This window comes from Alosa sapidissima, chromosome 9, assembly GCF_018492685.1.
Source record: "Alosa sapidissima isolate fAloSap1 chromosome 9, fAloSap1.pri, whole genome shotgun sequence".
Lineage (NCBI taxonomy): Eukaryota > Metazoa > Chordata > Actinopteri > Clupeiformes > Clupeidae > Alosa > Alosa sapidissima.
The window spans coordinates 19,355,189-19,457,688 of record NC_055965.1 but is presented as its reverse complement, the minus strand read 5'-3'; the positions used below and the strand labels follow the sequence as shown (position 1 = coordinate 19,457,688).

The 102,500-nt window shown below is 44.1% G+C and overlaps 7 protein-coding genes and 1 pseudogene across 12 annotated transcripts; 4 read left to right on the top strand and 4 right to left on the bottom strand.

Moving 5' to 3' along the window:
• Positions 1–10,011: 10,011 nt before the first annotated feature.
• On the bottom strand, positions 10,012–19,886 carry snrpb2 (small nuclear ribonucleoprotein polypeptide B2). Its single transcript, XM_042102634.1, has 7 exons — positions 19,747–19,886; positions 19,463–19,556; positions 18,840–19,012; positions 18,023–18,157; positions 11,514–11,549; positions 11,107–11,195; positions 10,012–10,445 (listed from the first exon to the last, which is right to left on the bottom strand). Exons 2-7 carry the CDS (start codon positions 19,524–19,526, stop codon positions 10,286–10,288), a joined length of 657 nt encoding a protein of 218 aa, XP_041958568.1. The 5' UTR covers positions 19,527–19,556; positions 19,747–19,886; the 3' UTR covers positions 10,012–10,285.
• Positions 19,887–19,974: 88 nt separating this feature from the next.
• Positions 19,975–45,131, top strand: kif16ba (kinesin family member 16Ba). 2 transcript variants are annotated; one of them, XM_042102592.1, is made up of 24 exons: positions 19,975–20,611; positions 23,385–23,454; positions 23,863–23,976; positions 24,861–24,977; positions 28,018–28,115; positions 28,979–29,088; positions 29,297–29,439; positions 29,822–29,990; positions 30,527–30,658; positions 31,202–31,377; positions 32,593–32,658; positions 33,024–33,083; positions 33,980–34,099; positions 34,675–34,726; positions 35,129–35,266; positions 35,983–36,065; positions 36,624–36,712; positions 39,320–39,352; positions 39,883–39,936; positions 40,766–40,992; positions 41,533–42,122; positions 42,462–43,102; positions 43,673–44,019; positions 44,976–45,131. In XM_042102592.1, the coding sequence occupies exons 1-24, from the start codon at positions 20,565–20,567 to the stop codon at positions 44,999–45,001; spliced, it is 3,702 nt and encodes a 1,233-aa protein (XP_041958526.1). In that variant the 5' UTR covers positions 19,975–20,564; the 3' UTR covers positions 45,002–45,131. The 2 variants fall into 2 exon arrangements, with proteins under 2 accessions (XP_041958526.1, XP_041958527.1); XM_042102593.1 differs by lacking the exon at positions 39,320–39,352.
• LOC121718454 (kinesin-like protein KIF16B) lies at positions 45,026–58,537 on the top strand. Its single transcript, XM_042103467.1, has 8 exons — positions 45,026–45,137; positions 46,215–46,269; positions 46,663–46,768; positions 48,710–48,760; positions 53,877–53,999; positions 54,730–54,819; positions 55,411–55,494; positions 56,484–58,537. Exons 1-8 carry the CDS (start codon positions 45,026–45,028, stop codon positions 56,643–56,645), a joined length of 783 nt encoding a protein of 260 aa, XP_041959401.1. The 3' UTR covers positions 56,646–58,537.
• On the top strand, positions 50,428–52,427 carry LOC121717908 (annotated as a pseudogene).
• Positions 58,538–64,961, bottom strand: ndufaf5 (NADH:ubiquinone oxidoreductase complex assembly factor 5). 2 transcript variants are annotated; one of them, XM_042102621.1, is made up of 11 exons: positions 64,351–64,961; positions 64,212–64,252; positions 63,902–63,965; positions 63,763–63,810; positions 62,914–63,017; positions 62,502–62,541; positions 61,432–61,629; positions 60,364–60,424; positions 60,052–60,135; positions 59,545–59,627; positions 58,538–58,786 (listed from the first exon to the last, which is right to left on the bottom strand). In XM_042102621.1, exons 1-11 carry the CDS (start codon positions 64,654–64,656, stop codon positions 58,700–58,702), a joined length of 1,116 nt encoding a protein of 371 aa, XP_041958555.1. In that variant the 5' UTR covers positions 64,657–64,961; the 3' UTR covers positions 58,538–58,699. The 2 variants fall into 2 exon arrangements, with proteins under 2 accessions (XP_041958555.1, XP_041958556.1); XM_042102622.1 differs by lacking the exons at positions 62,502–62,541; positions 62,914–63,017; positions 63,763–63,810; ... (1 more) ...; positions 64,212–64,252; positions 64,351–64,961 and adding an exon at positions 61,962–62,094.
• A 70-nt stretch (positions 64,962–65,031) lies between these two features.
• On the top strand, positions 65,032–73,489 carry esf1 (ESF1, nucleolar pre-rRNA processing protein, homolog (S. cerevisiae)). Of its 2 annotated transcripts, XM_042102597.1 has the most exons (15): positions 65,032–65,191; positions 65,504–65,979; positions 66,096–66,139; positions 66,227–66,448; positions 66,817–66,930; positions 67,060–67,172; positions 67,692–67,844; positions 68,258–68,372; positions 68,646–68,820; positions 69,249–69,425; positions 69,882–70,009; positions 70,777–70,864; positions 71,078–71,166; positions 71,379–71,528; positions 72,575–73,489. In XM_042102597.1, exons 2-15 carry the CDS (start codon positions 65,538–65,540, stop codon positions 72,881–72,883), a joined length of 2,319 nt encoding a protein of 772 aa, XP_041958531.1. In that variant the 5' UTR covers positions 65,032–65,191; positions 65,504–65,537; the 3' UTR covers positions 72,884–73,489. The 2 variants fall into 2 exon arrangements, with proteins under 2 accessions (XP_041958531.1, XP_041958530.1); XM_042102596.1 differs by having other exon boundaries at positions 65,053–65,191; positions 66,096–66,448.
• Positions 73,490–75,682: 2,193 nt separating this feature from the next.
• LOC121717897 (BTB/POZ domain-containing protein 3-like) lies at positions 75,683–95,803 on the bottom strand. 2 transcript variants are annotated; one of them, XM_042102610.1, is made up of 6 exons: positions 95,793–95,803; positions 82,371–82,722; positions 81,476–81,707; positions 80,407–80,497; positions 79,850–79,968; positions 75,683–77,087 (listed from the first exon to the last, which is right to left on the bottom strand). In XM_042102610.1, the coding sequence occupies exons 3-6, from the start codon at positions 81,631–81,633 to the stop codon at positions 76,055–76,057; spliced, it is 1,401 nt and encodes a 466-aa protein (XP_041958544.1). In that variant the 5' UTR covers positions 81,634–81,707; positions 82,371–82,722; positions 95,793–95,803; the 3' UTR covers positions 75,683–76,054. The 2 variants fall into 2 exon arrangements, with proteins under 2 accessions (XP_041958544.1, XP_041958545.1); XM_042102611.1 differs by lacking the exon at positions 95,793–95,803 and having other exon boundaries at positions 82,602–82,722.
• On the bottom strand, positions 94,619–97,635 carry LOC121717894 (trichohyalin-like). Of its 2 annotated transcripts, none has more exons than XM_042102604.1 (5): positions 97,554–97,635; positions 97,383–97,456; positions 97,249–97,296; positions 96,595–96,816; positions 94,619–96,285 (listed from the first exon to the last, which is right to left on the bottom strand). In XM_042102604.1, the coding sequence occupies exons 2-5, from the start codon at positions 97,422–97,424 to the stop codon at positions 94,864–94,866; spliced, it is 1,734 nt and encodes a 577-aa protein (XP_041958538.1). In that variant the 5' UTR covers positions 97,425–97,456; positions 97,554–97,635; the 3' UTR covers positions 94,619–94,863. The 2 variants fall into 2 exon arrangements, with proteins under 2 accessions (XP_041958538.1, XP_041958539.1); XM_042102605.1 differs by having other exon boundaries at positions 94,619–96,282.
• Positions 97,636–102,500: the final 4,865 nt, after the last annotated feature.

The window sequence follows — 102,500 nt, the reverse complement described above, 5'->3', positions numbered from 1 at the left end:
TTAACAATGATTCATTTTCATAAAATCAACAATATGACAAAAGTCAGCCATTTGGCATGCTGAATAAATGACCTAAGTGGGTCTACTACACATAATTGTATCAATTATTGACTCATTAAAAAGTTACAAACCCTTACTAGGTAGCCTACAATGAAACGAATTAGTTTTGTCGCCTTGCTTTTTTGTAAGATTGTTGCCAGTGCAGTCAAAGTGCACGAGTCTCGGGTTCCGTTTTTAAATGCCACATCCTCCTGTCTTGATACATCTTAAATACATGACTATATATTCGTCTAGTGACGATCACAGTTACAAATGTCAAATTCCACGACAAACACATCAATTTAAGAGGCCAGCAAAACATTTAAAATTCACAATTAACACACAATTAAAATTTTGCTCTAGTCTAAATTTAATGTAAGGTGATTCCACGCAATAGAAGATGTACTGCTGGCCACTTTGAATATCCAGTGAACATGAATACCACAACCTAAAGCATGCAACAACAACAAAAAAAAATCAAACTTACCCTCAATGTATCATGGATCATTTATTTTACCGTAAGGGTATTTGACGCTTGCCATGCCCACCTTCACAAGTTTATTTTCTTCACTGGTAATAGCAAACGACGCAGCAAGAAGCAGCTATGCCGTACCTCTGTCTTCTCCGCCAGCTGTGCGAACGGAAAAGTGCTGCTCTCTTCTCCTCCCTCTGCTGGCAATGAGCGCGCGCTCAAACCTGCAGAGACCGTTGCGCACGCATTGCGCCGCACCGTTAGCACCACTGGTCTAAACTGTACTGGGTGCTGAATCCTTCTCATATAGATAGATTCTGAATCCTTCATGAATAGAACGTTTATGACTGACGCCAGTACTTTATAAACTTGTTTCTAATCGCACCACGGTCGTTTCGGACCAGAAGCCCCCTTCAGCGATTTCACCTGCTTTCGCAGACATGCGTGCTTACTATTGCCTGGTTCCCTTTGGCCCCACGGACTGTTACCGTGTTCATTAGCAGGAGGATTCAGCACCCCGTCCAGTTTAGATTGTCTTAATGTTATTCCTGTCATTTAGCCTACGTATAGCTGACGATAGCCATTACGAGTTCTGCCATTGTAGTTAACGTCTGGCCATTTGGATATTGCCATGGCCAAAGCACAACGGACACACCACTGCACAAAGTGGTGCTAACGGTGTATAACACGTTATACTCAGCCTCAGCAAGCAACCATACCACATAGGGTTTCATGAAATCAGTCAAAAAGCAGGATGTTACAGTTTTAGGCAAAATATTCTGCACCCCCCCCCCCCCCCCCCCCCCCCCCCGCCCTTCCTCCCCCAATTTAATTTTAAGTCAGTTCACTTCAGTTCCAATCTTTTGGGGCATGCCAGGTGATTGGATTTGCATTGGCAAAGCATACAACAAATAGGATTAAATTGTTTACTATAATTCAGAAAACAAAGATGTATAGATGTCTCTCTCTCTCACAGAGAGAGACATCTATACATCTTTGTTTTCTGAATTATCACAGAGAGAGAGAGAGAGAGAGCACCACACCGCCCCTCTTACACCCACACATAATCACACAGCACACATAAACCCATTTAGTCTCCCTTTCCCGTTCCCAACAGTCAAAGCATCACTTTCTCTCTTCTGTTCTGCTTTTCTGATGACTTCTCTTGTTCAGATACAACCAGGCCTGTCTGATAGGCTCAGACAGCTCTGACATCAGCTTCTATAATTGGCTTCTAACTTAGGTATCCATGTGTTAACAATGTAAACTTAGGTATCCATGTGTTAACTCCTTACTAGAGTTAGCCTACAATGAAACAAATTAGTTTTGTTGCCTTGCTTTTTTGCAAGATTGTTGCCAGTGCAGTCAAAGTGCACGAGTCTCGGGTTCCGTTTTTAAATGCCACATCCTCCTGTCTTGATACATCTTAAATACATGACTATATATTCGTCTAGTGACGATCACAGTTATAAATGTCAAATTCCACGACAAACACATCAATTTAAGAGGCCAGCAAAACATTTAAAATTCACAATTAACACACAATTAAAATTCGATTTTGCTCTAGTCTAAATTTAATGTGAGGTGATTTCACGCAATAGAAGATGTACTGCTGGCCACTTTTAATATCCAGTGCATCATAACGCTGAGTCCTCTCTTGTTCAGACACAACCAGGCCCACACAACATAAAGCTGAGTCCTCTCTCTGAGAGCTAAAGATCTCCTTTTTTGGGGAGTATAATGCTCACCTTCCTCTTCACTCTATTTTGTTCAGAGATTGTGGACCTCCCCCCCCCCCCCCCCCCCCCATTCCCGCGTCCACTGGCCTTTTGAGTTCTATCGTCTAAGGGGACGGACAATCCTCCATGTGACAATCGTGACAAGCAGTCATTCTGATGTCCTCCTGTGATGTCCCAATTGTCTAATGAATGCACCCTATGGGCTTACTTCCCCTATAGCTCTTAATCCGCACAGTGTCATAGAACGGAAGCAAGGAACAAACGCCCCACAGAAGTATAGACAGGGGTTCTCAAACTTTTGTGGGCCGGGGGCCCCTCATGGAGTGGAAAATTCTCCAAGGACCCCTCATAATCGCAACACATAAAACTTAAGTTAATCATGTAGCTGTATAGCTTTTTTTCTGTTAGATGCTTATGTTATATGTATTTTAAAAACATACTGTAGAGTGCTAATACCACAATACCACAATAGTCATGTTAGCAAACTTTGACAGTATGTAGGATTTTTTTAAAGGTTTGTTGTTTCTTTGTCAAATGTAGGCCTATTGTGTTGAACACATAGTGTTTGCTTCACAAAACTTTCATTTAGTTAATTAATAGTAAAGTGTTTTGATGTATTGATGTAACGTATTCTGTAGCATTTTTCGCCATATAAGACAATTTCATATTTTGTAGCAAACCTTGTCAGGGACCCCCTGAGAATGTGTTGAGGACCCGTGGGGGTCCCCGGACCCCACTTAGAACCAATAGACTAGAACACATAAGACCCTTTCAACAAGAAAAACAAAAACAATGCTTGAACGCTTTTTGTTCCCAATCTACTTCCGCTTCATTGAGATAACATATGGAATGTTAAAACGGAAGCCTTGTGGGAACAACTATGATGCTGATAATGGAACTCTCTTGAAACGGTCAACAGCGAGTGAGTGGGTCCACACCATCCTCTCTGCAGTTTCTTCTAATATTAACCAGCAGCCTGCATGCTTGGCTCATGCTTGAATGTATGGTTCATGTCAGCAGCTGGAGAGAATGAGCTCACACTCACAGTTAAACTGCTTCCCATTGATCAAACAGCATTAAGAAATCGTTCATTCATCTCTATTGTTCTGGGTGCTCTAAATGCCGTGGGTCAATTAAAAGCTATTTATTGCCTTTCCGTCACATCATTCCACTGAATAAAGAAATAAACACTGATCGCTTATCATTGATATCATTGATCATTTATATTCAAAACAGATGAATACAGCCCAGGTCCCATTCGGCCACATAAACCCAACTCATAAGAATTTTAAATAAGAAAAGGGGAAATGTCAAAATACTATGGGGAGCCCTCATGATAAACATAAAATCATAAAACACCTGCTCAGACATCAGGGATGCTGTACGCATTAGCAAGTCTATGTGGTTCAGAGGCCAATCCTATCCCCTTGCATATACCCTATAGCCCTCGCTGGCATGCATTATAGATGGCGTGGCCTTCCATATTCTCTGTGTTCAGTGTTGGTGATCTGAACATGACTTTGTAAATCGATTTGGATGGAGTTTGTCTGTTGAATAAATAATTGTGGAAACGTGGAGCCTTCATGTACAAATCTGTTGGATGCCTGATGACAGGAAGTTGCCGTGGTGTGTTTCCTCTCTCTCTTTGGTAACTCTCGCTCTTTTCTATCTGAACATGTTTGGCAGCCAGGATTCCAATGCCGCCGCGGATCGTTGGTGATTTTCATTGGCTCTTGTGGCGCCTCCATTGCTGGGTTGATTTTAACCACACTTGACCTTTAACCCTCAGTCTATGACATCAGTCTGTTAGTTGACAATCAAATTATTAACCGCTCCCTCCAAATACCCAGTCATCCCAAATCTATAAAGTCTCGCTGCAGCTACTTGGACACCTGAACCCTCCCATTGCTGACGGAGGTATAAATTTATTGGTTTGGGTGGGTGGCACAATATCTGGCTACATACTGTTGTGGTGATACATAGCTCAGATCGGACCAGGGCATGATCAGTCCCTGGGTCTGCCAAGGACTGTGATGGATTTGAAAGAGTGACAGTGAACGCCTTCTGTTCAGCTCAGTGGTATGTTAGATAGTGACAGTGATGTGTAATGTGGGGCGGCTGGAGCGGTGGTATGGGGTAAGGCTGGAGCGGTGGTAAGGGGTAAGGCTGGAGCGGTGGTAAGGCTGGAGCGGTGGTAAGGGGTAAGGCTGGAGCGGTGGTAAGGGGTAAGGCTGGAGCGGTGGTATGGGGTAAGGCTGGAGCGGTGGTATGGGGTAAGGCTGGAGCGGTGGTATGGGGTAAGGCTGGAGCGGTGGTATGGGGTAAGGCTGGAGCGGTGGTATGGGGTAAGGCTGGAGCGGTGGTATGGGGTAAGGCTGGAGCGGTGGTAAGGCTGGAGCGGTGGTAAGGCTGGAGCGGTGGTATGGGGTAAGGCTGGAGCGGTGGTATGGGGTAAGGCTGGAGCGGTGGTAAGGCTGGAGCGGTGGTATGGGGTAAGGCTGGAGCGGTGGTAAGGCTGGAGCGGTGGTATGGGGTAAGGCTGGAGCGGTGGTATGGGGTAAGGCTGGTGGTATGGGGTAAGGCTGGAGCGGTGGTATGGGGTAAGGCTGGTGGTATGGGGTAAGGCTGGAGCGGAGGTATGGGGTAAGGCTGGAGCGGTGGTATGGGGTAAGGCTGGAGCGGTGGTATGGGGTAAGGCTGGAGCGGTGGTAAGGCTGGAGCGGAGGTATGGGGTAAAGGAGTTCTCTCTTCTGACTGATGGAGGAGCAATAAAACAATAAAAAGTCTTCTCATCTGGGAAGATATGTCTGTTCTTGACTGTGGCTGCTTTTGTTTTCATTTGAATAGCTATGGAAAGGGTATTTGAAGGCTCTGGTAACACAGACTTTGTGACACACACACACACACACACACACACACACACACACACACACACACACACACACACACACACACACACACACACACTATTTATGTTCAATTTCACCCCTGAGAAAATTGGGGAGCTGTTTGTGCGGAGATAGCTGGCAGCGCTAGCGGAGAACATAAAAGGGAATGTGGAGCAGCATATGAGGAGCATGAGGAAGAGCAGCCACTCGCCACCGGCACGGCAACAGCAGCAACTCACCTCCCCGCCGCCACGGCAACAGCAGCAATTCACCTCCCCGCCGCCACAACGCTACTGACCCCCAGGTGTAAATACTTGTTTTTTAAAAGCAACACTTCCCCCCTCGGGCTTCTCTCTCTCTCTCTCTGGGCGCCTTTTCTTAATTGCCAGCTATTCTGAGGGATCAGGAAAACCCACTGCCGAAACTTCACTATAACAGAATGGGAAAATCTGAGTGCAACGGCTGTGTTTGTGAACAGTTCCTTCCTCCGAATGAAAATGGATGTCTTCTGAGAGAGACATAGGGTTATGATAACAGCACTGCTGTAGTTGAAAGGTCAAGTCATTGAATTCAGCATAGAATTTTAGAACCTTGAATTGTTGCGGAATGGAATTTTATGTTAGAATGTTATGTTAGAATGTTCAAAAACCCACACCTTTTAGAAGCTGGTAAGGAAAGCTGGCTCTGTAGTGGGAGCTGAACTGGAGTGCATCACTTCAATATCTGACAAAAGGACCCTGAACAAACTGATCAACATCTTGGACAATGAGTGTCATTCACTCCACAGCACTATTGTTAAGCAGAAGAGCCTGATCAGCTGGAGACTTCGCTCGCTGCCTTGCACAACAGACAGACTGAGGAAGTCATTTGTCCCCAGGGCCATTGAACTGTTCAATGCTTCACTTAAAGGAAGAGGAGAGATAGACTTCTCTGCATAGTCTGTCTGCCTCTTCACCCCCTCCATGTTTGGATACTGTCTGTCCACTAGCCACTTTGTACCACTGTCTTTCTGCCTCACTGTTTGCATGCTATATTAGCACATATGCATAACCTCTCCCTCCATGCCACAGCCGAATTGTGGCCACACTTATACCTTTTCTTAATATATATATATATATATATACTGTATAGATAGATACAGTTTTTTTTTTTATAGTTTTTTTAAATTACCTTGCCTACTCTCTGATATGTCCATATTTATTTTATGCTGGTCTCTACACTTTATTCTTGCACTGTTGCACTGTTGGACTTACTCATTTGTACCATCACCATGTCACTCACTCACCTTACCTTACTATGCACAGAGAATCACAGGCTCAGTCCTTGCCTCAGTTATTGCAAGCGCCTCATGATTAATCACTCACTATGTGGATACTGTTTTTAGAATTGATTTAGATTAAGTGTTATTTAGTATAATTTGTATTTTGGTATATTCTTTATCTTCTACTGTCCTTATTGCTTAGTTGTGTTTTTTATATTATATACTTTTAATTAGCTGTTAGTGAATGTGATGTCTGTATGCTACTGAGACATTTGAATTTCCCCTGGGGGATCAATAAAGTATGTATATATGTATGTATGTATGTATGTATGTATATATCTATCTATCTATCTATCTATCTATCTATAAGTCTCCCGTTACACAGAAATATTGAGACAACGATTTGCCAGGAGTATTTCTCATCACTAAGGTATGAACTAATTTAAATTTAATATAAAACAAATCTCTTTGCATGGATCTATGAATATAATGTATTGCTTTTTGGGAAATAAACAGGGAGGGTCTTTTTGGCAGACGGTCCGGTGTAATCGACTTCTTACTCCTGTCGGCTGTGGTCACATTCTTTTAAGTGCACAGCCACAGGTTGATAACTGTGTAATGGAAAGCCGCAGCTTAAGGGGAGGAAGACTGTTTTCTCCTCGATGCTCCTCCACTGCTCTCACACAAGCTCCATGGAATAATATTGTTTGGCTACAACCGAAAAACAAACACACACACACACACACACAGACACAGACAAAGACACAGACACACACACAAACACACTTCTTCTGACTTTAACGCCTTTCACAAGAACATTGTGAAAAAGGCTAGGTGTGACAACTTGCCACTTGCAGTGTGTGTGTGTGTGTTTGTGTGCAAGTGTGCATGTGTGTGCGTGTGTTTGGGGATCTGCCAAGCACTCTCTATCTGTATGTTCCCAACCACACTGAACAAGTGTCTATCTCTCAGTGAGTCATGCTAGCACAAATCAGTGCACAGTTATGATTATTCAGTTACTAACACCTCTCACCCTTAATTCCACAATGGCCAGTGATGACACATTGAAGAGATGTGAATTAAACAGGAGACTGACTCTGAAGACCTCTGGCTGTCGGGTCATTTTGGCTCAATGGCCTGTGATCACTTTGCTCAGCTCATTAGCAGTGCTAAGCATGTTGCTCTGTGCCTGGCCTACTGTGCAAGCTTAGCTTCGCTGTGGGGACTGTACTGGATAGTCTAGAACCGCTGTAATGAGAACCAGGTAATGTTTCAGTTGTTCCAAGGTGATGCTCCATTTTTAGCAGCATTAACAATAAGATTGTCTAGAGGTGCTTTACCACGACCAAAGCCAGAACCCCTTAGAGCGGACAGGACACTCAGCCTGAGGTTGCTTTAAATGAAGCAATGTAACAATAGAGAGAACAGAGCTAGACGCATAGATAGATAGATGGATGGATGGATAGATGGATGGATGGATGGATAGATAGATGGATGGATGGATAGATAGATGGATGGATGGATAGATAGATGACAGACATAGACAGACATATAGACACGGAGAGAGAGAGAAACAGACACATGGATAGATAGATAGATGGATAATTTCATCTGGCACTGGCACTTTTTTAAAAACAGAGATAGACAAATAACATAGTTAGATAGATAAACATACAGACAGATAGATGACATATATAGACAGATATATATATATATATATATATATATAGAGAGAGAGAGAGAGAGAGAGAGAGAGAGACATGGATAGATAGATAGATGGATCCTTTCATCTGGCACTGGCACATTTTTTAAAAACAGATTCAGTCAAATTATATTGAATTCAGATTCAGACATATCCAATACCAAGTAAAGTGCTGTAGATCGATCACAGTGGAACAATAGGCCACTCGACCATAATGTAGCAGCTAAATGCATTAGGGCTGACTGTGCTAAGCTACAACATTACCAACAGATTTGATTTTCATCGGAGCAAAGACAGTAATTCCCGCTCTTTTCCCAGCCTTCACCTGTGACCCGCTTCTGAAGCGCTCCGAAGAAGAAAATCAGGTTCGCTGAACGGACTTATCAGTCTCAAATTATTCGCTTGGCTTGGAGGTTGACGTAAGCCCATTCCAAGCACAACAAACACGGTCATGGACACAGGGCCAAATTATCTTCCATCATTCTGTCAGCTTTAATTAAGCCTCTTAGTTCATTATAATGACTTATGGACAACTGGCACCATTAAAGGCCTTGACCATTGGAAGCACTTCGGCCGTGGCACATTCCACTAATAGGCATCTGCACTGGGCAGGAGAGATAAGCTCAATCATGGCAGTAGGCTAAATTACAGAAATGATGCAGACGTTATGGTGAGGGTATCCTGGCCACTGGCCATCCCCTTGGTACGCTTCGCTTCTACAAGGAGTCGTGGAGGGAGATGAAAATCGAGCGGAAGTACATAGGAAGGCAGGGCCAGGCTATGGTGAGGGGCAATGGAGAGGATTTCTACGTTTCCATCTGGAAAGGCCAAACGGAGAACCAATCAGCATCGTGGATTCTGATGTGCTTTCAAGCTCCTGGTTTGGTAAGAAGACATTTCTTTTAGAAGAGGCCCAACAGAGAACCAAGCTGTTTTATTCTACAACGCAGATGTGCTTTTTGGTGGGCGACATATTTTCTCTGATATCCATTAAACTTGGTTTGGTAAGCGGACTTCAATCCTTTTACTTTAAGAGAGGCACAACAGAGAAGCAAGCTGTGTACTCTGCCGTGCTGGGGAGGGAGAGACAGACAGACTTCCCCCAACTCTACCATGCCAGCCTGTGAGGTCAAGTCTTGGCTGCACCTCGCCCTGGAACTCTCCTCCTCCTCCCCTCCCACTCCGTGTCACATCTGTTGTAACGATGTGGGACATGACGAGCGCTGAACAATGTCCACGCCGCCGGCAACGTGCGATGGAGCTCTCCGCAGTAGGCTACTCGGCAGCCGATGACGGTGCTGGACACCGCGCCGAGTGCTGCGACCTGCTCTTGGCTCTGAGCGGTCACTGCGGACTCTTGACTTCAATAAAACCATCCATCATCGGAGCTGCGCGTCATGCACACTCAGGACTTCAGATGGTGGGCGCTCATACCCCCCCCCCCCCACCCCCACTTTTACCCAAGGTTGCCAAATACCACCCACCCTCACTGAGGGGACCTTTACTGTCCATGCTGATGTGGAGGACAGCGTTTGGGCAGCGTTTACAATGAAGTGGACCGGACAGGAAATTTCACGCCGAGGCGATGAAGAGCCTCCACTCAGACAGCCCTTCACAAAACTTTACGAAAAGATCACCAACGATCCCCTCTGATTTAGGAACAGATGTTGCTGATTTCCCATTAAAGACAGATCTACACAGAAGATAGACATTTCATCTCAGTTCTACGCCCATTATGAAAAAGTAACAAGCTTGCAGGTGGAAAATGGTGTCCTACTTTGTGGGAGCCAGCTCTCTTACAGGTGTGAAAAGTGGAAACATCCAGAAAAAAAGCCATGTCATGAAAACTGTGTTTGCTAATCTCTGGCTCTGGCCAATGGTTACCATTCAGGAAATTAGCAACTGCCATGTCACCATCCTAGAAAAGTCCTTTATTGTATTGTACAAAATAAACAAGATGGCTGCCACTTCCATCATTATTTTCCCATACAGCCTCAACACCTGTTGGAAACAAACTGAGAATACTCTACAGCCGTCATTTCACTAATAAAAAAACAAACAAGAAAAAGATTTCAAAAAAGAGCACAGACGACAAAAATAAAGCCAAGCCGACAAACGTAGTCAGCCGTCATGTTTCTCGTAAAGTGTGTCCATATTGCTGCCTTCGCGTCGCGGGATGAAAGGTCATTTCTTGGCATAGGTGATCTTCATGGCACACGTGGCGGTGATGCGGAATCCCTGAAGCGCGTCCTTAGCGACACCGGCCTGTCCCTCGTTCTCGAACTCCACGAAGGAGATGTCGTGCTTCCCTGGGACGAGGCGAACCTCTTTGAAACCGGGAAACCTGATTGTAGTAGGGGCAGAATGCTCAGGTTAGAAACAGGAAGGAACCCCAACAACAGGCACCAATAAAACAACAAGAACAGGATCTTTCCTACTAGACTACTGCTATAGTTCTATCACACCAGGACTAACTTCAAATACACTATAATAGTCCTATTGAGTTCATCATTTCTTCAGTAATGCCAATTCAATGTCCAGTCATATGTATTTATATATTTTATGTCAATATTGCAGCAGTATTCAAGAAGCATTATTACTTCAAAAACATTTAACAGAACTATTGAGTTCATAACTCCTTCAACCATGTCAAATCATTAGTGTGTGTCATTATCTTTACAGTTTTCTAGAGGCAAATTTACTTCAAATATGTTTAACAGACATAGGCTACAACCTCTTCAGTAATGTTGAGTAATTATTATACACTATACAAATACAAAAGTATTGTGAAACTTAATGACTTAGTCAGTGAATTCATGCATTTCATTCACGCCCATTGCCACAGGTGTATAAAATCAAACACCTGGTCATGCCGTCTGCATTTACAAACGTTAGTAAAAGAACTGGGAAAACAAGTATACAACCACTGGGCTACAACTTGGCAAAGTTTCAATGGTGCAATTGACATCATATCTGGGAGGTGAACTGCATGAAGATACACTTACTGATTAAACAGCATGGATAACATCATCTCATTGGTTTCCTCCGGCAGGTTCGTCAGGAACAGGATGTAATTCGGTGGGTTATCAGGAACCTGAAAGACAGTTAACTTCCTTAATTCATGGAGGAACACAAAGACCAAATAACGGTGCAAATAAGGGCACAGCACTCTAGGAAATATTTATAGTTATGGCCGAGGCCATTACAATGAAAGTCAATGCGGTGCTTTACGGCCAATTATAAACGCAATGTAATCCAAGACCACGCTTAATTTTCATCTTCGTGTTTGCAGACCAGCACTTTTCAACGCGGAAAAGTCTGACTATGTAGAAAACGAGGCACTAGGCCGGTCAATACGAGGCATTATCAGCAGTATTCCCAAAGTCTCAAACAGCAGTAGAAGAGCACGTACCTGTGTTGCCGGGGGCGGAGGCTGTGATGGGGCACCCTGTGTACAGGAAGAGATGGGAGATATGGATGAGTTCGGACAAACACCAGATGGATCTGTGGTTAGCTCTGATTAAGAGAGGTGGTCTGGGTCAAAGTGCCCGACTGACATGCTAATCAAAGTACAGTGAAAGCAAACAAACAAACAAACACACACAACCCTGTGATTGTTGTTGTTGTTAATCTTATCATGGCTTCTACTTTTGTCTTTGTTTATCATCATCATTATTATTATCATTATTATTATTATTAGTCCCTGCTCTTTTACCCAGTCTCAGTTGTATCTAGGCCTAACATATGACTGATCATGAAAGCACAGCGAAAACTAAACAAAGCAGACAAATAAAAAACAAAGGACACGGTACCCAACAACACACTACACACATAGTAGTCACCCATAATATACTTATTTATATTTATATATATATATATATATATATATATATATATATATATATATATATATATATATATATATATATATATATATATATATCAGTGTTTCCCCTACAATGTATTTAACAGCGGCGCAGCGCCACTGCAACATAATATCACGAGATTCACTTAACACACTGTAAAAGCACAATGGCCAACGTCATCTCGAAATTGTTTTCTGAAAGTCTTGAGTAAGTTAAGTGCATCAAATCCGCACTTAGCCTCTCATTATTCAGGACATATATGCGGCATGATGTGTCAGGTGATTACAAGCCCAAAGACAAGTCTGCAGCCCATATGACTAGCCTACATTCTGAACACGGTTACATTGTTTAGCTATCCGACTGATGGGGTCTTGCTCCGCCACAGTGTAGCCTATGGTGTCATCGTTCACTTGTAGGTTACACAATAAATAGCCTACTTATAGGCCTGGTGACAATAAAAAATGATATTAGTTATATTTCATCACAAAGCTGTTTGTATGCCGTGAATTCGCTTGTAGCCTATGCCATATGTTAAGCTTGAGCAATTCCTCTGATCCAAAGCCTGCTTTGACACATTGACACTAATGTGAAACATGCATCCTCCTCTCCTAGCCTACATCAAATAAAAGAAACCAATTCATGATTACCGAAATGAATTTAACATGGGGGGAAAAAAGTTTGTTGCGATTTAGCCTACTGTTGTGATGCGGTTCTTTCTGCTGATTGGATTTACCCCCCGTGTCGTCAACTCTGAGAACTCTTGCTCCGGCTGACAGTTTTATCCAGAGAGCTGATTTCCCAAAGATGAGCCTCCATCAACATTCAACGACAAATTATTAAAACGTAAGTAATGCAATAGAGTAAACCAATGTGCTACAAGGTGTATGGTCTTAACGTTAATTGTAGCCTAGACTTGTAACGTTAGCGTAGGGCTATATGTAATGTTTGCATGGGAAAGCTAGGCGAACACAGTCTAGGCCTGTTTAAACGGTCTGATAGTTAAAGGAAATATGAGCATATGTTGGCATATACGTATAGCCTAAATTCTGTCCACTTAGCTATAATAGGCTATCACAAACAGACCTTTTCTACGTTTACGGCATTAGACATATAGGAGCCTATATTCTCTTATCAGAAAGACATGTTCTCATAACTTCAGCGTTCTCTTGACGGTGAGACGAACGGTCGCACTTCAATCAAGTAGGCTAGGTCTTTTTCGAGTTAATTGTGAGTGAGTTGTATGGTAACTGTGGGAGTGATGTAGAAGAAAAGTGAGTATTTACTTTTTTATACGTGGGTTTGTTGTTTTGGGACTGAGAATTAGACTACAAGGAGAGCATCTGGCTACGTGCATGCGTGTCAGCATTAATGGCCCCCCACAATTCAATTCAATTCAAAGCCCAGAAAAATTAAGTGCTCGCAGATTGGGTGTGGCCTTTGCCATTAAGACAAATTTAAATAAATTGTAAATAATCTTTTAATTATTAATGGTCATTAAATGGTTGTGCCATTTAATTTTTCTTCTATCATTTTTAACCAATAATGTAAAAGAAAGCTGAAAATGTCCACAAAAGAAACACGAAGGTATGATATATATATATAAAAAAAAAAGCGCAACAACCCCCCCCCCCCCGCCAAGTAATAGCACCGCTGCTGGAAAAATTTCTAGGGGAAACACTGTATATATATATATATATATATATATATATATATATATATATATATATATATACACACACATATACACACACTTATGCCATCATGACTGCTTACATTTTTTTGATTAGATTAGATTAGCCTTTATTGTCTCAAACTGAGACATGTGTCTATTTGAAATGTTTGCTATTGTTGTTTCCTATTGTTGTTTTCATTATGGTTTCTGTTGTATTACATATGATTCTGTGAGTAGAGTAGGCTTTACATTTATAAAAAAAAAAAAAAACGCTTCCAGTTGGCTGTTTACCTTGTGACCACTAAACAAACTGACAGAACTTCCTTCTGAAGGGTCTGGATAAAAATGCCCCTTCAATCTTCTCCATTGTGAAAAAACAACAACTAGCTGTTGTACAAGCCAAGACTCACTCATACATTGTACATTATTGATTTTGCAGCACTACAGAACGACTTTGAGAAAAATGAACTATTTTGTCACTCTTACAACTGTTATATATAATAAAATAAAGAAGGCACCTCTGAGCTTTGGGGATGAAGACGCCAGAGTCTATAGACCTTTTTACCCAAACACTGACCTACATCTGACGAGCACAGATGTAAACAAACTGGAGGTCATATGCTCGACTCCTAACTGGCTCGTGTGGCTGCTAAGCTTGTCACTGTAAGTAAAACCATCAGAGCGTCTCCCTTTAGGCCACTGGGTAAAAGCTACCTGGCCTCAAGTATTCCCAGTCATGAAGAAGCAACTTTGATAGTATGAAAGTCAGTCAGTCAGTCTTGGTCCTAGCTAACTGACTCAAGAGGCTGCTAAGCTTGTCACTGTAAGTAAAACCATCAGAGCGTCTCCCTTTAGGCCTCAGGCATTCTCAGTCGTGAAGAAGCAACTCCGCTAGTATGATGTGTATGATGTGCATGACAGGTAGTCAATGCCTGTTATAGTTTTTGCTGCGCTACAGAATGTATCTGACTAAAAAAATTGCAAGTCCTCTTAAGATAAAACAAGACAGCACCACTGAATATTGGTGATTTAGACGTTTAACATACGATGCAGGGATGGTCATGGTTAATTCAAAAACAACCAGCTAACAATAGCCACTGGTGCCCAATGGAACATATAGCACTGGCTAACAGACTAACTAAAAAAGACTTTACTCAAACACTGGCCAGACTTGGGCTCTCATTCAGATCACAGTCAGAGGGTACCTGGGCACTGTTATCTATGTTCCAGACTTGACAAGACAGCAGAGAAGTTAACACCGTCAGACTCCTCTCGTCTCGTCTCATCTGTGCTCACACAGGTGACGGAGATGATTGCCCATACCTTATCTCTTCCTGGTCTTCCAGACCATAGGCCTTGCCTAGACATGTCGTCTTCCATCTGATGTGCTTCAGACAGGCTTCTAGCTCTTTTTAGCAGCTTTTTTTCCCTCAAACTCAATCAAGATAAGACAGAAGCTATTCACTCATTTCCACTCCTAACATTCTGAAAAAAAAGTGGAACATCTGCAGCAATCTATCGCCGGCTATTTCACTACCACCTCTGCTTAAGTAAGAAATCTGGGCGTAATCCTGGATCCTACGCTCTCATTTGATTCACACATCAAAAACGTCACCAGAACGTCTTTCTTCCATCTCAAAAGCATCTCCAAACTCGGCCCCTCCTTCAACTCATCTACAACAGAAACGCATGCATTCATTACATCGAAGTAAGAAATAAGTAAGAAATCTGGGCGTAATCCTGGATCCTACTCTCTCATTTGATTCACATACCAAAAACGTCACCAGAACGTCTTTCTTCCATCTCAAAAGCATCTCCAAACTCTGCCCCTCCTTTAACTCATCTACAACAGAAACGCATGCATTCATTACATCTAGTCTAGACTATTGCAATGCTCTACTTTACGGCATCCCAGCTAAAACCCTGAATAGACTGCAGTATGTCCAAAAGTCTGCTGCAAGGCTACTCACCCGCACCAGGCCCTGGGATCACATTACTCCCATCCTCCAGCCAGTTACATTGGCTTCCTGTCCACTACCCGTTCAACACAAAATTATTCTCCTTGTTTATAAATCCCTACATAGTCTGGCCCCAAATCCCTACCTATCAGACCTCCTCCCCCCATACCGGCAATCCCGCACCTTTCGCGCTACAGATACATGTCTTTTTGCAGTCCCCGCATCTCGACTTCGCTCCATGGGTGACAGGGCCTTCAGTGTGGCAGGTCCTAAGCTGTGGAATGCCCTGCCGCTTGTGACGCACCAGCTCTCCTCTCAGCCCCCTGATTTCTTCTTGCACTGCCTCTTATTTTCCCTGTTTTTAATCTGTCTTCTTCTCTACACTTGGTCTTCACTTTGTGCTCAGTGTACTAACTGTATCCCCGCTGAGTGTGTTTGTTTCCTCTGCATCTTGGCATTTTATGTACCTTGCATCCACGTCCAGCCTGTGTCTTTCCTATATGCTTGTTCTCTCATTGTCCCTGCCTGAATGTACTGTCCACACTGTCAGTGTACTCTAACCATGTATGTGATTGCTTGTTATATGTACTTCTTATGCCTATACCTTATTGTACAGTGCCCTTGGGTACCTCTAAAGACACTTTTTAAATGAAACGTATTATTATTCTTATTAGATACTGCCAGTTTTCTTCAGTGTCAGAAATGACTTGGCTAGGGTTAATTAGGGACCCCTAAATTAATTAGTGGACATGTTGTCGTGTGAAGGACAGGTAAGCACACCTGTTGTTCACACTAGCCTGACCCAGGCTGTGTATTATTATGACCGCCGCGCAGCGAAGCTAGTTAAACACAAAAAAGTAGGTGTTGCAATCGCAGGTATCTGTGACCTAACATAGTCAAAACTGCACGAAATTGGAAGTGTAGGATCATTATGAATGAATGCACACCAAGTTTCGTGGAATTCCGTTCATGGGGGGCCACACAATAAATTAATTTGTTACTATACACCAACTGGCCTGTAGGTGGCCGGAGACAGTTTTCTGTGAATATCTCGAGAACCGTAGGGCCTAAAGGAGGTCCACCTTTTTTTTGTATGTTGGTCTTAAGGGGGCATGTCAACCCATCCCATTACCACTTATTTCATGTATAGCGCCACCTAGTTAAAAATTAAAAAGCAAAAATTAGGTGTTTTCATCACAATATCTCTGGCTGACATGGTCAAAACTGCACGAAATTGAAAGTGTAGGATCATTATGACACCCTCCGAATGCATGCCAAGTTGTGTGAACTTTCGTTCATGGGGGGCCTTGTACACCAACAAGGATTCCCGGGACACTGAAAGACCGGGGTACACGAAACTTGGTGGGCATGTAACCCCACATGGATAGCATGGAACCATCGTTTTTCGTTTTTGATCTGTAGCCCCCCCGCTGGACTGGACCCCCCGAAAGGAGGGTAGGGCAGACAGTTTTCTGTGAATATCTTGAGAACCGTAGGGCCTAGGATGACCAATTTTTTCCGTATGTTTGCCTCCAGGGGTCATGTTAACCCATTCCATGTGCACACATGTGCATAAACAGATACACACGCACACATATACATTCACAGTAATCATACGTATGACACATACTCACACAGTAGACATATGTACACAACACACATATGCAGGCAAACACACAAACACGCACACACACACACACATAAATGTGTACACGCACACATTTCAAGAATTTCTCAGTATTATGAACAGGCAAGATGGGGGTGGGGTTGTATAAAATGAATTTTACATGTGAAATCTATGAACTAATCATGTTTTGGTACAGCAGATACCAGTGAGAATTGAGTGTGGATAATGCAATTTAGTGAGACAGTTAGAATCATATAGGCCTTTCAGCATGACTTATTTTTGTGGAAAAAATGTGCAGGACTGGGCGGCGGTCATATTTTGTACCGCTCTGCGGTACATCTAGTTACGTCATAGCTCTGTGGAACAGGACAAAGTACCCAAAAAATATGAACAAAAATATATGTTTCATTCTATGAAATGGATGCCTTTTCCACTATAGAATTTTCATCAAAAGTAAACTTCTTTTCAATAAACATATAGGCCTAGGGAACCCTCGTAAGCTTTTATCAGTGCTTGGCTTGCCCCTCTACAATTTAAGTGATCTTTACTTTTCAAAAATTTTTGTAGGACAGGTGTGTGTATTTTGTTTGGAATTTTGTTGGGATTTTGACCTAGCATATTACATATTGTGTTACTAGGAGTACAACTTCCAGTTTTTCCACCCAATTAACAATACTTTTGCAGGGCTGGTCATTCGTAATTCCATTACTTCTCCAGACCTGTGCAAGCCCCCCCTGCTGCTACTGTTGCCGTAGGAATTTACTAGATGACAAAAACACGGTCAGCAGCAGAACGTACCCCTGCAGGCTTCCTGTTGGCGTTGAGTGCCTGTTCCAGAGCCTTCTTCTTCTTCTCCTTCTTCTTGTCCTTATCACCGTACGTGCCACGCATCTTGGAGATGACCTCTGAGTCGGTTTTGGCATACTGAATACGCTGCACAAACAAGAGAAATTCCATTTAGTTACAATGCGAAGTGGAGATGACCTCCGAGTCGGTTTTGGCATACTGAATACACTGCAAAAACAGGAGAAATTCCATTCCGTTACAATGCGAAGTGGACTTTTTTGATCCAAGATCATTTTAGTGACACAGCTTGACACTATAATAATGCTTGATTAGTTTCCTTGGACCCCAAAACAATTCAATATTCTAACATGGTGTTCTAAAACTAAAGGGTGTACGCTAACAAATCAGTACACACAGTATCTTGGTATCCACTTCCCTTGGTAAGGTATGTCAACGACTCATCTGTTTAGCTCGCCTTTGGCCCGCCTATATCAGATACACTGATGTGATTGGCTCCCCGCGATACAAGTGGCAAAAGGAACGTGCATCATTGCTCATTGTCAGAGTGTCTGGCAGAGACAATTCAAATTGTGCTCTTGTGAGAACTCAACCTGTGTTGGGTTTCCCTGCGCGTCTCAGCTCGGACTCGAACCCGCAAACAGCGGCAACTCGGATTGGGACTCGAGTGCACTAGCAATCGAGCTAAAAGCCCAGTCTGCTAGCTCTCCCACTAGCACGCCTGTTAAGGTGTTGGAGGAGGAGGTTTGCACAATGTACATACTGCACAGCTATGAACCAGCCGGCTACCGTTACATGTGCAGGCACTCACCATGGGTTTGTTGTAGAAGGGGAAGCCTTGGAGTTGCCTGAGGGCATTGGTGGCGGAGGCAAGCTCTTTGAACACCACAAAAGACTGGCCCCTCATCTTCATCGTCTTCATCGCCACAATATCCAGTATCTGGCCAAACTGGGAGAAGAGCAGGTAGAGCGCCCTCTTCAGCTCTGGACGGTAAGAAAGAGAGGGATAAATGAGTGTGATCTACAAAGTGTAATACAAGACACTAGAGTGCAGCTACTACGTAGGCCTACATAGAAAAGCAAGAGCTGAGGGAGCAACATGAATGGACCTGATCTGTCTATAATATAGAGAGTAAATAGTAGTAGCTCTTGAATCAGATGCTGGCAAAACATCGCTACCTCTGCTGTGAACAAAATAATGAACGTATGATGATCAAGTATGAGTTTCTGGCCAAGATCTGTGGCCTTTTAACTTGAATAAAATCCCTGATTAACGCTGTGCCCAACAGGAAACTTTGAGAGGACAAATGCATGAAAGCTAACGTTAAATAGTCCAATTATCAGAGCGCAACTAAATGGTAACGTTACATTTAGCTAACTTAACTAGCCGACTAGCCAAGTTCATGTAACAGGACTGGAATGCACGACACTTACCTTCCTTCTTTATCTTGTCATTTACATTGTTTATGTAAATCGTATGATTCGGTCGTATATCCATGACTGGAGGATTACTGTGAATGAATTAACTCTAAAAGGGCAGAATGAGAATGCACTGAATGTTAACAAGACATTTACAGACGCGTTGCAAGACACACTTTTTAAAATGAAAAATACCCCAACAAAAGATAGCTAGCAAACAAATGTATGTGTAAATACCTGCATTTTAAGGGCAAACTTAAACTGTAATTTAGATATTAAGACAGTTCTAAGACACTCACCACACTATTCTCGCTTTGAAAACTCCACCGGAAAATACAGACTCGCGGTTCCTACATGCGCGTCCTTCTTTGTGAGAGCTTTAGGAAATCGCTATAGCGCCACCATGCGTGTTGGAGTACGGAGTTTTGAACCAAAGGAGAGGATTGCCAAAGGACGGCTGATGTGTTTCTTTCAACCTATCAGTTAATATGTTAATAGTTAAAATAATGTATATGCTGTGGAATTGCACTACTACGTGAAAAAAAACAGCACACATATTCTCTCATCAAAAAAGCTAATATTATCAAACGCGTTTATGGCTTTGCTCTAGTTGTCCTGTGTCGGGTGCCGTGTGAGTTTATTCCAATCGATTGTTTTGTCCTTTCCCAGCACCCGTTTGCCACTGACTAACCAGTGACGCCGCCGCCGCCAGTTCGGCTATTTTAGGCGAATAAGCAACCATGTCAACAAGAGGAATCATATAGCCTAGTCATACCTGCTGCCGCGCTCATATACAGAGTAACGAGTGTACAATGACAGCATTAGAACGTGCAAGACACACGTCTCTTGCCTGATTAACATTACGAGAAATCTCTGTAACGTTATCGGGATTGCCAAGGGCTCCGTGGAGAGGCGGCGAATGGCTAACTAGCTAACGAAAGCAGACGCCAGCTAATTAAATGCAACTTTAACATTGACAGTAAGACCCTCCTTGTGAGTGAAATCGATCAGTCTCGTTCTTATCTAGTGGCTATTAAATAGGAGACCGCCTTCATAATAGTTGACCCAACACATCTTGAATTGAGACACGCGCGAGAGTCAGTAGCTGGGATGTGCAATGGCATCGGTCCGGGTGGCTGTGCGGGTCAGGCCCATGAACAGACGGTAAGTACGAGCCTTATTGAACCTACCGCTACCAATGTTGAAGTCATAGGAAAACACAGGGGATAACATTGCAACCTGATTGGAGCTGTGAACACTGAAGCCAAATTGAGAGAGTAGAAGTTGCATGGTTGTTGTGGCCCAACTCCTGAAATAGGTTTGAGCAACCATACTAACGCAACTCGCAAAGTTTCGCAATCTAATTTATGTTGTCTTTCGCTAGTTTAAACACAAACCTTAGAATTTATTGTAGGCTAAGCAATTACCATTATGGCCTTGTTGTAGACCATTCTTATTTGTACCAGATGCGTTATGCATGTTACGCATCAACTTCTTCACCCATAGGTTGCCCAACTTGTTGCTCTTTTTTATGCGGCCTATAGAAACACTACATATAACTTTAACAAGGTTAACGTCCTTTCTAGCCTACCTTCTGCACTTTTTAATCCTTTTTAGAAGAAGGGCACCTAAAAAAGATCTGGCCTGACTTGTTTTGCCTTGACTTGTTTCTAGAAGGTGTTGTCACCCTAAAAGTCCAGTGAATAGTCTGTTCAACTTCTTGTCTGAATTTGGGAGGTCGTTGCAAATAGCACTGAAGAAAGGCTAATCCTTGATTCGTAACATTGCCATTTGATGTCAACAATTTCAATGGCTTGTTGGAAGATATGAAAGACGACTCGTCAGAAGAAGACGACACCAACATTGGTTTCCCTAACATACAGTTGATTATGAACATGAACAGATGGTGAAACTAACCATCATTGTCTACTACCTAGTGGACATATGTTGCTTTTTCATTGAACTTGTGTCAGCAAAGTCATGTGAGCAAGCGTCACAACAAATATACCGTCAGACGGTCGATTGGCTGGTTCTTGTGATGGTCTCATGAACTAAACTGTAGCTCCAACATTACACAAGATTAAACTCAGATTGAATTATTGTAGTAGTCCATATGTTTTAACTGTATAATTTATCCCAAATAGCATAATGTAAACCACAGCAGTCTTGGGCATCTCCTTGCCTTGCAGTAACACCTTTTGGCCACTCTTTTATGGCCTCCATCACCATCAAGCTGAAAGGAAACACCCATTGGAACAAACAGCCCTCACCAGCTATTAATCTAGAACCTTGAGATGATTATTTGCCCTGTAGATGGAATCCTCAAATGTGAATGCCCTGGCTATAAATAAACTCTTGGTATTGTGCGCCAGAGCTGTTTCCAAAAGGAGGGTAGTACTTCAGGGTGGGGGGGGGGGGGACGAGAAGAGAATAGGACAGGAGACAGGAGAGGGAGTCCAAACTGGCATTGTTGCACAGTGCTGACAAAGAGGCCTTTCTCTCTCTCTCTCTCTCTCTCTCTCTCTCTCTCTCTCTCTCTTTCTCTTTCTCTCTCTTTCTCTCTTTATCTATCTCTCTCTCTCTCTCTCTCTCTCTCTCTGTGTGTGTGTGTGTGTGTGTGTGTGTGTGAGTGAGTGAGTGAGTGAGTTTGAAAAGTTTGAGACATTGAAAAGAGGCCAGGCATCTGTTGAGGGTCACTCTAATGAAATCAGCATTTTATCCACAAAATGTCCTCCCCCAGTTCAAAGTCAGTCAGATGCGATCAACATGTTATGTCCAGCTGTCACAAGTGGTTGGAGTCAGCCGCTTCCACTTTCTGTAGGTGCAAGTTTGCTTGGACATGCTCGCTCTCTCTCTCTTTCTGTGTGTGTGTGTGTGAGAGAGAGAAAGAGAGAGAGAGAGAGGGCGTGACTCTCTCTGTCCCAATTTCGGCATATTTCATTGTAGTGCATTCTCTAGCTTGGGCTTGGCTCAGCACAAAGTAGGCTAATGACCTGGCTTGGGTTTTAGCTGTTTAGCCTGAACTCCTCAAAGGCCTAACCAAAGCTAAAGCGCATCTCTCTCCTCTGCGCTCTCTCTTCATGATGGTGGTGAGTGGTCTTAGGCATCCCTCTCCCTTTCCTCAGAGAGAGAGAGAGAGAGAGAGAGAGAAAGAGAAAGAAAGAAGAAGAGACAGATTCTTGATTTAATTCCCTCATAGTTCAGCACAGTACACTGTCTAGCGTTGGGCTCAGGCCAAAGGAGGCTAAGTATCTGGCTTGAATTAGCCACCCTCCAAATGACCAAATCACTGGCCGCACTACTGAAGGAAGGCCTGACCAGAGCTAAAATGATCAGTATTGAAATAATAATAAAAAAAAATCCTTTCAGCTTTCCCTTTCAGCTGGTGCCAAGAGCTGTCTCTCTCTCTCTCTCTCTCTCTCGCTCTCTCTTTATCTCTCTCCCTCTTTTTCTTTATCTCCATCTGAGAGAGATTGACTTGTTTTTCTCATATATCATGGCTTCTTTTAGCTCAGGGGTGCATTTTCCAAAGCCATAGTTGCTAAGCTGTTTTGGATTTAGTTTTGAGGGGTTCGTTTATTTTTATGTGATCAAAGTCAAAATGAACGAATTAAGCTCTGGCTGCTGCTTTAATATTATGGATTTGGAAGATGGCCTACTCTTTTGTTTAGGTCTAGGCCTTTAAAAAATATATTTTTATTTTATTTACAGTTAGAACAGATACCTTTATTTTACAAAAGTCTGTCAGACAGCTCTCAGTGGGGTTGCTCTTGTATGTATTCCTTCTTGAAGAAGCATAAAACAACGCAAGACATTGTGTATTACAGTGGATGTTTTTCCCCCATCACATAATAGGGGCCTTCTCCTGGGAATCTAATTTGGTAATCTTGAATGAAGGCTCTTTCACCTTTTGTGTGTGTGTTTGTGTGTTTTACAGGGAGAAGGAGTTGTCTGCCAAATGTATCATAGAAATGGATGGGAACAAGACTACCATCACCAACATGAAGGTATGCACAACACAAGTAATCTGGTTCACACTATCAGCATCAGGATTCCCAGGTGTCATCTGCACTGATAGAAAAAACTTGGCCTTCTTGTGGACTTCAAGACTTTAGCCAATAATCAATATCAGTCAATGAAACACAATATAGATTGTTTTTTTTCTGGCTATTGCAGCAGTAGACCCCCTATAATTTCATGTGGTAACAGGCTATTTTAAATTTTAGCAATTGTACATTAATGTCCAATTAAGTGATGACCTGCCATAACATTTTTATTTTTTTATTTTTAATTTCTCTTGGAAAAAGAATATGAGAACATAATCGTTATCAAGTTGTGTGGTATGTCTTCCTCCCTCTCTTCTCTCTTTCTCTCTCTCTCTCACTCTCTCTCTCTCTCTCTCTCTATGTGTTCAGATGTCAGATGGAGTGACAGGCGACTCCTTGCGGGAGAGAACTAAGACCTTCACGTATGACTTCTCCTACGACTCGGGCGACTGTAAAAGCACCAACTTCGTCTCTCAAGAGAAGGTGAGTTGGAAGCTAGTCTGTCTGTTGGTTTTCTCCCACCCGCCCTCCCCCATGTGTCATTCTGAAGGTGCTAGAAGAAAATGGTCCCATAAGCAAAGCCTACTCTGATAAAGGTCTGACTGACCGAAACGTTAGTTTATTAATAAACTGGCAGCTCCTTGGAGTTGCACTTTTCTTTTATTCTGTTGCGTTGAAGTTGTCTTTACGAAATAGCTGCACCTGCAGTATCATCTATCAAGGTGTGCAGGCTCCCCTCTATCCATAAGCACAGCTAACAGTTGTACACTAGAGCTGTACGCTAGAGTGTACTGTGTGTGTTGAGGGCCACTTCCTGGTTCAGACCTCAGGACCAAACTGATTTTATTCTTTTTTTTTCCCCCATATCAAATCTGATTAGGCTGGAAGCTGATTACTGTGCGAATTGCAGCAGTGTTTGTTATTTGTTCACAGAAAAATGTTGACCCTGTGGTTTGATTCTGTGTCAGGAAGTTAGTAGACTTTAAACATGGACTGCATGTCCAGACGCATGAAACATAGTAACTTGTGTTGTTTTGACTTGTATTGTCTGTTTTTTTTTGTTTTGGGCTTCTGTACAAAAGGCATTAAACGTTAGAGTGTGGTACTCTTGAAGTGTGGCCTTAATCTTAAGTGGGGCATGTGGACTTAATTTAACTCCATGGCCACCAGTGAGGGCTGCAAAGTGCTGTCATTTAGGCCTGATGATGTACCCAATAGTCCCTGTGTTTGCTAATATGTCCATCTATTGTCATCTTCATGCATAATGAGATAAATAGGATCACACACACACTTGAGTTGAACAAGGGTTCTGAAGAATTCCTCCTCTCTGATGCCGGGTTCCTGTCTTTTTTGTACTGCTGCCGCAGGTTTTTAAAGACCTGGGCTCTGTAGTCCTCAAGGCTGCGTTTGAGGGCTACAACGCCTGCATCTTTGCCTACGGTCAGACCGGATCTGGGAAGTCCTACACCATGATGGGGAATCCGGTAAGACCATGACTCAGCAGTTCTCCTCTGCTGAGCAGCAGCCTACATTCACAAATATGAATAGCTGGAGGATCAATGGGATTATGTGACTGCGTTTACATGCACTTCAGTATCCGGGTTATAATTGGGATTTTGCCATATCCCGGTTTTGTATTTGCACATGATGCATCATATCCCGAACATCATATCCCGATTTCTTGTTTTAATGAGCTACGCTACCACCAGAACTTCTCCCTAGGCAGGCAAGCAGACAGGTGTCCTCGTCCTCCTCGACTCCCTCGTCCCCTCTGGTTGTCATCAGCCACAAGAGCTTCAACCCCTCCTCACATTTCCTCCTTTTAAGACCGATTCCAAACACGCCGAGAAATAGCTTACAGGAAATGAGATTTTGTCCATCAGACCTCTTAATGTTTCTTTCTTTCTTTCTCTCTCTCTCTCTCTCTCTCTCTGTCTCTCTGTCTCTCTGTCTCTCTCTCTCCCTCCTCCACCCACCCCTGCTGTGAGCTCTCAAAGGCTGCTGTCCCCATAGGTGGCCTGTGGTCATTATCTATTGGTGCGCCTGAGGCCAAGACTCAATTTAGTCTGTGGTGATGCTGATGGGATGCTATTATAAAAACGGCTAGACAGTAGTGCTGCCGCTGTTGTGGCTGGTGGAGAATTTCAGGAGGATTTCTTCAGTGACTGTACGTGTGTGTGTGTGTGTACGTATTGTGCATGTGTGTTATTGGCATAGGGTTATATTGGCAGGATAAGCAGTTAATGTTCTGCTGTCGTCGTGTTTTATATTGCAGAGACGAGGGGGGATACACATAAACGCCCAGACAACCCTTGCACATCCGTCAGCAATAACTGGCCCTTTCTTCCTTCATTCCTACACACACACACACACACACACATACACACACACACACACATACACACGACTTAAGAGGAATATTTATTGGTGGTGTTGATCCGATTGAATTGGCTCTCACAGGTGACCATTCCGTTCTCAGGCTGATTCGTTCAACTCCTCATCTAGTTTGAGATACTTGAGGAGGTCGAATCGCATTTGACCTGATCTGTCTAAGGCTTGTTTTGATTATTCTCATTCACATGAATGCACGCACATATCTCATACCTTGTGAATTTATAGAACTCCCAAAATCCCCCCAAAAGTTTTTATGTAACTAGAGACTTGCATCGTATGAAATAATCCGTACCCTCAACCAAGTCATTTCCCCGGTCTTAGAAGTTTCACAAAGGCCACACAATGAGAAAGTAGATGAAACAAATCCAGTTCAAACACAAACGGCGCTGAAGGAACTATTAGCCTGCTCGCCCGGCCCAGTGAGTGGGCTGACTCTACTGCCCTTGATGGCTTCCATCATACAGACGCTCAGTTCTAAAATCCACCCAACTATGTGTTAATGCATTAAAGCTCTGTTCTTAATACACACTATAGTTGGGGAGAGACTGAGACTGATTGATGGTCACAAGAGATGGCTCCCCATAAATAAATAAATAAATGACCAAATAGATAAATAGTTTTATGCCCACACTAGTTTCTTGATTGACAGTTACAAGAGATGGTGAGATGAGACTGTGATGAGGTGCAAATGAATGGCTTCAGTGAGCGTGTCACTTCCTGCAGTTTTCCCTGCAACATTCCTCTCCCTCTGCTCTGTTCATCATGGGGCTTTTTAACAGTTTTGACATGTTATACTTTAGATGTGGAGCTAGTTTGAGTCGAAAATGAAAAAAAGATGCAAATGTTTATGCAAATTAGTCTGTGGTTTCACTTAAATGGTCATGGAATCATGAGTTACAGACTGGCTTGCTTAAGTGTGTGTGTGTGTGTGTGTGTGTACAATACATTAAGTTGGTTTCCCCATCAGGGTGAAGGAGGCTGAATTAGATAGATATAAGTATATATACTCTTTTGATCCCGTGAGGGAAATTTGGTCTCTGCATTTATCCCAATCCGTGAATTAGTGAAACACAAACAGCACACAGTGAACACACAGTGAGGTGAAGCACACACTAATCCCGGCGCAGTGAGCTGCCTGCTACAACAGCGGCACTCGGGGAGCAGTGAGGGGTTAGGTGCCTTGCTCAAGGGCACTTCAGCCGTGCCTACTGGTTGGGGTTCGAACTGGCAACCATCCGGTAACAAGTCCGAAGCGCTAACTAGTAGGCCACGGCTGCCCCAATACCGGTAGTCTTTATTGTCCCAATAAAGACTAAATAAAGACTCATGTCCATAGCACAGCAACACATATAAAACACATATAATATGTAACACATATATCCCGCATCCACCCCTGTGACATATCTCATCTACACAGCATATAAAAACATGTAACACATATATCCCGCATCCACCCCTGTGACATATCCCATCCACACAGCACATAAAGCGTATGGCGTATAACAGTTACATATATCCCATCCACACTCGACACCAAAAACACATCGCATTAGGACACCCACACAGACACATGAAATGGGGAAACTACAATATTGGCAGCATTACAGTTTGTTCACTGCTGTGATGGCAGTGGGGACCAAACTTAAATGAAAAAGGCTTGAAAAAGGCTTAAATCCAGTTCAGTGCTCTGTATCTGTGGCTGGAAGGCGAGTAGTGTGTTAGAATTGATTCAGGTCTGTCAGCTATTGTGTGTGCTAGGCGTGTGATTGCTGTGTCATTCATGTCTGATAGGCTGGGTGTGGGGAGTTTATCTTGGAGGCAATAAGTGAGGGTTTTTTTTTTCTGCAGGTGATGCTTAGCATTGTATACTGAGATGATTGTGTATGTGTGTGTGTGTGTGAGGGTCTATCTATGTCTGTTTGTGTATTTGTCTGTGTTTGTTTGCTTGTTTGTGTGTCTGTCTATCATGTACATCCATGTGTGTGTGTGTGTGTTGCATGTAATACGATGCTGTTGGCCTTCGCTTCAGGTGTGTGTGTGTGTGTGTGTGTGTGTGTGTGTGTGTGTGTGTGTGTGTGTGTGTGTGTGTGTGTGTTGTGTATAATATGATGCTGTTGGCCTCTCCTTCAGGGTGACCTCGGCCTGATCCCTCGGTTCTGTGAGGGGCTTTTCACCCGCATCTCTGGAATGACCCGCGCGGACGAGGCCTCCTTCCGCACGGAGGTCAGGTGAGTGAGCCAGTGGTCAAAGGTCAACACAGCAATATCTCATTATGTCGATATGTAATCGGTCATTTCAGTTCAGACATCTTGCACTCAATCATAAGAGCACTCTCAGCTGGCTCTCATGACCGACATTAGGGGCACTCTGTTATAAGCGCAGTGTTTCCCACAGAATTTGATTGAATTTGTGGCGGTAGCATGACTTGGAGGAGGGGGATAAGACCTTGGGAGGGGGGGTGGGGGGGATAAGACCTTAGCAGAGTTAACTTTAATGCAGCAGTTTTGAACAAATTTGCGCAGCATTGTCACGATGCTAAGCGGATTTAATAGCAATTTAGCCCGCCGTGTTCTATGCAATGCTTCATGTGCCAACAACAATCCTTCAACAATACTTAATGTTTTGTTAAATGCACATGCAGAGGAGGGGCAGGGGGCTCCTTATGAGAGAGAACGGGGCGGGGCAAGGAAAGGTTGCGTGCGTAAAAAGTGCAGCTCAATGAAAGGATTTGATCTTCTCTTTAATTTAAATAGTACAACATAGAACATTAATGTGTGGCGGCCGGTTTTGATTTCGTGGCGCCCCGCCACAGATTAGTCAACGTATGGGAAACACTGTAAGCATATGTCCTGTGTCTGAATCAGCAGACCTTACCTGACCTTTTTAGACTTGACTCATGTACTTCACTATTTTTTAAACTATTGCCCTTTTATTCTTTGATGTACTATTACTCTTTGCTTTTGTTTATGTAAATAAAGCACATTGAATGACCCCTGTGTATAAAATGTGCTATATAAATAAACTGGACTTGACATACGTGTTATTGTGAATTCCTGTTTATGCTTCTCCCTTTATTGTCCTCTTGGCTCAGCTACTTGGAGATCTATAATGAGCGAGTGCGGGACCTGCTGCGGAGGAAGTCCACGAAAACCTACAACCTGAGAGTGCGGGAGCACCCCAAAGATGGGCCGTATGTAGAGGGTAAGTTCAGCTGAGAGTGGGTCGAAACAGTCTGACACGGGACTTCTGTCTTGGCTCTGTAGCCTGTTGATTAATACAGTATTGTTATTGAGTTTGAGGATGTTACAGTTTGAGGATGCTACAGTACTGTTATTGAGTTTGAGAATGTGAGTGCACTGGCTGGATGTTGACCTACCCTGACCCTCTGTGACCTTTCACCCCCCCACAGACCTGTCCAAACACCTGGTGCAGAACTACACAGACGTGGAGGAGCTGATGGAGGCGGGCAACATCAACCGCACCACGGCCAGCACGGGCATGAACGACCTCAGCAGTCGCTCGCACGCCATCTTCACCATCAACTTCACCCAGGCAAGATGCGCGGGCCACACCCACAGCAGTCTCAAAGCACTGACCACAGTCCTGAGCCAGAGATGGTAGATAAACTAAAGTGACTGAGCCCAGCCACACCCACAGCAGTCTTAAAGCACTGACCACAGTACCAATGCCCAATGGGGATCTGTGAAGCTGAACACAAATGTTAATCAATTACAGCTACAAAGCATAAACCATCCTTTTTACTGCCTACCTATCCTGCCCTCCATTAGCATAATTGGTTTTCCTGTTATACCCCAGTGAATGTTGAACTCAGTTAAGCTGAGCGGAACTCAATTAATTTAGCCAGCTGAACTGGAATGTGGAGTGTGATGTTTCATCGTGGGAATTCATTCCCTTCTCTCCGTTCCGTCGGCAGGCGAAGTTTGATGCGGAGATGCCGTCGGAGACGGTCAGCAAGATTCACCTGGTGGACCTGGCGGGCAGCGAGCGGGCGGATGCTACCGGGGCAACGGGCGTCAGGCTGAAGGAAGGCGGCAACATCAACAAGTCCCTGGTCACCCTGGGCAACGTCATCTCTGCCCTAGGTGAGTATTATTTGGTGGAGATAAGACTATTATGGGGTAGACCAAAGTTAATCCCCAGTGGTTATCCATTATACCGTTACATAAGTCCATAGAGTATGAACATTTAAATGTAAAATATACTGTCTATGAGCACCAGCAGAACACCAGCAGGATATTCAACCACTGCTGATGTTCAGAATATCATTTAATGCCCATGTTCAGAAACAACTTTTTAAAGGCCTTTTGCCTTTATTCAGATAGTACAGTGAAGAGTGACAGGAAGTGAGTGGGAGAGAGAGATGGGGTGGGATCGGGAAATGACCGCATGTCGGATTCGAACCTGGGTCCCCGTGGGCAGTAGGACCTGTACATGGTATGGGTGCTGTAGCCTGCTGCACCACAGCGCCCCCCACAGTAAATACTTTTAAATACTTTTCTTAAAGTAAGAGTCTTTTCCCCCAGACATTTACAGTGACCCCACTCTCTAAATCTGACCTCTAATCTATCTCTCTCTTTTTCCCTCCTCTTCCTCCTCTTCCTCCTCCTCTCTCTCCCAGCCGACCTGTCTCAGGACGGTGGGAACAGCAATGTGAAGAAGCGACAGGTGTTCGTGCCGTACCGAGACTCGGTGCTCACCTGGCTGCTGAAGGACAGTCTCGGGGGTAACTCCAAGACCATCATGATAGCCAGTGAGTGTCCGCACACCACACCAATTGAGCAATGTTGCTGGGCAATATGTGTGTGTGTGTGTGTGTGTGTGTGTGCTTTTGCTGGGCAGTGTTCTTGAGTTTTGTTGGTCTAGAACATTTCTATTGATTTGGGCAGACATTTTAGTTTCTTTCTGGAGAGCTTTCAGTCATCAGAGAGTCATCAGGAGGAGAATGTCATAACCATCTAATCAGAATACACAGACATTGTTTGTGGTTACCCTGGCAACATTGCTCAAAAAGTTGCCCCTTGTATCATCACACTGTGTATGCCTGGACTCAATGACTACACAAATTCACCTTGACTTTGATCAAATGTTATTTTGTCATTTACACCTGTTTTAAGTTTAAGTGTATATGCACTATGTGTGTGCACTTAGTGTCACTTGGGTTGTAGGTAGTCTTTGTATTGCTTAGACACATGGGAAGTTGGCAAATCTAACACAAGCAAAGACAAGAGACACAATTGAAGTCCTCCTAACATAACAGCCCTCTCAACGCAACGTGTCTCCTCCCCAACGCCAGCTGTCTCCCCGGCCGACGTGAACTACGCCGAGACGCTAAGCACTCTGCGCTACGCTAACCGTGCTAAGAACATCATCAATAAGCCCACGATCAACGAGGACTCCAACGTCAAGCTCATCCGCGAGCTGCGGGCCGAGATTGCTCGTCTCAAAGCCCTGCTGGTCCAGGGGAACCAGGTCAGAACTCACACCAGAACCCTGGGGTCCAGTAACGAATCTAAGGAACCAAATAAGGGTTATGCGGATAAACAGTAAATATTATCTACTATAAAAATAGGTACAAATCTGAAGTATAGATCTGGACTACTCCAGATGCACAACTGAAAGGGGACATTCATTAGCGTATGCTATAACAATTAGCTATCTAAATACCCTGCTGGTTCAAGGGAACCAGGTCAAAACCAACCCCTAGGGTCAGCTAGACTCTGGGGTCCAGTAGCAAATCAAAGGAACCGAATAAGAGTTATGCTCACAAAACCGTATCTAGAAATATAATCTTCTTTAGGAATCTGTTCAAGTCTGTTCTATACAGCTGGACTGACTACACTGGATGCTGAAACTGAGGTGGAACATTCATTAGCATATGCTATAACAATGAGCTATCTTCTATTTTGAGCTTTTTTGCACGACACTTGGGCTCCACAGAGGCGGCAACAGTGTAGTTCTCTGTCCGGCCTGGTGTATTCGTAGGCCCCTGTCCACTGCTGGGTCAGATGAGCGGTTCCCCGCACCTCTCCTGCTCCCCATACGGGAGGATGTGTTTGAGATGCTGTTTAGAAGTGCAGTGTTTAGGGAGGATGTGTTTGAGATGCTGTTTAGATGTACAGTGTTTAGGGAGGATGTGTTTGAGATGCTGTTTAGATGTGCAGTGTTTAGGGAGGATGTGTTTGAGATGCTGTTTAGATGTGCAGTGTTTAGGGAGGATGTGTTTGAGATCCTGTTTAGATGTGCAGTGTTTAGGGAGGATGTGTTTGAGATGCTGTTTAGATGTGCAGTGTTTAGGGAGGATGTGTTTGAGATGCTGTTTAGATGTGCAGTGTTTAGGGAGGATGTGTTTGAGATGCTGTTTAGATGTGCAGTGTTTAGGGAGGATGTGTTTGAGATGCTGTTTAGATGTGCAGTGTTTAGGGAGGATGTGTTTGAGATGCTGTTTAGATGTGCAGTGTTTAGGGAGGATGTGTTTGAGATGCTGTTTAGATGTGCAGTGTTTAGGGAAGATGTGTTTGAGATCCTGTTTAGATGTACAGTGTTTAGGGAGGATGTGTTTGAGATGCTGTTTAGATGTGCAGTGTTTAGGGAAGATGTGTTTGAGATCCTGTTTAGATGTACAGTGTTTGCCGTATGTCATCTCTCTGGAGGAAGGACTGTTTCACCCGTTTGGTCTCCACACAGATCAAACTGCTGGACTCTCCCACTGCCCTGAGTATGGAAGAGAAACTCCATCAGAACGAAGCCAGGGTAAGCACAGCACACACTCACCTTCCCCTTACACAGCACACACTCACCTTCCCCTTACACACACACACACACTCACTTTCCCCTTACACAAACATTCACTTTCCCCTTACACAAACATTCACTTTCCCCTTACACAAACATTCACCTTCCTCTTACTAAAACTACTCGACTTCCCCTTATGCAAGAGAGACCCACACTACATCTGATCTGTTTCAAACTGACCCAAAGTAAACTGGACTACATGCGGTCTGTTTTAAACTGACCCACAGTAAACTGGACTACATGCAGTCTGTTTTAGACTGACCCAGTGTAAACTGGACGGTCTGTTTTATAAAAACATGTATCTCCTTTCTTGTCTGCCTCAGGTATTGGAGCTGACCAAAGAGTGGTGCAACAAGTGGAACGAGACTCAGAACATACTTAAGGTTTGTTTTTCTGGACTTTGTCCTCCTCATGACCGGGTCTTGCGCTGTCCTACTATAACGTCCAGGCACTCTGCCAAGTCTATTTCCTGTCATTGTGGCATCACCTGACTGCAGCGTGTAGTACAGAAACTGTAGTAACAGAGCTGATGCACTCTGCACCTTAAATAGCCTCCAGTACCGTCCCATTAACTCAGGAGAATGGTGCCGTCATTTCTTTGGCCAATCGGATTACTGGCATCAACTGGACTGACATGTGACTGGGCATTTTATTTTTGTGGCTCATTATCAGAGAGTAAAGATATTCCTGTGACGTTAATGTTCATCTTCTGACTGTTGAGATGTATATTTTATAGTAAGGTATATTATATCGTATATATATATTATATATTAACGATCCATCTGGGTGTGTTATTTGAAACCCAGATGGATCGTTTTGACCCGTGTAAGAAACTTTAAATGACTAACCACAGACTCCAGTAGTTTGCTTCATATCTCAGAAAGATCTCTTTGGTTGTTCAGTCTATCGACTAGCCAATCACAGGTCCTGTTACTGGCATGTCCCTTGTGTCTGGTGTTGTTTTGGTTGAACCGACACAGGGGGAGAGACCCCCTGACTGTTGTTTGGTCTATTGATTAACCAATTACCAATGTCCTTTATGTCTGATATTTTGGTTTAACTGTCATGGGGGTAGACCCTTCTAACTGATTGTGAAGTCTATTGACTAGCCAATCACAGGTCCTCTAACTGACAGGTCCCTTGTGTCTGGTGATGTTTTGAATGCACTGACTCAGGGAAAGCCTTTGGTTGACCAATCACTTTGCCTTACAAGCAATCCCAGGCCATGTGATTGCCGTGTCTCCCCGTGTCTGATGTTGTTGTGGTGTGACTGCCGCAGGAGGAGACCCTTGCCCTGCGTAAGGAGGGCATCGGCGTGGTGCTGGACTCGGAGCTGCCCCACCTGATTGGCATCGACGACGACCTCCTCAGCACCGGCATAATCCTCTACCACTTAAAGGTCAGTCATGCGCGGACGGACAGGGCAAAGGCCATCCACACCAGGAACAATAAACGATAAAGATAACTATAACGATAATGATATGAGCGTCCGCGCTGACCAACAATGAGGAAGGTCTCTCTTTGTGTTGATGAATGTGACGTCTAAAATCTGATGGATCCTGATTGGCTCTCAGCTTTTTATCGTTCTTAAAATCGCTCTAAAAGTGAGCGCCACCAATATCGCTCTTCATGTCGTTATCGTTCTAGTTTATGTGTGGACGTCGTCATTCATATTAGCTAGAGAGATACATTTTTGCCGTTATTGTTGATTGATATAGTTATCGTCCTTGGTGTGAACGGTCCTTTAGCCTCTTAACCCTCATCACCACTGGAGATTCATAAAACTGACCTCATCCCTAATGTTGCACTACTATCCCAAGTGTCACTGTGTAAAAGCAACCATATGAAAATAATAATAATAATAATAATAATAAGAAGAAGAAGCTTTTTGTATAGCACCTTTCATACACAGAATGCAGCTTAAAGTGCTTTACATTTGAAACATTTAACACAATAATATGAGCATCATTGCAGGAGGGACGGACATATGTTGGCCGAGACGATGCAGCCACTGAGCAGGATATTGGTGAGTGTGTGTGTGTGTGTGTGTGTCTGTGTCTCTGTGTGTGTGTGTGTGTGTGTGTGTGTGTGTGTGTGTGTGTGTGTGTGTGTGTGTGTCTCTGTGTGTGTGTGTGTGTGTGTCTCTGTGTGTGTGTGTGTGTGTGTGTGGTTTTATTACACCGCCTACCCAAAGAGACTTGTCAGTGTTGTTGAATGGACACACATGCTCCAGTCCTTTAATGTTTAGTTGCCCAGTGCATTGTAGTTGAAGGTGTTAGTGTTAAAATATGCTTTAATAATCCTTCACCCCTCCTCTCTCTCTCTCTCTCTCTCTCTCTCTCTCTCTCTCTCTCTCTCTCTCTCTCTCTCTCTCTCTCTCTCTCTCTCTCTCTCTCTCTCTCTCCCTCCCTCTCTTTCTTTGCTGTAGTGCTGCATGGGTTGGATCTGGAGAGTGAGCACTGCCTGTTTGAGAACCAGAGCGGCACGGTGACGCTGGTGCCCCTCAACCAGGCCCAGTGCTCCGTCAACGGCATGCAGGTCACCGAGCCCTGCCAGCTCAACCAGGGTGAGGACACACGCGCGCACACACACACACACATACAGACACACACACGCATGCATGCATGCACACACACACACACACACACACACATGCATAGGCACAGAGATGCACATGGTCATGTGTAGATGTACTAGTGGCCAGATGGACATGCTCACACGATGGACAGATGGGCACGCTCAGAGACACACACACACACACACACAATATGCCACATAATGCAACTAAATATATGTGGTTAACTCCAATTCTCAGATTCTTTGACTCAAATAATGTCAACATGTTAATATTTAACATCATTACCATTCTACCAGAAAGCACTCAACGTATTATTATTATTTTTTTGGTCCGTCACTGTTTTATATTCCTGTCTATAACACATTAGAGAAATGTAATCATCATTTGGTTTGCTAATGTAGTTAGCACAAAAGATGTGAAGTGTTACCATAGAAACACTTGGACATGGACAGACAGTTCCACCCAGAAGCCCAAGGTGCAGTTCAGAACACTAGTAGTTTAATGAATACTGTTGACCCACACACACACTGCAGTTCAGAACACTAGTAGTTTAATGAATACTGTTTACCCATACTCACACAGTCCCACTGTAGTGCTTTCTCTATGTGTATATCAAGTATTTTAACTTGCCTCTGTGTGTGTGTGTGTGTGCGTGTGTGTGTGCGTGCGTGTGTGCGTGTGTGTGCGTGTGTGTGCGTGTGTAGGTGCTGTGATCCTTTTCGGCAGGACCAACATGTTCAGGTTTAATCATCCTAAAGAGGCTGCCAAACTCCGGGAGAAGAGAAAGGTGAGGTTTCCTCGAAAATACCACACAACGATTGTTTATTCATCTTGATAAATAATCAATATCTATTAATGGAGATATGGCAGGAACTTCATGCTGGCATATTCATCGATCATACTCCACAGGAGGAGTCTTGGAGACATTGTCTTGGAAACATTTAGTTTCAGGCCAATGTTTTTTAAACGAAACGACACAGGAATTGAAGCATTTTCAAATAAATATATATCCTCCATTTTAATGAATTTTCATAGATTTTTTTTTACATTCTGTTTTCCAAGTAATTTCAGTAGAACTGTAACTGAGTATTGCAATTTGATGTATCTTTAATCAGTCAAAACAACACAACTACAATGTTATTGATATCACCTGAAATACAGAATTAAATAACATGACATGAATGTTTTCAAAAATGGAGATGGAGGTGTTTTGGAACCAAACTCTTCAAATATTGTCATGCCTTTTGGGTCTGTGGTCTGTTTATCGGTTTGTTTGTGTTTATGTTTGTGCTTATTTATTTATCTGTTAATATTTGTGTAAAATATGTTAATTTTATTTCTGTAGAGTGGGCTTCTCTCCAGCTTGAGTCTGTCCATGACTGATCTCTCCAAGTCCTGCGAGAACCTCTCCACTGTCATGCTGTATAATCCAGGGTGAGTCATCGTGTGTGTGTGTGTGTGCGTGTGTGTGCGTGCAGGAGAGAGTCTAAGAACAAGTTGAGATGTGACTTGAATGCTGATGTGTGAATGATGGATGCTTGGAAGTAGTATTCTCTTTTTCTTTCCAGAGCATTCTCATGCTTTGCTATGCATCTCTCCCTCTTTTTATCTTTCATTCTTTCTTTCTCACTCTCTCGCTCTCTATCTCTCTCTCTCTTTCAATCTTTCTCTCTCCCTCTCTGTCAACTCCTCTCACTCTCTCTTCCCTGACTCTCTACTCCCTCTCTCGTTCACTGAGATATTGCCTCCTGCTAGTTCTGCTTGCCCCCTGCCATCTCCATAGCTATGAGACCGACTGGATGGCGCAGGCTTTGGTAGCTGCTTCCATTACATGACAGATGACTGATATTTACATTAATTCACAGTCACACCACAAACACCTCTATTCAAAAGTGATAGATCAGGTGATGATCGATGCTCTAACACATAATACATCCCTAGTTTAACAACATGGTTATATAGATTTGGCATGTTTTGGTGGACAGAATGCAAAGTCAGTCATGAGCAAGCTGTCGTGTGCATGAACTTAATTCATCATGGGGCGTGTGGGAGCACTGAGCTAAGATACTGATGTTTGAAGCTGATGATATATGGGGCAACCTTTTGAGCAATGTTGCTGGGCAACGTTCCTCATAATTGTGGTTCTGGCACATTCCCATTGATATTGGGCAACAATTTGTTTTCTGGAGACCTTTAATCATCAGAAGGCAAATTGTCATGATCGTCCAATCAGAATAAATGGAACTGTTTAAATGGTTGCCCAGCAACATTGCTCAAAAAGTTGCCCCGTCTGGCATCCATCACCTTGAGCTTACGATCTTGCTCATGGTATTAAATTATTTGTAGTTAGTCTTTCAACTTCACAATTGGCCTGCCGGTTTGATTGGTGCCCTTCTTGTAAAAGCTGGTTAAAGCAACACCAAAGAACTTTCCCTCTGTTGCACGCACGCTATTTGTTTATCCAGCACCGGCTTTGCAAATAACAATGTCCACAGACAAGGTAGAATATGTTGCATAATTTATGAAAGTACAATGTATTGCGACATCATATGCAAGTCAAATTTGTAGTTTCTTATGTCTCATTCCATCGAACTACAGATCCGCTACCCGATCTGGCAAACTTACATAGTGCAGTTATAGCCGATAGAGGGCTGCGAAGCGAATGCAGAAGTGCCGTTCACCCTGTTACAAGTTGATGAACCACTGAAACGGTTTTGGAAACATTATTTTAAGGTACAAAAAACTCTTTGGTGTTGCTTTAAGTAGCACGTGTTGGGTACACAATAGGAGGTTTTGATATGATGTCTTGTTTTCATAGTTCTTGCTGTGGGTCCATACATGTAAAATGTTTTGCATTTTGTCCCAGAAAATGTATGATGCAGTTAAATTAGCACTCTTCAATGTAAGGAACAAGTGGTCTTATTCAGAAAGCTACCCTAAGGTTGGTTGTTTTGTGTCTGTGCCAATTAAGGAGCAAATCCATGACATGCAGAACCTTGACACTATGAAGCCCTCACAGTTAGAGGCTGCAGAACCTTGACACTGTGAAGCCCTCACAGTTAGAGGCTTTTTGGTAAATTAAAATGGCAAGAGCTCCTTCTTTCTCTATTGCTAAACCCTGGAGCAGGCTGGAAAATATTTGCTTTTCTCTTGAGGAACTAAGCTCTTTTAAGCTCTTTTTTTAAGCTCTTTTAAAAAAAAGTTTTTAGAACTTTGTTTGCCTTATTTCTTTGTGTGTATGTTGTTGGACCTTTTTCTCCCTCGCTGCATCTGCAACACAGAAAGATTTTGCAAGCAAAATGATTTCTTTTGGGAAACGTGGGGGGGGGGGGCGGACTCTTTATGTCATTGCTGAAAGGCAGGGTTGTTGGGTGGGTGTTTAACTTCCCTGTTGGGTTAACTGTCAGGCAGCCCAGGCCAGGTAAGACAGACAAGACAGGTAAACAAACAGACTAATGGATTAGCGTGACCGACAGACAGAGATGTTAAGGAACCAGGTCAAGAAGTCAGGCGGATAAACAAACTCAGACAGAGATCTTTAATGGTCAGGTTGACTAATTGTTGTTATAGCCTAGATGGAGACAGACAGACAGCCGGACAGACAGCTTGATGGTTGAGCCAGGAAGACAACCGATCTCCATATCAGACAGATAGATATATGAGTTAACTCTCAAACAAACAAACAGACAGACAGAGTCAGTGGTTACTCCGACAGACAAACAGACAAAGTATTCTAACAGACAGACAGAGTGTGTATTCAGACAGACAGACAGACAGACAGACAGAGTGTGTATTCAGACAGACAGACAGTGTGTGTTCAGACAGACAGACAGTGTGTGTTCAGACAGACAGACAGTGTGTATTCAGACAGACAGACAGTGTGTGTTCAGACAGACAGACAGTTAGAGTGTGTATTCAGACCGAAAAAAAGACAGACGGACAGACAGACAGACACTCTATCCTCAGACAGTAGCCTCTGCTCAACTGCACATGCTCAGTAACGCCCTCTCTCCTCTCCTCCCCTCCCCTCCCCTGTGTCAGTCTCTTCTCTGAAAAGGGCCCCATCTTCCTCAGGTAGAGCGCCTCCCTGAGCACCCCAGTGCTCCACACCGTCACCGTTTACACATTGGCTCCTTTGTTTGTTTGTTTGTTTGTTTTTCTTGTTTTGTTTCCTTCATTGCATCATCAGTCACAGTAGATAAAGCTACTCACCTTCTGACCGTTGCACATGGTTGTTTTGGTGTTGAGTTTTGTTGATTTCACCACCTCGCTGTATTGGCCATTTCCTCATCCCATGACGTGCATTTTTTTTTTTTGGCTTTTAACACTGCATTGCTTGCTGTACTTGTGTATTGGCTTTTCCTGTCAGCATAAAGTCTGAATGCGTTATGCCCCCTGGTCTTGGCATGCTTCATGCGTCAACCCGTTTCAGTCCTTTTGTTCAGTAGCCCATTGGTCCTCAAAGTTTGTGTTTGTGTTTGTGTTTGTGTGTGAGTGTGTGTGTGTGTGTTTGTGTGTCTGTGACCTCACAGTGTGCTGTGTTGTGAATTGGTTGTGTACGGCATGAGTGGGCGGGCTGTTGATGGAGATCTGTGTTTTGATAGGTTGGAATTTGAGCGGCAGCAGAGAGAGGAGCTGGAGAAACTCGAACACAAAAGGTCAGTGGGTGATGTTGGTGTAGCATGACATGTAACCCTCTCCTCTCAGATGTAGCATGACATGTAACCCTCTCCTCTCATAGATGTAGCATGACATGTAACCCTCTCCTCTCATAGATGTAGCATGACATGTAACCCTCTCCTCTCAGATGTAGCATGACATGTAACCCTCTCCTCTCATAGATGTAGCATGACATGTAACCCTCTCCTCTCAGATGTAGCATGACATGTAACCCTCTCCTCTCATAGATGTAGCATGACATGTAATCCTCTCCTCTCATAGATGTAGCATGACATGTAACCCTCTCCTCTCATAGATGTAGCATGACATGTAACCCTCTCCTCTCATAGATGTAGCATGACATGTAACCCTCTCCTCTCATAGATGTAGCATGACATGTAACCCTCTCCTCTCATAGATTCATAGATGTAGCATAACATGGATGCCTCTCCTCTCATAGATGTAATATAACATGGAACCCTCTCCTCTCATAGATGTAATATAACATGGATGCCTCCCCTCTCATAGATGTAATATATGTGAATCTTATAAGATGTCTGTATTGGATGTTCTCATACATCATGTGTTTTAAGGAGGCAGTGACGTAAATGTTTGAACAATGGTTCAATAGACAAATGTTAAACACCCCCCCCCTCCATTTCTCCCTTTCTCTCTCCCTCTGTCTCTTCCACTCCTCTCTCCTCTCTTTCCCTCTCTCTCTCTCTACCTCCATTCTTCTCTTTCCCTCTCTCTCTCTTCCTCCATTCTCCTCTTTTCCCCTCTCCCTCTTCTTCTCTCCCCCCCCCCCCCTGCCCCCACCTCCGTCAGGCGTCTCATCAAGGAGATGGAGGAGAAGCAGCGAAGCGAGAAGGCGGAGTTGGAGCGCATGCAGCAGGAGGTGGAGTCTCAGCGGCGCGAGTCCGAGCAGGTGCAGCTGCGCATCCGCCACCAGGAGGAGAGTCTGCGGCGACGCAGCCACGACATCGAGAGCCGCCTCCGCGACCTGCTCGCCGAGAAGGAGCGCTTCCAGGAGGAGAGGCAGCGCGAGGGGGGAGGTGCGGTGGTGGTGTTGTTGTTGTTGTTGTTGTTGTTGTTGATGTCCATCAATGTTGTCTTTGATATTGAGGTTGTTGTCTTTGATGTTGTCGTTGATGTTGATGTTGTCGTTGATGTTGATGGTCATATTGTCGTTGATATTGATGTTGTTGTCTTTGATGTTGTCGCTGAAGTTGATATTGAAGATGTTGTCATTGTCGTTGATGATGTTGATGGTCATGTTGTTGTTGATGTTGATGTTGTTGTCTTTGTTGTTGTTGTTGATGTTGATGAGGACGAAGACTAGTTAACTTTGAGTGTCATTGTTGCTATGCCTGTAGCTGCTGTTGTGACCGTTTGTGGTTTGTGTCTGTTGTTACTGTTGTTGCTTTGGGTGTTGTTGTTATTGATGTTGGTCAACATCGTGCAGTGCTAACAGTAAACATCTAGCAAAATAGTTAGGTCAGCTGTTTAGTTGACGAGAAATCTATGTATAAAAAACATTCAAAACATCCAGTTGTAAGTTTTGTTTTTAGACGTGTATTCTGTCTATTTCACAGCTAAACGACCACTACAGGATGTCCAGGAGGACACGGAGCAAGGCCACGACATGACGGCCAAAGAACTGCAGGAGGAGGACAAGGAGGATGCGGAGATGAGCGACGCCAGCGAGGAGAAGAAAGACCAGGACGAACTGGAGAGGGAGGAGAAGCCAGACGGGACGGAAAAGATCGACAAGCAGGAAGAGGGCAGCGAATCAGACAGCGACGACGACAACGACGACGAAACGGAGAAGAGCCTTCCTCTCTCTCACGCTCCTCTTCCTCCTCCTCCTGCTCCGGCGGAGTCTCCGGCTCAGCAGCAGCTGCAGGAGGAGCAGGGCGAGATCGTGCGCGAGCTGGAGCGCCTGAAGCGGGAGCGCGAGCAGCAGGCGCTGCGTCTGCGTCTGGAGCGGCGGCGCCTGGAGCAGGAGGAGCGGCAGCAGGTCGGCCTGGTGGGGCGGCTGGAGGAGCAGCTGCGCGAGCGCCAGGAGGCCACCGCCGCCCTGCTGGCCCGGGACGACGCCCGGCGGCTGGCCGAGGAGCGCAGAGACCTGGCCGACATCAGGCAGGCGCTGCTGCGTGCCAAGGAGGCCCGTCTGGAGCTCGAGGTGACAGACAGACAGACAGACGGACAGACAGACATTTTCATTCATTCATTTTCATTCATTTATTTTCATTCATTCATTCATTCATTCATTCGTGATGGCTTTTTGGAGGGGGACCTGTTGCCTTTATTCAGACAGAACAGTGAAGAGGGATTTTACTTTAGACTGTTACTTTCCATGCTAGCGTAATGTTTATTGTTGTTTTATATTGTCAGTCACTTTGTATAAAAGCTTCCACTAAGCAAACATGAACAGTATAAAGCACGTTGGGTACCTAGAAGAAGAGTGGTATATAAATTAATCTATATATAAAATTTACATGTTGTTGTTGTTGTTGTTTAGGAGGAGGACGGCGACGACAGTGACAGGGATGGAGACGACGCCAAAGGCAACCACCACAACGGCGATGTGACCGACGCGGCGGGCCGGTCCAGGCACGGCGACGGTGGCGATGCAGGCCCACGACGCCCGCACGCGCTACGCCAACTTCAAGCGGGCGCAGGCCGAGGAGCTGGGCCGGCAGCTGGAGGCGCTAGAGCAGCAGCGCGAGCGTCTGGTCGCCGAGGTTACCGCCGAGCGCTCCGCCCTGGGCACGCTGATCCGCGAGCGCGCCGAGCACCAGGCCCGGGAGAAGACGGCGGCCGCGGCCGCGGGCACTGTCACTGGTACGGCGGGCACCACAGACACATCGCTGGCACCGCGACGTCGACGTCAGCGGCCGACGCGTCCGCAGCTCAGGAGGAGGAGCACCAGCAACAGCGGTGCAGCAGGCGGAGCAGCGGCTCCTGGCCAAGGAGCGGCAGCTGGCGTGCCTGGCGGGAGTCAGCTCCGGCCCTGCTGGAGGAGAGGCAGAGGCCAGGGGGGAGGTGCTGGAGAGGGTGGAGCGCGATGAAGGAAGTGGTGGAGGAGACGAACTCGGCCCTCTGGGGGAGGAGAGCTCGTCGGAGCAGGTGGAGAAAGACCTGGACAACACCCTCTACCAGGTGAGTGTTTGTGTGTGTGTGTGTGTGTGTGTGTGTGTGTGTGTGTGAGGGGGGGGGGGGGGGGATTTAGCGGATGTGTACTTTGATGGAATGATATTGCTTCTGATGTCGCAATACATCACACTTTCATAAAATCATGCAACAGACTCTACCATTGTTATTTGCAAAACCGGACTGGATAAACAAATAGCGTGCGTGCGACAGAGGGAAAGTGCTTTGGTGTTGCTTTAATAGTTTACGGTGAAGAATGGTGAAAAATTGGCAGATGATGACCTCTCTCTCTCTTTTCTCCATCTCTTTCCCCCTCTCTCCCACTTTCCCTCCACCCCCCCCTCCCTCTCTTTCTCCACCCTCTCTCTCCTCCATCTCTCTCTCTTCTCCATCTCTTTCCCCCTCTCTCCCACTTTCCCTCTACCCCCCTCCCCCCCCTCTACCCCCCCCCCTCTTTCTCCACCCCCCCACCCTCTCTTTCTCCACCCTCTCTCTCCTCATCTCTCTCTCTCCTCCATCTCTCTCTCTTCTCCATCTCTCTTTCCCCCTCTCTTTCCCTCCACCACCCCTCCCCCACAGGTGGAGAAGGAGCTGGAGGAGAACGAGGAGCGGCTGTCCCTGCACAGCGCCAGCGCGGAGCACCTGCAGCAGCTGCGCGAGACCTACGAGTTCGCGGCGCACGTGGCGCGGCAGGAGGAGAAGGTGCGGAGCAAGGAGCGCGAGATCCTGGAGTCGCGCGAGCGGCAGCAGCGGGAGGCGCTGGAGGAGGCCGTGGCGCGCCTGCAGAGGAGGCACTCGGCCCTGCGCCGCTCCTCATCGCTCGAGTCCTCCGCCGCCAACGAGGAGGAGAGGAGGACGCAGCAGCAGGAGGCGCAGCAGCAGCAGAAGGAGACGCAGGAGAGGGGGACGGAGACCGACCAACAGAGGTGTGTATGTGAGGAAGAGAGAGAGAGGGAGAGAGAGAGATGCAGGAGAGGGGGACGGAGACCGACCAGGTGAGGAGAGAGAGAGAGAGGGAGAGAAAGAAAGAAAGAGGGAGAGAGATGGAGAGAGACGAAGGAGGGTGAGCGGATGAGAGAGAGAGAGGTAGAGCGATGGAGAGAGAGAGAGAGAAGGAGGGGGTGTAGGAAAGAGCTTACAAAAAGAGGACTGAAGAGAGAAAATGCACTCGGATGATCAAAAAATCACGAAGACTGGTGCAGATCAGAGTTTAGTCAGATTTATAGCCACAGTAAGTGGACGATCAAGTGGAGACGATGGCAAGAGCTGTGCGGGTGTGAGTGTGTGTGTGTGTGTGTGTGTGTGTGTGTGTGTGTGTGTGTGGGGGGGGGGGTGTAAATGTACTTTTTGGAAGCACATCATAGATCACAGTGAGGGCAGTAGGATGGAGATTTGTCAGACTTAATGGTGAACATCAGAGGGTGGAGGACAGGATGGCTTTTTATGGCAAAGGAGGGGAATAAAGCAAACATTGAAGCTGGTTAAATAGGAATGGACTACAAAGGACTAGTCCTCAGGGCCCAACTTTATCCTTTTTTTTCTGTCCTTTGGATTCTCTTTCTCTGTCATCTATTTTCTTTTCAACTCTTTCTTTTCTCCTCTCATTCTCTTTTCTTTCTTTTTCTTTCTCCCCCTCCCCTTCTCTCTCTCTGTCTCCCCCCCTCCCTCTCTCCCCCCCCTCTCTCCCTCCTCTCCTCTCTCTTCCCCCTCTCTCTCTCTCTCTCTCTCTCTCTCTCTCTCTCCTCTCCTCTCTCTCTCTCCCTCCTCTCCTCTCTCTTCCCCCTCTCTCCTCTCTCTCCCCCCTCCCTTCTCTTCCTCCTCTCTCTCTCTCTCTCTCTCTCTCTCTCTCTCTCTCTCTCTCTCTCTCTCTCTCTCCTCTCAGAGTGGAGCGTGAGATCCGGCAGCTGAGGCAGCGTCTCAGTGAGAGTGAGGATGGTGGGGGGCGTGGCCTGTGTCACAGCGGAGACGACAAGAGCAGCCGAAGCAGCTCCCCCGCATCCCCCATCCAGGGACCACTGGGGGTGCTGCCCACGGCAGACGACAGGTACACACACACACACACACACACACACACACACACACACACACACACACACACACCAGCATCCCCCATCCAGGGACCACTGGGGGTGCTGCCCACGGCAGACGACAGGTACACACACACACACACACACACACACACACACACACACACACACACACACCAGCATCCCCCATCCAGGGACCACTGGGGGTGCTGCCCACGGCAGACGACAGGTACACACACACACACACACACACCACACACACACACACCAGCATCCCCCATCCAGGGACCACTGGGGGTGCTGCCCACGGCAGATGACGGGTACACACACACACACACACACACACACACACACACACACACCAGCATCCCCCATCCAGGGACCACTGGGAGTGCTGCCCACGGCAGACGACAGGTACACACACACACACACACACACACACACACACACACACACCAGCATCCCCCATCCAGGGACCACTGGGGGTCCTACCCACGGCAGATGACAGGTACACACACACACACACACACACACACACACACACACACACACACACACACACACACACACACACACACCAGCATCCCCCATCCAGGGACCACTGGGGGTGCTGCCCACGGCAGACGACAGGTACACACACACACACACACACACACACACACACACACACACACACACACACACACACCAGCATCCCCCATCCAGGGACCACTGGGGGTGCTGCCCACGGCAGACGACAGGTACACACACACACACACACACACACACACGCACACACACCAGCATCCCCCATCCAGGGACCACTGGGGGTGCTGCCCACGGCAGACGACAGGTACACACACACACACACACACACACACACGCACACACACCAGCATCCCCCATCCAGGGACCACTGGGGGTGCTGCCCACGGCAGACGACAGGTACACACACACACACACACACACACACACACACACACACCAGCATCCCCCATCCAGGGACCACTGGGGGTGCTGCCCACGGCAGACGACAGGTACAGTACACACACACACATACACACACACACACACACACACACACACACACACACACACACACACACACACACACACACCAGCATCCCCCATCCAGGGACCACTGGGGGTCCTACCCACGGCAGACGACAGGTACACACACACACACACGCACACACACCAGCATCCCCCATCCAGGGACCACTGGGGGTCCTACCCACGGCAGACGACAGGTACACACACACACACACACAGGGACCACTGGGGGTCTTACCCAACGCAGACGACAGGTACACACACACACACACACACACACACACGCAAACACACCAGCATCCCCCATCCAGGGACCACTGGGGGTCTTACCCAACGCAGACGACAGGTACACACACACACACGCACACACACCAGCATCCCCCATCCAGGGACCACTGGGGGTCCTACCCACCACAGACGACAGGTACACACACACACACACACACACACACACACACACACACACACACGCACACAAAGAGTGACTCTAAATCCTCTGTCTGTCCACAGGATAAATGCCTACATCGAGGAGGAGGTTCAGAGGAGGCTCAAGAAGCTCAACCTGCTGAATGGAGACAATAACCTGGACCTCTCCCTGTCCTCCAGGTCCCTCAAGGTATGATTTCTACCTCTACCTAAATGCCTTTGCCTTGCCATTCACTCAGTTGAGGATGAAACTATCCCAAGTCCCTGTCCCACAAATTACAGTCATACTACTAAAAAATGACCCTACTGATATAAGCATGGTGGGTGTTGATCCACATTAAATTAATTGAATTTCGTATAATCATTTGTCCCCATGTTTCACACACAATTATATATTTTTCATGTCTGCCTTTTCCCCTGGTCTTCGCTTCTCCCCTTCCCTTCCCCTCCCTCTCTTCTCTCTCTTCTCTCTCTCTTCCACTCCCTCTCTCCTCTCTTCTCTTCTCTCTTCTTTCTCCTCTCCTCTCCTCTCTTTCTCTCCTTCTCCTCTCTTCTCTCTTACCTCTCTCACCTCTCTCCTCTCTCTTCCCTCTCTTCCACTCCCTCTCTTCTCTCTCTCTTCCACTCCCTCTCTTCTCTCTCTCTTCTCCTCTCTCCCCTTCTCCTTGTTTCGCTCCATCTCCTCTTCACCCCACCATTCCTGACTTCACGTTCCTTGTCTGACTGCATTGTCTCCCCACTGAGCCATTAATTCTCTTACGTAGCCTCTGAATTATTAATCCTGACACAGACAGCGTGTGTAAAAAGCGAGACATTTGCATTAAATTGGCTTTATTGCTCACTTTTGTGGCTCATTGTTGAAGTTAATCTCCATCTGTCTCGGCTGAGTGACCGGTACAAGAACCCCATTGTGAGAAATCTTGCAGACACAGTTTGTATCGTGGGTATTCTGTGTAAACCCCCATAAACTAATTCTATAAATTGTTGCTCTTATGCAACAACTGCTTTAATGAAGACCATTTATCGTATGCCATTACAACGAATCTTTGGACATATTGTTTTATTTTGCGGATGTGGCCCAAATTAATGAAAATAATATGTGGCTCTGCTTGCGAATCAAATCACCATGTGCACCAGACCAGTAGGCAGATAACTGAAGCAATATCAGTTCTGCTCTAAACTGAAAACAGAAACCAGAGTCTTTTGATTCTAAGACATGAACAGTGACCTCATATAGTCCTTGACGATGCATTCAGACGATGCATTGTAACATTTCTCAACCTCTGCAGGAGGAGACAGCAGTTAGTGTAAGTATCCCTCTGTTATGTACGTTAATACCGCTTCCAAACTCCCTAATCTGGACAAACCTACAGATGAACAAATGGTTAAATCTGACCCGCTTGTGTGGCTGTAATCTGTATGTGTTACTCACAGTCTCTCTTGTTTCTCCTGGAATTAACATGCCAATTCTAAACTCACCATCCCCTCACCCCTCTCTCTATCTCCTTCTCACCCCCCTCTCTCTTTATCTCCTTCTCACCCCCACCCTCTCTATCCTCCTCTTCTCTTTCTGTACTCTTTGCTACCCCATCTCACCTTCCCTCTCTCTCTCTTTCTCTCGTTTCCCGCCATTACGTGGTTCCCTCTTAAGCGCCTTGTGCCGGCTTTCTCACACAAGCCTCCCTTGGATTAGCATGCTAATCCCTATCATTAAAATCATTCTCCTTTTCACCCTCTCTGTTTCTATCTATTTTTCTTGTTTTCCCGCGTTACTCTTGGATTAGCATGCTAATCCCGGTCGTAAAAATCACTCTGTTCCTTATAATGGCTTTGGGGCGATGACCCCCACCACCCCCCACTCCCCCTCCTGTCTGTTTCTGTCCTCTCCTTTTAAGCACATCAAAAGATCATATTGTATCTCTGAAATGGTGGTTTGGTTTGGTTATTCAACTCTTTTTTAAGCTGCCATGAAAAAATATTGGATGTTTTTTTGATGTTTGAATCATGCTTGCTTTGAAAATAATCGCCCTTGTTCGCCCTGCTAGTGATTGTGAAGTCTTTTGAAATCTCGGTTGGATTTTTGGATTGCAATGATCCCTTGAGAGATGGTATGTGGTTTTTGTTATTGCAGGATGATGAGAAGTTGAACAACAAAGTTGATCCCAGAAGACTAAAGTATGAGGTATGTTGACTCATTCCTTTATTGTTAATTTGTTCTTTACCCTTTTTGTTCCTTTGTTCTTAACCATTATTGTCCCTTTGTTCTTAATTCTCAAAACATAATGGATATAAGAGTGAATAGAACACATTCTAATTCAGCCTCAATTCTGGTTCTAGTGGTAATAAACAAGAGTGTCACTACCTAACGCTTTGGGCAAAATGGTATAATGGGTTTTGAGCTCAAACCTAAACAAAAAAGACCTCAGGTGAAGAGTCTGACATTAAAACTACATTCAAATTATGCAAGTGTTGTTTAAATGAAAGAGAGTTAGTTTAATAATCCTTGAATACACAATTCCTTTTTACTAACATCAATAACAAATTGGTGCAGGAAAGATTGTAACAAATCGATATTAAAATGACAGATTTTCATGTTTTTTTACGTAATTTATAGATGATGGTATGGCCTGGAATGGCGATACCACCACTTAATTTGTGGATGCTAATATGATGGATCAACTTGGTGATTATAACCCAGTATAGCATGATGCAGAGTTTCTAATTGTTGGTGGTGTGTGTATCTTTCCGCATCACAAACACACAAAAGTTTCATACTCCGCACCAGATATATATCTCAGATAAAGTATTAATTTGCTTACTCAAAGTCCTTTTAGGCAAGTCCCTCCACTCGGCGGCCATATACCAACGTTTTATGGGCAATCATCGGGCACAGTCTTTGGGTCGAACTGCGCGTGCGTAAGGCTTCACGACACCAATCTTGCTCCAGCAGCGAGATCACAACACATGATTGGCACGATGTCTTCACAACACACCATATGATTGGCTCAATGTATTCACATCACACCACATGATTGGCTCAACGTATTCACATGTCTACGTTTTGCCGAGGAAGGGGTGGGATATGTGTAGACAACGGCCATATTGGCGTGACAAACTAGCCCCATGCATTTCTATGGAGTATTTTTTGAGTGCTGTGTCTCCACATTAGAAAGTCTGTGGCTTACTTGACTAACCTCTGCAACTGAACCCACTGTTCAGCACACTGGATAATCCTGTTTGTTTGAGCATGTTTCATTTGCACTGGTGGAGGGGAAATCACGAAAGAGTCTAATCATGGGGTGCAATGGACACTTGCCACTGGCTTGATTGTTTTATCCATTTGTGAGAGACTCCCACCATCTTCCTACAGACCCACCTGAGGTCCCAGTTGGCATCTCTGGCCATTGGCCTCTTCACTGATCCAGATTGGAAGACTGATAGCCCTGGAATGAAAGCTAGTCTGAAGCAGTCCGAAGTCTTTGAGAGTGCACAAAAACTGAACGGTGTCAGCAAGACGAAGGGTGGGATGGGGCTGAGTAAGATGAGTTGTGATCCAGAGCCTTTTGGGGTTTTGGAGGAAGAGTTGAGGGAAGAGCTTGAGGAAGAGTTGAACAACAGAAAAGCAGTTAAGATGAATGGGAGCAGATCTCCAAAAATGAGAAACAACAACTGGAAAACTACAAGGAACAGCTCTGGTCCTACAGATGAGTACATGGATCTGTGCATTTCAGATGAGAAGAAGTCCTCTCGACTGCTCAACAAGGCCAACAACATCGAGTGTTATCTGAGATCTCTTGGACCTCAAAATGTTCTCTCCAAAGTTGTCAGACTTTGGTGATGAAATGGAGGAAACTGTCCAGTTGAAGGACCCAGGAACCCAACTGAAGAACGAAACTGAAGAACCCAGTTGTGCAGATGTCAAAGATAAGCCTGGTAGCAAAATATCTGAAATCCCAGCAAGTGATAAGATGCCCCCAAAAGTTCACCTTGAAGAATCCAAGAAGGGCATATTCTCTCAGGTTTTCAAAAATCAGCACAGGCATCTCTTTGGCTACCTATCAGGAAGGTTGTCAGGGGTTTGTGGGGAGGCCGGTCGCTACCTCGAGACAACGAAAGATGTGATTCTCCAAGTCCAAAACAGAGACACACAGGCCTTTAAAGGCTTCTACCAAAGCCTAAACACACATTTGAAAAAACAATTACCCTTCTTGCAGAAAACAAATCCAGTGGAAGATGTTACAAGCACACTGCCCAAGCCAAAGAAAAGTGTGCATCTCAGAGATGAACCATATGATGAGCTACATTATGATTTCAGTGGTCCGTCAATCTGTCTCCAAGAGCACGGAATGTATCCGGATCTTTAGAGGGTTCTGTAAAGTTATGCAACAGTAATGCCAAGGTTTTCTGCCCAGAAGCTTGGGCAATTTCCCACCTGTCTTTTGGACTTAAAGTCCCTCCCATTGGAAGAAATGTTTGACCGCTTGAGTAGCTTCGTTCCTGTGCTCAAAACACTTGCCCACACACTTCGAGGAGTTTTTTGGCTCAGGCTTGCCAGTAACAAACAGCCCACACCGCAGACTGGAGTCCTGCTTCTGTTTGAGGAGGTCATCTATGCAGTTGTCAGTGGCGATAGCACCAGACTTGAAGATCAAGACTTAACGGTCCTCCATAGGCTCAGACTGCAGAAAATCACAGAGATCCAGGTTGGATTAGGTGGTGAACATCTGAGGATCTTGGGAAATGCTGATGATCCCACCTTCGTGGTCCTTACCCACAGCCAAGTACTTACCCAGGAGTTATGCATGACTCTTCTGGAGATACTGGACCCAGTTTTGTCCAAAGAGAAACATGTGTTATGCCACCCCCTTCTCAACTGTGACCTTGCAAGTCTTTCTTTGGACTGGGCCTCCAAGATTCCGGACCTTGTTCTCAATAACAACATCAAAGTCAGCACCAGATTCAAAAGGGTCCTAGCTGATTTGGTCCTAGCTGAACATGGACTCTCCGAGACCTTCGTTAGCCAACGTCCAACTGCTCACCTACACCAGTGTGAGAGTTGAGCGGAGCCGGCAGGACGGTACTCTGCTACACCCTGACTCCCATTTGCCCCCTGATACCCTCGCTCAGTTTGTGCTAACGGACACTCATCTTGGTGTGATTTACGAAGATGCTGTGTTCTACCCTGTGCCATGGTACTCCACTGCTGTTCCAAGTCGCCCGCAGTTTGAGGTTTGCAAGCTGCGCAGGCGTTCTGAAGTAAAGTGTCTTCTTGTTAAGGAATTCGAAAGCTGTGTCAAGATTGAGATAGTTTTCAAAGCCCAGTTCAGTGATGCCAGCAGGACAGACCACAAAGAAAAACAATCCCAAAACCTGATGTTTGGAACTTGGCGTTTGCTTGTGGCATAAATGCTGCAAACCTAGTCAATTACCTCTGTGTTTAAATGCCAATAGTAATAAGTGTTGTTAATAATCTAGTCTGATCTATCTTAGAGAAACTCATGTTAAAAGCTAGCATGAATAGCCACAGGAAGTACACAAAATCCATTGGTGTTTGTCAAAGTACGTCATCAAATTATGTTGCAGGTGAAAAATAAATGTGAGTAAAATTAAGAACCGTAAATCAGAACATGTTGCACAACTCTATTTAAAAAAAAAAAAAAACTTGAGGCTGATGTCCTTGTAGTTCTCTCCTTTATGCACTGTTTGATTAGTAGTGCCAGTTGGCAATACTTTCTAGTATTCACAGAGAAACTGTTGGGTCCAGGCAACATGTAATAACATGGTTGTCCCTTGTGTCTTACATGTTGGGAAAGTAATATTTCATGACCTTTTGGGAGATTATACCAAGATGTATTTTTTAAAGAAAATATGTTTACACATTTATAAATCAATCAGATCTCTTTCAACTGATCTTTTTATGGAAATGAATTGTTGAATTATTCACCAAATATGCTGCTAATTTTCTGGTGTCAGTAGAATATGGAAGACTGTTGGAATATGATGAAAGTTGTAACTATAAATGTTTCGAATACATTTTGTTTAGTACTTATATTTATAAGTTATAAGTTGATATGTGTTTTAATATAATGAATTATAGCCATGTGTTTGTTTATGTTGTTTTCTGTTAAAAATGTTGCTGCTGTCTATGTTTGTTTGTATTTTTGTGTGTCTTATTTCAGTACTTGGTTAGTTGAATGTAGTGATGGGCAAATGAAGCTTTGGTGAATCACTAAACCACAGCAGTGTGAAGCTAGCAACACTAATGAAAAAATCCAAAATGGCTGCCACATGTAGATTTTTCAACATAAAAGTCCTTACCCAAACCAGTATATGTAACCAAAAATATTGGTTTGCTAAGGACTTTTATGTTGAAAAATGTATGTGTGGCGGCCATCTTTTTGCTTTTCAGCTAGTGTCGCTAGGTTCACACTGCTGTGGTTCAGTGGTTCACCAAAGCTTCATTTGCCCATCACTAGTTGAATGTATGCAATAATCCACAGGCAATCCATGTGAAATGGACAATCGTATCTCCCCATTGTGGATAAGATGTGCAATACTGATGAAAGGAAATTGAGATTATTTGTAAAGATTAAATAAAGATTTGTTTTTTTCTAAACATGGTAATCAAATGTGTTGTTTATCCTACACCCTTGGCTCCTGTAATGTGTCCCTGCAGAGAGCCAGCTGGTCATGCCGTTGTCTTTGGGAAGCCACCCCATACGATTTCTTTCTGTCTTTTAATTAACAAATGAGTTGTATTAATAATTTTAAAGAGAGTAAGAGTAATTCAGTATTAGAGATGCTGTGCATGCTAACACAAAAAACAGGCAATCATTTGAAATATCTAACAACTTAATCTTTTTTTTTTATCGCTCTCTATATTTCCTGCATTTCTTTCTCTCCTTTGCTCTCTCATTTTATTCACTTTCTCTTTCTCATAAATTCTCACTCAATTTACCTCTCACTCGTGCCCTTTGTCTCTCACTTTCTCCTTCCTTCTCTCTTACTCACTCACTCATCTATCTCCTTCCTCAATGCTACTCTTTGCTACACTATCTCCTCCTCTCTCCTTGTCCATTTCTTCTCCCTCTCTCTCTCTCTCCTTCTTCACCTCTCACCCCATTTATGCCCCCCCCCCCCCCCCCCCCCTCTGCTCTTCACCTCATTTTCTCTCTTTCCCTCAATTTCTTGATCTTTCTCCATCCATCTCTTTCCTCTTTCTGAACTCTTTCCTACGCTATTCCTCCTGCCCTTTATCTTTCTCTTTTGTTCCCTCCGTCGCTTGGTTCCCTCCTCAGCGCCTGGTGTCGGTTCCTCTCGGTCCGTCCCCGGAGAGCCTTAAGGACCCCGTGAAGATAAGCATCCCTCGCTACGTGCTGCGTGGACAGGGCAAGGATGAGCACTTTGAGTTCGAAGTAAAGGTCAGTGCACGGCCAGTCTTTAAACCCACCTAGAGCACTTTGAGTTCGAAGTAAAGGTCAGTGCACGGCCAGTTTTTAAACCCACCGTGAGCACTTTAAGTTTTAAGTAAAGGTTAGTGCACCGCCAACTTTAAACATACTAACAAACTTCATCCAAAGTGACTTATATATGCCAATTCTTACAAGGGCCAGTTTCCCCAGAGCAACTTGGGGGTAAGTGCCCTACTCGAGGGCAGAACGGTGGCTGCTGGGAATTGAATCCTCAAATTTTCTGGCTACTGCTTGCTAGCCCAGCTCCTTGGGCACTATGCTACCAGCTTAAACCCACTGTGAGCACTTTGAGTTCAGAGTAAAGCTCAGTGCAACACCAACATCTGAAGATGATTTTCAGAGATGTTCTCTAGATATGCAGTAGTTGCTGTAGTAGCAGACATGGCAAAGGCAGGCACTTGAACTGACAGAAAAAGAAGAGCAAGTTCTGAGATGGTTGAAACATTGGTGCATAAAGAAAAAATATTTATGCAAATGTGTGTATAACTGAATAAAGAAAACACTGAAGTTGAATATAAACAAATAAACAACATAATTAGAAATAACTTTATAACAAACAATACAATTACTTTCGTAATCACACTGGACTGGACCTTGAATATATACATTTATCTCCTTATCATATAAACCAATCATGCCTGGGTTTGACATGAACATGAACTGTCTTCTTTATAAACAGATAACGGTGCTGGACGAAACGTGGACAGTGTTCAGGCGTTACAGCCGGTTCCGCGAGATGCACAAATCCCTTAAGATTAAATATCCAGAGGTGAGGACTTGATTAGTCTTGAAAAAATACTTCATACATTGCTTGTAAGCTCTTACATGCATTTCGATGTAAATATTATAATAATCTACAGTATATACTATGGGTCCACACACACATGTATACTATTTGTAAAGAAGCTTGGTACAACATCTGTTTTTTTAAATGTGCTATTTGAATACATTTGATTTAACTTTACACACAAAACTAAGATCACTGCTGGTGACTCATGTAGTTCCTTCAGCAGCAGTATCAATCTGGCTGGACTAAGGTCATTTGTCATTATTCCTGCTGTTCAGCAGCAGGATCAATCTGGCTGGACTAAGGTCATTTGTCATTAAGCAGTATCAAAGTGACTGGACTAAGGTCATTTGTCATTAAGCAGTATCAATCTGGCTGGACTAAGGTCATTTGTCATTAAGCAGTATCAATCTGGCTGGACTAAGGTCATTTGTCATTAAGCAGTATCAATCTGACTGAACTAAGGTCATTTGTCATTAAGCAGTATCAATTTGGCTGGACTAAGGTCATTTGTCATTAAGCAGTATCAATCTGGCTGGACTAAGGTCATTTGTCATTATTCCTGCTGTTCAGCTGGGCGGTCTGGAGTTCCCTCCCAAAAAGCTCTTTGGGAACCGCGATGAAAGGATGGTGTCTGAGAGACGAAACCATTTAGAGGTATGTTCTTCAGATGCAGGCACCTTTTTTCTTCTTCATAACCTGTGCCTCGAAGAAATGGGGAAGGTAGAATAACAATCTTTGGTGCCATCATGTTTTATTTTTTAACTTAATTGTTCCTCTCTTATTATGATTGGTCTGTCTTATTTTCTCCCGAGTACAGCTACCCAATTTATTTTCATAGCGGAGTGTGCAGTGACACCACTTAGCTCTATACCCATTTTACTTATTTCTTTCTCCCTCTCTGATTTTATTGCGATGTCTGATGAGGTGTCTTGTCTGTTTGGATCTCTCCTCTCCTTTTTCTCACTTTCAATCTCTTTCTCCCTCTTCCTCTTTACTCTCCTGTGTCTCTCTATTTCCTTCTCTCTCTCTCTCTCCGTCTCACACACACACACACACGTTCTCTCTCTCCTCACACACATTCTGCTTCTCTGTCTCTCCTCTCACACACATTCTGCCCCTCTCTCTCTCTCTCTCTCCTCACACACACATTCTGCCCCCCTCTCTCTCCTCACACACACATTCTGCCCCTCTCTCTCCTCACACACACATTCTGCCCCCCTCTCTCTCCTCACACACACATTCTGCCCCTCTCTCTCCTCACACACACATTCTGCTTCTCTCTCTCTCCTCACACACACATTCTGCTTCTCTCTCTCTCCTCACACACACATTCTGCCCCTCTCTCTCCTCACACACACATTCTGCTTCTCTGTCTCTCCTCTCACACACATTCTGCCCCCCTCTCTCTCTCTCTCTCCTCACACACACATTCTGCCCCTCTCTCTCCTCACACACACATTCTGCCCCCCTCTCTCTCCTCACACACACATTCTGCCCCTCTCTCTCCTCACACACACATTCTGCCCCCCTCTCTCTCCTCACACACACATTCTGCCCCTCTCTCTCCTCACACACACATTCTGCCCCTCTCTCGCTGTCCCCCTCCGTCCTCACTCTCCTTCGCTCCCCTGTCCCTTGTCCAGCGCTACCTGAGGAACTTCTTCCGGGTCATGATGTCTCCGTCCTCCTCGTCCCCGCTGAAGGCTCAGGAGGGAGGGGCGCACCTGTCCAAGCACGCCGTCTGCGACATCTCCCCCTTCTTCAAGAAGGGCGTCTTCGACTACAGCAGCCACGGCACTGGCTAAACTGACCCCAGACAACGGGCACCACCAGGGGCAGAAAGAGAGAGAGAGAGAGAGAAGAGAGATAGAACCCAGACAGAGACTCGGAACCGGGAACAGAACGAGAAAGAGAAGGGAGGATCAGAAGAGAGGAGAGAGAGAGAGAGGAGAGGAACGAAAAAGAAGAAGAATCGACATTGTGCCTTCCTCCGGTAGTAGGGTGACACCTCTGCATCTACTCATCCCACTAACCCAACTCCAGTGCAAATACGCAAGCGCTGAATTCACGCGGGGACTGCTGCTGAGTTTATCAGCACCGATCGACGCATTTGCCTAAATAACCGCAAACAGTTAGGTAAGCTCCGGGTCATGTGAGACAAAAAGGAGAGCTTTTAAAAGAACCAAAAGGCAAAAAGTGGCCCCATTTTGATTTTTCCTTTTAACTGAAAGAAAAAAAAAAGGCACTACACCTTGAAACAGAGTTTTGGTCAGAGATCATGAAGGAGGAAGAAAACACAGCCTTCTGACTCCTCTTTAGGGTCGAAGCATATAAGTGCCAGAGCGAAGACCAAAAGGATTGTGGAGGACCACTACAAAGGCTGAAATGCTCCACTGATCCTTACTCCCACCCAAACGAGGCCAATACTGGACGACTTGTATAAATACAGAGTCCTGCTACAATGACCCTTATGACTTGAATGATCATGTGTCACAGTAGCTGTCAAAGTTCTATTCTCAGAAACCAGTTGCTGCTTATTCTAATTCTAATCATGGCCGTGACACTAAAGAAACAGAAGATCTAGCCTATAGCATCTTTGCCTAGTCTGCAAATACTTGACATGGTGCAATAATAGTTGTCAGTGTGTAACGAAATACTTCCAAACCATCAGATGGATGATGCTGTTTGATCAGGACATTCCACTCCACAGCAAAGCTCGACCATTATGTTTAAATCTTCCCATCGGCTCAAATATATCAGTAATATGACTCCTTTGCTGGGTAATAGTCTCCATAGTATCCAACGGACACTACATTTACTATGTTGCATGGATCATGAGACGACACAAGTAATAACTACATTTCTAGACGACCAGTAATAACCTTTATTAAACACATCACTTCATCGTATATAAATCAATGTTGCGTCAATTGGCAGGGTGCTCTTGTGGCACACACGGGTTTACTTCGGTCTTCCAAAGCATGAACTCTAAAAAGTCACCATCCGTGGGCAACTACTATTAAGACATGGAAACGTACTGTAGCTAAATATTTTTAATTCTACTGAAACGAGAGAGCGTACATAGGTAAATGGGCAAATACTATAAGCCTAAATGCTAGTTTTGTAAGGTTATTGTTTTGTTTTGTTTATTCACAAGACGATTTTAGTCACATTTCACCAAATGTATACGCACATATGAATGTTTTACCTTTAAAGATCAGTTAAACATTGCCTGTACAGCCACGTAGCACTTAGCAAACACATATAGAAGCCATACTCTCATAGAATGTATATTTTGAACAGGAATACATACTGTATTCAGTTTGTATAACGAACTGCATGAAACCACAACGTTGATGGGTATAAAGGGACTACTTTCTAAGCACTTTCTTCATTTCTTTTTGTTTTAATGGAGATTTGTTACCTGTGTGAAAGCTTACGTTCATACATTGAGGTTTGTACATTAATTTTTTGTGTTGATATTAAGGTTAAGCATTAGTGATGAATAGTTCCGTTTGCTGGTTATGTTTTTTTTTTGTTGTTGTTTAATACTACTTTGGGAAAAACATGTACATTTTATTCACTGGTTGTACATATTGGTTTGCTTAACTAATAGATTTTCACAACAGCATCATTGTATTTGTACATCTGTTGTTAAATCATTGTAGTTTCATTAAAAAAAAGGACATACTGGTCATTTGGAGTACTACTGATAATTTATTGACATTTTCTATTTCTTTACAAGTGTACAAATTTAGACTAATGTTTCATTGAATTCATTTCAGCCTGCATGGTTACTTTACCAACAAAGAGCACAGACAGACAGACACACACACACACACACACACACATACACACACTATGATTTTTGGTCCGGTGGCGTTTTGCCGATCTTGGACAGGTCTGCAAAGGACACGTTGGCCGAGCCCCTCTGTGCCGGCTTGGCCTGAGAACACACACAGACGCAACGCGCCCAGACATCAGATACGAATATACGAAAACACAACATGTGGGATTTAACAAAAATGCATATGATTTTAAGAATAGGTCGAGTGAGCAGAGAAAAAAACAGAGCTATAGCTTATTTATTCCAAGGGGTTCCAAGTGTGTATCAATGTTTGCCAATATCTAGAAACATCTGTTAGCATTCGATACACTAGGCTTGCATACAAGATCGACTCAGAATCTGAACACCCCCTCTCCATTTACAAGAGAGTCAGTGCAACTCTACAACTCCACAGAACACCATCTTTAAAATATGTATTGGGCTCCTTCTACCCTAGCCTTGGGCTACAATCCCCCCAACAGAGCAGAGCTTACAGATAAGTTAGCCTCACAGTCCGACGCCATCCCACACATACTTCTGTCAGTATGGAAAACCCTACGGGGATTGATCCGGCCTTGGTTCAAGAAAACGGGGTCATCCCTATGTTCCCCGCTCGGGGTTAGGATTAGGATTATGGTTAGGGTTTTAAAAAAGGGGTCCTATGTTCCCCGGTCCCATACAAAGCGATTTCGGTCAAAATCATTTCTGTGCTGCAAATCAATAACAGCTGCGGCACATTTCTGTGCTGCAGAGGCTTAGCTCTTTGCACGGGATAGCAGCGAATAACACGAGAGCTGATAACTGATGAGACTAAACGTACGACAGACGTGAAAGGAATGAGTGATGAATAGGGGGGGTAACACGGGATTCGTTGGTACCTGAGACTCATGGGGCTTCCAGCCAATCATGTGCAGAACCTCAAAGGTGGCCGGGACCGTGCCATCCTCATTCCCATACATCTCTGTGTGTGTGTGGGGGGGGGGGGGGATTACATCACAAAGGATCATTAGTATTCAATTGTCCTTAAAAGGAGGGGTCAAGCAAAAATGTAATCAGGGGAAATGTGCAGCATGATGTCTGGGTTAACGGTCTCTTTCTTTTGTCTGTGAGTTCATAGCCTTCGCTGCTGAATAATGTTGATATTAACATGCAGAGCCACAGTGGTTCATCACCTATTTACAATTGCAAATGATGTCCCTGAAGTGATGCTGGAGCACTTCAACAAAGCTCTGTAATTAATGCAACCATAACTCTGCTCTGCATGCAATGTCACAGTGCTCCTAATTATCCATCAATCAGAAATGATCAGGCCCCGCCATAAAAGCTAATGTGTTTATATAATCGTGTTGCCAACGTGTTTACATTGTGTTGCCAGGCAACCTCACCCTTGTAGATGGCTGCTGCTGCTAGCAGGGTGTCTCTATGGAGAATCGGTTTTCTGTTCCAGGCACAGTTGCTTTCTCCCATTCCTTAAACAGTCACAAGCGTTATTAGTACACATTTAAATCACTACAAAATACTTTATCTAAAACTGCTGTACATGTACATACACTAAGTACTGAGTTGTAATTGTAATTCCTGTACCAGTTACTCAGCGATTTATTCACTAAAGTGACAACCACCACAAACATACATTTGAAATGGGAAACGTTCACCTGAGATGAGGCAACATGCTTTTGTCATTTAAACTCCTTTACCTTTCAAGTCATTCATGACCTCAAGCATTCCTGGGTAGTTGACCTGAATTTCATCAATATCCTGTGAAACAAAACACAGAAGACACTCTCAGAACGTATTCAAAATGTCTAATAAGAAGCAGCCTGAGGACATTGTAATGGGTTATGGGGATCACCTGCTGGATCTGAACCTAACAGTGCAGACCACTGGTTAAACGCAGCACCAAGTCCACTCCATTGTAGCCCCCCCATCTCCTATCCACTTCAGTATTATGTGTTGCAAAAAGCGAGTAGCCCAATATACCCAGTGCATTGAGGTAACAGGACATTCGTGACTTCGCAGCAGAGGCGGCAACGTCCAGCTTACAGGTAAGTAAAAGTAAAAGTCCTACCATGTAATGGTTCTCAAGAGTTGAGAACCAATGGCTGAAGAGTTGAGCTAATTTAGAATCATCTAGTTTAAGTGAATGGTTAGAATAGTGGTAGGACATTTAACTTCTGAAGTCGGAATTTACCACCTCTGCTATACAGAAGCCAGCCAGAGCTCTTACCTGGGTGCGCATGTTGAAGCCAGCCTATCCCGGCAAGTTGCGGTCGGTGACGGTGACGGTTTAAGTAAGTATATATACTCTTTTGATCCCGTGAGGGAAATTTGGTCTCATTTATCCCAATCCGTGAATTAGTGAAACACACTCAGCACACCGTGAACACACAGTGAGGTGAAGCACACACTAATCCCGGAGCAGTGAGGGCAACAACAGCGCTGCTCGGAGGGCGCTGCCTGCAACAACAGCGGTGCTCGGAGAGCAGTGAGGGGTTAGGTGCCTTGCTCAAGGGCACTTCAGCCGTGCCTACTGGTCGGGGTGCAAACCGGCAACCCTCCGGTTACAAGTCCGAAGCGCTAACCAGTAGGCCACGGCTGCCCCTAAACACGGCTGTTTTTAGAAAGTAAAAGTCCTACCATGTATGAGTTCTACCTGTTTACTTATCACAGGTGAACTCTAATTATCTGATCTACCTTCACTTCAAAATGCCCAATCGATTGAGGTAACAGGACGATCGTGACTTCACCGAGGCCAGAGCTCTTACCACGGTGAGCATGTTGAAGCCGGCCTGTCCGAGCAGGTTGCCCAGGTCGGTGACGGCCGTGTAAGGGGAGATGTGCGGGGCGAAGCCGCCCTCGCGCTCCTGCTCGGCCAGCTGCAGCGAGCAGCGCAGCTCGTACAGGGTCTCCCCACCCACCATCGCCCCGATGAACACGCCGTCAGGCTTCAGCACATGCTGGATCTGAGAGAGAGAGAGAGAGAGAGAGAGAGAGAGAGAGATAGAAGGGATGTGTGTGTGCGTTGGGGGGGGGGGGGGGGGGGGGGGGGTGTAAATTAGAGGAAGGGAGGGGGAGAGAGAGAGAGAAGGGGAGAGAGAGAGAGAAGGGGAGAGCATGTGTTGGGGGGGGGGGGGGATTAGAGGGAGGGAGGGGGAGAGAGAGAGAAGGGGAAAAGTGTGTGCGTGTGTGGGAGGGTGTGTTAGAGGGAGGGAGATGGTAAAATAGAGAAGTGAAAAGTGAGAGAGAGAGAGAAAGAGAGCACATGATATTACCAATTATATACATATCAGCTCACCATCACCAACTAACAAAATCAGATCCCTGTTTATGCAGCATTTCTGTGGGATGATGGTATCAGTGAGCTGAGAGAGAGAGAGAGAGAGAGAAAAAAAGAGAGAAGAGAGACATGATGATGAAAAGGACAGAGACAGAAAAGGGCGTAGTGTGAGAGTGAGAGCGAGAGATGAGACGTGGTGAGACAGAAAGAGATGAAATGAGGGAGAGGGGGAGAGAGAAAAGGGGAGGAAGAGAACACACAAACAGGGAGAGAAAAGATAAATAAAGATGGATAGACTGAAGTAGAAGACAGAGAGTGAAGAAGGGACAGATGATTAGTGTCACTGTATCATGGAATTGGATTACATAGACTAGTACTCATGGAACCACAGCTTAGCACCACAACAGTTGTCTTAATCAGATCCGACAGCCTTTAGTAAATATAACTCAATGGCGCCATCTACTGTGGACATGGACATTCACACTTTGCCTTCTCTAATGAACAATAGAAGTACTCAAATAGACTAATATTATCGAAGGAACTGAGGAGGTGACATACCTGTCGTAGGGCACCAGGAAGATCATTGATCCAATGTAAGCTGAGAGAGAGAGAGAGAGAGAACTTCATCAGCCCTCAATCGTTGAGACAACTCCTAAGAAAAGGGGTCACCTTGTTTATAACACAAAACAAGAGACTTTCAATTCTGCTAATGTTCAGCAAGTTAAGACTGCTATGGTCTGTCTATGGTTCATCAGACTGACTGAACTTACCTATCACAATTACCAACGACATCTCATCTACTGTGGTATAGAATACTTAACCAGAACACAGACTTCCAACTACCTAAAATATATGTTCCATTGCTTATGTTACTTGTTTGAAAGGACAGTCCGGCTGGGATACTGCTGAGTGTGTTTTAGAGTAAATGTGCAAGCCCTCAGAGGTGATGGTCTGAGAAATAGTGCATTACCTTAAACTGCTGACCACGAGATCAAAAGTGTTCTCTTTAAATGGCAGGAACTCCTCATCTGCCAGAACACAATGGGTGGGCATCTCACTCGGTCTCTGCTGTCTCTAGAGAACATGGCCAAGCATCCATCAGTGAGTTTAACCAGAGATGTTATGAAGGACGTCCTGAGAGGACGTTGGTTTAACGTACTAAATACTGTAGCTTCTAGTTCTATTCAGTTTTTATTTTATTCATTTATACAATGGGCAACAAAAACAGCCTGGTCCAGGCTGCACCAGGCTGGTTTTTTTTTTTGTTGCCGTTCCAGACTGTTTTTGTTGCCGTTTCTGGAGTCTGGGTTGTCTACAGAAACCGTGTTATTTACACTGTATTCAGGTGACAGGCAGCTAGCATTGTGAGGAGATGTTTGCTGTATGTGACAACAAATGTTTTAGCTTAGAAAACGGGTAACATCCCTTAGAGCACCATACCCATTTAGTGCTAACGGGAAGGGGCAATTTATCGAAAACTGAAAGTAAGTCAGTGTGGCATGAACATTAATTTAATGCTTTTATTTTAAGGTAAACGGACTACATTCTGATGCTTCAACTGGAAGAAAAACTAGAGCTGATCTGTTGTGCCAAATTGGGGGACCTGGTGCAACAGGTCAAACATGACCTGTAACTGTAAGAAAACTAGGCCTATTTGCTGAGTGCATAATGTCCTGATATTAATCCTTCTTGCCTCTTGCCAAGCTGATGTAAAGCCACAGCTTAGTCCTGAATGGCTATGTTGAGTCAAGTTTACCTTGTCTGAATTATGAACAGGTAATGCGTAACATTAAATACAACACTGAGCAGTAATACTCACCAATGACTTGTTACAGATGTCAGTAAGGAAGAACCGTTCAACTACATCCTAAAACAAAATGAAAAGATACTTAGTGCTATACAACAGATGACGGAGTGAAAATAGAAATTAGGTGGTCGTGTTGTGGTGTAGCTGTTACCTTGCTCAAATGCTCAGCTATGTAACTTTTTCCACAGCCAACATCTAATGCCAAAGGAAAGGTCCTGCAAACGAAATCAATCAGTCATTGTATAAACCTGGATGCAACAAAGTGAATAATTGTACAGCTGCATTGTTTCCTGGTCTGCTTTTTAAATCCTGCTTTGTGTTAGACTGGGTGACCTCACATGACAGCCCAATCCTCCAAAACTGTAGATCATCAACTGTAACATCTCAATGACTTCAATCTTGGCATACTCAGAAGTCAGATAGTAGTGTTGCAAAAAGTGCCCAGGTCACGAAGACTATACCTTGCAACGTCGTATACTCTGTCTGCCACACGTAGTCCAGCCTGTTCAGAAACGAGCGTCAAAATAAATGTTTAGACATTTTCATTTGTCACCATGCTTCAGTTATGCAACATTTTCACATCAGTGTAATAATGCATACCTCTGCTCTTAAGTAATCGTACTTGTCGCTGTCCTGGAGCGATGCTGCCCACTTCTTCTGTTGGCGCTTCATAGCCCTGTCAAAGACGTTCATCGCTCCACCTGGTCTGCCAGATAAGTGCCTGGCACATCTTAATAACCGGTAATGCGATTTGGATAAAATATGTTCAGATGTCGTACGTCCAGTGGAGATATTTCTTAGACTAGGTACTACTTCTGGGAGTGCTGTCACTCTGGCCATGCACATCCGTAATGTGGGACAAATACAACCGTCATTTAAAAAACGCTTATTTATCAAGCTGAACATGCTAAATTTACTCTGCCGTGCCCTCCGGGATGTGTGGGTGAAAAAGAGGTCAGGGAATTAAAGTATCTGCAGAGCATCGGAGAGTACACGGTACTCCACAAACCAAACCTTCTCTGACATTAGCATGTGTCCGACTCAATGACCTTTCCGGGGAACAACGATGCGAAGCTGAGGAACATTAATTATCTACAAGGGATACAATTCTAATGTAACTATGGTAGTTTCAATTAAGCGGCAAACGTGTATATCATATAATAAAACTGTACAAGTCACAAATGTGTTTTAAGACTGTAAATTGAAGATGTATAAGATTACAAAACATCTAGATGGTTATAGAAACTACTAATGTGTTTTGAACTTCTTGACTTGCCGTAGAATGTAGAGATCGTGGAACAAGGGCATGACGGGAAAACACGTGGAGAGATGTGTGTTTTCATGCAGCTGACCCTTTTGAAGTGAGATTTCATCACTGGTTTCAAGCATTTATTTACATTATACTTTTAATGTAACCACAAAAGTCTGCGTTATTTAACAGGTACGTTTGTTTAATACGTTTGAATAAAAAAGCTGTCTCTGGAGTGCGTGTAGAAGTAACGTTAACGTTAATTTGCCTAGCTAAGTTCATGTTGTTGTTAGCTAACTCAGGTTACTAGAAAGAAAGCACACTTGTACTGTCAACTTAATGTTACAGGATAATTTATGGAAATATGAACGTTTTGATACAGGCATCAATCTTAAATACTGTAAGGGCGCAATTATTATCTGGTACAGCTAAAGGGATTAGAGACATTGCCAGGACTAGCCTGACTGACTTTTATAGTAACCCTTGCTTGCTTTGTCGTGGCAGGTAACTTAGCAAGCACGAAAACAAAACCAGAGACATGGCTTCAAAGAAGAGCCAGGACGGCGACGACCGTTTTCTCAAGGTGAAGAAGGACCCTCGCTTTTGGGAGATGCCCGACAAGGAGCGCAAAATCAAGATTGATAAGCGGTTCCAGTCTATGTTCCACGACGACCGTTTCAAACTTAAATACACAGTCGACAAGCGCGGCAGACCCGTCAACCACACCTCGTCCGAGGACCTGAAGAAGTTCTACAAGCTGTCAGACTCGGATGTGTCCGACGCGGAGCTGGAGGAACAAGGAGGTAAGAAAAAGAAGAAGAAAAAGAAGGCACTCAAAGCGGAGTTGGAGGAGATCCAAGACGAAGAGGAGGAAAAAGACGAGGAGATATCAAAGAAAGACAAGAAAACAACTTCAAAACCGAAAGACACCCCACTCAAGACAGTGCAGCCAAAAAGAGGGGTGAAGGTCTACGAGGAAGGTACGTTTTGGAAGTTAAGAGAGCGCACAAGGAGCATTGTGGTACATTTGCCTTTTAGTGGCTGAAAATAGAATTGTATGGGGTAATAGGTCTATTGCTATTGTTTGTTTAACCAGGTGAGGAAGAGGAGGCGCCAAGTGATGATGAAGAAGGAGACGATGAGGACGACGACGATGATGATGATGATAGTGTTGATATGGAGGAGGGTGTCTCAGAAGGTAGTGAGGAGGAAGTGGAGGGAGAAGAGGATGACGATGAAGAAGACGACGATGAAGACGTAGGTACCGAGTCTGAGGATGAGGAGAGCGAGAGTGACAGCGGCCCCGACTTGGCCAGAGGGAAAGGCAACGTGGAGACCAGCTCAGACGAGGACGATGAGGACGAGGTGGAGGACATGCTTCGTCGCGAGGCAGATGAGATTGTGCACGACTGGGGCGAGATGTGGAAGGACGCTCCTCGTGCTGATGAGGTGAGTGATGCGCTCATGTTACACACACGCACGCACACACACACACACACACACACACACACATACACTCTTACTCACACACACTTACACACACTTACTCACTCACCAAACACTTACACACTCCCAATAGGCTCCAAAGATTCGAAATGCAAGTTATAGCTGTTTTTAGCTGTGTTAAATCTGTTAATAGCTGTTTATAGCTGATATATAGGTAGAGGCATAAACTGCTTGTTTGAACCCACAGAAGAAGCTAGTAGCATTTACATTTAATGTGATACTGCCAGCAAAACTACATGTGCACAGTATGCACACAAGTGGATCATCTTGGAATGTAAATACAGGAGTCTTAAAATATTGACTTTATACAGATGTCCCGGCGGCTGGCGGTGTGCAACATGAACTGGGACCGGATGAAGGCCAAAGACCTGCTGGCCCTCTTCAACTCCTTCAAACCTAAAGACGGCGTCATCTTCTCTGTCAAGGTAGAGTTTCTACGGAGCTCAGTGTGTAGCAGTGGTTTCACACACACACACACACACACACACAAACACAAACACAAACACAACACACACACACACACACACGATAACAGTACCCCTCTTGTGCCCCAGATCTACCCGTCTGAGTTTGGGAAAGAGAGGCTGCAGGCTGAGCAGACCCAGGGCCCTATGGAGCTCGCCGCTCTGCCTGACGACCTGGACGACAACGACACAGAAGAGAAGAGGTACGAGTTCATTAAGCGCTTCTTATGCGTTATGGTTTGTATAGTATTGTTTATTTTCATTAGGCTGTTGATTGATTGTTTTTTATTAATATTCTCCTTAATGTAGTCTTACCATGTTATTGTTATTATATTATTGATTGAATGGATATTGTTGTTTATTATTGCTATTCTCTTTAATGGAGTCTAATGAACATTTTAAATTGTTCCCTGTTAATATGAAGTATTCAATTGTTTTGTATTTGTGTGTTGCTTTGGACAAAGGCGTCTGCCAAATCCCATAACCATAACAATGGCAAAGCATCCACAAAATATGAAGCTATGTTAACGGATGATACTTCTGAATAGCTCTTGCATTTGTTTGTTTTTAGGGTTTACTCATGGTATGTTTAATTAGAGCCACTACGTCTGTACGTACGTGTATCATAGATAATGAGTCTGCGATTAACAATAACTGTGTGTGTCTGTGTTAATTGCATTTCAATCCCTTCGCGTTTGTCTGTTCCCTGGGGGCTGGTGCAGGCTGTACCGAGAGAAGATCAGGGACTACCAGTTCAAGCGTCTGCGCTACTACTACGCCGTGGTGGAGTGTGACTCGGTGAAAACGGCGGCGAAGATCTACGAGGAGTGTGACGGCTTCGAGTACGAGAGCAGTTGCTCCACCATGGACCTGCGGTGAGCAGCGAGAACCACGTCTCGTCCTTAAACACACACACACACACACACACACACACACCGCCACCACGCACCCGGGGATCAGTGAGAACCACATCTCGTCTCCTACACCTTGAGGAGTTTGGGGAGAATTATATTTACCCTAAAGTCATGATTTACGTAAATAAACATACCGTATTCAATTTTCTCTGTTTGTTTGTGACCCCATAGTTTAAAGTCAGAAGTTGAAAGGCATTTGTTGGACTTTTAAGTTGTACCATTGAGAGATATTATGATTGTAAATATGGTGATAATCTGTTTATGTGTTTAGTGTTACTTTGCTCAGAAGGCTTGAGATGAATTTTTGAAACGTGTGTGTGTGTGGTTTTCATGTCTGTGATGTATATCTTAAATGTGTCTATTGCGCTGTTCAGGTTTATTCCAGATGACATGGCGTTTGAGGACGAGCCCACGGACTCCGCAGTGGACGTGGACCTGTCCAGCTACCAGCCCAAAGTCTTCAGCTCCACGGCCAGCACCACTGCTAAGGTGAGATCTGGAGACACGCACGCACGCACGCACGCACACACACACACACTCCTACACATGTCCTTTTTTATGTGTTTGTTATACCGTTTATGATTTCCTGTGGCCTGTCACACACACATATATATATTCACAAGTGGATTTATGTACAGGATTGATTTACATCAAATTTTGTGTGCATGTGGAATTAAGCTGGTATTTTAGTGATTAGTGCTGACGTATTATGAAGTGCATTGACTGAAGTGTGTGTGTGTGTGTGTGTGTGTGTGCGGGCAGGTGGAGCTGACGTGGGACGAGACGGACCATGATCGCGTCACGGCTTTCAGCAGGAACTTCAACAAAGACGAGCTGCTGGACATGGACTTCAAGGCTTACCTGGCATCCTCAAGCGAGGACGAGGAGGAAGATGAAGAGGGGGAGGAGCAGGAGCAGATCGAAGTCATTCCAGAAGGTAAGCTGAACTGAGAGGGGCTGATGTGTAATATCGTTCAGTGGATACCGAATTATACACGAATCCAACATGTTTGCCATATGGGTGTGTTTTAATTGAAATAGAAATTGTTGAAATGATTGATGACCAAGCACTATCACTTCCACATAACGTTCAATACTCCCCTCTGAAAGATGCTACAAGTCCGAAGAGCTGAAACCACACATTTCAAAAATCAGCAATCAGACTCCTGAACACTAGAAAAAATTGATCTAAAGTTATTCATTTACTTTTTTTCTTTTTTTTTTCTTTCTTTTCTTCTTTTATTGGATTGAGCTACCTCTTTCTGTAACAAGAACTACCACTAACATTGTTGTATAAAGTATATCTGTCTATCTAATGCCAATGTCTCCCTCCCTAACCAAGTATCCCCTTCTGTCTTCTCACAGCTCCGAAGCCAGCGGTAGAGATCAGTGAGCCGAAGCAGAAGAAGGAGAAGAAGAAGAAGAAGCCGAGTAAGGAGGACCAGATCGCCAAGTACAGGGAGCTGCTGCAGGGCATCCAGGACAAGGAGCGCAGTAAGGAGCGCGAGCGCGACATGGAGATGGAGATCACCTGGGTGCCAGGTGAGACGTTACCATGACCAGATGAGATGAACTGGGAGGGAGTTTTAAAGTTAACGTTGACTGATGCTTAGCGGACACTTTTATCCAAAATCGACAAGAACTCGATTTTGGGAATCTAACTTGGGTTGACCGATGCTCAGTTGATGATGATATTATTACTGCTCCGCTGCGGTGAAGTATTGGTAGCACATCGAAAGGTCTGAAAGGCGCTTCCCTTGTGTCTTGGTGAAGGCTCCCGTTCAAGACGTGTCCCCATCCGACAGTGTATCAAGTTCTGTGTATGTTGTCCTACCTTCTCTAGCTGTAAAAATGGTGAAGAAAGCCGACAATGATGTCATCGAATGTTTTGGTTGGGCCAACAGAAAGCAGCCAACACTAAGCTTTGCTTTAACGGTGTGACCATGGTGTTAAGGACGAGATGTTTCTGGAGTGTTACTAAAACGTTCCTCTCCTCAGGTCTGAAGGAGAAGACGGAGAAGCTGGTGAAGAAGAAGATGGAGGGGAAGGAGGAGCTGACGCCGTGGGAGGAGTTCCTGCAGAAGAAGAAGGACAAGAAGAGCGAGAAGAAGAAGAGAGCCAAACAGGTACACACACACACACACACACGCGCACACACACGCACACACACACACACACACACACAAGAAGATCGAGAAGAAAAAGAGAGCCAAACAGGTACACACACACACACACACACGCGCACACACACGCACACACACACACACACACACACAAGAAGATCGAGAAGAAAAAGAGAGCCAAACAGGTACACACACACACACACACACACATACACACACACACACACACACACACACACACACAAGAAGATCGAGAAGAAAAAGAGAGCCAAACAGGTACACACACACACACACACACACACACACACACACACACACACACACACACAAGAAGATCGAGAAGAAAAAGAGAGCCAAACAGGTACACACACACACACACACACACACACACAAGAAGATCGAAAAGAAGAAGAGAGCCAAACAGGTACGACCAGAAGTATCTTATAAACCAGAATTTAGATTCAGTCATTTGTACCTTTTTTTTTTTATATCAGGAATATTATGGAAAGAGCGCACGTGCGCACACACACACACTCACTCACACACTCACTCACTCACTCACGACACACTCACTCACTCAGACACACACACACACACACACACACACACACACACATCTGGATTTTACTGCACATGTTCCATCTTCACTTAATTGTGATATTTTGGGCAGTGCACTATGTTTTCCAGTGTATTCCAGAGGAACTAGTTCTCTTGGGGTAATAGTGAGACACACAAACACACATTAATCTTTCTTTTCTTCTCTTCCTCAGTCTGCCGAAGTGGCCATCAGTGATGACGAGCTTCCTGCTGACGTTGACTTCAATGACCCCTTCTTCTCTGAGGAGCTCGGCAACACCGGTAAGGGTCTTCCAATTCTTTGCATCTGTGTCTTGGGTAAGGAATTTTTATCACAAAGTATAGATATGACAAAATATAGATATCACCAAATATAGAGAGAAAGTGATTATTCTGTCCTCTGGTTACTGCTGTGATGAAAGAACGCGTAAATGTTTTCCATTACACAAAATGAAGTTTGAGACCTCTGAACTCTTCATTCTGATTGGTCCACAGCCCTGAAGAGTAAAGCCAAGGGCAAGAAGAACAAGAGGGAGGTGGAGGAGAAAACGCCAGAAGAGATGGAGGAGGCGGAGAGGCAGAAGGTGCGTATGCGTGCGTGTGTGTGTGTGTGGTGTTCAGTGGCTACATGATGATATGAAGTGGCCTTGCAGTAATGTGCTAATGTCTGCAATATATATTTATGTATAGGAGTAGATAGGATTGTTTGTGTGTTAAATATGCTTTTTCCTGAATGTTAAGGCATACCTGTGTGTGTGTGTGTGTGTGTGTGTGTGTGTGTTTGTGTGTCCCTCAGGCTGAGATGGCTCTGCTGATGGATGACGATGAAGGCGAGCAGCACAAGCACTTCAACTACGACAAGATCGTGGAGGAGCAGAACCTGAGCAAGAAGAAGAAGAAGAAGCTCCTGAAGAGCAACACACCCCTGGAGGAGGATAACTTCCAGGTCAGACCCTTCACCACATCCTCCTCCTCCTCTCCCACCCACCCTTCACCACCACCAGCACCTCTTCCTCTCCCACCCTTCACCACCACATCCACCTCTTCCTCTCCCACCCTTCACCACCACATCCACCTCCACATTCACCTCTTCCTTTCCCACCCATCCACCCTTAACCTCCTCTTCCTCACCCACCCTTCACCACCTCCTCCTCCTCTCCCACCCACCCTTCACCTCCTCTTCCTCACCCACCCTTCACCACCACCACTTCCTCCTCCTCTCCCACCCTTCACCACCTCCACATCCACCTTCCTCTGCAGTGCCCTCTTTGTCTCTCTTCTCTTTTTAGTATTGTGTTTGATTTTGATCACTGGGTAAATAGTCAGATGGATTTTTAATGATAGGACTTGAAAGTGTCAAATGTTGAGCAGAAGTTTTGAAATTTCACTAAGCTTGGGCCTTGAGAATGCAAGGTCAATTTCTATAAGCTTGGGCCTTAAAAATGCAGGAAAACTGTTCTGGTCTGTTTATGCTTCTCATGTTGCCGTTAAGCCATCACGTTTCATTTCACTTTTACCTCCAGGAAACCTCTCACTTTTGAACTTTTTCCTTAAACGTTATGATGTGATCATATAATTAGACAGAATGGACATCCTATCCTCAGCAATGGTACAATCTATGTCCTGAAGACTAAATTGTCTGATGAGGGCATTGATAACTGATGTAGTTGATTTAGTTGTTCCATAATGCTTCAGTAAATAATGGGCATAAAGCAGGGGAGTTCACATTGCGCTGAGCTCGTTGGCAGGCACATCAAAAATCTTTGGGACATTGCCTCTACCAAGAGCAACCTAGCGGCGAGCGCAGTGCATGCCACGCATTGCGTTTGTCCACTTATTGGCATACATTATAATGAGCGTCATTTAGGGATCCTAGTAAAACAGTCAGCACTGGAAGGTACACCAAAGTGTTGCTATGCCAACGCCCATTCTACTCCTTCCTTCAATTTTGTGTTCATTCCACTGACCTTCCTTGTTCTCTCCTTTTCACAGGTTGACCTGAAGGACCCTCGGTTCGACGCCATGTTCACATCTCACCTGTACAACCTGGACCCGTCAGACCCCGGCTTCAAGAAGACCAAAGCCTCGCAGAGCATCGTGGCGGAGAAGCAGCGTCGCCGAGAGGAGAAGGAGCGGAGGCAGGAACAGGAAATGGCTACCAAGAAACAGGAAGTGGACAGGGACGGGTCGACGTCGACGTCCAAGAGGAAAGAGGTGGACCCCAATCTGTCTTTGCTTATCAAGAACATCAAGAACAAGACGGAACAGTTCCAGGCCCGCAAGAAGCAGAAGATGTCTTAGAAGGTTCTGGAACAGCTCCAGGCCCGCAAAAAGCGGATGTCGTCTTAGAACGTTCTGGAACAGTTCCAGGCCCGCAAGAAGCAGAAGATGTCTTGAAACGTTCTGGTTTTGGAAGGTGGGAAACCACCTGCTTGATTTGGGGGGTTACTGCTCTCATTTCTTTGCATCATGTAACCTACGGACTGATGCACGATATAACCGCAAAAGCATCCCATAATTTACACACACACACGTGTGTGTATCATGACTTATGATATCTGCTGCCTGGAACACCATTTTATTTTTGGATTCGGGATTATCTATATAAACTTTTACTGTTTTGAGACTTAAGATTTGTCTTCATTCCATCTATCCATCATTATTATTAAAAGAGGATTCAGAAAAGAAGTCACTTTCACAGAAACACTGTTAAACGTTTTTTATTGTTCTATTTTGATACCAATGCACACATTCATGAGTCTGTTGGCACTTGCACACAGGGAGAGAGAGTAATGGCAGGTATGTATGACAGGCACGTCGAGCACTGGAATCTCACAGGTGGTCTAACTGCCCTTAGAGCACCTACCACAGGCCAGTCAGATTCATAAACAAACAAACAAACAAACATGTAGAATAAGTGTTGTTAAAATAAACAAACCCATTACTTTATAAAAGGGCAGTTCTGTACAGTTAGTGCAACATGGTGTATCAGAGAGTCGCTGTCTTTTATCGGATAGGTTCCTCTGCAGCACCAAGATGGAGTACTTCTACATACATTGCACACAGCACACTCTTACGGCTTACACAGTTGCGTTCCATTAACACGTGCCAGTGGGTGTTCCTGCCGTATAACCGTAATTTCATTGGTTGGTGCCGTCTGTTAAATTACTCATAATTTCATTGGCTGATGCCGTCCGTTGGTGCAACAAAAGTTGACCTCAACGCGAGAGACGGGAGCAACGCAACACAACGGACCCGCAATTCAGTTCGGCAACGGATGACGTAAGCCCATGTAAAAGTGGACGGGATGTGTCTCCAGCACTGCAACGCACGCAACTGTGTGTGGGAGCCGTTACTCTCTCCTTGAGCATGGGACTTCACTGACTGCAAGGCTGAGGTGAGCTGAACTCTACTGGAGAACCACGGCTCCAAAGGGAACGATAGTGTTGTTCTAGCAGCAGTTCTATTTAACAACACTACCAGCTACATGGGATGTGGCTTCACTCACTGACCAGGTGTGAATTTCTTGAGGTAACTGATGCTGAAGCAAGCAAGCAGAGCTTGAGTTACTTGAGCTGGCCATCTCTTGCAAAGTTTTTTTTTTTTTTTTTCCCGTTCTCTTTGGAACTTCATAGGATTCTATGAAGAATTCTGATGCTGTAGAACATGTCTAGACCAACTGCACAGCACCATTTTCACTATCATATTCATGTGAATTCTATCCATTTAGTATTCATTTGACCTTTAGATGCTGTTGTTAGGCAGTGAAAAATATAAACAAATGTGAAGAAATCATCAGAAACAGCATATAAATGCAAATGTATATGAGGTTCCAAAAAGTGAAAAGATAGTTGGTCTAGCAGCATGTCTACAGCAACACTATCAGCTAGGGATGTAACGATACCCTCAACTCGCAATGCGATACGATTCACGATTTCAAGTTCACGATGCGATTTTCTAACGATTTGTTTTGTTAAATTAGTTACAGTCAGTGTTTCCCGCAGGAAATAGGTTAGTTAAGGTGTCGAATTTTCACAATGCATCGCTACATCCCTACTACCGCTATATTTGAAGAATGTAGTCAGTGTTAAGCCCTGTGCTCTGTCTGTAGGAGTGTGGACGCCATCTTGTTAGTGTCTAAACCACTAGCATCTCTGCTAATGCTGTGTCTTCTACTGTTGGCTCAGAACTTTTATGTAATCTTCATATTGGCACAGATTTTCATGACGACACAAAATAGAAAAGTTAGTTTAAATCACAGTAATATTGTGAATACATATAAATATTACCACTTTTGTTTGGCAAATTTCGTTTCTTTTTCAGAAACATAAAAATTGTGCTAGTAATGTAGTTACCTATAAAATAGTCTTAGAATTACTGGAAACATCATCCAGAAAAAAAAAACTCATTGTCGTTACGCAGTTATAGCTTGTACACAACTACTTATATCAACACATGAGACCATCGTTATAATAATAGCTTAATAGAATATTAATAATAAAACGAAAAAAAACATACATGTTTTTGGGATAGTGAATCCTGCCCCAGGTAAGACATTGAAACGTAGCTAGTTGTAAACTTTGAAAGACCATAGTCTGAAAAGACACATCAGTGCTTATCTTTTCACACAAAAGTGACTACCATGGAAATTACCTCCATCACAGTAGTGATGAACCTAGAAGTTCAAGAAAAATCAAAACTTTGTAAGGAATGTTTAAGTTAGCCTGACGAGCCAGACCCACATTAAAATGTAGGGTCTGGGCACTCACCGTTCACAGTGCTCAGTCCGAGGGGCGGGATAATCAGTTGTCTTTCAAATTCCCTCTGCACGCAATAGGACAGCGGCAGCGCTATAGTCCCATGCGTTTCCCACCAGCGGAGCTAGTTGGCTAGTTCAAACGTTTGCCAACTTAATAAAAGCTTAACTCGTGTCACACTGTTCGCCAACAGCAACATCCATCTTATTTGTTTTCAAGTAGCAGGGAATTCAAGCCAAACCGTTGCAACTCTGCCATCAATCATTATGTTAAGCCCACCTAACGACTCTATACACGATTTTATTGGCCTGATTGAGTTTCGATTATGGAGCTCACAAGCCAACGGAAAGTTGCTAGACTAGCCCTGGCAGCAAATGTAATTTGCTGCCGCTAGGGGCGCGTCTAGATTTCTAGGCTATGTTTAAGTGTGTTTGAGAGGGAAACTACTAACTGTATTTCTCGGACCATACAGATGGAAAAGTGGGACCAGTGAGCTAACAAAACAAAAACAAACACAGGAACTAAAAACAAAAACAAACACATCTTAACTACAACGCTTTCTGTACATCGCACACTGTAGGAGTCACACAGCTATTGAATGAGTTTGATTGACAAATGCTGCATGACCTTTTTTTCTATCCATCTGTCTTGGACCCCTTTCCCTGTTCCCAACCCCCCACCATCATCATCATCACCACCACCACCTTCCTCAGTATCAAGCGTAGAATATGAGCTCCGGGATCTGTCCGCCCTGCACGCCGGTTCCGTTGGTGCTGTCGGACGAGCACTGGAACTGGAAGGTCACCTTGCCGCACTGCACCTCGGTCATGCCCTCCTGGCCGAAGTAACTGAGCTCGTTCCCGTCCAGCACCACGCTGGCAGTGTGGAACGTGTCCGGTTCTATCTGCACCGGGTGCTCGAACCACACGGGGAACGTGTTGCTCGAGCCGTCCGAGAAGTACTTGGCCACGCTGACGCCGAGCGTGGCGCCCTGCCGCTTGAGCTCGATGCGCGCGCTGTACTCGGCCGACCCGCAGCTCGACCCATACAGTCCGAAGCCGGCGACGAAGACGCGTCGGTCGACGGCGAACTGGATGCTGTCGCAGCGGCCGCGGTAGCGCCACTGGTTGCTGCGGTAGGCGCACGACTGGAAGCGGTGGCAGCGTTGCGGCGCCAGCCCGGCGCGAGGCTCGCGCACGAATCGCAGCGCAGGCTTGCGCGCCGCCGTGTGCCACAGGAACACGTCGTTGGTCTCGGCCAGTGTCAGCAGGCCCGACTGCGCCGGCCCGTTGGCGAACTCGTCCAGAGGCATGGCCGGCACGCGGATCAGGTAGAGCGCCTTGCCCAGCGCCTCGCGCTTGTTGTCCGTGCTCGGGACCACGCCGCTTCGCCCGCACTCCGCCTCGGCCCAGCGCAGCGCCGCGTCGAACACGGCCGTCTCCTTGGCGTTGAGCGTCTCGCGCCGCAGGATGCTCTCCAGCGTGGGCGCGTCAATGTCGCAGAAGCCGTCCGAGCGCAGTGCCAGCTCGGCCTGCGCGTCGATCACCTCCCAGCAGCGCTGCGTCAGCTCCGGCTCCTCGAACAGGCAGCTCTGCGACAGCAGCACACAGGCGTTGCGCGCGCTCAGCGACGTCTCCAGGAACGCGACGCAGGCGCGCGCCAGGTGCGGCACGATGTACTTCTTGGCGGCGTACAGCGTGGCCAGCACCGTGTCGGCGCACAGGTCGATCTCGTCACAGTAGATGTACCTGAAGGAGAGCAGGAACGGAGGACAGTCAGTGTCAGAATCGTCCAGTAACACTATATTAGCATTGTCCAGTAACACTATATTAGCATTGCCCAATAACACTATATTAGCATTGCCCAGTAACACTATATTAGCATTGCCCAGTAACACCATTAGCATTGCCCAATAACACTATATTAGCATTGCCCAGTAACACTACATTAGCATTGCCCAGTGAAACTATATTAGCATTGCCCAGTAACACTATATTAGGATTGCCCAATAACACTATATTAGCATTGCCCAGTGAAACTATATTAGCATTGCCCAGTGACACTAGATCAGGATTGCCCAATAACACTATATTAGCATTGCCCAGTGACACTATTAGGATTGCCCAGTGACACTTTATTAAGATTGCCCAGTGACACTATATTAGGATTGTCCAGTGACACTATATTAGGATCATCCAGAAGAGGTGTAAAAGTCCAGCTTCAGAAAGTAAAAGTCCTGCAACACTTTAACCATTCACTTAAAAAAAAAACTTCAAAACTTAAAGGAATTATCCGGAGTAAAATGCACTTTAGATCGATTTACGGATGATTGGGAGTACATACGTTGAGTTGACATCCAAATCATGTCACCTCTTCTACAGTTCCAAACAACATTGCACTTACGTGGTAGTGAGTAGAGGGTCCCTAAAGCCAAACCGAAGTTGTTGTTTTTTTTTTTTTTTTTTAAACGGCGACGAAATTGTGAATTTCCAGAGCACACTTGGCAATTGACTCCTACAGCAGCAAAGATGGCAACATTTCCGGAAAGGTACTGGCTTGATGAAATTCATTCTGGACTCTCTATCCGACCACATAAAGACCTCGGGATACTTCGGTTTGGCTTTAGGGACCCTCTACTCCGAATGACATGATTTGGATGTCAACTCAACGTATGTACTCCCAATCATCCGTAAATCGATCTAAAGTGCATTTGACTCCGGATAATTCCTTTAACTTAAAAAAAAAAAAGTATCTATCTATCTAATCAGCTGATTCTGATTAGCACAACTCTTAAACCAGGTAGATCAGCTAATTAGTGAAATCACCTGTGTTAAGTCCACAGGTAGAACCAATACATGGCAGGACTTTTACTTTCTGGAGCCGGACTTTCACATCTCTGTCATCCAGTAACACTACATTAGGATCATCCACCTACAGGAACTTTATAGATGATTTTTCGAAATTCAAGCTCAGCCTTAATTGTTCACTGTACATCAGCTAAACTCAGACAAACTGTAGTAAATAGTGTGTCAGTAAACATACATTTTGTATATTTATAAATTTGTTTGTATAAATCTGAGCATCTGTAGATAGTCTAAAGGGGACTTTCCACAAAAAGTGTGTGACCGTCTCACCTGGGCAGCATATCTGCACAAATCAGACATATCATCCCGTCGCATAAACTTCACTACATGCACAAGCTTTACTGGTTTCACTGACTTTACCTCCATCAGTTATTCACATCCGTTATTACCAGGGCTCCGAACCGGTTCAAGGAACGAAAACGAAAGGAATTTTACGAGGAGCGGAAACAGAAACGAAAACAAAATGGTCTTCAACTGTTCCGGAACAGAAACGTTATTCTGAAATCCACAAAACCGGTTAATAACGTTTTTTTTTTTGTTCTCTATATATTTTATAACATTTCACAAAAGCATATCCTAAGTGTTCTACTCGTTTGATTGTAGGCGAACAGCCTAATAATTTGATTTATGCAGTTTGAAAAAAACAACAACGAATAAATGGACCTTTGGTCCAAATGTGTATATTTTGTCTTGCTGTTGTAATGTAACCTATCCGTCTGCCACTTCGGATCTTAGGCCAGCTCGTAGCGTAGGCTACTGAAACTGATTTGGAAATTGTTTGTAGCCTATGCGTAATAGCCTATTTTGCCTGTCCACGCCTTGTCGTTTTAAAGTCGGGATTTGAGATGTTTGCGCAATTATAGCCTATGCTATGTAGAAGAGTTAAACGGGAAATTTGAGATAGGCCTTGTCAGCAACAGACAGGTTAGTTTATAAACAGGGTTGGAATTATAGCGCAAGCCTTTGAAGATCTCCATATGGATAAAACTTAGGCTACAACCAGGTAAGGAGTTTAGCACGTATCCAGAAATATTTTTGATAAGAAATTATTTATAGGCATAGGTTAGGCCTACAGTAAGTCTGTAGGCTAGGCTATGGGATGGATAGCCCATCTGAATGTTTTTGGATGCCGCCTGTGATTTATTATTTTTGGGCATAGCTACGGTATAGGCTAAATCAAGGGGAAATAATGGGTACATCTATTCTAAGGTAAAGTCCACAAAAATAGACTTGATAGGCCCGCCAAACACTGCCGAAACTTTAAGAACGAACGATATTTTGCGTTCCGAATCGGTTCAGGACCGATATGTTGGTGGCGGAACGCTTGCAAGAACGAAAACGTTAAACATAGGCCTATCTGAACCGTTCGGAACAAAACGTTTGAAAAATAATTTAGTTTTCAAGCCCTGGTTATTACATGCATGTAATGCAATGTGGAAACAAGATATGAAAAGGGAAGACCCTCTGTAGAATAGCCAGCTATAAGGAGGTAGAATTTGGTTTACAGGAAGCTGGGGTTTGGTATACAGGGTCTACAACATTGAATGGTCAATGACCGTAGCACAGGAAGTCAGGTTTGGCTAACAGGAAATGACCACTTGGTGGACAGGATGTGAGCTAAATGTGTGTGTGTGCGCACGTCTTACTTTAGCATGGCCAGGAAGGAAGGAGGCTCCACATCTGGGATGCGGATCTCGTCCTTGTCCTCGGCCAGCTCCCCGTAGAACATGGCGTGGAACACGGAACTCCCGACCGCCAGAACATACTGTCACGCAGCAGTGGAGAAGAGCATCTTTACCACAGTGCCATTTCAATCAAATGACATGTCATGGACACACACATAGAACAAGTACACACTCTGACATGTGCATCTTACCCTACACACACACACACACACACACGCAAACACATGCACGTACTGTAAAGTAAATTAGATGGGCTGCAACTGATTGCTTTCATAGTCGATTAAGCTGTTGATTATTTTTCCGATTAATCCATTACTTTTTTGATCGATAACATATCAGAAAATGGTGATAAAATGCCAATCGGTGTTTCTAAAACCTCAAAAAACGAATTACCAAAATAGTTGGAAATTAATTAAATGGTTGATTACTAATTAATTAATTAATATATTGTTGGGAGCCCTAGTTCTAACTTATGGAAAGTAAATAACAAGCAGGAACACAGACAGACACCCACTTACTTTGTGTCCCGGTACTCTTTGAGTGCCCCCTGGTGGACCCACCACGAAGTGCACGTCGGCCATCTGTTCATTGTTGAACATGACGGAATTCCTGCAGACCAGAACCACAAAGCAACAATGACGGCATTATGCTCCCTCTGCATCATTGTTACCATCAGGGCAAACACACTGGCACGCCATGCAGCCTGGCACTTTGCTCACCGTGCCAACCGTGACTAAGGCAACGAACAACCAGCCTAAAACACCTTTGTAGTTGTGGCAATTTAGTTATCGGAAATTAAGTGTAAAGATCAGAGATAATTAGTAGCAACAGCAGCAACAACATAAAGGACAATAAGTACTAGTTTCCCAGTACAACAGACAAAAAGAGACAGAGCTCAAGTATCTCTCACTGGAACACAGCATTGTGTTAGCAAGGCCACTATCAAAAGGGCAAGACAAAGATGCACTGATCTGGCTCATCTCTTTCAGGAAACATGGAAGGACACCATTTAATATAGCTGCCCGAACACACAACACCTATTGCTGTTATTGTTGTGTGAAATTGTGTGAACAGGGGGGTATTCCAAGTACGTGATTTAGTGACAAACCTAGGTAAGTTAACTTAGAGTAAGTGCTAAACCTCCTAATAGAAGAGCTGTATGGCTTCATTCTCCTAACAAAACAATGCCATAGGGCTCTTGTTGTAGGAGGTTTACCACTTACTCTTAGTTAACTTACCCAGGTTTGCCACTAAACCACGTACTCGGAATACCCCCCAGAAGTGCCATTTCGTTCTTGTATAGTTTGTTCTTGTACGGTACATGGATGAGAGTTCTGTGAGAAAGCAACAGCTCTCACACAATACTGAACACACTAAAGGTTTAGGTTTAACACTAAATAGTTAGGTTTAAGTTTAAACAAACCATAACTCAATTTCATGAGACAGTTCTAGTGTTGCTGAAACACAGGCACCCATGCATGCACGCACGCACACACACACACACACACACACACACACACACTACAGTTGTGCTACAGTTAAAAACAGACATAACAGTAAAGCCAGTGAGGGCGTGTTGGGGGATACCTCTCTCTTATCGTTGGATAGAGGCCTTGCCAATTGCAACCCTGGATCGTGTTGTTGTTGCTGATGTTCTGCTGTTGGTACTGTTGCACGGTGGTCGTAGACGGCTGAGAAGATGCTGGAGCCGGTTTCTTGGTGCTCGGGTAAAGCTCTGCCGCCATCCTTCAGTTGTCTCCCCGGAGTATCAGGGCGATGTCATCGTAGACTGACGGGCGTCATTGGGCCGTTTTAAAAGCTGTGGTGAATTAGAGGCAAGAAAATTAAGGCATGCTGTGCATGTAGGCTTGGACAGTTCAGTTGTGCCTATCAATTACAATGAGATAGTCATACCGCCAGCTGCAAACATCTGACAACAGCCGCCCACAAACCAATCATTGATGGGCTGGATACTAAGTAAAATATCAAATTTTACTGGGTAGCCAAAGCATATAAGTTTATTATTAGCCATGCAAGCCTACACACTGATATCATGATAAAACGAACTAAATCACTCAAACAATATCAGTTGCCTAATGAACTAGTCCGCTGTTTTGGTTAAATCGTAACGTTCATTGACATAAGTTAACGTTAGCACACTCCCAAGCTAACAACAGCTACATCCAACATGGCAAATCCATTCAGTTTGCTTTGTTCTAATGTTGGGATGGTTTGCGTGCAGCAGGGGGTTGACATCAGCGTGAATAAAAGTCTACTATCCTAGAAATCAAATCCCATTTGCTATGGGTCATTAGTTCTGGAATTTTGCTAGCCAAAGAGCTAAGAGCTCACGTTAACATTACAGCTTGTTCTTCCACCAACCGCAGCATGATAAACCGTAAATTATTAACACCTCCACGTAATGTACATACACTGTCATATTTCGCATCATTGAGAAAGTATAAAGGTATACATGACTCACCATATGCGTTGTGTCGACAATGAATCGAGCTCCCATAAACTTAAGCTACATCAATCGTTTGATGCAACAGGAAGTCTGCCAAAAAAAGCGCTGGCTCTCCAACTAGCTAACTCGCTAGCTATGGTTAGCTTTCTTGTTTGTTGTGGAAATAAAAAGGCCCGGTGCGCAATATACCACTACGAAATCTTATCTGTTCCATGTCTAACACTAAGAACAATGTCAGTGTATTACCTGTGACATATCCCATACCATATCGGCTCTTCAGATTAGTGTCGGAAAAAGTTGGATTTCCACCATCTTTCCCCGACACCGTGTGTGAAGGGAACGACTAGCCAAAAACATACAGGCGCTCCTATTATTGTTATGGGAGGTCTCGCGGTCTACGAGGCTGAAGTTAGCACCACTTTCAGATCGCGGGGGGGGGGGGGGGGGGGGGGGGTTGTTATGTATTTGGTAGCAGATTTTGACGTTTTTCTACAGTAAATGTATACTCTACATTTTGCATCGGATTTTTCAACACATTCTATAACTACACTCTCTCCTCTTTCCAATGACACCCCACTTCTACTTCTGTGAAATTCTATGGTGGAAAATGGCGTTTTTAGCCCTTTGAAAATATAGTATGTATTTGTGAAATTGCAGAATTTCAGCACTTGAACAGCCACACTCATCTCAGGAATGATTTTGCAAGGGATCTTTCACCACATTCTGAAACTACACTCTCTCCTCTTTCCAATGACACCCCACTTGTGAAATTCTATGGCGGAAAATGGCATATTTAGCCCCTCTGAAAATATAGTATGTATTTGTTGAAATTGCAGAATTTCAGCACTAGAACAGCCACACTCATCTCATGAAGGATTTTGCAAGGGATATTTCACCACATTCTGAAACTACACTCTCTCCTCTTTCCAATGACACCCCACTTGTGAAAGTCTATGGTGGAAAATTGCCTTTTTTGCCCTTTGAAAATATAGTTTGTGAAATTGCAGAATTTCAGCACTAGAACAGCCACACTCATCTCAGAAAGAATTTTGCAAAGGATCTTTCACCACATTCTGAAACTACACTCTCATGACAACCCCCATGTGAAACCCCCATCGCATAAAATGGCTTTTTTTTTTTTTTTTCGATTAGAACTCCCATGGCCTATTTCTCTCATTTTTAGTGTATAAAAACATTTTTGCAGTTTTTATACACTAAAATTGGTCCCTATTGGTCAAGACTGATTTGTTGCAAACAATTCCATCCTATATGAATAGTTGAGTGTGTCCTCTTCCAATGACATCCCCCATGAGCAATTCCATCCAAGAAAATAGGCTTTTTTAATTTCAAAATCCACAAGCTATTATTCTGATGGGGGGCCAAGCAGTGAAGCTGCGAAGCATCATTACTGTTTCTACCTTTTCTAATTTTGGCCAGTAGCAAAGCACAATTGTATATTTATGCTTTCCTATTATTTGGGACCATGCAGTGTAGGCACCCATTGTGTTTGTACATTTTCCTATTATTGGGGGCCAAGCATCGAAGCTGCAAGGCACCCACTGTGTTTATATGTTTTCCCATTCTAAGAACACACAATAAATGTGGAGTCTTCTTACCACTGTGGGGGCGCTATAATCACAGGATGTAGGCTCATATATCAGCAATGCTTTTGCGTACCGAAACCAAACTTAGGACTTAGGACCCCATCCCAAGGACACACAATATATTTGGTGACCTTGGACCACTAGGAGGTACTAAAGTTACAGGAAATGAGCTCATATCTTGGCAATGCTTTCTCGTACCGAAACCAGACTTGGTTCATGGACACACAATAATGTTGGTGATGTTTGGCCTCTAGGGATAGATCAGATTAGACTCAACTTTATTGTCATTGTGCAGAGTACAAAGTCAACTAAATTCAGACACTGCTCTTGCTTGCTTGCCTGCCGGTTCACCCCTCACTCTCAGTGCAATGTGCACCTCCACCATCAAAGGCTGATGCACCCCTCCCCCACAATGTGATCATGAACAATGCGACTACACTAACGCTGTTCACCAGCCACCAGTCTACAGCCACCAAATACCCCTCATCCCCCCTCCTCTGGACAAGGGGAAGAGTGCTGTGAGTATCATGTTACTTGACTTCTCCACTGCTTTTAACACCATCCAACCCCTCAGACTGGGTGAAAAACTCCTGCATATGATTGTGGATGCTCACCTGGTATCCTGGATTGCAGACTACCTGATAGAGCGGCCACAATTCGTCAGACTGAAGAACTGCCTCTCCGACACCGTGATCAACAGCACTGGAGCTCCACAGGGAGCAGTGAGACACATGGCAAACAAACAAAGGAGCACATGGCACAAGACACAGGAAGTAAACAAAGCAAACAGGAAGACACAAGAGGAGCAGACATAACGGGAAAACAAGACAAGACAGGATCCTTACAACAAGAGCCTCCCCCCTCTTGCCTGCAGCAAATAGGTAAGGGATGTGGCCCTGTTTCTAGAATTCTGGTGAAACCCTTGCTGGGATGACACAAACATGTGTCTCTCCTTTGATGTTCTTGTACATCATTGAAAGAATAAAATCTGAAACGTTTCCTGACATCATACTCCAAATATCATATTATTATTATATTGCTTTCTTATGTAGAGTATTAACGGAATATATTATAAGAACATTTCAATAAATATGGAAAGTCAGTATGAACCATATAGACAGATATTGTGACAGCCTTGCCTGGCTCCTCCTCCTGTCTGTGTTGCGTCTCTCTCTCCTACAGGTGAGCTGTGTGCAGGTGTTTGGAGGCACGCTAATCATGTCCTAGTCTGGGCTTTTAAAAGCGCTTCAATGGAGACCGGGTTGTCAACCACTTCCGCTCCGTCTCTACAGCACCGTTTTGGATTTTGTTTTAGCTTATTGTGTCACCTAGACCTATATATAATCTCCCTTTCATGTCAAAAATACTTTTAAAAAAAGAGTCCAAACAAATCTGTGCCTTCTTACATATGAACAAAATCCAGGAACTATACCAGTCTGGCTTTCGAGCTCACCATAGTACTGAATCAGCCTTAGTTAAAGTTTTTAATGACCTCCTCATTGCTGCTGATAATGGATATGTATCAATACTGATCCTCCTGGACCTCAGCGCTGCTTTTGACACCATAGACCATGACATACTACTTCATAGGCTTGAACATTCCATAGGCATCAAAGACTCAGCACTTGCTTGGTATACCATACCTTTTTAACCGTTAATAATTTGTACAGGTCCATAATGAACCATATACCCAGACTATGGTGAAATATTGAGTGCCTCAAGGCTCATTGGATCCCAGTTATTTTCCCATATGCTTCTCCTAGGTTCGGAAATTTGGAAACATGGTATTAATTTCCATTGTTATGCATATGATACACAATTATACCTTTCCATAAAGCCCGATTAATTAACCCTGTTAAACAAACTTGTATGTGTGTTACATGTTACATGTATAAGAGATATAAAAACATATATATATAACTTCCTGCTTTTGAACTCAGATGGTTTTAGGTCCTAAAAAGATGAGGCATATCCTATCCTCATCACAGGCTACATATAGTGATCTTCCACTGACCTCATCCACAAGTGCTAAAAATCTATCAGTTATAATTGACCAGGACCTATCAATAAATAATCACCAAAACGTCATTTTACCACTTAAGGAACATTTCAAAGATAAGGAAGTCCTTATCCTTACCAGACACTGAAAAATGAATCCACAGTTTTGTCACTTCAAGGATAGACTATTGCAATGCTCTATACACTGGCTGCAATAATAATAATAATGTAATAATGTAACATACAAAGCCATAAATGACTGGGCACCTATATTAAAGATATTTTAGTACCACATTACCCACCTAGACTGCTATGATCACAGAATACTGGACTTCTTGTAATCCCAACAGTATTACAGGCAGAGCTAAAGGCAGAGCTTTCTGCTACAGCGCACCCCTCCTCTGGAATTAACTCTCTCCATCAATTTGATTAGCAGACACCCTCCCTATTTTCAAGTCTAGACTTAACACATACATCTTTAGTGCCTCCCATAGTTAGGTATGGTGTAGTGTGGAACTTCACCCACCTCAGGGTTTTTATTGGAATGGACCACCCCTGCTGTGTCCTCATGTGACTGGCGCCCTAGTCATGCGTCTCATGGTGGCAACTGACCATACCTGCGCTGGTGCTGACTACCCTTCACCATGCCTTAGGTATGATGCCATAGCATAGCGCTGTCATGGACTTTTCATGTGTCACGCCGTACAATTCTGCTTCTTTCTCTCTCTCAACTCCCCCTCTTACCTCTTGTCTTTGTCTTGCCATTCAACTCCCTCTTCTCTCCTTCTCTCTCTCTCTCAACTCTCCCTCTCTTGCCTTTTGTCTCTATAGTATAACACTATATATAATACCATTGATATACTTATTAATACTAACCATCATGAATTACAGTAATACCTACTATTTATCTGTCTTTCTTCCCTCTTACCTCACTTGTGAGATAAACTATTCCTTGTGTTTGGCCCTCATCGCACCTGAAGTCCCATCCCTATGACTGCCCTATGTGATGACCCTGTGCTCCTTCAGGCCTTCTCCTGTCCGTGCACGGGCAGGGCTGGGCCTGGTTGGGCTAATGCCCTCATTGATTACACCTATGGTTAGGGTGGGGCTATAAGGGGTTCCCTATCTTTCTGATTAGGCATTTTTCTTCCTTCTTGCAGGCACTCACTTTGATTCTCTCACACTTGCACTTTGCTCTCTCCCCTCATTTCTAACTCTACCTCTCTTTCTCTTTCTTTGTCTTTAGGCCCACTTCACTAGCTTCTTTGCATCCATACATCCATACACTCATACACGCACGCCACCACTCCCATTCATTTCCCCCTAGACATTTTGCTATTGGTAACCTTGTGCTTTACTTTAATAAATTAATATATTTGGTTTGAACCTTGTTGTCCGTGTCCCTCTTTATGTTTCGGTCTGGGAACAAGCTGGCCGTAACACCTACCATTGCCTATTGTACTCCCCTTGTCTGGATTCCTGGCCCATGCAGCCTAGCTACCCAGTACTTGACATATGACAATTCCTAATCCCTATGGACAATACATGCCCTACATTGGACTATTTGAATTTTCTGACACTGAATAGGATTCATGCATGCATCATACTGGTTATGTAACCATCTTACCTCTTTGTAACATACCTCAGGTTGTTGTGTTCTATTCTGTACACCTAACTAACCTATTCATTTATTATGTATACAGTACAGACCTTACTGCCCTGTAACTGACCCTAGGCAGATGGGTCAGGCCCTCGAGTCTTGTATCCACTCGAGGTTTCTTCCTATATGTATCTCCAATTCTAGGGAGTTTTTCCTCGTCCCTGTTACTCATAGGCACTCTCTGAATGTTTAACACTCTGTTAAGTGCCATGAGACATGAGTAATGTTTTGGCGCTCTATAAGTGACATTAAATATAAGTTGAAATTGAAATTGAAATTATTCACTGCACCACATTATACTGATTGCTTACACTTTTATTTTTCCAAATCCAACTCCACTCCATTTTGTTAAGTTCTATTCATTTATTAAAAATCTAATATATGTATTGCTACTCCATGTGTGGTCTTTCCGTACTCTGTTACTTTGCTGAAAAACCCCCCCCAGCTATAAACCAGCTTATGCTGGAAGCTGATTTTAGCTGGTCTTTGCTGGCTTAGTTGGTTGGTTGTCATCGGGATGCTGTTAGTAAAATATTACATACCAAAGTGAAACATGAAATCCATGAGAATCATACAGGTTTTAAGTACAGCAAAGCATAGATATTCATACAGTAACAGTGGCAAAGTCAGGAATCATCCAGGCTACCTTAATCAATGACACAAATGACTGTTGAGGCAAAACAGACAACAACAAGTGATATCAACACCGGCGCCTTACATTATACATGTTCAGAAGAACAGCACAGATGTTATACAGGGTCGTGACGCAGACATAGAATCATACTCGAAGCTGGTGTCACACTCCACCTCAGTCCCATTAATGAGAATGGGGCTGTGTATGCTAACGCATACTTGGTGTGAGAGCTAGGGACCAAATCCTGAGGATGTACATACAATATTATGTTGACTTGTTACCACTATGGGGGTGCTAGAGTTATGGAAATGAGCTCATATCTCAGCAAATCTTTAACATATCAAAACTAAACTAGGTATGAGAGGTTATGTGGTGTAAGGGGAGGGGGTTTATCAGTGTGAGTGTGTGTGTGTGTGTGTGTGTGGGGGGGGGGGGGGGGTTGGGATAAGTGTGATGAGAGGGGTAGCAGGTAATAGGGTGTGTGCAAGTGCAAATGCCAAAAGGAAAGAAGAGTATGACAGTTCACTGTCCTGATGGTGGAAAGATGTGTATGCATCTAATGTAACAAAACTGAGTTGCCATGACAGCTCCTGCTCAACTGCTTGGCCCCCAAGTATAGCTGCAGAGCTGCAAATTTGGAGAGAAAAGTTTTCACCTTGGTCTGTTGGTGGCGCTACAGTGCACATGATAAAGTCTTGTAAATTGATGGGTGGGGCCTTACCTTTTGCCTTAATCCACTGATCAAGTTTGAGCTTCATAGATCAAAGCATTGCAGAGCTATTTGCATTAATGCTGTTAAAAGATTGATGGATTTTGACCAGTTGGTGGTCCTAGATATTTGAGGTTTTGGGGGCAGTAACTTGGTGAAATTGGTCAGTGGCCTGAGTAGAATAAGTGTGCAAAGTTTGAGCATTTTAATATGTACATTTGTATGTGCTGCCATGGACTCCCATGGCACTAGACAGAAGCATAATAACAAATCCTACTAGCCCTATAGGGTCCCTACGCAGCTTCAATGCTTGGCCCCCAATAAGACAAGGTAGAAACACCAATGGCCCCAAAAATCACAGAAATGTGGCAAATGACTTTTAAGTGATAGAGACCAAATGTAGTGCTGAAAATGTATAATCAAAATAAATTTCCCATGACAAATGCATTATGGGAAGTCTAGACCAAATCTAGTGCTGAAAATCTTAAATTTCCCAAATACATTTTATTTTCAAGGGCCATTTTTCACAACAGAATTTCACATAGGGGGTGTCATTGGAAAGAGGAGAGGGTGTAGTTTCAGAATGTGGTGAAACATCCGATGCAAAATGTATTATGGGATGTTTATCGCTGTTCTAGTGCTGAAATTCTGCAATTTTCCAAATACAATTTATATTCAAAGGGAATAAAGTGGCATATTCCATAGGGGGTGTCATTGGAAAGAGGAGAGAGTGTAGTTTCAGAATATGGTGAAAGATCCCTTGCAAAATGCATTATGGGATGCCTGTCACTGTTCAAGCGCTGAAATTCTGCAATTTCACAAATACATACTATATTTTCAAAGGGCTAAAAACGCCATTTTCCACCATAGAATTTCACAAGTGGGGTGTCATTGGAAAGAGGAGTGTGGAGAGGAATGTGTTGGCAAATCCGATGCAAAATGACATATAGGCCGTAGGGTATACATTTACTGTAGAAAAACGTCAACATCTGCTACATAACAACCCCCCCCCCCCCCCCCCCCCACACACACTGCAATATGTACAAAATTATTTAATAGAAAACATAACACAACATGTATCAAAAGATCCAGCACAGAAAATAAACAAAAAACTACATAATCTGCCACCCTCTACAAACTAACTTCAGCCTCGTAGGTTAATTGTAATATGCTATAATCAATGGATGTAATATGTAATATATTAATTTCGAGATGTCGTGATGCCTGAGGCCTATTTCAGACATAGGATAGGCCTATAACAAGAGGCTAGGTAGCCTGACGAGCCAGACCCACATTAAAATGTAGGGTCTGGGCACTCACCGTTCGCAGTGCTCAGTCCGAGGGGCGGGATAATCAGTTGTCTTTCAAATTCTCTCTGCACGCAATAGGACAGCGGCAGCGCTATGAGTCCCATGCGTTTCCCACCAGCGGAGCTAGTTGGCTAGTTCAAACGTTTGCCAACTTAATAAAAGCTTAACTCGTGTCACACTGTTCGCCAACAGCAACATCCATCTTATTTGTTTTCAAGTAGCAGGGAATTCAAGCCAAACCGTTACACCTAACGACTCTATACACGATTTCATTGGCCTGATTGAGTTTCGATTTCTGGAGCTCACAAGCCAACGGAGAGTTGCTAGACTAGCCCTGGCTGCCGCTAGGGGCGCGTCTAGATTTCTAGGCTAGAGGCTAGGCCTATATAGACATCAATAAAGTAAGATAGGCCTACACAATTAATGCTTCATGGCAGATTCGTGTTGTTGTTCACTTTCCTACCTGTCTGTAGGCCTGGATATTTCATAGCCTAATTATAGATCATTTAGGCTATTTGTAACTACATTTCAGCTGATTTATTTGACAGACATTTTACTAGGCTATATTTTGGTCTAGGCTATTTGATTGACGCAACGCAAATTAGCCTAAGCTAAAGTCAGGGTCTGAAAGGTGTTATGAAATGGCAGCCACTCTGAGTCAAAGGTGATTCAAAATGAGTCAGAAAGGTCGAGACAGGACCAATCGTCAAAATGTTGGTGTCCACCACTCTAGTTCATCCAAAACAAACCAAAAGGGACACAAAGTGCTAAATACCGGAATTTTCCTTTAAGTAAAAGTCTGATTTAGTAACTTTCACTTGTATTGGAGTAATATTGTATATATGTACCTATACATTCAGGGATTGTGTACTTTGTCCACCTCTGCATTCTTACATGGCGATTTGATATAGCGTGACAATTTAATATATTAATATTACGGTAATACATATACATATACGGGTGATAATTTCATATATACATATAGGCAACCAGATGTTAAGTGAAATACTCAAATACATAGTGAATTAGATATACAGCATACAAGTCAAATTCATCCATTTCCAATGATAATCACTCTGTCTGAACAGTGCTTAGAAAATGGTAAACACTACACTCTTGTGGTCATAAAGCGGTACTGAATTTCCAAATGATCTTCCATTAACTGAGTCTGCTGAATGCATGCTTGCATGCTTACAGTCTCGCATTCCAGTTGTTTTGGTCACAGCTGACACCATGCATATAAAATACTCATATCTGACTGCAGTAAATTACCGTCCACTTTAGACCTGTTTTTATCCTTACCCACAGTCATCTTAACAGACTTTAAAATGCCATCTCCATCAAACTGTTATTGTGAAAGTCCCCAAAGCATTCACATCCTGATGGTTACAACTGAACATGTAACCAATAGGGCAAAAGCAATTGCTCTGCTATGATAAAAATGTTCCAGAGTCTTTGTTGGAGAAAAAAAAACATCATACTGGTTGTATTTGTCTTTACAGGACACATTCTAAATTAGTTTACTATTTCTTTTGTACATTTTTCATTATACAAAGGAATACACAATTTGCAAAACTTGCCAAACACATTTCATCATACAACTTTTCATCTGGTCTGTGCTTGTAGTGATCAACAGTATAGTCATCCACAAGCCTCGGCTTTCATCTTTCCCTCTAAGCACAGAGACAACGACGGGTTGATTCTTTAACAGCATTGTCTCCTGCTGATACCAGTGACTATACACAGTTGGTACATATACAGTTGGTACAAACAACTTTCTTGGAATATTCTTTTAAATGCAGGTTCAATGACTAAATTACGTCTTGTGCACAAACATTACTGTTGGCAACTACTTTTTCAAAGCAGTTTGGCATCAAGGTTATTCTCTTTGGATGCCTTCTCTGTTCATTAGCCTATCTAGACAAAGTCCCATGTGACTTTCTGCCTTTGATATGTGAAGTGATATACAGTATATACTGTAATGCAAGTGTATGCACCAACAACATATTTTGCTACACTTGAGAACAGGCGTATGAAGGGGCTTGTACTGATTTACCCATACCTACTGTATGTATATATTGCTATGGCAACACTTGAGAACAGGCTTATGAAGGGGCTTGTAGTGATTTGTACTGATTTACCCAGGCCTCAGCTGCTGTGATGCATACAATGCAAGCGTATGCACCAACAACATACTGTATGTATATATTGCTACACCTGAGAACAGGCTTATTAAGGGGGGGCTTGTACTGATTTACCCATACCTACTGTATGTATTGCTACACCTGAGAACAGGCTTATGAAGGGGCTTGTACTGATTTACCCATACATACTGTATACTGTATATATATTGCTATGGCAACACTTGAGAACAGGCTTATGAAGGGGGGGCTTGTACTGATTTACTGAGTACAGTGTCAAACAAGTTCTGCACAGCTACATAATTCATCTCTGCATTTGAAATGGCTTTTATTCCATCACCTCCTAAAATGGCCTCTGCTGCGTAGAGTACATCATGTCCATGAAGTATTGCATGCACAAACTCATCATGAGCTCCTCATCCTCCTTTTAGCTTAATAAAAATGATACAAATAATTATTTTTTTTAAAACTAAGATTCATTGGCCTTGGCTCATTTTCTATGAGGAACATAAATCAAAAAACATTTTCAATGAACCCCCCCAGCATACTTCACATTTATATTACACGCAGGATGTTTGAGTCCACTGGACCCGGAACAAGTTAAAGTGTGGAAATCAGGTCCTGTGTGTTTGTGTGTCAGAGGGTTTTGATGGTGATGCAGAGAAAATAATTTCAAAGAAATGAGGATAACATTTCTGAAAATTCAGAGTCCGACACTGAGTTTGAAGAGGAGGTTAATAATCAGCCAGCTCCGAAATGTAAAAGAGCCTTAGGACTAGCCCTTCAGCAGCCAGGACAAGCCTGCGAGCAGCCAGCCCCAGGACCATCCCGTGAGCAGGCAGGACCAGCCCGCAACCAGCCAGCCCCAGGACCATCCCGTGAGCAGGCAGGACCAGCCCACAATTAGCCAGGACCAGCCTGTGAGCAGCCGGGACCAGCCCGGAAGAAGCCAGGCCCAGGACCATCCCGTGAGCAGCCAGGACCAGCCTGTGAGCAGCCAGGACCAGCCAGCAAGCAGCCAGCCCCAGGACCAACCCGTGAGCATCTAGGCCAAGGACCATCCCGTGAGCAGCCAGGACCAGCCCGCAAGCAGCCAGCCCCAGGACAAACCCGTGAGCAGCTAGCTGTAGGACTACCCCGTCAGCCTACATCGAAACGCAAGCAAACCTCAGGACCAGCCCACCAGCAGCCAGCCCCAGGAGCGGCCAATAAGCAGCAAGCCACAGGACCACCTTGTCATTCAGCTTCAAAACGCAAGCAGGCCTCAGGACCAGATTGTGAGCAGCCAGCCATAGGACCAGCCTATCAGCCAGCTCCGAAACGCAAGTGAACCTCATGACCAGCCCGCCAGCAGCCAGCCCCAGGACCAGCCGATGAGCAGCAAGCTGCAGGACCAGCAGTTGAGCAGCCATCCATAGAACCAGCCATTGAGCAGCCGAACATAGCCGGACTAGACTGTCAGCATCTTGCAAATGACAACATATGGATGTCAAAAAATGGTAGAATTGAATGGTCTTCCTGCTCAAGAAATGAACCCCACTGCATGGCTGCCAATGTGATTCTGATGCTACCAGGACCTACACGCTTGGCAGGCACTCATGCACAAGACATCAATTCTTCTTTTTACCTTTTCATGCCATCCCCTATCAAAAAAATACATATGCAATACACACACAGTGAGACTCTGCCCCTCATGTGTGGTATAGTCTGGTATAAAATTGCCGTGTTCAATGGCTTCAATGTGTTGTTCAGACAGATGTTATTGAGTATGTTCCATTTCTAATGAAATTCAAATAAATAAAACTTGTACAAGTTATTTTCCAGTTATGCCTGTTTTATGATGCTTTTCCTTATTTTGTTATATTTTAATACAAAAATAAACAAAAACGAGTGGCACTTCTATTCATAATTGTGATTTCACAAAGGTAAAGGCAACACATTTAACATATGTGTTGTTTATATTACTTGCAATTGGGATGAAGTAACCATCTAGTGAGTATTTAAAAAAAAAAAAAAAAGTTTGATTATGTTGAATTAAAAGGACTAAAATGCCATGGGTCCACTAGACCCAGCAGCACCTCCTGTGTAACAAAAAACCGCCCTATGAGGGTTAATTGTGCTTGTTTATCCAAATATAATGTTTACAATGGCATTTATACACATTTCTTAAACAGATGACTGGGATCATTATGAAACATACATTAAAATATACTAATGAAACATATTGCTGTTGAAATTCTATATTTTATTTGAAAAAAAAAAAACAAACATCCAGCCTGAATCCCCTAAAAGTAAGCTGATGGCGACCGTGGCAAGGAAAAGCCTCTGTTTGAGCCCTCTTGTCCCCTAGACCTGTCATCTCCTTTTCCACTTTTTCTCTGGCTTCCTGGTTTCTCCTGGGTGTCTAATGCAGACATGCACTACGGATGTTTGGCCCTTGCATACAACATTCCTACCCGTTCAGCACACAAGTGCAACATTCTGACAGGCGAACACAAAATGGTAGGCAAAAACACGTCACAACAGCATTAAAAGCCTTCATCAACGTCTCTCCACAGATACCAACGCGTCTACCCCTGGCACTCTCCCTGATGTGTTTCTCCTGCTGCTCCACTGCTTGATGTGTCTTCCTCTTCTTCTCAGCCTGAGACATGTTTGTGTCCTCCACTTTTCCCTTCTCCGTGCGTTGACCCTTGGTGCGTGGTCTGTGCTGCTCAGGCTGGGAATGTTCTTGTCTCTCTGCCTTTCCTGGCTCCTTCTTACTCTTCCTGGGTTCTGGGTTCCGAACTCTTCCTGGGTTCTGGGTTCCGAACCATTCCTCATGTTCCTGTGTCAAGTTCATTTGGCTTTCCTCACATCTCTCCTTCTTAATCTTCTCTTCCCTGACTTTTCCCCCAAGTTTATTTTTGGCCTTTTCTTTCGACGTCTCCTCAGGGAGCTTTTTCTTCCCCTTCTTCACCGTCTTCTTCTTCTTCTCCTCCTCATCGTTCCTCCTCTCCTCCAGAAGGTTGAGGTTTTGCTGTTTTCTGTTCTGAAGATGTCTGAAGAGCTTCTCCTGCTCCTTCCTCTTCAGCTGCCTCACCTCCTCAGCCTTCTCTTCCTCTCCATTCCGTCGTGCCTCTCTCTCTGTCACGGCCCGCTCCAGGATTTCTTCCTGAATGCTCATCTGTCTCGTGACGTCTTCCTCGTCCAGCGGAGTGAACAGCCTGTCCTCAGGCTCGTCCCTTTTTTGAACTGGTGTGTCCATGTCTAGTGGAGCTTTCAGTCCAGCCAAAATGCCCGGTTGAGAAGGTTGTTTTCTCAGGGGGTTGCAGATTTCATCGTCAGTCCCGGAGCACTGACCCTGCAGACTGTTAGGGGGAACAGACCTGCCAGTGCCACGGATGAGCACAAGGAGTGGTCTACGGGCAACTCTGGCCCGATCCGAACTGCTGTTGGAGGAGCATGAGGATGAGGAGGATGAGAAGGAGGAGGATGACGAGGAGGCCTTCTTCTGTGCCACAACACGCAGGTCCTGTTGGCAGGACTCTGCATCAGTGCCAGTGAGTTGGATGGACGTTGTACTGCATGGAGTGGTCTGGCAAAGTTTTTCCTCGCGCAACACAGTCGACGAGGAGGCTTGGGGAGGGATGACGTTGGAGGACGTTGCTCCATCTTCCCCTGCCCTTGGCCCAGAGGTGGCAGGGGAGGACGCCACAGCTTTCTTCACGCGGCGCCTGAGTCGGGCTGCCGACACGTTTTCATCAGACTCCACTTGCCCCTCCGTAGCTCTGCTCTGGCTTGGAGCAGGGAGGACAGCCGGATCGTCTTGGCTCGGTAGACCAACGTTCCTGCTCTCTTCGGCAGGTGGTGAGGGCAGGTGTGCAGTGACCTGCTGAAAGTTCAGATGGACACAGAGACGAGAGGAACATGAAGGACACAGCAGACACCAGCCCTCGGAGAGAAAAAGAGTACATCTCTTTTTTCCAAATGATTGGATTCATGAATGTTATTGTTTTATTGTATCATTTTCATGGAATAAGATACAGCTTATATAAAGGTTGCAAAAGTCATTAGATATCACTCAGTAAGAGGCAATAAAATATATACCATGGGCATTATAACTGTTCAATTTCAGATCTCGAGACACACACGGTATCTGTGTTTAATGTAACTTATTAATTAAACTTTTTTTTCTTTTTACCTCATGGACTGGTGCAGGCCGCCTCTGCAGCTGAGCCCTCATGAGGTGACTGTCCATCCTCAGCTCGTCCACCACGACCTTCAGCCTCTCGATCTCGTCCACATGCTCCTTCTCCTTCTCCAGCATGTGGTGCAGGAGAGCCACCAAGGCTGACCGGTCGACACACACCACGTGACTCTGGTGAGAGCGGTGTCTCGGCACGGTCACCTTCTCAAGCAGCGTCTGACCCAAAGGAAACCACAAAGTAATAAGTGTTACAGACACATTTTACAGTAGGTCTACAGGTAGGACATGATGCATTAAGATCACTGGCTGAAAAATGAAATAGATGCTTTCACATGGATAGTATTTGAAGGCATATAGCCCTGTCATATCACATATCTAATGTGATTTCTCAATCCTGTTAGATTTGTCCATTTTTTGTAACTCTTTGGTGATCTCATATCAAGTCAGGAATGTAATGACTCCTCTGCCTTCTCTGCACAACAACTTTCCAAACTGGAGACTCTAAATGTTGGAACAGTCTCATTTCTCCACTTCTATTGATATGTTCTATTCCAGTTATGTTTTTCCAGTTTTAGTTCTCATTTTTGGTGTTATTTTGCCTAGTAGTCAGTGGAAAACATCAAAGAACAGAAATATAAGATGACCTACCATGCAGTATCGTACAGTTGGAGGAATACTCTCCTCTTCCATAGTCTCCTACAAATAAATAGTTATTTGATCAAAATTAGTTCTGCTTGTAATTCATGATCAAATTTGTTTCACTTACTCTTGAATTCACATACCTGGGAAGGGTCAGCTTTTGGTTGGGTGAAATATCGATACATTTCTCTTTGAGAAAAGGTAGTTCAGGAAAAGCCTGTAAAAAGATCAAATGTCAAACATGAATAAACCTGTTATATAGAAAGTTTGTTTGACATGTATTGGAAGGATTTCATGTTGTTGATGAGACCTACCAGTAAAATTCAGCAGCTTCTTTTCTAAATAATAACACTAACAATCGTATAGACTATCTATGTGTGAATGTTGAGTTTTAGCTAATGACTATTTATTGTGTTACTTTTTGGAGTTATATGACATCTCCATGCCTACACTGTGACGTTTCATAGTGCTCCTAATTGTGACGTCATGTCGCTTTGGTGAAAGAACGTTCGTGCGTTATTCTAGGCCTAAAGGCAATGAGACAGCCAACATTCTAATGGACTTACCAGAGCCAAGGTTTTAGGACTGACTTATTAATCAGGGCCGTAGTCAACATAGGAACGTAGGAACTTTGAAGCATTTTACATACATTGTAGCCTATTATCTCGCAGTAATACTGCCATTTCATTTGATTTTATTGGATACATTTGTTCTTGCCTGCGTCATTCATTTCTTTCACGTCTTACAAAATAATGCAGTCATATGCTAGTATCAATGTCAGAAATTAACCTGTTTATGAAATGGTAAATGGATCTTGCATGTTACATTCAGAAGTGCGATCCATAGGCAAAACGTACTGTAGGACTCAAATGTGGCAATCAAACCTGCTGCTAACTTATACCTGTTAAATGAGGCGACGCCACACAAGTTGGAAAAACGTTTACAATGCACTGGCGTATCACAGACAATAACCAAAGAAAGGAATGTGCATCTCCATCCACCCAATAAGCGTTTATGTTGGAACACAACGTAATTTCTGTCAGAAACCAGCCGATAATGAGGTAACATGTGGTTAGTTAGACAGAAGAGAGGCCTGTCTTAGTAGCCTATTCCTGAATCCTGTCACTTTCAAACTACCTTAAAATTGTGTGATCAGCCGCCAGCATAATACAATCAAAATACAAATACAAAATCATATTGAGCTATAGGTCCAAACCGGTCTTGCTATCAACCATACATTTGCATCGCATCTAATAGCAACAAGTTAGTATGCCATTAGATCTGGTAGCCTAATCTTAACCCGTTTAATCCCAAATTTTACCAGACTTGAATATATCAAAATCATGTGTCTTAACCCTTTGAAGTAATCAATTACTATTTTTTCAATTGTGACCGTTGGGAAACAACATAGTCCGATTTTAGGGATTTCATTGTGCAATCATCTAATTTTCAATAAATTCCAGTCAGAGATGATAAGGGGACATTGTCCCAGGTCTGTTCTTTACTTTTAATTTTGTATCACAATACAATACTCAACATTGCCTCTGCAATTTTCTATTATAAGTGTGCCGATTTTTACATAAGGCATTATATCACACTATTATGACTACAGTGTAAACAACACCACCCTACAATACAACAGCAACCACAAATGTTACAAAAAGTGATGTTGTTTGTCTGTTTGTTTGTTTGTTTGTTATTGTATGATTTATTATTTCATAATCAATTAATTACACAACAGTGCCCTGCAAGTCTACTGCCATACTTCCAATACCATTAATTGCCTTTCCAATGGACCGGCTCAGTGGTATTGTTAGGGTCACTAAATGAAGTGAACCTATGTTACCTGGTCCCTATGCTCCAAAGGCCTTATATTCATAAGGCCCTATGTTCCCAGTGTCCTATGTATCCTGGAACCTATGCTCATTAGGGTACCTATTATGTGCTTTATAAAGCTGGAGGACCCTGGAAACATACAATGCTTGACCTGGGGAACACAGGACATCTGCCCATGATCCCATCACATATAAACCTGTGGAGCATAAGGGCCTGTTCTGACCTCAGTTATTGGCCTAATCTAGTGTCAGAGGGGTGTGATATCCACTATATTGCTAAATTTGATTAATTTTACCACTGAATAAAGTAAGGTTCTAAATGCATAATAGGAAACATTCTGTAATTTGGGCATACAATAGTGTGAGAGCAGATTCTTGAGACACTCGATCACAATTTTTTTGATCAAATGAAGCTTCTGGTTCGTCTGACTGGTCCCTGTGGCAGAGGCCCTTTACTGTACATAAGTGGAGGGGGTATTGCTGGGAAAAGGGGTGGGGAATAAATGTTCTGGTAAGGTTGTTCATATCTACTGCAAGTCTCTGCATAAATTCAGCCAATATGCCTTCTACAGGCTGACTGGCAAGTTGATTATACCCCCACCACCTTGTTTATATGTGACATTAAGTAATATAATAGTCAATAAGTATAATGATTTACTGTTTTTGAGGTGTGATTGTAAAATCTGAGCAGTCAGTTAGATCTGATATGTGCAGGAAGTGACTGAAAGTGAAATTAAAATAAAGAACAGCATAGAAAATCAGCTTAGGTAATTACAATAAATACAATAACCGTAACCGTTGTAATAAGGTGTAGCCTAATTCGGATTGACACAGGTGTCAGTGGATTAAACAGGCGATCATTCCAACAATAATGCTGTGCTTTGCTCTGCATGTTTTTAGGCATAGCTATTCCTTCCTAAAGCTACATGGTGTAGCCTAGGCTATACACTTCCCGTAACATTGGAACATAGTCGTTATTGCTATGCACATCATAGAATTAAAACAAACAAACAAACAAACAAACAAACAAAGAGAAAACAGACAGCCTATCCAAGCTGCAACAGGCCAACATGTCATAAATCAACTAATTAGGCTACATTCTACTGTAGCCTAACAAGGTAAACAAACTGTTCAGACTTTGTGCAGTTATGGGGCATTTGCAATATAATAACCATTTAGTCTACCGCTTTCTGGGCCTCATTACTGTAATGCTGCCAGGACCCACCACATCTGCACACAAGTGGCCAACATAAAAAACAAGCAACGTTGTTGTTGTGTTCCAAACCCAGAACAAACACCTTCCTTTATATCTTTTTTTAAAGGTATGATAGGTCAGTAGCATATCTTGATTTTCTTGATGTTCAAACTCAAACCTCCACTGGATCATAAGGTCTTGTAAGCGCTCTGACCAAAAAACAACCACAAGGTGGCAGTATCCTACCGTGACATTCTCCATCGTGAATTTGCGCGTCAGTTCTAAATAGGAGAAGCCGTTTCCGCCACCTGGGGGGAAAAAATATGCCACAAATTTAAAACGTTATAAAATATAATACTTAAAATATTTTAAGACTTGCTTAAGAAAGTCACATTTTGAAATGCTAAGAGAGGTGAAAATTCTGACTAAGTCAAAGGTTTGAGATAAAGGTGCAATTATGAGATGTAAAGTAGTAAAGTAACCTATCTAAAAGAAATGTGACTTGGACAAAATGTGACTTTGAGGTAGGCTACTATCTAATAGTATCCTTAAATTTCAACAGATTCAGATTTGTCAGAAACCGTCTTCCATAGGCCTACAATATACTGGCAGCAGCATTATCTTTTTTACTGTAGCTATTTTTGGGAGTACCTCAAGTTACTTTGTATAAGTAATTTTACAATATTTTACATATATATATGTATGTGGGTTTTGTTTGTGGGTAGGCTATACTATTGGTTTAGATTACTATGAGATAATGTGCTATTGATATGGAAGTGAGAACATTAGATGTATCTTATGTATTTCTAATCTTGAGATGCAACATTAGAAACACATAACACACTGACAACAATATCACAATATGATAGACGTGCTCATGCTGGCAACACATTGGTGGTGTGTTCACTTCACTCAAACCACATGGCCCCTGTTGTGTTTTGAGAGGGGATAGTCAGCTTGGGGCCACAGATCTCAAATGCCATAGAATGACCTCCTATGCCATCTTCACACAAGCCAAGGAAAAAAATAAAAATAAAAAACAACAAAAAAAACAAAAACAAGAAACAAACAAAAAAATTAAAGTGCCCCTTTTCTCTCTCCTTCTGTCTCCCTTTCTCTATCCATTCATCCTGACCTCAAAACCAGTGGAGATTTAAGAGCTCGCACAGGCTGTAGGGCAGCTTCTCAAGCCTCTATGAAGAAATTCCCACGAGAATGTGATCCCAGATTCTCTCTCTCTCTCTCTCTCTCTCTCTCTCTCTCTCTCTCTCTCTCTCTCTCTCTCTCTCTCTCTCTCTCCCTCTCTGTGTTTGTGTATGAGAGAGAAAGAAAGTCACAGTGTGTGTGTGTGTGTGTGTGTGGGTTTGTGTGATCGTGTGTGTGTGTGTGTGTGTGCCCATAGTCCTGACGCAACTCGTGGCATTGCATAACACTCCTCTAGTTGCACAGACGCGGCCGATTGTCCTCAGACCTGAGTGCAACTGGATGGATTTAGTGAATGACTGAACTGGACAAGGGGGTACACTAACCCAAGGGAAACCACTGGCCTGATTAAGACTATGTTTTGTTTGCATGTGAGTGTGTGTGTGTGTGTGTGTGTGTGTGTGTGTGTGCGTGCGTGTGTGTGCGTGTGTGTGTGTGTGTGTGTGTGTGTGTGTGTGTGTGTGTGTGTGTGTGTGTGTGTGTGTGTGTGAGAGAGAGAGGCAGTAAGGGGGGGTGTGAGTGCTGTGAGTGACCCATAAATAGCTTGCACTTTGCATTGTCTTGAGTGCTGTTTTCAATGCAACCCTCCTTGTGCGTTCAGGTCCAATGCGTTTCATTTCAAAAGACATTCATCGCATGTTTAGCCCAGGAAGCTGTCCCATTGTCCGTGCCCACCCATATCTGATTGTTTTCATTGTTTGGATGAAAGGACGATGACTTGTGGTCATTTTAGTAGCAGGCACTGTCTAGACCCCCTTCTATGAATCAGCTACAGTAAGTCCACTTTTAACAGCATCGTTTCATGCCGGCTCCTACAAGGAGGTTAGGTCATTGTCTCCATTCTCAGCGATCACCTTTTGGCTCTTTTGTTCCTTTGATACTGTCATGGTCATAATTAGGACAGTCTCAGTCATAACATAGAACTTATTCATAGAGTCATTTGGAATGTCCTGCTATACCGAGTCTGGCCTACTTTGAACAGCATTCTGTTCTATTGGCCAACCATGTTCTTGGAACACACAAGGGAA

Bases quoted from the DNA above. Each gene is read 5' to 3' on its own strand.
- snrpb2 (XM_042102634.1), bottom strand. From the start codon at position 19,526: ATGGATATACGACCGAATCATACGATTTACATAAACAATGTAAATGAC. The intron at 18,158-18,839 runs GTGAGTGCCTGC...TTGTTTGTGCAG, and splicing joins CCTTCTACAACAAACCCATG to CGTATTCAGTATGCCAAAAC. The intron at 11,196-11,513 runs GTACGTGCTCTT...ACTGTCTTTCAG, and splicing joins CTCCGCCCCCGGCAACACAG to GTTCCTGATAACCCACCGAA.
- kif16ba (XM_042102592.1), top strand. From the start codon at position 20,565: ATGGCATCGGTCCGGGTGGCTGTGCGGGTCAGGCCCATGAACAGACG. The intron at 31,378-32,592 runs GTCAGAACTCAC...GTCTCCACACAG, and splicing joins TGCTGGTCCAGGGGAACCAG to ATCAAACTGCTGGACTCTCC. The intron at 35,267-35,982 runs GTGAGGACACAC...GTGCGTGTGTAG, and splicing joins GCCCTGCCAGCTCAACCAGG to GTGCTGTGATCCTTTTCGGC.
- LOC121718454 (XM_042103467.1), top strand. From the start codon at position 45,026: ATGGTGGGGGGCGTGGCCTGTGTCACAGCGGAGACGACAAGAGCAGCC. The intron at 45,138-46,214 runs GTACACACACAC...CACACACACACA, and splicing joins CTGCCCACGGCAGACGACAG to CACCAGCATCCCCCATCCAG. The intron at 46,270-46,662 runs GTACACACACAC...GTCTGTCCACAG, and splicing joins CTACCCACGGCAGACGACAG to GATAAATGCCTACATCGAGG.
- ndufaf5 (XM_042102621.1), bottom strand. From the start codon at position 64,656: ATGTTCAGCTTGATAAATAAGCGTTTTTTAAATGACGGTTGTATTTGT. The intron at 63,966-64,211 runs GTATAGTCTTCG...TTTCGTTTGCAG, and splicing joins AGAGTATACGACGTTGCAAG to GACCTTTCCTTTGGCATTAG. The intron at 63,811-63,901 runs GTAACAGCTACA...ATTTTGTTTTAG, and splicing joins TAGCTGAGCATTTGAGCAAG to GATGTAGTTGAACGGTTCTT.
- esf1 (XM_042102596.1), top strand. From the start codon at position 65,538: ATGGCTTCAAAGAAGAGCCAGGACGGCGACGACCGTTTTCTCAAGGTG. The intron at 67,845-68,257 runs GTGAGCAGCGAG...TGCGCTGTTCAG, and splicing joins TGCTCCACCATGGACCTGCG to GTTTATTCCAGATGACATGG. The intron at 70,010-70,776 runs GTACACACACAC...TCTCTTCCTCAG, and splicing joins AGAAGAAGAGAGCCAAACAG to TCTGCCGAAGTGGCCATCAG.
- LOC121717897 (XM_042102610.1), bottom strand. From the start codon at position 81,633: ATGGCGGCAGAGCTTTACCCGAGCACCAAGAAACCGGCTCCAGCATCT. The intron at 80,498-81,475 runs GTATCCCCCAAC...TCTGGTCTGCAG, and splicing joins TATCCAACGATAAGAGAGAG to GAATTCCGTCATGTTCAACA. The intron at 77,088-79,849 runs GTAAGACGTGCG...GCTCTCCTTCAG, and splicing joins TCCTTCCTGGCCATGCTAAA to GTACATCTACTGTGACGAGA.
- LOC121717894 (XM_042102604.1), bottom strand. From the start codon at position 97,424: ATGTATCGATATTTCACCCAACCAAAAGCTGACCCTTCCCAG. The intron at 96,817-97,248 runs GTAGGTCATCTT...CCTTTGGGTCAG, and splicing joins CAACTGTACGATACTGCATG to ACGCTGCTTGAGAAGGTGAC. The intron at 96,286-96,594 runs GTAAAAAGAAAA...CTGAACTTTCAG, and splicing joins GGCCTGCACCAGTCCATGAG to CAGGTCACTGCACACCTGCC.